We start from the raw sequence: 118,357 nt of genomic DNA, 5'->3' as shown, positions 1-118,357 counted from the left end.
AAGTTGGGGGAGTAGACATGGGGCTGGTGGGGAAGGTGAGCATGTAGGCCATAGGCTGGGCACAGGGCATCTTCGGAGGAACGATTGGTTTTCATCATGGATTTCAGGTTCTGGTAGCCCTGTCCAGACATGAAGGAGCTGGTGCTAGACATCCCAGTCATGTAGCTGTAGGGCAGTGGCTGTGGAGGCCCCAATGATGGTGGTTGGTGCACCGTGGCCGGGTGGGCTGGAGGAGGAAGCTGGAATTTGAGGAGGTCACTTGCTGCTACTGGGCCACCTGCATCAGCATCACCTGATGCAGGATTGATGAGAAACTTCCAGTCTGGAGGCAATGCTAAGGGAGTGGTCTCAAGTCTGGGAATTTTAGGTGGTGGTGCTGTGGCTTCCTTCTCTTCCTCGGGATAATCCACCATGGCGTGCTTAGCCTGTCTTGGAGGACTGGGCTGTGGGTTATTTCCTTGGGCTGCTGTGCTTGATCCTGGTGCTGTGGCTTCAGCTGGGCCAATTGCTGTGGGTACTTCTGCTGGAGCTCTGCTGCCTTGGAGCCTTGAAATGGGTGTTCCAAGTTTTCTGCTGGGGCTGACGGGCTTGAATTCTCTTTGTTCACCTTCAATTATTGAAGTAGCCTTCTTCTTCCCAAAATGGCATCTGGAATACAAAAATCCTCTGAAGATCTTTCTTCAGGCCAGCATCAACCCTTCATCTCAGGCAAACCCCATAACAATATCAGAAAATGTTGAATGTAATTAACAACTAGAACCTTCCAATCAACCCCCATAATACTCTTCCCTACAGAATCAGCCTCAGATTAACCCCTCCTCCCTGGAATTCCCTAAGTCTACTTAAAAAGGAGCTTGTGACCCTCTTTGGAGTTCGCTAACTGCCACCCCAATGTTGCAATCAATAAAGCTCTCTTGTTATTGCATACATGGCTGTTGGTCTTCTTTGGGGGCTTCTCTCAGACCCTAACACATACACCTCCCCAGGAAGGAGGTTTCGGCAAAGGAACAGCCAAGAGTCAAGGACATGTCGTCTACAGGTCTACGTGAGCCCTTGTTCCACAAAAACTATTGAAAACATTGATTTGAATGTACCACAGTATGAGAGAAAGTGACTCAGGTTGATCTTGATTCCCAGCCTAGCCAGAACTACAGGCCCCGTTCTAGGACAGCTTCGACAATGTAGGAAACCCTTGTCTCAAAACAATCATCAACTATAATGAAATCAACAAACAGTCATAGATTGACATCTGAGTTGAAGGTAAAACTTCATCTAAAATCAAACTCACTGGCTTAAATGTGTTCATCTGAAGAGACAGAAATAAAAGTTTCCAGTCCCTTCTTCAGTCTCAAGGTCCTGATACAAACTACAGGAGCCCACAGAGGACATCTACTCACCAGTTCTGAGCACTGACGACAAGAGGTCTCTTTATCCCAGCTGAACCAGGCAGTTCCTCCAGGCTCAGGTCTCTGAGTATCTTCAGTGGCCTCCTGAACTCTTTATATACCCTTCTGCTCACCTCCCCCTCCCTATTTCAGTCCCACCTTCCAACCCAAGCTGCAGTTTGATTGGATGGTTCAATATCTCGCCTTTTAATCCCACAGACAGTTTTCAATGATTTCATTGGTAGCACAGGTAGCACCTTTAATCCCAGTGCTAGGGAGATCAGGAGTTCAAGGTCACTCGTGGCTGCTTGATCCAGGTGGTGGTGGCTCACACCCTTAATCTCAGCACTAGGCAGGTAGAGGTGGGAAGTGATCCTGCTGGACAGAGAGAGGAATACGATGTGGGGGAAGCCATCATTCAGCAGATTCAATCTGAGGATTCCTGGAGACAGGAACGCCCTTTTGGTCGGAGAATTTCGGTCCGAGGTGGAGGTAAGAACTAGATGCTTGGCTGTTTTGTTTATCTGATCTTTCAGCATTTACCCCATATCTGACTCTTGGATTCTCTTATTAAGACCCAATAGAATTGGCTCTATGGGAAACAGTGCTGGGTGAAAAGGTTTCTAACCTTTATCTTGAATACATTTTTTCCCTGAGTGCTTCCTCAGGAGCCTTCTGCCTGAAAACCCTTCATGATGAGTGTTCAGACCCCACTCCCACCCGTGAAGCTGTCATGGAGGCTCTGCTGAGGAATGAGGCCTTGGCCCTCTCTGCTCTGGAACTGCTCCTGGAGCTCTTCCCAGGCCTCTTCAAGGACAGACACCCTAGGATTGTGAGGGCAATGTGGGAACCTTGACCTTTCCCCTGCCTCCCTGTGGGCACATTGATGAAGACTCCCAATGTGGAAATCTTACAGACTGTGCTCGATGGCATAGACACGCATCTAGAGAGAAGGTTTCACCCCAGGTAAACAATAACCAAGTATGGTCGCCTGGAGCATGTGGGGCACACTGAGGAGACCGCAGGGTTGGCAGAATGGCCTTGTAAGTGGGTCAGAGACTTCTGCTGGGATCATCACGCCAGGATGCAGGGGTCTTGTAAGCTATGGTTTGCTTATAGTATGGACAGTTGAGTATGGATTAGAGCTTCGAGTAGATTTAGCCAGTGTGGAATGCGTCTCTCCCTGGCATCCCACAAACACTAACAATGGGACTCAGTGAATATAAAGTATCTTAGTGGAAGGAAAGTAGCCAGGTCTGCATATGCAGCTCAGGGAAAATGTCCATAGCACACGTGAGTTACTATGCTGGATACTTGGTGCTAAAGAGACACTCACCTTTCCAGGAGGGAAGAGCTGACATTAGGGATGTATAGTGAAAGCTGGCTGATTGTTGGGCTGTCATGTCTGCTTACCACAGGTTTTATCTACAGGAGGGAGTAACACCAGGTGCTGGACCTGTGGAATGTGTGCAATGACATCTGGAAAATATGGTCTGGAACAGAGGAAGGGGACTGCTCAGCAGAGACTGTAGGAGAGAAGCAAGTTGTCAAGGTCCTTCCCGGACTTACACTGAGGAGGCCTCTGAAGGTCACAGCTGAACTCTGACTCAGGCCCCGTCTGAAGGAAGAAGAAGCAGGCTTCCTGCAGTGGGCCTAGCAGAGAAAAGGTTGGGCTCTTTCTGTATGCACTATAAAAAAGATCTCCAATGTTTTCCAGCCTTAGAAATTGACCACGGGACAGCAGACACAGAAGAGAAATGTGTCAGCCAGGTCATTTCTCAGTTCTCCAACCTCATCTGTCTGTAGGATCTATCCTTAATTGGGGTCTACTTTCTGAGAGACCACATGGAACAGTTACTCAGATAAGCAAGGTGGTGGAGAGCTAGGTCACCTACCAGAGCAAATCTTTCGCTTTAACTTGAAGGGTTAGTGGGTGCATCTCCATGTAGAAGCCTTTTCTAAGAGATGTGAACAATAGTACTTTCCCTGTACACACGTCTTTCTCCCTGGAGGAAAGGAGACAGCCGTCCAGCAAGGCTGCCCCTCCAGACAACAGAGGATGTAGAGTTCCAAGCTAAGTGGGGCTGTAAGACTTTCAGACAATTCTGAAGCCATTTCTGACAATTCCAAATCCTCTCAGCCTCTGTTCCTTAGTTCTTCCCCTCCTTTCCAGGGAACCAAAGATCTAACAGCTACACATGCATGTACTCAGTTCCTGAACAATTACCCATACATGTATATTTTGACTCAGTCCCCTGGGAAACGGGGTCAAAATGACCTCTTACCTCATCTGATCTGACATTAGCTCTCCAGCCAATTATTGGTATTAGCCCTTTTCAAATAAGCCAACCATAATGGTCAAGGAAAAACCCCTCTTGTTTCTATGGGGCCTTCTCCTTTAAAAGTAGACTGTACCAGCTATTCGAGGTCTCTTGGCTTCCCGAGTGCTGAGGGACCCTGTCATGACAGAATTAATAAAATCCTCATGCTTTTGCATCGGTTGTGGTATATGATGTGGTCTCTGGGGGCGACTCCTTCTCGGTTTGGACACTAGAGTACAACATTTGGTTCCCTGACCAGGAATCCAGTTGCTCCCAGAAACACTCTAGACCCAGTTGGAGGTATAAAGAAACGAGCTCATTTTTATGTCTGTCTGTTTGTGTATTATGTTTCTTTTTTTGTGTAATTATGAATAAGTAATTTGAGAATCTTACTTTCGCAGGGTCTATATTGAAACGGGGCTAAGTGTGGAGGCAGACGTGTCCTGAGATCCCTTGCCCTAGCCCTGAAAGATGTTTTACGGGCCTTTATGGGAGAGAGGGGTGACCAGGTCGCCCTAGTCTCCAGGGGAGACTTGATCCTCCATCTGTATTTTTGGATCTGCTGCCACTCGCCTTCTGATTTTGAGTCTATGTCTGTCTTTTTGTTCTTATGTATTTTCAGTTCTGCACCAGAGTGGTGGTGAGAGCACCAGCTTCTGGTTTGGAGTTTGTGTCTGTTTCTTTGTATTTTTGCTTTTGTATGTTGGTTTATCTTTGTTAAAATCCACCTGCAAGAATTCAGAACCTGGCACCGGCCCCCTGACCATCATCAGTTCCCCTGGTTCTGAAAGCAGCCCTGCAGCTGGAGGAGGTGATGCGGTGGCTGCCCCTCCCTGAGCCCTTTGTCTTCTCTCTTTCCTGTACAGGAGCGAAAGAAACCCAGAATCCTGGCACCTCCAGTTCTTCCTGATACCCAGCCGAGCATGGCAGATGTGTTATTGTGAAGTCAGGAGAAGATACAGCTCAGGGTTCATGGGCAGGAAAGTTGCTGATTGGTAGCTCTGATAGCAACACTAGAACCAAAGAACACATCTTCCCAGCCCAGGCCACTTATTAGTCCCCCTGGCCCTGGCTGTGGCCAGCAGCCTGTCCTCCGCTCAGTGGCCCAGATGATGCAGGTACTTAGCAAAAACCATGAAGTACCAGCCATGGATGTAATGTTTGTGTTGTGAATAAATGGTTCTTTCATGTCTTTCTAGGAAATTCAAACTTGAAGTTTTCCCTTAAGACAAGCCAGAAATCACCAGTTTTGAGGCTTTTTCACATGTCTTGAGACAATGAGAACCTCATCTCCATGTAGAAGCCTTTTCTAAGAGATGTGAACAATAGTACTTTCCCTGTACACACGTCTTTCTCCCTGGAGGAAAGGAGACAGCCGTCCAGCAAGGCTGCCCCTCCAGACAATAGAGGATGCAGAGTTCCAAGCTAAGTGGGGCTGTCTCACCTACTAGGGTCACAGAGAGAAGCGCTGAAGGGAAGGACAAATGGACAGCCGAACACAGCAACCAAAATTTGTGATCCCAGGAAAAATAGGCCCTGATTTCCTGAGGGAAAGACACTCCATTGTGAAGCTATGTAGTGAGCCAATGTGGTTACTTACTGTCTTCACTATTAAAAGTAACCCAGTGCAGGACACAGAAGGCAACCGAGACTGGATGTGGTACACCGCAACAGGCACTACCCAGGGTGCACTGCTCTCATCCCAGCCTGACCCTCTTACCCTGAAACTGTCAGACAAAAACAAGGCACCCTGCTGCTACTACCCACTCAATGGACTCTTCAAGTCCATTGGAAAACTCAGATTTTTTATTTTGCATTTTTTTTTCATACAAACACCACTGCTTAGCATATAAGAGAATTTCTTTTCATAGTATTTACAAACACTTTATTGTCATTCTCTATTTTTTCATTGAGTTACCCTGAGGTGACACCTTTTCCCTCTTGCCCCCCCCCCACTCAGAAGAAGAGAACCCCTGTTGCAATTGGCAGGTGCAGTGAGGTGAGAGCGAAAGGCAGCTGCGTGCACAGGAGAGGATGCTGAGCCTCCTGCTCATGTTTCCAGTACTCTCCATCTTCTGGCAGCCTTCTCAAGGTCAGGAACTGAGCGAGCCTTCCAAGTCCAGTCCTTTACATCCCATTGTTGATGAGTCTGTCATAATGGTATACCGGGGTTAAAATGAATAAACAAAAAAGGAAAGGGACTTCCTGTTATCTCATGCAGTTGCCCATCATAGCCTCCTGATAGACAGTATGCCTGGTGGGGAGACAGGTGGTAACAGCGCGCTGCCCCTCAGGGGAATAGCTGCAGGTAGGTAGCTGGCTGGTGGCCAAACCAAACCTCGAAGACGGCGAGGAGGGGCTACATGAATGGGTGGCTGGCACAGAGGTGGTGGTGGGAAATTGGGGATGATGGGAGGGAGAAGGCGAGGGTAGCGTGGGATAAGGGGAGAAATGGTGGGTGGGAGGAAGAAAGCTGGGGGTGGAAAAACATGATGTGGGGGTAAGTTGGGGGAGTAGACATGGGGCTGGTGGGGAAGGTGAGCACGTTGGCCATAGGTGGGGCGGAGGGCAATGTAGGAGGAACGATTGGTTTTCATCATGGATTGCAGGTTCTTGTAGCCTTCTCCAGACATGAAGGCGCTGTTGCTAGACATCCCAGTCACGTAGCTGTAGGGCAGTGGCGGTGGAGGCCACAATGATGGTGGTTGGTGCACAGTGGCCGTGTGGGCTGGAGGAGGAAGCTGGATTTTGAAGAGGTCACTTGCTGCCACTGGGCCACCTACATCAGCTTCACCTGATGCAGGATTGATGAGAAACTTCCAGTCTGGAGGCAATGCTAAGGGAGTGGTCTCAAGTCTGGGAATTTTAGGTGGTGGTGCTGTGGCTTCCTTCTCTTCCTCGGGATAATCCACCATGGCTTGCTTAGCCTGTCTTGGAGGACTGGGCTGTGGGGACAGTTCCTTGGGGTGCTGTGCTTGCTCCTGGTCCTGCTGATGGGCCAATTGCTGTGGGTACTTCTGCTGGAGCTCTGCGCCTTGGAGCCTTGAAATGGGTGTTCCAAGTTTTCTGCTGGGGCTGACGGGCTTGAATTCTCTTTGTTTGCCTTCAATTATTGAAGTAGCCTTGTTCTTCCCAAAATGGCAATCTGGAATACAAAAATCCTCTGAAGATCTTTCTTCAGGCCAGCATCAACCCCTCATCTCAGGCAAACCCCTTACCAATGTCAGAAATTGTTGAATGTAATTAACAACCAGAAACTTCCAATCAACTCCCATATTACTCTTCCCTTCACCAATAAGACCCAGATTAACCCCTCCTCCCTGGAATTCCCTAAGTCTACTTAAAAAGGAGCTTGTGACCCTCTTTGGAGTTCGCTAACTGCCACCCCAATGTTGCAATCAATAAAGCTCTCTTGTTATTGCATACATGGCTGTTGGTCTTCTTTGGGGGCTTCTCTCAGACCCTAACACTTACACCTCCCCAGGAAGGAGGTTTCGGCAGAGGAACAGTCAAGAGTCAAAGACATGTGGTCTACAGGTCTACGTGAGCCTTTGTTCCACAAAAACTATTGAAAACACTCATTTGAATGTACCACAGTATGAGAGAAAGTGACTCAGGATGATCTTGATTTCCAGCCTAGCCAGAACTATAGGCCCAGTTCTAGGAAAACTTGGACAAGGTAGGAAACCCTTGTTTCAAAACAATCATCAACCATAATGAAATCAACAAACTGTCAGAGATTAACATCTGAGATGAAGGTAAAACTTCATCTAGAATCAAACCCACTGGCTTAAATGTGTTCATCTGAAGAGACAGAAATAAAAGTTTCCAGTCCCTTCTTCAGTCTCAAGGTCCTGATACAAACTACAGGAGCCCACAGAGGACATCTACTCACCAGTTCTGAGCACTGACGACAAGAGGTCTCTTTATCCCAGCTGAGCCAGGCAGTTCCTCCAGGTTCAGGTCTCTGAGCATCTTCAGTGGTCTCTTGAACTCTTTATATACCCTTCTGCTCACCTCCCCCTCCCTATTTCAGTCCCACCTTCCAACCCAAGCTGCAGTTTGATTGGATGGTTCAATCTCTAGCCTTTTTTTCCCACAGACAATTTGCAATGATTTCATTGGTAGCACAGGTAGCACAGGTAGCACCTTTAATCCCAGTGCTAGGGAGATCAAGTGGTGGTGGCTCACACCTTTAATCTCAGCACTAGGCAGGTAGAGGTGGGAAGTGATCCTGCTGGACAGAGAGAGGAATATAACGTGGGGGAAGCCATCATTCAGCAGATTCAATCTGAGGATTCCTGGAGACAGGAACGCCCTTTTGGTCGGAGAATTTTGGTCCGAGGTGGAGGTAAGAACTAGATGCTTGGCTGTTTTGCTTATCTGATTTTTCAGCATTTACCCCAAATCTGACTCTTGGATTCTCTTATTAAGACCCAATAGAATTCGCTCTACGGGTTACAGTGCTGAGTGAAAAGGTTTCTAACCTTTACTTAAATACATTTTTCCCTGAATGCTTCCTCAGGAGCCTTCTGCCTGAAAACCCTTCATGATGAGTGTTCAGACCCCACCCCCACCCGTGAAGCTGTCACTGAGGCTCTGCTGAGGAATGAGGCCTTGGCCCTCTCTGCTCTGGAACTGCTCCTGGAGCTCTTCCCTGGCCTCTTCAAGGACAGACACCCTAGGATTGTGAGGGCAGTGTGGGAACCCTGACCTTTCCCCTGCCTCCCTGTGGGCACATTGATGAAGACTCCCAATGTTGAAAGCTTACAGACTGTGGTCGATGGCATAGACACGCATCTGGAGAGAAGGTTTCACCCCAGGTAAGCAATAACCAAGTATGGTCACCTGGAGCACGTGGGGCACACTGAGGAGACCGCAGGGTTGGCAGAATGGCCTTGTAAGTGGGTCAGAGGCTTCTCCGGGATCACCACACCAGGATGCAGGGGTCTTGAGAGCTATGGTTTGCTTATAGTCAGGACAGTTGAGTATGCATTAAAGTTTAGAGTAAATTTAGCCAGTGTGGAATCCTCTCCCTGGCATCCCACAAACACTAACATTGGGACTCAGTGAATATAAAGTATCTTAGTGGAAGGAAAGTAGCCAGGTCTGCATATTCAGCTCAGGTAAATGTCCATAGCACATGTGAGTTCCTATACTGGATACTTGGTGCTGAAGAGACACACACCTTTCCAGGAGGGAAGAGCTGACATTACGGATGTGTAGTGAAAGCTGGCTGAGCGTTGGGCTGTCAACACTTACCATAGGTTTTATCTATAGGAGGGAAAAACATCAGGTGGTGGACCTGTTGAATGTGTGCAATGACTCTGAAAAAAATGGACCGGAACAGAGTAAGGGGACTGCTCAGCAGAGATTGTAGGAGAGATGCAAATTGTCTTTGTCCTTCTCAGACTTACACTGAGGAGGCCTTTGAAGATCACAGCTGAACTCTGTGTCAGGCCTCATCTGGAGGAAGAAGAAGCATGCTTGCTGCAGTGGGCCCAGCAGAGAAAAGGCTCCCTACAGCTCTGCTGTATGAAGATGAAGATCTTGGATATGTCTGTATGCACTATATATATATAAAAAGATCCTGTATGCTGTCCAGCTATGGCACACTGAGGAGCTGGAACTGAACTTAGGGTGGAATTTTTCCACCCTGGTATGATTTGCTCCCTGCCTTGGCCAGATGAGAAGTCTTCGCAAACTCTCCCTGACAGGCATCTACAAGAAAACCTTGGAAATTGGCCACAGGACAGCAGACACAGAAGAGAAATGTGTCAGTCAGTTCATTTCTCCGTTTCCAAGCTCATCTGTCTGCAGCATCTATTTTTAATTGGGGTCTACTTTCTGAGAAACAACATGGAATAGTTATTCAGATAAGCAAGGTGGAGACTTGGGTCTGCTAATAGAGCAAACCTTTCTCTTTCACTTGAAGGGTTAGTGGGTGCATGGTGCCTGCCAGTCACTGGGAACAATTATGGAGCTGATAGGGGTGTGTGACTTGATTCAGTAGACTCCTATGCCACACCGGGGCACACTCATTGTTCATAAAGTCTAAATAACCCTGAGATGTGTGCCCTGTCTCCCTCTATGTAAACTTCCAGGATACAGTCTCCAAAGTCCTTTTCCCAACCTAACTCTTTTTCCTATCCCCAGGTCCCTGACAACCCCTTGGAGACTCTCTCCATAATTCACTACCGACCGTCACAGTGTGACTTGAATTATTTCCCCTGGTACCATAGCCTCTGTCAGCTAAAACATCTGGACATGAGAGGTGTGGTATTATTGATCTTAGATCCTTTGCCTTTCTGAGTTCTGCTTGAGAATGTGATAGACACTTTGCTGTCTCTGGACATGCATGGCTGTAGGATGAAGGACTATCAGCTTACTGACCTCATCCCTGCCCTCAGCCAGTGCTCCCAGCTCACCAAAGTCACCATCTATGATAACAACTTCTCCATACACATCCTGAAGAACATTTTGCACCACACAGCCAACTTGAGCAAGATAAATATGGGGCAGTGTCTGCCCCTCTGGAGTGCTATAGTGATTTGGGTTACATTTCCATAGAGAGATTTGTCCAACTCTGCCCTGAGCTCATGGATATATTCTGAGCCCTGAGGTCACCCAAGAGGATCATCTTTGCTACAGAAATGTGCCATAGATGTGGTGAGTGCTATGTCTATGATCTGGGGCTCAGACTTTGTTTTTACTGGCAGTAAATAAAGATTTGGGATCTTTCTCATTCATTAGCTAGCCTGCCTGCTAGGTTCAGGGTCTGGGAAGTCTCAGCTGGCTTCAAGCATCCACTGAATCAAGGAATTGTATTTGAAGTCTTCAGTTAGTGATCTCTTTACTAATTGTGTTTTAAAATATCCCTATGCCTACCCATTGCATTCTCATTTTTCTGGCTCCCTCAATCAAAATATCTCCTTCCTTACTCTCATCTGTCATTCTTCCATCTTGTCTATCTCATTCCCTCAAGTTCTCCTCAAGCCTCCCCTTCTCCCCTCCTCTTCCCCTTCTACCCCTTCTCCCTCCAGCCCCATGTTCCCAATTTTGTCAGGGAATCCTGTCTGTTTCCAATTTTCAGGTGAATCTGTATATTTTTTTTTGGGGGGGGTTCACCTTATTACTTAGCTTCTCTAAAATCATGAAATATAGGCTCAGTGTCCTTTGTTTATAGTTAGTATCCACTTATGAGTGAGTACATACCGTATTCATCTTTTGGGGTCTGGGTTACCTCACTCAGGATAATGTTTTCTAATTTCATCCATTTGCATGCAAAATTCAAGAAGTCATAGTTTTTTTTTCCTTTTTTAACCACTGAGTTGTACTCTGATATGTAAATTGCCACATTTTCTTTATCTATTCTTCAGTTGAGGGGCATTTAGGTTGTTTCCAGGTTCTGACAATTACAAATAATGCTTCTATGAACATAAACAAATGTTTTTGTAGTATGTTTGAGCATCTTTTGGGTATATGCCCAAGAGTGGTACTGCTGGATCCTGAGGTAGGTTGATTCCCAATTTTCTGAGAAACCACCATATTGATTTTCAAAGTGGTTTACAAGTTTGCATTCTCACCACCAATGGATGAGTGTTCTCCTTATTCCACATCCTCTCTAGCATAAGCTATCATTGGTATTTTTGATCTTAGCCATTCTTACAGATGTAAAATTGTATCTCAGAGTAGTTTTGATTTACATTTCCCAGATGGCTAAGGATGTTGAACATTTTCTTTAGTATCTTTTGTCCATTTGAGATTCTTCTTTTGAGAATTCTCTGTTTGGTTCAGTACCCCATTTTTAATTGGGTTATTTAGAATTTTAATGTCAAATTTCTTGAGTCCTTTATATATTTGGAGATCAATCCTGTGTCTGATGGGAAGTCACGAATGCTACCATGGGTTGGGGGGGGGGGAAGAGACCACAAGTTCTTCTTCTGGGAGCTCTCTTAAACACTCTGTGGGAGTGGTCCTGACCCCCACCAGGGAGGGGTCAGAACCTGGCATGCTGGGATTTGGAGTCCAGACCAATACAACTCTCAGGCCTGGGTGCTAGACTCTCAACTTAACAGTCATGTGTAGTGGACCAGCCTCGACGAAAATACCTCTTGCCAGGGAAGGGATATTGAGATTTAGAAATATAGTAAAGAGTATGAAGATGTAAAAAGAATAAAATGAAGACATATAGAGTAGTATCAGAAGGGAGTTCCTGTGACTACTGAAATCACCCATTTTTAATTTCCAGTTGTTTAAAAACCCTTTACCCTAAAAGGTAGGAGTAACATTAAAAAACTGCATTAACATGATACAAAGAAATGAACAGACCAGTTGAAGGTTGCAGCCTATATCCATAAGTTAAACATTCTGTTGCTAGAACAAAACAAGTCATACTCACACCCTAGACCAAAACATTCTGTGGGCAAACCACTCCCTGGGTGGAATCCAATGTTATCTCCTTAAGGGAACTGGAACTTAGCTGGATCCTTAGACTTTTGTTTGAAGTAGAAACATATCTACTTCTCTATTCCTGAAACACAAGGTCTGGCTATTAGCCACACCTGTTGCCAATAGCCTTTAGAGAGCAACAGTCTCTGCTCTAAATCTAGGTGGGACCTTTGTTTGAGGTAGAAACGTGATAACCTTAAAGGAATAGAGGTCTCTGTGACCTCTGGTCAATGTGAAAATAGGCTCACAATTTTGGGTCTCTATAGCCATGGCCATAGTCACATCTGTAGAAATTTAAGTAAGACACAAAGTTATTCTGTTGAGCTGAGACTTTCTGCTAACTTGACTACATACAAGCCCAAGCCTGATTTACTTAAGGATTCAGCAACCACACTTGGTTGGAATCATCGCTTTGATGTTTCATTGGTGCCCTATCTGGGGTGGGAGGAATTCTGCTCCTGTCTCTCAAGAAAAATTTCACTCAATAAGTTGAATGCAATATCCTTTACTTGCTGGGCAAGTGTTGCACCCTGGGAGGCACAGTCGAACTATCTATCTATCTATCTATCTATCTATCTATCTATCTATCTATCTACCTACCTACCTATCTACCTAACTACTATGTATGTATGTATGTATCTATCTATCTACCTAACTACTATGTATGTATGTATGTATGTATGTATATATGTATGTATGTATCTATGTATCTATCTATCTATCTACCTAACTACTATGTATGTATGTATGTATGTATGTATCTATCTATCTATCTATCTATCCATCTCCCTAACTACTATGTATGTATGTATGTATCTATCTATCTACCTACCTAACTACTATGTATGTATGTATGTATGTACGTATGTATGTATGTATCTATCTATTTATCTACCTAACTACTATGTATCTATCTATCTATCTATCTATCTATCTATCTATCTATCTATCTATCTATCGACCTATCCAATTCGTCTGCAGACCAGACTGGACATATTATAACAGGGATCCTCCTGCTTCTGTCTCTTAAATCCTGGATTACAGATGTGAACACCCAAGGCCAATTTGATGCTGTCATTTCCAAGGTATTTGCACCCTTTTTATTGTTTCTATAAATCAGGTCATGAAATCTTCTGGTTGGTTTGTAGAATCTCAGTAGCTGTGGATAACCTTGAACTCCCCACCCCACCCCAGAGTGTAGCTTTGGAGCTTTTCCTAGAACTTTATCTGTTGACCAGGCTGGCCTTGAACTCCCAGAGATCCATCTGCTTCTGCCTCCCCAGCTCTGGAATTACAGGTGTGTGCCACCACCACCCAATGACCTTTTACTTTTAATGCTGCACAAACATAGACATAACAGGAGTCTTAAGATTTCTGTTGCTCTTAAGAGACACCATGACCAGAGTAACTCTTATAAATAAAACCATTTAATTGGAGTGGATTTCATATATCTTCAGAGTTCAGCCCATTATCATCATGGCAGGGAACATGGTGGCAGGCAGGCAGACATGGTGCTGGAGAAGTAGCTGAGAGTCCTCTATCTTGCAAGCAGCAGGAAACAGTCTGAGGGTCACACTGAGCAAACTTGAGCTTGGACCTCAAAGCTTCCCCCACTGTGACATACTTCCTCCCATGAGGCCATACAAATCCAAACAAAGCCATGCTGGATAATAGTGCCACTCTTTCTGAGATTATTGGGTCAATTCCATTCAAACTACTACAACAGGTCACCTGGAACTCACTGTGTAGTCCAGGCTGGACAGGAACACATTTCTGCCTTCTTGCTGGTTCTTTCGGGGGCCCTCTTCTTGATTCGAGATGAAATTTCCATCAAGAAAGCCTTCCTGTCTTCATTCAGTACATAAGGACACCAGTAGGAGGGACCCCTGCACTCTGGTCATGCCTCTCATGGGGAATCTGTTTGGATTTTGCTTGAACGAAGGGCTGGCCAACTGTGTGAGTGATTAAATGTGTGACAGTAAAGTTTGGCCCAGAGAGTTGTAGTCGTTTATTTGATTCCTGATTTTGTGGCTGGTGTTTTTGTTTTGTCCTGACCCACAGAAGGTGAGTTGCCTCTGGGTTCAATTCTGCCATAAGGTGGCACCCCCTGCATGCTACTATTTGCTCCTTTGGTGATTCTTGTATTTTTTTTCTAGATTCTACCACTAGATTCTACCACTGGGTGGCCCTCTAGCTTCTCTTCATTGTAACAGCTGCTGGGTTGGACATACTACTCATTTATACTGTGTTTTTAGTTTCCTTTCATTTAAAATGCATTTGTGGCTGTAGGAGGGGTAGTTATTTCATGTTAGTTGTATTTATAACCTGGTTAAATATATGATGTGTTTACACATGAGATCGTTATACCATGTTAGGCATAATTATGCCCTGGTATTGCTTTCATTTGGAAATTATGCAGAGCAAAGAGATACGATCGTATGTCTTTCCACTTCTTCCCAGTTCAGATGAGTTAATGAATACCAATCCCTCACAGGTGTACCCAGCTACTTGGGTTTTACTTAATTCCAGATGCAGTCAGGTGTTGACAACCAAAAATAGCCATTCTAGGACAGCTGTGTTGACACACACCTTTAATCCTCGGGAGGCAGAAGCAAGAGGATCTCTGAGTTTGAGGTCAACCTGCCCTACAGAAGAAGTTCCAGGACAGCCAGGGCTGCATAGAGAAACCCTGTCTCAAAATAAATGAAAAGAATCATCATCATATTCCCAATACAGTCTCACGACATAGTTCAGGCTGACTTCAAACTCTCAGTTCTCCTTCTTAAGCTTCTGGGCCTGGGAACCTGACCTTACGCAGACCTGGATGTCCTTGAACTCAAGATGTAGACCTGGCTGTCCTTGAACTCCTAGAGATCCTCCTGCCCTTGCCTCTCAAAGGCTGGGACTAAAGGCCTGTTTGAACACACCTGGCTTGACACCTTTAATTTCTAAATGTCTAAACACAAATGTTTCTAACCTTTCCTATCAAACCTCAAATATTTTATGTTGTCCTGGTTTCATGATATACTACCGCTAAGGACACACAGTCTAGGCTCAGGTGATAGCTCACCTGAGAACATTTGCCTACAATGCAAAAGACTGTGGGTTTGATCCCCAGTAACTTATAAATCAGTGCACAAGTACACACCCAACTGTAGAGCCCCAACCTTTCTTCCTAGCATGCGTGTGTTTACGGTGATATTAAAAATTGAACCTGGGGAATGCTGAGTGCTGTTGGACTAGGATTCTCTGTTACTATGATGAAAGTGCACCAAACCTGAATTGGGGAGGGAAGGGTCTAGTCCACCTTACATTTTATGTAGATTATATAGGGAAATTGGATGAGGAGCTCAAAGCGGGAACTGAGAAAGGGTACGTGGATAGAGGACTGCTTCTTCCGGGCTTGCTCTCCTCTATAACCCAGGACCATCTGCCCAGATTGGCCACTGCCCAACCAGCAGTAGTCTGAGGTCCTCCACATCAGTCATTCATCAAGAGGATGACCATAGACTTGCCTACGGGATCTTCCTTCTTTCCTTCCTTCCTTCCTTCCTTCCTTCCTTCCTTCCTTCCTTCCTTCCTTCTTTCCCTCCTGACTTCCTGCCTTTCTTCCTTCCCTTCCTTCCTTCCTTCCTCCCTTCCTTCCCTCCTGACTTCCTGCCTTTCTTCCTTCCTTCCCTTCCTTCCTTCCTTCTTTTTAAAATTTTTCTCTTTTGTTTTCTTTCCTCCTCCTCCTATTCTTCCTCTTTTTTAGTTTTTGTTTGTTTTTTAAGACAGAATTTCCTGGTATAGCCCTAGCAGTCCTGGAACTAGTTCTATTGACTAGGCTGGCCCTGAACTCAGAGGTCAGCCTGCCTCAGGTTCTGTACTAGGATTAGGTATAGGCTACCATGCCTGCATCAAGGAGAAACTTTCTTCATCAAGATTCCCTCTTTGCTATCTTTTTTTATGTTTTGGTTGTTATTCTGAGACAGAGTTCCTCTGTGTAACAGCCTTGGCTGTCCTGTAACTTACTCTAGTCTTGAACTCACAAAGATCTGCCTCCTTAGTGCTAGAATTTAAGACATGACACACCAAGACTAGTTGAGGTTCCCTCTTGTCCCATGACTCTAAAAAATAACCAGCAATGTGCTAAGAGACTTGTTTAACAGTGATCTATGTCCAAGCCCTCTCTCTTATTTTGATTTGGAAATGACACGTCACTAAATTGACTTGGCAGATTGAGCTCAGGATCCCATTAGGCCTGGAATTAGGGGATGAGCTGATCAAAGCCTTCTCCCTGAAGACTCCCTTTCATAACACTGGAAGATGCTCTACAAGCTGCCAAAGGATGGAAGCATGCCATGGTCCTACTGAGCTGTGACACCGATCACCTGCAACAGTGACTAGCATGGCAATGACATCCATAAAGGCACAATAGCTGCCCTCATATCTTGGACTGTGTGAACAGGAGAGAAATACTGTGTGAACATATCTTGGCTGTGTGAACAGGAGAGAAATCCGACTTGATACTGGAAACCTCTCCAAACACCCATGGCTGCAGAGGGGATCGATCTCAGAGGAGAATCTTTCGTAAACCAGTGTAAGTCCTATCTGCATTCTAAATACTCATCCCTGTTTCCACAGAGAAGTGTGGCTCTTCCTCCTCATCAAAGCACCTTCTTTTAGAGTCAGGCCATGGTGGCACATGCCTTTAATCCCAGCACTTGGGAGACAGAGGCAGGCAGAACTCTATGACTTCTAGGCTCCTGGTCTACATGAGCTAGTTCCAGGACAGGCTCTTAAGCTACAGAGAAACCCTGTCTCGAAAAAACAAAACAAACAAACAACCAAAAAACCACACAAAAAAGTGCCTTCTCTTATCATCAGAGAGAAGCTGCTGCAGAGAGAAGAGCCACAACGAGCAAAAACACAGTGAACACTTGACATTGGGGGCGCAATCCTCAGTGATACATCAATACAACCCCTACACCTGAGGCTCAGGAAACACCATGGAAGATGAGGTGGAAAGATGGCAAGGGTCAGAGGACCAGGAAGTCTTCTGTAATATTGACCACCTTTTAGATAGGACAGGGAAACTAAATCTATGAAATTTCAACAAAAATGGTATTATTAAATAAGACCTGAACACTGACAACTCCAGTTAACATGGCATTGTGGCTGAGGGTAACTAACACAGGGCTCCACCACTCCCTTAGATGGAGAGCTACAGGTAATTAAAAAGTGCTGAGAAGAAGCTGAGCTTGACATCTTAGACTGCTAGGGCATCCTTATATAAACACAATGGGAGATAGGAATCCTGACATGGTCATCTTCTGTAGCCAGACAAGCCTTCCAGTGGGAACTGGAACACCACGCCAGCCACATAACCTTCAAACTACATTTTGTACCACTTCCAAGATGTGCTGGTGTAAAGGAAACACAGAACTTGTGGGAGTGGCCAAAGAATGACTGGCAGGCTGAGACCTGTGCCGAGAGAGGGAGCCCAAACCTAACACTGCCTGAAGGGCCAGGACCCAGAGGCTGGGCAGACCAGAAGCCGAGGAAGGAATCAAACATCATTAGGGAAAAAATTAATGAAATGATTCTTACTTATATTTTTATACTCATAAATCGACGCCTAGTCTAACTGTTGTCCCAGAGGCTTCATCCAGCAACTGATGTGAATATGCAGAGTCTCACTGCCAAACATTAGGTAGACCTCAGAAAATACTGCAGAAGAGAAGGAGAAAGGATTGAAGGAGCCTGAATGATGAAGGACATCACAAGAAGGCACACAGAATCCGCTATGCTGGGCTCATAAGGGCTCACAGAGACTGTACCGACAACCAGGGAGCCTGTATGGGACTGATGGAGGCACTCTGCACATATGCGACAGTCGTGTAGCAAGGTCTTCGGTGGGACTCCCAAGACTTTGAGCAGGGGCAGTCTCTGATTCCTTTGCTGGCTTTTGTACCCCTATTCTCATATAGGTTTGCCTCATCTAGATTTTAATGCGATCTGCCATGCTGGATGATATCTATTGGAGGTCTGCTCTTCTCTGAATAGAAATGGAGAGGAGAGGATGGAGGGGGTGAGCACTAGGAGGAAGAGGAGGGACTGGGATGGGACGAAGGAGGGAAAACTACTCAGTTTGTAAAATGAATAAATAGATATATAGATGAACAAATAAGTTAAATATATGACAAAAATTGCTGTGAGGGACAATTGGTCTTCCTAGAGCTGAGTATTGTAAATGGCTATCCAATACAAAGCCCTAAGACACCACTAAATGGACTCAAGATTGGATTTATATATTTCTTTGCAAATATATATATAAATATATGTATATATGTAGCAATAGCAAATAAAGAAAAATAGAGTACAAATTTGACACTAATTGGGAAGGTAAGGAGGGGATTGGAGGGAGGAGAGAAATGATGTAATTATATTTTTATTTAAAAAAGAATCCTGGCTGGGGACGGTGGTGCCTGCTTTTAATTCCAGCACTCGAGTACCGCGCCAGCACGGTCTGGAACCACGAGTCTCGGTGGAGGGTGTCCAGGTTGAATGAAATCCACAGAGCACGAGGTTGAGGTGAAACAGCAGCTCGTTTATTGTTCTGCTGGGGCTAGCTTTTATACCATGGCACCAAATGGGGAGGGGGCTGCGAAGGGACTGTCACGTGACCCAAGGAGGAACTCTCACCTGACACCAGTAGGGGTCAAGGACTGATCACATGCACTCCACCTTCACCTGTCCCCAGTAGGGACTGTTACCTGACCCCATCAGGGATCAAGGAATAGTCAAGTGCACTCAAACTTCCTCATCCAACTCCAGGAGCAGAGGGAAGTTTTGATTCTTTACAGATAAGCATCTCTGGGGGCAGGGAAATATAAGTCGGGGTAGCAATTCCCACACTCGAGAGGCAGAGACAGGCAGATCTCTGGAAGTTTGTGACCAGATTGTTCTACAGAGCGAGTTCCAGGACAGGTTCTAAAGCTACACAGAGAAACCCTGTATGAAAACCAACAACAACAACAACAAAATTCTTGATCCCTGGAGCCTCCATGTATAACAGTAGTTTATTATGTCTGTGTTCAAATGCCAAAAAAATCCCATAATGTGCAACTATTTTCCCATTAAAAACTAAAAACTTTTATGGATTCTTTGATTCTGTTTTTTAATTTTTTATACATTTTTTATTGATATCTATTGAACACTACATTTTTCTCTGTTCCCCTCCCTGCCTCCCCGCCCTTCAATCCTCCCCATTGGTCCCAATTTTCACAGGAAATCTTGTCTTTGATTCTGTTTTTTTTTTTTAAGATTTATTTTATTTCTGTGTATGTATTCCTGTAAGTATATGCTGGCTGTGGGGCTATGCTGGCAGTGGCCAGCAGAGGGCTTAGCATCCTCGAGAAACAGAATTTACAAGGGCTTGTGAGCTGCCAGACATGGGTTCTGAAAACTAAATTCTGATCCTCGGCAAGACCAGCAAGTGTTCATAACAGATGAGCCATTTCTCCAGCCTAGACAGTTACTTCACACAAATACTTACCCGGTAGGAGATTGACTATTTAAACCAGAATTAAATGGAGAGGTAGACATAAAACAATGACTCAGAAAGGCAGCCCTTCAAATGTTATTAGTTGTTATTGGACCCACAGGACCACTGAACTTTGCAACCCCTCTCCTGAATTCTGTAGAGATACCTTGCACTGCACACTAATCCAGGTCAGCAAACCATTGGTGCTTATGTCGCCAGATCTCCTGACAAGGAACTCCCAGCTCTGCCCTGGGATTCAGTATAGCATGGTCTCCTGCAGAACTGGGACCTCTTGAATTCACACTTTTCAGATGCAGTTTTCCCCTTTGCTCCCCTCCCCTTGACCCAGCTCTGCAGATCACATTGGAACTGGGTTGCTGTCCCCATCCGCCAAGTCTTTGCTCCTGTGTCAGCTCTCTTATTGCCTTGGGAAGGTGTTTGAGGTCTAGTAGTATCTTTAGCTCCTAGTGTTCTGAAATGGGACCTCACTTAGCCCAGGCTGAACTCTATCTACATAGCTGACAAGACCTTGAGCTTCAATACTCCTTCCTCCACTTCTGTGCTTAGATTACAGGATGAACAACCACAAGCAGTGTTTTGTGGTGCTGGGCCATGGGATCAGACCCAGAGAATTAGTGATGGATAGGCAAGCACTCCACCAGCTGAGTTATATTCCCAGCTGAGGCAGGAGAATGGCTGGGAGATTGAGAACAGAATAATCTTCAAAGTGAATTTCTTATTATTTTATTTTCTTTATTTAAAGAAACTGTCATTTCTCATTTTACCTATCTATCTCAGTTTGCACTCACCTCCTCCCATTCCTTCCACATTCACCCCTCACCTCCAATCCACGCCTCAGAGAGGGTAAGGCTTCCCATGGGGAGTAAAGAAAGTCTCACACATTGCTTTGAGGAAAGACCAAGGCCCTTCCTTCTATATCTAGGCTGAGCAAGGTCTCCCTCCAAAGAGAATGAGTTCCTAAAAGCCAGTACAAGCAGTAGGGATAAATTCTGGTGCCACTGCCAGTGTCCCTGAAGTCTACCCTAGTCATACAACTGTTACCGACATTCAGAGGGCCTAGTTTGGTCCTATTCTGAGTCCTTCCCTGTCTGACCAGAGTTCTTGGGTTCCCATTTGCTCAGGTAAGCTGTTTCAGTGGGTGTCCCCATCATGGTCTTGACCTCTTTGCTTGTATTCTCCCTCCTCCCACTCCTTGACTGGACTTGGAGAGCTCAGCCCAGTGCTCCACTCTGGATCTCTGCCTCTGTTTAAATCAGTAGCTAGATGAAGGTTCTATGTTGACATTTAAGATGGTCATCAATCTGACCAAAGGGCAATGCCAGTTCTTGGGGGGGGGGAACACTAGCAAAAGAAGTGAAAGACCTGTTTGAAAAGAGTGTTAAGTCTTTGAACAAAGAAACTGAAGATACCAAAGGAAAGATCTCCCGTGCTCATAGATAGCTAGGATCAACATAATAAAAACAGCAATCCTATCAAAAGCAATCTATAAATTCAGTGCAATCACCATCAAAATTCTAACACAGTTCTTCACAGACCTTGAAAGAATAATACTCAACTTCATATAGAAAATCAAAAAACCCAGGATAATCAAAATAATCCTGTACAGTAAAGGAACTTCTGGAGGCATCGCCGTCCTTGACTTCAAGCTGTATTATAGAGCCACAGGACTGAAAACAGTGAGTTTCTAACCAATCTGCGGTATAAATTGAAACTGTATCTCTAAAATGTATGCAGCACCACTAACAACCAAATTTTCTAGCATTCTGGGGCTTGACTCCGAGGTAGAACACTTGTCTAGCATGTAATACTTTTTTTTCAGCTCCTTGATCTTTAAGCCAAGGTCTCAGTCCTTTATATTATGTATTGAAAGGAGATCAGGGCTCATCTCCAGTAAGCTGGTGACCCAGGATCTCCATGTTCTGGATTCAGACCCTCATACAGAAACTCTCCCTAGAGGAGATGAACGAGACGTGCAGGAGGATGTGATCCCCTCTACGCAGATCTTCGTCCTGTGGCCCTGCTGTAAGTCACCCCATCATCATAAAATGTGCTGCATATGAAGTTTGAGAATCCTATGTGAGAGCCTGGCATGAAGAACCTGCTTACAGTGTGATTGTTCCCTCTGCAGATGCCTTGGTTCAGAAAAACACAAGACAATCATTGAACAGGTTGAGTATAAATTCTCCTTCCCAAGAATATGTTGGTCTGTTAGGATTGACTCTTTATAGGTAAAATATGTAACTATTTGACAAGATAAAGCCTTGTGGCCAGTGTTCAACTTCTTGTGATATTCAGCCTGAGTAAGATGTCAAGTAACTAACCATGTTTTCCAGCAAGGGATTTTTTTAAGATTATGTCTCTGTAGTAGGGAGGAGTGGGCCTGCTTTTCATCCCAGCCGCCCCACTGGCTTACACCTGAAATAATCACACAGAAATTGTATTAGTTAAGTCACTGCCAGGCCCATTAGTCCTAGCCTCTTATTGGATTAACTCTCGCATCTTGATTAACCCATTTCTAGTACATCTGTGTATCACCATGTGATTGTAGTTTACCAGCAAACAAGATTCTAACCTAAGTCTGTTTCACGCAGGAGATTCATGGAGTCTGCCTGGCCCTTTCCCCCAGCATTCAGTTCTGTCTACCCCACCTACCTATGTTCTGCCCTCTTAGGCCAAGCAGTTTCTTTATTCAACCAATGAAAGCAACACATAGACAGACAACCTCCTACACCATGTCTCAAATGGAACTGTCATGGCAATCACTTCTTTTCATGTTTTTCACCCAGAATGCAATTGATAAAAGACCTTTACAATTAATTGCTTTATGGAAATTAGGCAAGTACACTGATGAATATTAAGCAATGCATCAATATTTTAATAAACACACAAATGAAGTAAGTGTGTGTGTTTCAAAATTATTTTGTGTTTATCAAATTAGGCCCACAAACAGGAGAATCATTAGGAGCCCAGTGAATTTTAAAAGCAAACATGTACATCACAATTGAATAGTGTGAATACAGTTATCTGATGTAGTAAGGACTTCCTTCAGGACAGTGGAGGACCTTTGGACCACATCCTGCACACTGACAAACCACTGGCCACCTAGCTTTTAGGTGCTCTGAAGCATTCAGGCTCAACATGGTGGTCCATATCGGTAATCTCAGCAATTAGCAGGTGGAGGCAGAACAAAAGGATTAAGAGATCAAGGCCAGGAGCTGGAGAGATGACTCAGGACTGCAGAGCACTGACTTCTCTTCCAGTAAACCAAATTTGGTTCCTAGCAACCATGCCAAGCAGCTGGTTTAGGGTTTGTCTGCCTCTGGTACTTGCATTAGGAGTCATGTACCTCCTCATCACATAAACATAACAAAAACAATGTAAAGTAAGTTCATAAGAGTTTAAAAGTAGCAAGTTACATACCAATATTTATTAAGTGACAGAAAAGAGAAAAGTTCTTCCCATGGGTTAAAACTCATCCCATTTGGTCTGCATTGCTCTCCCTACTGCCACTGGACGTGCACACAATGCCTCCTACACTGGTATCCAGGATAAAGACCTCTGTAAATCCCTAAACCTCTGCTATAGAAGGTGTGGGTGTTTGCATTGCTCACTTTTGTCAAATGTTCTGCACAAAGACCTTTATGTAGCCACCCTGAAAAATCAAGGACCAAAAGTAACTTTCCCCCTCTTTACTGCAAGCAAGAACAAAGTCTGGCCTCCTGGCCATACACACAGCGTTGAAAACATCTGCTACAGACATCTGTAGCAAAGCGTATCCTCTTGGGCTGCCTTATGGCCCTGAGCGTATCCATGAGCTGAGAACAAAGCTGAGAAAATGTGTCTATGGAGACGTGACCCCACCTGTCATAGCACTCCCGAGGGGCAGGGTACCGCTCCATGGTCATCTTGTTCATGTTGGCTGTGTGGTGGAGAAGGTCACTCAAGAGATTCATGGAGAAGTCGTTGGCATAGAAATTGACCTTGGTAAGCTGGGAGCATTGACTGAGGGCAGGTAGGAGTTCACGGAACTGAGAGTCCTTTATCCTACACCCCTGCAATGCCAGAGTCTCAAGACGGTCTGCTCCCATCTCTAGGAGAACACTGAGAGGCAGAATCCAGAAATTGCACAGCAGGGCTCCACTCATGTCCAGATGTTTTAGTCCATGAAGGCTTGGACACAGCGCAAAGTCTTTCAAGTGTGACTGAAACACGTGACAGTGAGTGATGGAGAAGGTTTCCAAGGGAGTCTTCAGGTTCCTAGGCAGAGACCACCAGGTTAGTTCTGATAAATGATCCTCGAGAGCGTGTGTAGTGTTTTTACACAACAGCAGAAGGGACATGTATCCCGATGTCACACTGATGGAAGGAAACATCTATGGTGCTGCCTGTTGGGTGCTGCTCACTCAAGGCACACCCACAGCTGTCACCATCACTGTGGGATGGCTCAGGGCACAGCTCTGCAGCTCCTGTCTTCACTGACACCAAGAATCCCTGTGCAGGCTAGTATACCCTAGGGCACATAAGGTAAGGACCAACCCATGAAAGACCTGAGAACATTTCAAGTGGTTTTCACTGCCTTCTAACTTTTTCCCCACCTCTGGGGGAATACACGGTCTCCACCCCTGACACTGACCCAAAATCCCACTGTCAGCCATTTCCCATCAGCGCAGCCCCTACTTGTTCAAATCATTTCCTACATGGGATCTTAGGGACACGGTGGTTTCTGTCCACACAGTCTGAGCACAGACCACTGGGGAAAGATGCAGGTATTCATTTCCTCTACGCTTTCGGTTCCCTTCTTTCTCTGTGCACTTCCCATTAGCTTGGCCAGGATTCTAAGGGAGAAAGTACAACATTCTCACTGAACCTGATGCTCACAACTGCTTTTGTGCCATACTATGCACACATTTCCTAACTCAAACCAGGCCTCTGCTTCGTGTGTGGTCATGAGAGACCTTGATTCAATGACATAGGAACATGACCGTGCTTAGATATTCCAATGTCTCCTTCACTATTCTGCAAGGCCTGGCAGATAGCAGGCCCACTACTCTTTGACATAAAACGTAAAGTTGGTCTGGTAGCAGGAACAGCTCTCCATCCATCCTTACCTGAGCAAGAGTTTCATGTGCTCACTGAAGAAACAGAAGCCACGCAGATAAAGATGCTGGAGACTGCTGATTCTGGAAAACTGATAAACCAACTTTTGAACAAACCTCTTCTCATCTAAGCGTGGTAGACAGAAAACCCCAAATCTGTTCTCATGGGTATGCACTAGAGAAAGTATGTGTAGGTTTCTCATCTCCGTGAAGTAGGTGGAAAATTGTGCCAGAGTGCACCAACTCCAATCTATCTTGAGCTCCAACACCTTGATGTGCTCTGGCTTGAAAGCACTCAGAACCATCCTGACATTATCTAGGGACAGCAACACAATCTTCATGTTGTCACAGCAGATTTGTAGGGAGTCTTTTCTCTGCTGGGCCCATTGTAAGAAGTACATTTCTTCTTCCTCCAGTTGGGATCTGAAGTAGAGGTCAACTCTCACCTTCATTCGTGGCCTCAGCTCATGTCTGGAAGGACGCTTCCCTGCTTGCTTGTCACTCACAGTCTCTGCTGAGCAGTTCCCATCCTCTGTTCCAGCCTGGATGGGCCAGAACTCACGGGGCATCCTCCGAAAATCGAGTACTCGAAGTTTCCCCCTCCTGTGAGTAGAACAGGTGAAGTGTCATGACAAGAGAAGACCGGACAGACATTCAGCTCCCATCTGGATTTTGGAGTGTTTGCTTTTTTCCCCCAGTACTCAAGTGTCCAACAAAGTCCTCATGGTCCCAGGCAATGACTCTTTCTGAGCTGCATCCATAGCTCTGTCTCACTTCCCTCCATTCAGTTTCTCTAGATCTGGTACTACTAGTGCCCGTGTGGAGACAGGGACAGGCTCCTTCCACTGCGCCCACATCTTCTCTATTCCTCCCCACACCCAACTGTCCTTCTCGATGTCCCCTCTCCCAATAGAGTTTGCCCTCAGGTTTAGGGATATCATTTAGGGGTTGGTTATAATTGGTATAGGGTTGAGGGGATAGGGGAGGTGTTTTATAGGTTCAGGGATGTTTATTTAAAAAAAAAGAGGGATTAATTGGTGATGGGATAATAATATATTGGTATTTGTGAGTTATTGCTTTTAGAAAATTATATTGCATCAATTCTTGTATATTGCTATATTTCTATGTTCAATATTGTATGTGAGTATGCTTCTACCTCTTTTTAAAACATTTATTATGTATTGATATATATTGTATTGATATATACACATATATTTACCATATTGCAGTGTACATTTCTGCTCTACCTCTGATTAAGATACTTGTATATTATTTATATAATGATATATATTGTTTACATTTGGAGGTCATTGTCCTCATTTATTGCACAGTTGTTTATTCTCTTAGTCTTCAAGTTAGATAGATATCGAGAATTATAAATCAAGTCATATATGTATGTCATGTTTATATTTAGGCTAATCAGATTCTTTAGATACATAGAGATTATATTTAGTATAGATAGTATAATCTTCAACCTCTTTGAAGAGCTATGAAAAATGGCCTTTAATCTAACCTAGAGTCCTGTGCTAACGAGACAATCCCTCCTGACAATACCACTCTACTGAGAGAACGTTGAGCCCCAAATACACTTCACTTGGAGCTTGTCTTCTTGGCAGAACTGGCCTTTGGGCAAAGAAAAGTCCATACCTCGACCACTAACAGAGTTACAGAGTATCCGTAAATGGATAAAAACAGGATTGTCTTATCCTGTCAAGACAGGATAAGTTAGTTCTAAAAAGTTCCTTGTCTTTAAAAATGGCATGCCAGTTAGGTCTTAGCCAAAGTTGGTTGCCTCAACATTGCAAATGAGATTTTGGGTGATTGCCCAGGTAGTCAGTTGTCCTGTCATTTGTTGCGCATTTCAAAAGTTTCTCGTTTGTTCTTCTGGGCTGCTTGAGTAAATTTACTTCTCTTCTCAGATCTTTGATGGAGTTGAAGACTAGATAGTTGTAGTTACCCTCTACATTATTTAGACTCCTTAGTAAAACTTTTGTTATGTTTCTTGCTTAATATTGTTTGTTGTTTCTATTTGGTATCTGTTCCTACTGTATATAGTTGTATTGGGTTTAGTTCAATCTTGTTTAGACAAAGGAGGAGATGATGGGGGAACTTAAGCCAATCACATTCTGCTTAGGGTGTGTCCCCCTGAGGCCACACAAAACAAATAAAAGATTGAGGTGCCCTTCTCACTTCGATCGACCACGCCCTTCCCTTCTCCATCAGAGCTCAACAGCAGTTAAGGTCTTCCAAGCTGATGCTAACCAAGGTCTGATCTACCTCTGTCTCCATTCTCTCAACCCTTGACATCTTTCCACGTACCCCAGAATCTTTCATTTGACCCTACATGGGTCTTACTTACGTGGGGCAAACCTGTTGAGTCAGCAGAACATCCAGTCCTTCCAGCACAGCATGAAAAATTTCTGAGTTGAAGGTGTTCATCAGGGTGCCCACAGGGAGGTAGGGGAAAGGCCAGGCTGCCACCATTGCCTTCACAATCCTAGTGCATCTGCTACTGAAGGCCACCTTGAACAGTGTTGGGAAGAGCATCTTGGGTAGGTTTTCCAGAGCAGAGATGGCCAAAGCCTCATTTCTCAGCAGAACTTGCCTTGACAGCTCCTCCAGTGTGGGTGGGGTCCAGATGTCCATCCTGTTAAAAGCTGGAGAGACTTCCAAGAAAGACATCCAGGAAATGTTAACTCATTCAAACATAATCAATATCCAGGAAGTGATACTGGAGAATACCTGAACACACAAACACATGGACTCAAAACACAGCATTGAGAGAGAGATAGGTACTGAGGAAACAGAGTCAGGTAGTTTTCTGTGAATTCTAGCAGAAGAGATCACTGTTCAAGGTCATCTGAGATATGTATGGAGTTTGTAGCCTTGGTTATAAAAGTCCATGTTTTTATTATTATTGTAGTTGTTTGACACAAGGACGTTCTATTCCTGGTTTCGCTGGAACTCACTGTGTAGACTATTCTGGCCTAAAACTCAGAGAAATCTGCCTGCCTCTGCCTCCCTAGTACTGGGAATAAAGGTGTGCCTGTGGGAATTGCTACCCCGAGTTATATTTCCCTACCCCCATTTGAGGTGCTTATCTGCAAAGAATCTTAACTTCCCTCTGCTCCTGGAGTTGGATGAGGAAGTTTGAGTGCACTTGATTATTCCTTGATCCCTGATGGGGTCAGGTGACAGTCCCTACTGGGGACAGGTGAAGGTGGAGTGCATGTGATCAGTCCTTGACCCCTACTGGGGTCAGGTGAGAGTTTCTTCTTGGGTCAGGTGACAGTCCCTTCGCAGCCTCCTCCCCATTTGGTGCCATGGTATAAAAGCTAGCCCCAGTAGAACAATAAACGAGCTGCTGTTTCACCTCAACCTCGTGCTCTGTGGATTTCATTCAACCTGGACACCCTCCGCCGAGACTCGTGGTTCCAGACCGTGCTGGCGCGGTATGTGCCACCACACCAGACAGTTGGTTTCACTTTTTCAAACTGGATACTGTACAGGCGTGGTGACCCACGCCTTTAATCCCAGTACTTGGGAGACAGACACAGGCAGATTTCTCTGAGTTCAAGGCCTGCCTGCTCTATTTAGTGAATTCCAGGATATCTAGAGCTGTTACATAGAGAAGCCCTGTCTTGAAAAATCAAAAAGAAACAAAAAGTAAAAGTAGCCAAAGAAACACACTAGCCAGAAACTAAAATGAACTGAACAACAGCAATAGAACATTACAAGAAGTTTGATTAAGAGCCCGCAATGTCAGCAACTGGGAGCTGAGGCTGAGTTTCTACCTACCCTGAGCTACTCAGCCACTTCTGGGACAATTTAGGCTAAACAGCAAAACCTGGTCTCAAAAATTAAAAAAAAAATTACAAATGAAAAAGAAGAAAAGTAGTATTTAAGACCAAGGCAAAGCTGTATTTGGAGTCAAAACCAGTCTCCAGTATCCTCATCTAGACAGAAATTAAACTCCCTGTGCCGTCTTGTGTCTAATCTGGAGAGTGGCTGGGCTGCATAGATGTGGTGTCCCGATGGACAGGGCTGACTTACCCGAGGTGGATCCTGGAGACCCCGTTCCTTCTTCCAGAGGGCAGGCAGTGACTCTGGGATCTCAAACCTTGGTGTCTTCTCTGGCTCCTCTGATGTTTTATAGCACCTTCCCTCAATCTCTGGCCCTTGCAGTCGGCCCCACCCACAAGCCCTAATTTGATTGGATGTTTGAGGCTTCACCCTCTGACCCATATTTGGGATTTTGGGTGTGTCTGGATGAGATGTTCACACAGGAAAGGGAAGGAACTGTGGGGATGGTGAAAGATAAGGACCCCTCTCGTGGATTCACAAACACTGAGGTCTTCCATTCTGTCATCTCCATATTTCTTTCTTCTTTCCCTCTTGGTGGAATTCGGTTTTCCATCGATCCTTCACGTAGATCAGGTTGTCCTAGAACTCATAGTGAGGCGGCGGCTGGGCCTCAGCTAATGCATTTCCCCTGTGTCATTTTCTCCTGAGAGCTGGAATACAGGAGTGAGCCTCAAAACCCAGCTTATTTATAACCATTTTCGAGGCAGAGTCAGACAAAGGGAAAGTGTACTTGGGCATCCAGACCAGGGGATTAGGCATCCAAGACTGGAAGCTGCTGAGCCAGAACAGTGGCATCAAGAGTGACAATGAAATATGGCCATCAAAAATAAAAGAAAAAGGAAAAGAAAAAAAGATACATCTTTAGCCCGGCGGTGGTGGCACTAGCCCTTAATCCCAGCACTCAGGAGGCAGAGTCAGGCGGATATCTGTGAGTTCAAGGCCAGCCTGGTCTACAAGAGCTAGTTCCAGGATCGGTTCCAAAGCCAGAGAGAAAGCCTGTCTCGGAAAAAAAAATATTACTCATTTGCTGGGCGTTGGTGTCCCACGCCTTTAATCCCAGCACTCAGGAGGCAGAGTCAGGCGGATATCTATGAGTTCGAGGCCAGCCTTGTCTACAAGAGCTAGTTCGAGGGCAGGCACAAAAGCTACAGAAAAACCTTGTCAAAAAAAAAAAAAAGGAAGAAAAGAAAAGGGAAGAAATATGGACATCATGGTGCCAGTGATGCCATCCTTTGCTATGTTGCTTGCTCTTCCCTAAGCACTGGAAAAGACCCTACCTCAACAAGAATAAATTGAAGTTTTAGATTTCTACTACTTCAACTTTTTATGTATTATTTTATAATTTATCTTAAGTTGTAAAATTTTAAATGTACTTTAGAAATGACACTGTATCTCATCTATACTGTGTTAATATTGTATAAAGTCAAACCTCCTCTTCTAGTTAGCCTAGCTGAGTATGTCAAAAATTATTATTATTATTCCTTTGTTAAATAAATAAATTATTTGTTAATTTCTTTTTAAAAATTGCCTGGACAGATTGACACATATCTTTAATCCTAGCTAACATGAGGCAGAGGCAGGTGGATCTCTGTGATTTCAAGACGAGCTTCACGTCATAGAAAGTTTTGTGCCAGTGGATCTTTTATTTGAAAAAAAAATCAGGTTGGTTGTGGAAGCATGTGACTTTAATTCAGCACATGGGAGGAGGAGGCAGGAGGATCTCCGTGAGTTCGAGACCAGCCTATCATAAACAGGGAGTTCTAGTAGAGTGAGGTCTACACAGAGAAACCCTGTCTCAAAAAAAAAAAACCTACATAGTTAAACAAATATATAAAGGGGTGCTATAGTGCTCTAGCATAATATGTTGGAGACCATAGGTTAAATATCAAAATAATCCAAAAAGGAAAAGAAAGTACAAGCAAAAAAAGAGAAAACACCTGGAAACTGTTCATTTTTATTAGTTGTTTTATTGGCACTCAGGTGGAACCCAAGGCTTCACATATGCACAGGACACAATACACCAGGATATGCATAACTACCAGCTCCTTTTCATTGCCTTTTAAGACACATATTTGTTGGAAAGTTTTCCCTCTGTTGATGCAGAGACACAGCTTTTAAAAAGACTTCTAAAGAAATAAAATACAGCTTTTTCTGGGGTCAAATTGGTGGACTTGGGTGTTATTAAGTTAATAAATTTCAGGACTTTGAGGCCAGTATGTTCTACAGAGTGAATTCCAGGGTTGGTTTCATAGCTATTGAACAACTCTTTTTTGAAAAACTAAAAAAGAGAAAGAAAAAAAAAGAAAATTAATATATTCCAGAGCCATGCAGTGGTGGCCCATGCCTTTAATCCCAGCACTTGGGAGGCAGACAGGTAATTGTTTATGAGTTCAAGCCATCCTGGTCCACAGAGTGAGTTCCAGGACAGGCTCCAAAGCTTCAAAGAAACTCCGTATAGAAAACCCCCCAAAAGAAAAAAAGTTAATACATTTTAAAAGTTTTATTCCTTAGTTATGATGTTAGGTCTGACTGGATATGTGATAACAGGATGTTACTAACACAAAGGGGACCAAGGGATATCTATTTAGTTGACTAAAGATAGCCCAGCATAAATCATAACTAGTCTCTGGGCCTGTACAACCCAACCTCTGCAAAGCTCTCACCTCTCCATTCACAAAATTCCTAGCCAATCAGCCTCTGCAGATGAGCATCCTTCTAGCAATTCCCCTGCAGACCTTTTACCATGGAGATGAAGGGACGAATTAAAGGGATGTGGAAGGAGGCTCTAGGACCATTTTATCATAGTGGGGGAGGAAAACAGGCAAACTGTACAGCCCAGCAGGAACCTGATGAGGAAGGAGACAGAGGAAGTCAGGAACCTGATGAGGAAGGAGACAGAGAGAAAGCCAGGCTGTCTTTTGTAACATGATGGTCGGCTTGTTGGGGTATCTATCCCACCCAGTACCCCACAATCAGCAAGCCCCAAAGAAAATTACACACAGGACTCCATGAGATTATAAAACTGAATGGCCCATTAGGTCAGGCTTCTTATTAGTCATTGTAACTTATATTAATCCATTATCATTATCTATGTTAGCCACATGGCTCAGTACCTTTCTCAGTGTGACAGCTCACATGTTGCCTCTTCAGTGATCTGGGCAGGAGTGACAGTGGGAACTTCCTGCTTCCCAGAATATTCCTGTTCTCTTTGCTCCACCTCTACTGCCTGCCTGGCCAATCAGCGTTTTATTAAAATACATGATTGACAGAATACAGACAATTCTCTCACAGTCTTTAGATTCAAAGTTGACAGTGGAGGTCTGCAAGCTCCATGGAAATGTGTGGGCGGGGTCTTTTCTAGTTCCATTCATTTCCTGTACATTTTGTGATTTTAACTTTCTTTGTCTGAATAGTATCCCATAGTGTACACCTGCTACCTTTACACTATGAACTTACTGATTAAAAGCCATTTTGGCCATTTTTTTTTTAAGCAAATTCCAGACATTTTCAATAAGAATTTCAAAATTATGGGTGTGTCATTTGTAATCAAGGTACAGCTAACTTCCTTTGGGGTCAAAGGATTGTGATTGAAGTTGGTCCCATGATATGTCACGATGTAATGTCCAGGTTCTTTGTTAAGTGCTCAAAAAAATTTACAAAAGACACGTGTTAACAAGGGATTAGGGTGCTCTTAACGAATGAGACTAAGAACATCACACAAAGTTTATAAAGAGACTTAAAAGGAGACTTAAAACCTGTTAAGTACTGTTTTTTAGGGAAAACATATAAAACAAGTACAATCATGATCCTAATTAATATTTGGAACAAGACAAACATACACATAAATACTATATATTTGTTCAAAAATGGTTGAAAGAACAATCACCAAAACCAATGATTGTATTATAGAGGAGCATGCGAAAGACATGACTAATAAATAACTTGTATCTAAATTGACACAGCGCCAAACTGTCTTTCTGCATCTGTGTTGATTCATCCACAGGCAGAAGGAATTCTCAGCCTTAACCAGAGAAGCCTGGCCGTGCAGTGAATAGTGGTCAATCCTGGCTGACAAGTTGCTCTTTGTTTTTTGATGTTATTTGTTTGTTTCTTTGTTACTATTTGTATTGGCTCTCTCATTTCTTGTTTGGTTCTGTATAATTTACTTGTATAGGAGTCTACATGTAGAGGTAAGAGGGAAATTTGCAGGACTGGATTCTTCCTTACCACCCTGTGGATCCCAGGGATCCAGTTTAGGACATCAGATGGGGGGAAGACCCCCTTATCACACTGTCCCAAGCACAGTGATGGCGCCACTGGGGTTCACAATGAGAAAGGAGAGATTTCCATGGAGAGTGAAGGTTTAAGGTTATGTGTCTGGAAAGAGGCCTCACTGTGCCTATATGGAGCTCTCAGATGGGGATAAAGCATTTCAGTCAACTGAGAGAACCAAAGAACAGGAAGATGCAGTAAGAAAAAAAACTACTTTTACCCCACAGATTTTCTAACATGCTCAAGCTTATTTTTAACTCTGAGGGAGAGCATTTGCCTTGAATGTAAAAATGATACTTATTCCTTTTTAGTTTCTTGATCTTTGAACCCGGTTCTCAGGTGACCTGGCTACATACCTAGGATGACCTTGAATTACTGAATCTCTACTTCTATCTCCAAAGTGACTGGATTACAGGGACACACTATAATGTCCAGTCACATCTGAGAACTAATTCAGATCTTTAAGGAAGTTAGACAGACATCTGTTAACTAAAGTTATTCAACCATGTTTTGGAGGGAGACTGGGACCCTGGGTATTGTTAAGTAGGTTGAGCATAGTTAGATCCTGTCTGAAGAAACTGAGAACCCAAACACACACATGAAAACAAAAAAATCTTAAGAACTAAAAGTTAGCAATGATTCCTAAGCGATATTTTGATTGTGGGAAATACACACATGATTTCTTGTAGATCTATATCTCCAGGCACGCTGCACATACAAACTCCTCATATCCGTAGGTTACCCATGGTATAAAGAGAAAGACCAGGAACCAGATGCAAGCTATCCTAATGCTCAGCCCCTGAGCTGAACCATTAAGTCTGAAAAGTTCACATCCTTTTCACAGTGGGTGAGACTGGGGACAGAACCCCAGGGCCTCATACACAAGAACAAGCACCCACCACTGAGATAATCCCAGTTCATGTTAATCAACCCATTTGCCATTGTTCATTTTTGTAAGCTGGTGTGTTTACAGAGAGTCCTACTCTGTAACCGAGGCTCATCGAAGCCAAATGTAGCCCACCTTTTATACTTACGTGCTTCAGGTTTGAGGGTGTTGGGCTAAGAGGTGTGCACTGATACACACAGATTTGGGATTTTGTTGTGACTGTTGCTTTTGTTTTGTTCTGTTTGTTTTGAGATAGGGTCTTGCTACTCAGCTCAGATTAGCAGTCACTGGTGATTCTTTAGATCATGTTTGTTCAAACTTGCAATCCTCCTGCCTCATGTTCTTATGTCACCAGACATGGCTCAAAATCGGTGTCTTAAATATGTTCATAAGAGGAGACAAGCAAGAATATTTTGTGTGTCACCTTGGACTATGTGCGAGCCTTAGAAACAACCTGGAGATCTGGACTGGGTGTTTTCATTTTCGGTCACCGTGTGGACATGTGTGAACCAGCTTCTCAGAGCATGGTCTCCAAAAGGCCAGACAGTGACCACACCCAGGGAGTCAGCTTCTCCTCCTCTGGGCTCTCTGTTGCTGCTGAGACAGCGTCCCTTGTCTTACTGTCTCCTCTAACACAGCCTGTGTAGTCAGAACGTCCATGCACTTCTGATCCTCCTGCCTCTACCTTCCGTGTGATGGGAATAGAGGGATGGATCTAACGCAGCCTCCACTACGAATCTGAATGACCTTAGAAACCATACCTCCCATTTCAATCAGTAGCTTCCAGTACCAAGGGTGCTTTCTGCACCCAATTCCCGAATAAAGAGAAACAAAAGAATGAATATCCATATAAAACTATTTTATTGCTGTGTGTGATGGTCCACACATCCTCACTCAGCACTGAGAGTGTGGCAGCAGCAGGATAGAATTCAAGCTAGCCTCAGCTACATAGCTGACTGCAGACTGGGTGAGTCTACATCAGACCCTGAATCAAAAATAAATGAAAGGTGTATGGAAGGGAGACCAGGACACATCCATCCCCTGTAAGTAGTGACCCAGATTCTGGATCCAGGGCCTCACACCAAAGCTGGGTCTAAAGGAGAACCAGAGGTTGGAGGATCTGACTCCTTATGCACTGTCTTGGCCCTACTGTAAGTTCCTCCATTATCTTATTCTCATTCTTCATATGCTGCCTAGTGTACCTGCCTGTGCGGGGCATCTCTTCCGCAGATGAATAGCTCAGAAAAGATATTGATGTTCATTAAAGAGGTGCAGTCTGTGTCTTCCATCATAAGAGACAGTTGCTCTGTGCGGACAGGGTGCTGGAGGGAAAACGTAAAACACGAGCAGGAGGAGACAGCTCGTGACCACTGGGCTTCTCAGCCTGTGATGTTCAGCTTGGAAACAGGATCAGATCAGCCCTGTTTCTGATTTCCACTAAGCTGCTCCAATTGCTTCTATCACGGAAGTCACTTCTGTTCATGTTTCTAATTCTTTCCAGAGTCAGATTTTACAATTGCTTTACAGAAGATAGAAAATAACAATGATACTAAAGAAACCGACTGCCAGTCTATATTGTAATAAACACAACAGTAAAGAAATAAAAGGGCCGGGCGGTGGCAGCACACGCCTTTAATCCCAGCACATGGGAGGCAGAGGCAGGTGGATCTCTGTGAGCTCAAGGCTAGCCTGGTCTACAAGAGCTAGTTTCAGGATAGGCTCCAAAGCTACAGAGAAACCCTGTCTCAAAAAAAAAAAAAAAAACCAACCAACCAACCAACCAAACAAACAAAAAACCAAAAAAACGAAAAGAAATAAAAGGACACGAGCAAAACCTTTTACTCTTACTGTATTAGATCCATCAGGCATAATTGATTACTTGGGGATTTTCATAATATAAAATATATAACAACTGATGCATTAAAATATAGGCATTAGTTCCCATGAGTGCTTTAGGATATTTGAAGGACTTTTGCTTTGCATGGGAAACCATTAGCCCTGCCGAGTTTAAGGAACCCAGAAGAATGTGGCCTCAAAACCATGTGGCATGCGGGCTAGACGGGGTGATCCATGTTGCTGATCTCAGCAATTAGGACATGGAGGCATCATCAATAAGACTTCAAGGAAAGGAGGTAGTGAGGGCTCCTCCCTGAAGAGCAGACAAGTTTGGTTCCTAGCTCCATGTAAGTCAGGCAGTTCACAGCAGTCTGTCACTCCAGATCGGGGGATCCAGTGCCTCTAACCTAACCTCTGCTTCTGGAACATGCACTAGTATTAACATGCCTACTCACAATTAAAAAGAATAAAAATTATATAAAAGAAGTCCAAATTAACAGGCTCCCTGAAATATTATAAACATGAAAACACACACAGAAGAATACAATGGCCTAATCGAATACCTTTTGCTTTGTCTTGTCTCTCCTTCAGCTATGTTAGGTGTACACACAGTGCTTCTGTTCTGAGTTTTCTAGATTTCAATTCTTTGTTATTAATCAAAATCCTTCATTAGAAGGTGTGTCTTCATCTCTTACTTCAGTGCAACACTTCCATGCACAACAACCACTGAGCAGATACTCAAGGTGGACATAACATTTTCTGGATAAAATGAAAAGCCTTGAGCAACTCTGTCTTAGAGGATGTTGATTCATTCCAGGTTAAGAAAATCAAGTTTGATCTAGAAAGACCCACTCAAATCCTGATTACAGATGTAAAAAAAAAAATTAACCTAGAAGAACTATAAGACATGTGATGTATATTTTACCTGTTCCAACACAAAATATTATCTTTGTCTGACATATGTACAATGCAAGCCTATATATGTATTGATGCAGATATGTAAGTTACCCTTAAAAGTTTATGTATTTTCAGAATAAGAGGACCTGACACCATTAAAAATTTCCCAGGTGATCCAGCATCCAAAATAGCTTCAAGGCTACTGACTGAGATAATCTAGCCTCACAAACTCTCCATTCAAGACTTAATTATCAGCCGGGTGGAGGTGGTACCGGCCTTTAATCCCAGCACTTGGGAGGCAGAGACAAGAGGCAGGCAGATCTTTGTGAGTTCAAGACCAGCCTGGTTCTATAAGAGCTAGTTCCAGGACAGGCTCCAAAGTTACAGGGAAACCCTGTCTCGACAGATCAAAAAAAAAAAGGACTTAATTATACTAATTTTCTCATGATCCCTCAAAGATTACCAGCACCCTAACTATTTGACATTGGCACTGATTTTGGTTTACTGATACAAATTTAATGTAACTTTTTATACTGTATATATGCTTCTACTCTTGTTTCAGATATTATGTTTTGGCAGTTCACTTAAAAATGTAATGTATCATTAAGAAATAGAGATGAATAGTGATCTATAATCACCAAACGTAATAGTCATGCTAGATATGTTTTCAAGGTCATACAGAGATATAGTTTAGATAGATAGGTAACTTATAAAGGTATCTAGGCAGAGAGTTTCAGCCCACTGTTCAGTTCCACCCTCTCAAGCAGTTGAAAACACAGGTGGATCACTTAGCATTTGTCCCAAGCCTGATGGGCTGCATTCCATCCCTGGGAGCCGTGTTGAGGACGGAGAGATCAGAATCTTTCTGACCTCCACTCCTGTGCCATAGCATTTCCCTCTCCCTGACACTAAATAAGTCGAACGGAAACACAAAATTTAAACATAAAGGATCACATAGAAGCAGAGGATCAGAACAGCTGGCTCCCAGATCAAGAATTCCTTTTCGCACCAGATAGAGTCTTATGCAACTGGACAAAATGAAGAGAACCACTGATTGTGGGTTGTCCAGACTCAGGGGGCAAATCTATAACATACTTCATGTACCCCACATCCAGCATACACAGCAGAGAAGGGATTGGGAATATTTCAGAAGCCAGAGGACCAGCAAGTGGACTGAGAGGTCAGACTGCAGCTCCTGTAACAGACGGGGAACCTACAGCCAGGACACCTCAACAAGATTGGTGTCTGAACACATTCTGAACAGGGGCAACTGCAATACAGGCACCATCACCAGGAAACAACACCTGTGGTTGACAAGTTTGAAGGAGTACAAATAAACTAAAAAATCTCTGACCTTTAGTCAAGGTGGAGCAGACTCACATTTTCTAGGGCCCGACAGCAACAGGTGTAGGAACTGTAGGAACATTTTCTCATTCAGGGGTTAATCAGGCTCCCCTTCTCCTTAGAGAATCCTCAGGTGAACCGGCTTTCCTGAGCTGTGGAATCCTTGGCCAGGTGACTGACAGGGTCAGTTTAATTAACTCATAAGAAAATGTGTTGTTCTAATTATTAATACAGATTCTCCCGGGATCAGGATCAAACTCAGGTCCTACACTATGCCCAGTAGAAAGTAGATTTCCTTGACTGACCTGAACAAACCGCCATTCCTCTGCGTCATCCCTGTGACATCAGTCACAGTTGCTGTGATGAAATACCCCAAGAGAAGGCACTGACCTGGAGCAAGTCTTATTTGTCTCACAACTCAAGGGAACACAGTCCATCCTGGTGCGATGACATGGGGGCTAGAGTGAGAGGCACCTGGTCAGGCTGTGTGCACACACGAGGAGCAGAGAGGAAGCAAGGGTACTGCTCAGTTTGCTTTCCCTTCCTTGTTCAGTTCATGACCCCAGCATTTGGGGTGATGACGTCAGTCTGTGACACAAGACCGCCACATTCAGAGTGGAGCTTCCTGCCTGCTTCCTCTTCTCAGAACAGCAGCAGGTATGCTTACTTGTCATGGGTTTGTGACTCTCCACAGAGGTGGTGATGGGAAGCAGAGGGCAGTGAGAACCACCTGAAATGCTGTCAGGTCTTTCATGGGTGGACCTTACCTTACGTGCCCTAGGCTATAATAGGCTGCACTGGAATTCTATGTCAGTGAAGACAGGAGCTGCAGAGCTGTGCACGGAGCCATCACAGTGGCAGGTGTGGTGTGACTTGAGTGCGCAGAATCCAACAGGCAACACCATAGACATAGACTTCCATCATGTGGTCCAAGTGACATCGGGACACACGCCCCTTCCACTGTGGTGTAAACCCATCACTCCTGCTCTCTAGCATCATTTGTCAGAACTAACCCCATGGTCTCTGCCTAGGAACCTGAAGACTCTTTTTCAGAATGCCAGCTTTTTCAGTCACGCTTGAATAACTTCTTGTAGTGTGAGCGCTTCCTTCACCTAAAACATCTGGACATGAGTGGTGTCCTACTGTCCAGTTCATATATGATGCCTCTCAGTGGTCTTTAAAGAATGTGGCAGACACTCAGGAGACTCTGGAAATGCAGGGGTGTGGGATAAAGGGCTCTCAGTTCAGTGAACTCCTACCTGCCCTCAGCCAATGCTCCCAGTTCACCAAGGTTAATTTCTTTTATTTATTTATTTTTTATTGATATTTATTGAACTCTATATTTTTCTCTGCTACCCTTCCTGCCTTTCCCCTCTTCCCTTCAATCGTCTCCCAAGGTCCCCATGCTCCCAATTTACTCAGGAGATCTTGTCTTGTCAGTAGATACTTTCTACTTCCCATGTAGATTTTATCTTTAAAAATTTCAAACATTCTCTTGAGGCTATTTTTTAGATCATTTTCTTCTGGTTCATCCATATTTGGTTGTTCAGATCTTGCTTTTGTAGGGTTTTTAGGTTTTACTGGTATTGTGTTGCTCTTTGTGGTGTAGCATGTGATCTTACCTTTTCTACTCATCTTGGAGGTTCTAGGCTCGGAACCCACAGGGAATCTGCTTACTTCCTCAGAGGTCTCAGACTCAGGCTGGGACCCGCAGGGGTTCCAGGTTCCTGCCTATTCCCTTTGATGTCTCAAATCAAAGCCCGAACCCACAGAAGACCTGGCTCAGGCCTACTCTCTCTGAGGTCTCAGACTTGAGCCTGGCCCCGCCAAGTTCTCTGGTTCCTGCCTATTCCCTCAGAGGATCCAGGTTCACTCATGCCGAGGCTGACAGAGGTCCTGGCTCAAGCCTAGTTCCTGGGAGGTCCTAGACTCTCGCCCAGACCCACTGGGGTGTTGGCTTAGGTCTACTCCCTTGAAGGTCCCGGATTCACGTCTGGACCCTCAGCAGTCTCTGGCTCTGGCTCACTTGCTCAGTGGTTACTCCCTTCTGCCTGTTCTAGTGGAGATCGTTGACTCTGAATCTGATCGCTGGGTCAATCCTGATCCACCCTTGTCTGGGGGACTGGGTTTGCTCCTGGCTTCTGCTCTTGGGGGTGCTTGTTCTCTCCGTGTCTTAGGTAACTGGTTCAGTCCCACTCTGGTGGAGCTTGCAGACTCTGAGTCAGGTCGTTGGCTCAATCCTGGTCTGCCAGTGTCCCAGGACTGGGTTTGCTCCTAGCTTCTGCTCCTGGTGGAGCTTGTTTCCTCCAGCTCTCTCTGTCCTAGGAGCTCCCAAGGTCAATTTCTATACCAATGATTCTCCATGAATCTCTCGAGTAACCTTCTCCACCACACAGTGAACTTGAGAAAAATGACTATGGAGCAAAACCCTGCTCCTCTGGAGTCCTATGAGAAAAGTCACGTCTCCATAGAGAGATTTGTACATTTGTCCCTTGCTCATGTATACATTCAGGGTTATAGGACAGTCCAAGAGGATCTCCCATGCTACAGATGTCTGTAGTAAATGTTTTATTTATTTTTTATTTTATTTTATTTTGGTTTTTCGAGACAGGGTTTCTCTGAGGCTTTGGAACCTTTCCTTGTAGACCAGGCTGGCCTCAAACTCATGGAGATCCGCCTGCCTCTGCCTCCCGAGTGCTGGGATTAAAGGCGTGCGCCACCACCGCCTGGCCTGCAGTAGATGTTTTAAATGCTGTGTGCATGACCAGGAGAGCAGACTTTGTTCTTTCTTGCAGTAAAGAGGGGCAAGTTACTTTTGGTCCTCACCTTCTCATGGTGGCTACATAGAGGGCTTTGTGCACAGCTGTTAACCAAAGTGAGCATTGCAGACACACCTTCTAAGAAGGAGGGTGGGGATTAATAGAAGTTTTTAATCGAGGATAGTCAGTGTAGGAGACACTGTGTGCATATCAAAATGGCAGTTGGAAAGGGCAATGCAGAGCAAAGCGGATGAGTTTTAACCTGTGTTATATGGCTTTCTTTTCTCTGTAACACGAAAAATATTTGAGTATAACTTGTTAGCCTTCAACTCCTATAAAACTTACTTTTTATTGTTTTTACTTTTGTTTATGTGGTACAAGCCTACTAATGCAAGTGCCAGAGGCATAGGATCCCTCAGTTAGTTGCCTGACATGGTTGCTAGAAGCCAAACTTAGGTCCTCTGGAAGAGAAGCAAGTGCCCTGCATTCCTGAACAATCTCTCCAGCTCCTGGACTTGAACACTTAATCTTCTTGATCTGCCTCCACCTCCTACTTGCTAAGTTACCAGTATGGACCACCATATCTAGTCTGTATGCTACATGGCTTTTAAAAGCCTGTTGGTCACTGGCATGTACGTCTTCAGGATATGGTCAAAATTCCCTCCACTCTCCTCAAGTCCTTACCACACCAGATAACTGTCTTTGCGCTATTCAATTGTGATTTCCTCCTTTATTTTGTTTCTAAAGTCACTGCACATAATTTTTCTCCTATTTGTGGGTAATCTGATAGCCACTGAAATTACCTGGGACCATGGAGCCATGGAGAACAGATCACAAGATACACAATGAAACCCACTTTAAGAGTTTATTTAGAGAAAGAAAGACATGTGCACAGGAAGTTGGTGCAGGAAGAGATTGTAAAGCTTGTGGTCCCAGCTTTTAAAGGCTGCCTAGGGCATGGGCACGGGGGCCCAGTAGCTGTGGCACACATAGATCACATGACCATGCTGCATGTAGATCAGGTAGGGCTTGAGGCCCTGGGTGGCTATGTACGTTGCCTAAATGCTTGATGTCACATGCGTGGCCCTGGAACCCGGATGTGCCAATACTCGGGGAGGGTAGACACTTTGCCAAAACACTTGTGATGGAAATGGTAACAGCCACAAAATAAGTTTGTATTACAAAATTATTTAATCTGTGTGATTAGTAAAGTATATGTCCATGGCTTCAATATTGGTCATTGTTGATGGCTGAGTTCCTTAAAGCAATTAATTGTAAGGATTTTTATCGAGTATACTCTGGGAAGACATAAAATGTGAAAAGAAGTGATTGCCGTGATATTACCATTTAAGACATAATCTTAAATCATCCCCTGCTGAAAAGCAAGTTTTAGCACAATTCATTTGGCATCATATTATTACATGAGTTCTTATTGGTCTTAACACACACACACATAAACACACACGAAACAATATATTTGCAACCTAAAGCTTTAAAGATGATAGAGAATGGCTAAATTTTTATGCAAAATACACTTGATTCTTTGTGACTATGTATCCACAATTTTTTAATTTAATTTTTATTCTGTGTTTTTCACATCTTGTATCTTGATCCTATTTGTTCATCCTAATGCATCCCTTCACATCTGCCCTCAGCCCCTACATGCACCCCAAATAAAATAAAATTCTAGAGGAAAAAGAAAATGAAATGAGAAAGAATTAAAAACTAAGGAATTTTATAGAGGAACCCTTTGTAGAAAAACAAAAAGGGTCTCGTTCCTGCCTCAATGTTATAGAACACTTGTTGACTCCCAATGAGAAGCCTTACCCTATCTAAGGAGCAGATGGGGGCGTGATGTGGGGGACGTGGGAGGATCAGGTGGAGGGAGTGTGGGGAAACTGGCATTGGTATGTAAGATAAAAAGATTGTTTTAAAAAAGAAAAATTAAAAATCACTTAAATAAAAGATGAAGAGGAAAAATCTCATCATGCACATTGTAGTGCAACTATGAAAGCCACACTGTAACCCGATTTCTCCACACATCACTTCTTACAAGTATTCATTGCAAAGAGTCATTTGTCTGGTTTGAGGTTTCTGGCCATCACTATGCCTTTGATTCTGGGCTCCCACTAGGACTCATACTGGACATCCTGCTGACATCCTTTCTTGGGGAGATCCTGCAGCTTCTGTTCTAATGGTCAGGTCCCTTCATGTGCTCCAACAGATCATAGACAGAGTAGATGTTGGAGCAGGCCAAGTTGTACTCAACCCTGGGTTTGGGTATGTGCAACTGTAGGGTTGGTTCATCAGATAGAAGATGGGGACAGCTCTCCCATGATCACAATTTCAAGTCTGGCTCACTCACACCTCTGCTAACAGGGTTGGCTCTGTCGTGCTGCCCTGGCGAGGTGAAGGGCTGATTTCAAGTGTTGCCCCTGGTGGGGATCAGGGATAGCTCTCCCACTCTTATGACCACAAGCCCGGCTCTCCCACATACCTCGGCATTGATGGGTTGGGGCTTGGAGTAGGAAGAGGGCATTTCTCCCTTGCCCATGTCACCAGAAAACAGACGGGAAATAGGAACAGCTCTCCTGTGGTCAGTTTTGGGGCTTGCTATCTCACATCTATACTAACTAGGTTGGGTGTTGTACCGCCCTGGTCTGGTACAGGGCCTACTGTTCGGGGTGTTACACCTGGTGTGGATGGCTCTCCATACTGATGACCACAGCACCAGGTCTCCCACATGCCTCAGGCATTGTTGGGCAGAGGGGGAAATTCTCCTCTACCCGAGCTGCCACTAGCCAATGGGTGATGGGGACAGCTCTCCCATGCTCACAGTTTCAAGTCTGGCTCACCCACACCTCCGCTAACAGGTTCAGCTCCCCTCCGCAAGTGCCTTTTACACTGACAACTCTTGATATCTCCTCACTCATCCAAACTCCAGGAGCTCAAACCCTGGACCCCAGAACAAACTATTGTTCAACTATTGAACTCGACTCACACACCTGAAAACTGCCTGTCCTCTTCACTGTGTGGTGCTGCGGGTGAACGTGAGAGCCACATGAATCAGGCAAGTACCCTGCTACAAACAAGCATCCCCATTTTAATTGGCCAGTTCATTTTTCTTATTTCTTTGTGAAACTGGGTTTTCTATTTGAAGACTAATTTTTAAGATTAGCTGTATATGTGTGTGTGCTGATTGTGTGGATTTGTGGATATGAAAGTAGGACCCCATATGTGTCAACAGTTATATCTATCACCTGAAGCCTCCTTTTCAGAGCCATTTGAAAACCACAGACTCCAAACTTGGGTCCTCATAAAGAAGCTGCATGTGTTGGGAGCTGGAGAAATGGCCCATTGGTTAAGAGAAGTAGCTGCTATTCCAGAGGACCTGGGTTCAGTTCCCAGAACTCATGTGGTAGCTCACAACTGCATGTAACTCCAGTTTCAGGGGTCTGACATCTTCACACTGCTGCACATAAAATAACAAAGAGAATCCTGCAGAATATGAGCTATAAAACTACAAGCCATCTCTCTCCATCTATATGGGTAGTTGGTGTTTTTTTTTGGGGGGGGGGGAATTGGTTTTTCTGAAACAAGGTTTCCCTATAGCTTTGGAGCCTCTCCTGGAACTAGCTTTTGTAGACCAGGCTGGCTTCAAACTCAGAGATCCACCTGCCTCTTGCCTTCCAACTGCTGGGATTAAAGGCATGCACCACCACTGTCTGGCCATGGGTTGCTATTTAAAGGAAATATCTTACGCTGTATGCTAGGCTGGCCTACATGTCCATAAGAGGCCCACACTGGCTGATAACTTGATTCACCTATGCCAGGCTCTGAAATGCTGACACTACTGCTCTCAATCTGTAGATCTTTACGTCTGCCCAGACATTATTAGTTGAGGAGCCCTTACATTTAGATATTTTATGGAATTTGGAGAACAGGGACAACATTTAAGCAAAGAACACTTGTTCTATGTATTCAATAATTATTCCAATGAAGAATTTAACAGAGAAATAATAAATTATTTCATTGATTTCTTACTATGTAGGAAAGTTAATGTCTAGGCCTAGGGAGATTTTTTTTTAAGTATATCAGGAAAAGACCACAAGTGAAGACATAAAACACACTTCTTTTTTTAAAGTAAATGTTTTAGACCAGTAGAGACATATTTATTGAACCCCTTTATACACACCATGGCTACTCCAGAGTGTGAGAGTCCATAGGAACACAACCCTCCAGACACGGGGCGAGCAAGCTGCACACAGCGGCTCACTGTGGGACTATCAGCGAGGCAAGGAAAAAAACCAAGAATTCAAGCCAGCCTAGAGTACATGAGGCTATCAAATAAAAAGAAATTCTCATATGTGGAAGAAAAATAAAGATTACAAAACCTTGTTCCCTTTGCCCATGTTGTCTTCTTTCCTTCAGCCATGTCTGATAGATCCCAGTGCCCCGAGGCCTGAGTACACAGGATGTTGATCCTCTGTGGTCCCTACACATCCATCCTTCACAGGAAGTATCTGCACTGCTCCCTTAAGTTGGAATTTTGGTTCACATAACTGAAGAACCACACAAAAGGCACGTGACTGGCTCACGGGCCAAGAACAAGACAAGAGAAGTGTCACAAAAACTTTCTCTTTATTGATACCAATGACCCCGGAACTCTGCTTCACTCACCAGATCCTAGAGATTTTCCATTCCTGAGTCACTGGACCTTCCTGAACCTAAGCCTGGCAGTGAGGTTAATAACTGAAAAAGACCCCAGAGGGAGAGCATCCAGGATTGCAGGTGCAGGACAAAGCCAGTGCTCCACCAGCAGAAGCCACATAGAAACACAAAATTGTCTTTCTGACTCCACACAACTCTAGCTGTCCCCACTGTCCCATTGTTCTCCCTGTAGGGTCAACCTCACTGGACATCATTCTGTTCCTAACTATATTTGCAGTGTCTAAAGCCAAGAGCTCTGAGACCCCAGGCGAGAGATGTGCCTCAAGCCTTCCATGACTTCAAATCATAAGTCATATTCTCTACTTAAAGGCAAGCAATAACAAAGTCTGGTTGCCAGGTCATACACACAGCGCGCAGCACATTTACGGCAGATATAGGCAGCAAAGGAGACACCCTTGGGCTGCCTTCTGGCTCTGAGTATATCCATGAGTTCATCACAAAGATGGGAAAATCTCTCTACAGAGATGCAACCTGACTCATCATAGCACTGCAGAGGGGCAGGGTACTGTTCCACACTCAACTTCCTCAAGTTGGCCGTGTGGTACAAAAGGTCCTTCAGGATGGGCGTAGAGAAGTCATTGTCATACAAGTTTAACTTAGTGAGCTTTGAGCACTGGCTGAGGGCAGGGATGAGGTGAGTGAGGTGAGAGTCCTTCATCCTACAGCCCTGCAAGTCCAGGGACTGCAGAGTGTCTGCCACATTCTGTAACAGGACTTGGAGAGGCATGGGATCTAAGGGCGATAATACCACACCACTCATGTCCAGCTGTTTTAGCTGACAGAGGTTGTGACACAAGGGGAAGTAATTCAAGTCGCGCTGTGACAGATGGAAGCCAGTGGTGGTGAGAGTCTCCAAGGGGGTTGTCAGGCACCTAGGAACAGACAAAGGGACTATATGAACAATGAGTGTGCCCGGGTGCTACATAGGAGTCTACTGAATCAAGTCACACCCACAACTCTCTCCATAATTGTTCCCAGTGACTGGCAGGCACCATGCACCCACTACCCCTTCAAGTGAAAGAGAAAGATTTGCTCTGGTAGCTGACCCAGCTCTCCACCTTGTTTACCTGAGTAACTGTTCCATGCGGTCTCTCAGAAAGTAGACCCCAATTAAGGATAGATGTTGTAGACAGTTAAACTTGGGGAACTGAGAAATCAATGTCCTGGCACACTCCTCTTCTGCGTCTGTTGTCCTGTTGCCAAATCTCCAAGTGTTCTTGATAAAAGTCAGGGAGAGTTTGTGGAGACTTCTCATCTGGCCGAGGCAGGGAACAAAGCATTCCAGTGAGGATAAATCATACACCAAGTACAGGTCCAGCTCCTCAATGTGCTGTGGCTGGAAATTCAAGAGTGATTTTATAGTGCATACAGGCAGAGCTTTGATCTTCATCTTCGTACAGAGGAGCTGCAGCGAGCCTTTTCTCTGCTGGGCCCACTGCAGGAAGCATGCCTGTTCTTCCCTCATGTTGGGCCAAAGGCAGAGTTCAACTATGACCTTCAGACGCCTCCTCATTGCATATCTGGGAAGGACCTTCACTACTCGCTTCTCTTCCACAGTCTCTGCAGTGCCGTCCCCACTCTCTCTTCCGGTCCATATTCTCCAGAAGTCATAGGACACTTGCCTCAGGTCGAGCACCTGAAGATTCTCCCTCCTTTGGGTAAAACGTGCAAAGTGTCAGCAGACATGACAGCCCAACACCGAGTCAGCTTTCACTACACATCCCTAATGGCAGCTCTTCCCTCCTGGATAGGTGTGTGCCTCTTCAGCACCGCGTGTCCAGCATAGGAAATCACATGTGCTATGGACAATTTCCCTGAGCTGCATATGCGGACCTGGCTACTTTCCTTCCACTACGATACTTTATATTCACTGAGTCCCATTGTTAGTGTGTGTGGGATGCCAGGGAGAGACGCATTCCACACTGGCTAAATCTACTCGAAGCTCTAATCCATACTCAACTGTCCTTACTATAAGCAAACCATAGCTTTCAAGACCCCTGCATCCTGGTGTGATGATCCCAGCAGAAGCCTCTGACCCACTTACAAGGCCATTCTGCCAACCCTGCGGTCCCCTCAGTGTGCCCTATGTACTCCAGGCGACCATACTTGGTTATTGCTTACCTGGGGTGAAGCCTTCTGTCCAGATGCGTGTCCATGCCATCTAGCAGAGCCAGAAAGGTTTCCAAGTTGGGAGTCTTCATCAAAGTCCCCACAGGGAGGCAGGGGAAAGGCCAGGCTTCCACCATTGCCTTCACAACCCTAGCATGTCTGCCTTGGAAGGCATCCTTGAAGAGACCTGGGAAGAGCTCCCTGGGCAGTTTCTCCAGAGCAGAGGTGGCCAAGGCCTCATTCCTCAGCAGAGCCTGCCTTGCCAGCTGCATGAGTGTGGGTGGGGTCTGAACATTCATCATGAAGGGTCTTCAGGCAGAAGGCTTCTGAGCAAGCACTGAGGGAAAAACATACTTTCAGGATAAAGTTTAGAAATTTCTCTCACCCAGCACAGTAACCACTCAAGGTTAGAACTTATTTCCCCAGCAATGGCAGAAATATCAACTTCACCCATTGTCCTCTCTGGTGGTGTAAAACCGGACTTCCTCGCTGGCAGCACGGGAGCCTCGCTAGCCCCTGAATGTGCACAAACCTCAAAATACCTTCTGTGACCCTTGCTAAAACAACAACAAAAATCCTTGTATTGTGTTCAATGTTTAGTTTAATTTCTACCAAGGAGGAGGATGGCCGTGGGTTCCTCCAGTTTTCTGGCCACCCTGTGTCAGAGCCAGACCACATCCAGAACAGCATAGCTCTTTGATAAGGACGCAGACTAAAGCCTGAGTCAAGACAGAAGGTGCAATTGCAGTTCCTGCTGCTGTGAGTCTCAAGCAGAAGAATTTCCCAGGAATCAAAGATATGTGTGATCCACAGGTCTATGTGTGCTCTTATTCCACAAAAACAAAAGCAATCATTTGAGCTGGGCGGTGGTGGCAACTGCCTTTAATCCCAGCACTCAGGTGTTAGAGGCAGGACCTCTGTGAGTTCAAGGTCAGCCTGGTCTGGATAGGCTCCAAAGACAGAGAAACCCTGTCTCAGGAAAAAAAAAAAAAGCCGGGTGTTGGTGGTGCAGGCCTTTAATCCTAGCACTCAGGAGTCAGAGGCAGGCAGATCTCCATGAGTTCAAGGTCAGCCTGGTCTGCAGAGCTAGTTCCAGGACAGGCTCCAAAGCTATGAAGAAACCTCGTCTTGAAAACCCCCCAAAAAGTAGATAAATAAAACAAATAAAAGAAGTCATTTGAATGGGCCACAGTATGAGGGAATGTGCTGGTAACCTCAGCGCCCTGAGTCAGGAGGACCTTCATCTCCATCCATCCTAGCCAGAGCTACAGGGACAGGGTGTTTTTTTTTTTTTTTTTTTTGTTGAGACAGGGTTTCTTTGTGGCTTTGAAGCGGCTCCTGGAACTAGCTCTTGTATACCAGGCTGGCCTCGAACACACAGAGATCCTCCTGTCTGTATCCCGAGTGCTAGGATTAAAGGCGCTACAGGGACAGTTTTAATACAGCTTGAACAACACAGAAAACCCTTGTATCAAAACAATCATCAACCATAATGAAATCAGGAAGCTATCATAAATCAACATCTGAGATTGTAAAACTATATTTAGAAACAAATCCATTGTCTTCAATGTGTTCATCTGAGGAGACAGAAATAAAAGTTTCCAGTCCTTTCTACGGTCTAAAGGTCCTGATATTAACTAGAGGAGCCCACAGAGGACATCTACTCACCAGTTCTGAGTACTGACGACAGGTCTCTTTATCCCAGATGAGCCAGGCAGTTCCTCCAGGCTCAGGTCTCTGAGTATGTCCGGTGGATCTCCTGAAGCCTTTTGTTTGGTTGTTTTTTAACTTTGGTTTTTCGGGACAGGGTTTCTCAGCAGCCCAGGCTGTCCTTGAACTCAAAGAGAACTGCCTCCACCTCCCAAGTGCTGGGATTAAAGGCGTGAGCCAACCCCACCAGACCCTCCTGAAGTCTTTATTTACCTTTCTGCCCAACTTCCCTATTTCAGTTCCACCTTCCAACCCAACACTGCAATTTGATTGGATGGTTCAATCTCTGTCATTTTAATTCTGCCTAAAACATTCAACCATATTATTGACTTGAATCAAAACTCCTTGAGAAAACACCCCCACTGCCCCTTAAAAGTCTTGGATAAACACAAATATTCCACTTGTTAATTAACTATACAACACTGAGTTCGTTGATTTCTTGTTTTATTTTCCTATTTATTACTTAGTTTTGAATTTGTTGCACAGACCATCTCTTGCTCTGAAGCTGAGATTGTTTTGGCCCTTTAACTCCTAGGAATCCTCCTGCCTCAGCATCCTTGCTAGGATTTCTCTTATGAATCACCAAACCTTGCTGAATTTGATTCATGTAACCAAAGGCAGTCTGGGTTTGAGTTAGTTTGGGATTTAATATATTGTTGATAACAGTCATAAAAATAATTCAAAAATGTTTTGGCAATGGCCCTGGGAAAAGACCTAGTCAGTCAGGCATATGTTCAGGAGCTCAAGGCCTGAACTGGATGTTCTGTCAATAAACTGAAATAGAAGCTACTCAAAAGGGTGAGGCAGGAGGATGGCTTGCATGTATTAATATGGTGGTCAGGGTATTGGGGATGCACTCAGTTCGTAGAGAGCTTCCCAGCGTACACTGAGTCCTCTTCCCATGACTAACTGCACCAGACATGCTGGGGCATGCCTGAACCGCAGAATTCAAGAGCTGGAGGCAGGAGGACAGGTTCAAAGCCATCTTCAGTTATCTTCAGTTATATTGTAAAGGCACTGACAGCCTGAGCCACATGAGACCGGCTCTCTAACCAATGAACAGAATAGAACAACAGAAGAGGCGGCTTTTGAGGATATCTTGGCTCCCCAGATACGGAGTGTGCTTCAGGAAGGATCAGAGCAGCAAACCTGCTCAAGGAAAGGAACTCGAGGGTGGAACCTGGGGATTGAATAGTGGATCAGCAACAATGAGCACCTGTTGATCTTCCATTCCCAGCACCCACATGGTGGCTTCAAATGATCTTTAAGAGCAGTCTCTGGTGATCTGAAGCCCTTCTCTGACCTTCTTGGGCACCAGGCATTCACATGGTGCAAATTCACACAGGCAGGCAAAACACCTAGAATGAAAAAAAAAAAACCCACCTAGAATGAATGTTAGAAAAAAAAAGTTTGAATTGTAGGTCCCAGGCAGCTGGTTATACTCCTTTCAAGACAGGCTCTGTAGAGGCCAACAGGAAAGTAGGCCTGAGTCTCAGTTCAGCCTAAGGCAATACTTGGTTCCAAGAAAGACCACAAACTGAACCCACCCAGGCACCACCCAGGAACCAATCATTCAAAAAACATTCCTCAAGTTCCAACTATTGTAGATAGGATCACTTAATGTCCCTTAGCCCAGCACACCTGTCCCCTTCCACCAAGATACACCTAGACAAACATCAGCCATCCCGAGACTTAGAACTTTCTCATCCCTATCTGTGCTATTATAAAAACCCCACTACACTGGGCAGTGGTGGTGAATGCTTTGAATCCCAGCACTGGGGGAGACAGGGCAGAGGGGCAAGAAGGGAGGCAGAGGCAGGCAGAGCTTTGTGAAGCCAAGGGTAGCCTGATCTACTAGAACTAGTTCTAGGACAGCCAGGGCTGTTACACAGAGCAACCTTGTCTCAAAACCCAAAATAAATAAATAAATAAATAAAATAATAAAAATCCCAGTCCAACTGAACTCGGGTCTCTCTGATCATGCAATGCGTTGGAAACACAGAGATTATAGGTGGGTTTGAATTTGAGTAAGAATAAAGGCTTTTTGCTTTTAGACACAGGACTCAGCCTCCTTTTTTGGTTTTGTGGGAAACTCCACAATCTGGGTATAACAGGATCAGTACCCGGGAATGATGGCACATGCCTTTAATCTCCACATTTGGGAGGCAGAGGTAGTTGAGTCTCAGTGACTTCAATACTAGCCTGATGTCATCAATTCCAAACCAGCCAGGCATACAATCTAAGGACCTGTTTAAAAAATTATTTTAAGCAGGGTGGTGGCCGAATACAGTTCCCAGGAGGCAGGGTTAAGTGGATCTTGAGTTTGAGGCCAAACTTGTCTACAGAGTGAGTTCCAGGAAAGAAAGGACTATAGAGAAGTCTTCTCTTAAAAAAGAAAAACCGAAGAATCTAAAATGGCTGAAAGACACTTACGGAAATGTTCAACACCCTTAGTCATCAGAGAAATGCAAATCAAAACATCTCTGAGATTCCATCTTACACCTCTAAGAATGGCCAAGATCAAAAACACTGATGACAACTTATGCTGGAGAGGTTGTGGGGTAAAGGGAACACTTCTGTATTGCTGGTGGGAATGCAAGCTGGTGTAACCCCTTTGGATGTCAGTGTGGCTATGTCTCAGAAAATTAGAAAACAACTTTCTTCAAGACCCAGTAATACCACTTTTGGGTATATATCCAAAAGATGCTCAATCGTGCCACAAGGACATGTGCTCAACCATGTTCATAGCAGCTTTGTTTGTCATAGCTAGAACCTGGAAACAACTTAAATGCCCCTTGATCAAAGAATGGATAAGAAAAATGTGGTACATTTACACAATGGAGTACTACACAGCAGAAAAAAATAACAACACCTTGAATTTTGCAGGAAAATGGATGGCGCTAGAAAACATTATTTTGAGTGAGGTAACCCAGACACACCAAGACAATTATCACATGTACTCACTCATAGGTGGTTTTTAAACATAAAGCAAAGAAAGCCAGCCTACAATGCACAACCCCAGAGAATTTATACAACAATGGGGATCCTAAGAGAAGAGAGACTTACACAGATCTAATCTACATGAAAAGTAGAAAGATAAGATCTCCTGAGTAAATTGGGAGCATGGGGACCTTGGGGGGGAGAGTTAGAGGGGGGAGGGGAGAGGTAGGGAGAGGGAGCAGAGAAAAAAACCACAAAAACAAAACAAACAAAAAAAGGAACAAGGCTATAAGAGAAAGAGTACATTGGAGTGAAAATTCAGTTCATGTGGTTTAGATCATCATTTAGTAAGCAGCTGCTTGGCACAGTGGTGAATGTCTTTAGTAATTATAGCCAAACATTCAGGAAACAAATAGGAGGATTGCCTGAGCCCAGGAGTTCAGGACCAGACTGGGCAACCTTAGAGAGAGCCTTCTCTCAAATAAACCAAACAAAGCAAGAACTAAGCCTCTGTTGAGTACCTTTTGTGTACCTGACCCAGTTTCAGAACTTTTGGGAAACATTACATTATTAAATAAAACAAAAAAGAAAAGAAAAACAAAAACCAAACAAAAAACTTCTTTAAAAAAATTTAAAAGAAAAGATGGCTCAGTAGGGAGCCTGACTTCATGACTAGGAACCATAATGTGTGCTGAGAGAAACTGCTGCAGTGTCTCAGCATGCACTCCCTGAGCACTGATGAGCAAATGCATTCCTCATGCAAAGAAAAATACTGATTGCTGATCCAGGTGGTGCAAGCTTCAAGAGACTGAAGAAGGACTGCCACAATCCCGAGGCTAGCCTAGACTAACTGCATAAGGAAACTCCACTTCTCCATGGAGCAGTACTAGGAGCCAATGCCAGAAGACAGAAATCTCTGGACCTGTGCTTTTCCTGCCAGCTTTTCCTGGAGCTTTTCTGTGATAGTCCCGTGTGTCTCTGAGGAAATAGATTTTTTTCATACAATTTCATACAATATGTTCTGTTATGGCTTACCCTCCCCCCAACTCCTCTAAGATCCTCCCAACCTTACTTCCCATCCCAATCCATTCTCTTTCTGTCCTTTGTAAGAAAACAAACCACACCTAAAGAATGATAAGAAAGATCTAGGTGTGGCATGCACACCTCTAATCCCAGCACCCAGAAGGCAGAGAGAGAGAGAGAGGCAGGCAGATATCTGTGACTTCAAGGTCATCTTGGTTTATGAAGTGAGTTCCAGGACAGAGAAACCCACTCTCAAAAACAAACAAAGCAAAAAATACCAGATTTGAATAGGACAACATAAATAACAAACAGAAAAAAAGCCAAACAAAAAACAAGGAACACATAGAGATGCAAGACATGTTCACACACATAGGAATCCCGTGAAAACACGAAATTGGTAGCCATAACACAGGAGCAAAGGACCAGTGGTGTGTGTGTGCCCCCAGGTGGTGCTGACCACCACAATTCCTGTTCACGCTGTTACAGTCTCTCTGAGTTCATAAGTGCATCACTTCTGTTGAATTTAAGGTACTGTGGATCATTCTCTGTTCAGAACAGTAGTGTACCTAGAATTCCTGAGATGGTGGAATCACTCAGGTGACTGTAGACTCCACCTGTAGCTGAAGGCTGTTACATACATAGAAGCTTATTTCTGTTGCACTGGAGTTTGCTAAAATCAGACAATGCCTTTATTGACTTTAGTATCTATGGGAGTCAACATTATTTTTTAGAAGAGTATTATTTTTGACAAATTGCCAGCATCTTGAGACAGATAATTAAAACCTTAATGGGAGTAAACTTAAATAGTATATGCCAGCATTAAAGACCTCTGCCCTGAGAGTCTTGTTTCGGTGTAGAAGCGCTGGAATTATGAGTATCAATCTCCCTTGCTCATGTTGTCGCTCTTACTGAGTTCTCTTATGTTTTGTAAAGACAAAAGGCAAAAAGCTGAAACCTCCAAGGGTGCATGTTCTCCTTCATCAGGTAGGACCTCTCCTGTGGCTTGGCTTCTTCTGCAGTCATAGCTGAGGTATTATCAGTGTTAGGTGTCTTAAGGGTTCACTTTCTGCAAAGGGTAAGGAAGCATAGAATTTACTTGCGAACAACCTCCAAGAGAATTCAAGTCTGGTGCTGGACTAGGTTTAAAATCCGCTTCCAGTGGATTAGTCTGCTGTTTTTCCTTACACACGAGTTTATGTAAACAGAAAATAACCTCTTCAAGTCTCAGGCTATAAACCCAAAACAGAATAATAAATAAATAAATAATGAATAGTCGACATCTGTGTAGTCTGTGGTGCATGATTCCGTGTTGCCCTCTGTTTGACATATACATATGAAGAATGTTCTCGAACACAGCTGCTAATGATCCTATCAATGCACTAGTATTTCTCTTTGACTTAGAAAGACAAGCCATTTCAGGCATTTCAGATAACCAAGTGTTTGGACAGAATAAATAAAAGCTATATCAGATTCCATGAGGAGCAAGACTAGCCAGATCATCACACTTTCAGATAAAATCAATATTATCTTTAGAGATAAGGAAATGGGAACAATTACCAAGAATGATAGTGTATGTATCACAAGATACAGGTTTGAGAACAGGGTGACTCCAGCTCCAGGTTAGTGTTCTGCTAGGGTGACCTCTGTGTGAGCGGCACGGCAAGCCCATCCGAGTTGACATAGGAGCTCTCTAGCTGAGGTATCTTCATCAGAAACTCTAGCAGGAGGTAAGAAAAGAACATCACATGCTGGAGGTTCCAGAATGGGCCGATCACTTCTTCAGGTTAGAGTTCTGCTAGGGTGAATTTTCTGTGAGCAGTATGCTGAATCTATCCAGGAAGACTTAGAAGCTCTTAGGTAGGGTATCTTTATCAGTGTCGCTAATCCAGGGAATGGAGACGACGTCCACGCTAGAGGTTCTAGAAATGGATCTGATGGTAGTGTTTTACAGTGTAGGGTGCTGTTCTCTAGAACACGTTATACTGTAGGGCCCATTGCTCTAACCCTGCTCCTTTGTTAGGTAAAGCTTTCCATGCATTAACAGCCACAGCAGCTATCTGAGCATTAACAGCAGGGTCATAAGCAATCTGTGCTGCTAAACCAGCATACTGTCCTGCACCAGTTAACATGTCAAAGTTATGCTGGGGGAAACCCGCAGTGGCATTACACAGTGCAGTATTTTTGCAATTTTCCTTTATTTTGCCTCTCCATAACAAATAATCTCCCCTTGAAAGACAAGCCCTGCAAAGCTGCATCCAGTCACTGGGTGTAAGGTTGAGTTCCGCAAAGGCTTCCATTAAAGCCACAGTGAAGGGGCCATGAATTCCATAGGCCGTAACTGCTTCTTTTAGTTTCTTAATGTCCTTAAAGGCCAGAGGGTTATGCTGCCTGATCCTCTATCCTTGTGGATCAATAACTTCCACAACAGGGTACATTTGCCTGTCTCTTCTTAGATTATTTAGTCTATTTTGGATCTCTTTCCTTCTGTCAGCCCCACTGTTGGACTCAGGAGTCCAAGCTCCAGGGAGGAGTTGCTCCAGACACCACTCACACAACTAAAGTTGATGAAAAAGCAAGAGGATTTTTATTCTGTCATGACAGGGCCCTTCAGGTTCGGGATATGAAGGACATCGATAGCTGGTATAGTCCATCTTTTAAAGCAAAAAAAGCCATAGAAACAAGGGGGGAGTCTGAGGGTTGTTTTCCATCTAATTGGATTGGCTTATTCAAGGGGCTACTAGCAGTGATTGGTCTGTGCCAGGGCAGGAGAATAGCTGTGTGATCGGGTGAGGTAAAGGGGCACATCAGTGGGTCACCCTGACCTTGTTCCAGTGACTTAAATCAATACATCAGGAACCGAGTCAACCTTCGTGGTTTGTCTTGCCTCCATAGAGTTATGTTTGGAGAACATCTACAAGAACACAGGGAGATGGAAAGTCCAGCATTCATGTGTGAGTGACTGTGTAATGCTAAGAGGCTTCAGAAATACATTTAGAGTCTTTCACCGTCAGGACTTAAAACAGGTTGTATCCAGATGACCACAAGACCTTCCTCAAAGGGACTATGGTCACAGAACTGCTTAGATCAGAGCTCTCACTTTTGGCTCACAAAGATGCCTGTGTGTTAGAGGCCGTACGTGGAGTCAGTCTGCTGCTTCCCTTCCATGACACATTGGTGAATAGCATGTGCTGTAGAAAACAGAGCAGGAGAAATCATGGTTACAGGAGCATTAGAGAAGTATGAGGGCCTTGCTGGTCTAGGGCTTGAGCTAGGACTGGGAAAAATGAGTGGGTTCTTGGACTTGGGTGGTGCTTTAAGAAGTGAGCACCGCTGGGCGGTGGTGATGCATGTATTTAATCCCAGCACTCAGGAGGCAGAGGCAGGCAGGTCCCTGTGAGTTTGAGGCCAGTCTGGTCTACAAGAGCCTAGTTCCAGGATGGGCTTAAAAGTTACAAATAAACCTTGTCTTGAAAAAGCATAAAAAAAAAAGGGTGAGCACCAAGACAGGTTGTACCTGCAAGAGTCTTTTGTAGTGGATGAGATAGAGAAAATGAGCCACAGGCGTGCTTTTGTGGCACAGGGAAGGGTGGATACATTTACAGTCTTAGGTTCCAGTCACATTTTATGGACGGTTGTGCAATCTGATGGAATCCTTGTCTCAAAATTTCTTGATGGGTCTATCTATGTCTGGCAGGAATGGAACTGTTGAGGTAAATAATCTAATTGGTCTCTGGCTTCAATCAATTCCTAAGGAGCTCTGGAGGCCCAAAATGATCCAGTCAGTGTGCACACCATGTGGAGGTGCAGATGATAGCTCTGTGTTCCTGGGACAAGCATGCCGGTCTGCATCTTGGTGTGGAAATTTATACTCTGATGAGGGCATTGTCCAGGGAAAGAAGCAGTTTTGAACCTTTTTTAAAAAGTACTTTGTTTATTTTTTGAGATCACAATATAAACATGCACTCTCCCCTTTCTTCCCTCCAAACACTCACAAATATTCTTCCTTACTGTTTCAAATTCATGGCCTCTCTTTTCATTATTGTTTGCAGCATGCATATATGGATATGGACATTAATATAAATGCACACATTTTGCTTCATCTGTGTACTGTTGCTTGGACATACGCTTTCAGGGCTTTCCACTTAGTTGTGATTAGCTCTTTCCTAGGGAGGTAATTTCTGATGCTCTCGACATTCCTTAGTTGCCTGGAGGTTTTCTGAGGACCCCACCACCCCATGTCTATAGTGCGTGTAGACCTCCAACGCTGTCTCTAGATCAGAATGCTCGGCTTCCTACCTTTGTCTCTATCACCCCAATTCCAATCCCTGTGGAGATTTACAGTTTGTCTGCTCTGTGGTTTTCCTGTGAAATTATAATAAAATGGCCCTCAGACTCCTCCTGAGTCTTTTTTATCAACTTTCTGCAATGTTCTTAGATGTTCTTAGTCTCATTGGTAAAAGGCCACCCTAATACTCTGTTAACATGTGTCTTTCTTAATTGCTTTTGTGCAGTTCACAAAGAACCTGAACACTGCATCATGACACACCCTGGGACCAACGCCACTAACAGTCCCTGGGCCTCAAAGGAAATTATCCGTGCCTTGATTAAAAAGGGTACACCCACAGCTTTGAAATTCTGGATGAAAATGTCTGGAATATGCTCAAGGGAAACAACTTAAATACCCTTCATCCAACAAGTGCATAGTGAAAAGATAGCAGGTGTACATTAAGAGATACTATGCAGACAAAGAAATCGAGATCCCAAAATGTACAGGAAATGGATGGAACTAGAAAAGACCCCGCCCACGTCTTTCCATGGAGCTTGAAGACCTCCACTGTGGACTCTGAATCTAAAGACAGCCTGGCTTTCTCTCTGTCTCCTTCTTCATCAGGTTCCTGACTTCCTCTGTCTCCTTCCTCATCAGGTTCCTAACTTCCTCTGTCTCCTTCCTCATCAGGTTCTTGACTTCCTCTGTCTCCTTCTTCATCAGGTTCCTGACTTTCTCTGTCTCTTTCCTCATCAGGTTCCTGCTGGGATGTACAGTTTGCCTCAAACATCCAATCAAATAGAGCTTGTGGGTGGGTCCAACTGCAAGGGGTGGAGATAAGGGGAAGGTGCCATAAAGCTTCAGAGGAGCAAGAGAAGACACCAAGGTTTGAGATCCCAGAGCCACTGCCTGCCCTCTGGAAGAAGGAACGGGGTCTCCAGGATCCACCTCTGGTAAGTCAGCCCTGTCCATCGGGACACCACATCTATGCAGCCCAGCCACTCTCCAGATTAGACACAAGATGGCACAGGGAGTTTAATTTCTGTCTAGATGAGGATACTGGAGACTGGTTTTGACTCCAAATACAGCTTTGCCTTGGTCTTAAATACTACTTTTCTTCTTTTTCATTGTAATTTTTTAATTTTTGAGACCAGATTTTGCCGTGTTGCCTAAATTGTCCCAGAAGTGGTTGAGTAGCTCAGGGTAGGTAGAAACCCAGACTCAGTTCCCAGTTGCTGAAATTGTGGGCTCTTAATCAAACATCTTGTAATGTTCTATTGCTGTTGTTCAGTTCATTTCAGTTTCTGGCTGGTGTGTTTCTTTGGCTACTTTTACTTTTTGTTTCTTTTTGATTTTTCAAGACAGGGCTTCTCTATGTAACAGCTCTAGATATCCTGGAATTCACTAAATAGAGCAGGCAGGCCTTGAACTCAGAGAAATCTGCCTGTGTCTGTCTCCCAAGTACTGGGATTAAAGGCGTGGGTCACCACGCCTGTACAGTATCCAGTTTGAAAAAGTGAAACCCGCTGTCCGGTGTGGTGGCACACCTTTATTCCCTGTACTAGGGAGGCAGAGGCAGGCAGATTTCTCTGAGTTTTAGGCCAGAATAGTCTACACAGTGAGTTCCAGCGAAACCAGGAATAGAACGTCCTTGTGTCAAACAACTACAATAATAATAAAAACATGGACTTTTATAACCAAGGCTACAAACTCTATACACATCTCAGATGACCTTGAACAGTGACCTTTTCTGGTAGAATTCACAGAAAACTGCCTGACTCTGTTTTCTGTGTGTGTGTGTATGTGTGTGTATGTGTGTGTGTGTGTGTGTGTGTGTGTGTGTGTGTTAGGTGTTCTTCAGTATCACTCCCTGGATATTTATTATGTTTGAATGAGTTAACATTTTCTGGATGTCTTTCTTGGAAGTCTCTCCAGCTTCTAACAGGATGGACATCTGGACCCCACCCACACTGGAGGAGCTGTCAAGGCAAGTTCTGCTGAAAAATGAGACTTTGGCCATCTCTGCTCTGGAAAACCTGTCCAAGATGCTCTTCCCAGCACTGTTCAAGGAGGCCTTCAGTAGCAGATGCACTAGGATTGTGAAGGCAATGGTGGCAGCCTGGCCTTTCCCCTACCTCCCTGTGGGCGCCCTGATGAACACCTTCAACTCAGAGATTTTTCATGCTGTGCTGGAAGGACTGGATGTCCTGCTGACTCAACAGGTTTGCCCCATGTAAGTAAGACCCATGTAGGGTCAAATGAAAGATTCTGGGGTACGTGGAAAGATGTCAAGGGTTGAGAGAATGAAGACAGAGGTAGATCAGGCCTTGGTTAGCATCAGCTTGGAAGACCGCAGAAGCCTTGACTGCTGTTGAGCTCTGATGGAGAAGGACCGTTGGGTGTGGGGAGGAATAGAGAAGATGTGGGCACAGTGGAAGGAGCCTGTCCCTGTCTCCACATGGGCACTAGTAGTATCAGGTCTAGAGAAACTGAATGGAGGGAAGTGAGACAGAGCTATGGATGCAGCTCAGAAAGAGCCATTGCCTGGGACCATGAGGACTTTGTTGGACACTGAGTACCGGGGAAAAAAGCAAACACTCCAAAATCCAGATGGGAGCTGAATGTCTGTCCGGCCTTCTCTTGTCATGACACTGCACCTGTTTTACTCACAGGAGGGGGAAACTTCGAGTACTCGATTTTCGGAGGATGCCCCGCGAGTTCTGGCCCATCCAGGCTGGAACAGAGGATGGGAACTGCTCAGCAGAGACTGGGAGTGACAAGCAAGCAGGGAAGCGTCGTTCCAGACGTGAGCTGAGGCCGCGAATGAAGGTGAGAGTTGACCTCTACTTCAGATCCCAACTGAAGGAAGAAGAAATGTACTTCTTACAGTGGGCCCAGCAGAGAAAAGACTCCCTACAAATCTGCTGTGACAACATGAAGATTGTGTTGCTGTCCCTAGATAATGTCAGGATGGTTCTGAGTGCTTTCAAGCCAGAGCACATCAAGGTGTTGGAGCTGAACATAGATTGGAGTTGGTGCACTCTGGCACAATTTTCTACCTATCTCAGGGAGATGAGAAACCTTCACACACTTTCTCTAGTGAATTTCAACATGGACAGACTTAGTAGTTGCTGTCCACCACCACGCTCAGATGAGAAGAAGTTTGTTCAAAAGTTCGTTTCTCAGTTTTCCAGAATCAGCAGTCTCCAGCATCTTTATCTGTGTGGCTTCAGTTTCTTCAGTGAGCACATGAAACTCTTGCTCAGGTAAGGATGGATAGAGAGCTGTTCCTGCTACCAGCATCATTACATTTTATGTCAAAGAGTAGTGGGCCTGCTATCTGCCAGGCCTTGCAGAATAGTGAAGGAGACATTGGAATATCTAAGCACGGTCATGTTCCTATGTCATTGAATCAAGGTCTCTCATGACCACTCACGAAGCAGAGGCCTGGTTTGAGTTAGGAAATGTGTGCATAGTATGGCACAAAAGCAGTTGTGAGCGTCAGGTTCAGTGAGAATGTTGTACTTTCTCCCTTAGAATCCTGGCCAAGCTAATGGGAAGTGCACAGAGGAAGAAGGGAACCGAAAGAGTAGAGGAAATGAATACCTGCATCTTTCCCCAGTGGTCTGTGCTCAGACTGTGTGGACAGAAACCACCATGTCCCTAATATCCCATGTAGGAAATGATTTGAACAAGTAGGGACTGCGCTGATGGGAAATGGCTGACAGTGGGATTTTGGGTCAGTGTCGGGGTGGAGACCGTGTATTCCCCCAGAGGTGGGGAAAAAGTTAGAGGGCAGTGAGAACCACCTGAAATGTTCTCAGGTCTTTCATGGGTTGGTCCTTACCTTATGTGCCCTAGGGTATACTAGCCTGCACAGGGATTCTTGGTGTCAGTGAAGACAGGAGCTGCAGAGCTATGCCCTGAGCCATCCCACAGTGATGGTGACAGTTATGGGTGTGCCTTGAGTGAGCAGAACCCAACAGGCAGCACCATAGATGTTTCCTTCCATCAGTGTGACATCGGGATACATGTCCCTTCTGCTGTTGTGTAAAAACACTACACACTCTCGAGGATCATTTATCAGAACTAACCTGGTGGTCTCTGCCTAGGAACCTGAAGACTCCCTTGGAAACCTTCTCCATCACTCACTGTCACGTGTTTCATTCACACTTGAAAGACTTTGCGCTGTGTCCAAGCCTTCATGGACTAAAACATCTGGACATGAGTGGAGTCCTGCTGTGCAATGTGTGTATTCTGCCTCTCAGTGTTCTCCTAGAGATGGGAGCAGACCGTCTTGAGACTCTGGAATTGCAGGGGTGTAGGATAAAGGACTCTCAGTTCCGTGAACTCCTACCTGCCCTCAGTCAATGCTCCCAGCTCACCAAGGTCAATTTCTATGCCAACGACTTCTCCATGAATCTCTTGAGTGACCTTCTCCACCACACAGCCAACATGAACAAGATGACCATGGAGCGGTACCCTGCCCCTCGGGAGTGCTATGACAGGTGGGGTCACGTCTCCAGAGACACATTTTCTCAGCTTTGTTCTCAGCTCATGGATACGCTCAGGGCCATAAGGCAGCCCAAGAGGATAAGCTTTGCTACATATATCTGCGGTAGATGTTTTCAACGCTGTGTGTATGACCAGGAGGCCAGACTTTGTTCTTGCTTGCAGTAAAGAGGGGGAAAGTTGCTTTTGGTCCTTGAACTCTCGGGGTGGCTACATAAAGGTCTTTGTGCAGAGCATTTAACTAAAGTGAGCAATGCAGACACCCACACCTTCTATCACAGAGGTTTGGGGATTTATAGAGGTTTTTAATCCTGAATACCAGTATAGGAGGCACTGTGTGCATGTCCAGTGGCAGTAGGGAGAGCAATGCAGACCAAATGGGATGAGTTTTAACCCATGGGAAGAACTTTTCTCTTTTCTGTCACTTAATAAATATTGGTATGTAACTTGCTACTTTTAAACTCTTATGAACTTACTTTACATTGTTTTTGTTATGTTTATATGATGAGGAGGTACATGACTCCTAATGCAAGTACCAGAGGCAGACAAACCCTAAACCAGCTGCCTGGCATGGTTGCTAGGAACCAAATTTAGTTTGCTGGAAGAGAAGTCAGTGCTCTGCAGTCCTGAGTCATCTCTCCAGCTCCTGGCCTTGATCTCCCAATCCTCTTGTTCTGCCTCCACCTGCTAATTGCTGAGATTACCGATATGGACCACCATGTTGAGCCTGACTGCTTCAAGGAACCTAAAAGCTAGGTGGCAGTGGTTTGTCAGTGTGCAGGATGTGGTCCAAAGGTTCTCCACTGTCCTGAAGCCCTTACTACATCAGATAACTGTATTCACACTATTTAATTGTGAACTACATTTTTGTTTTGAAAATTTACTCCTCATTATTCTTCTATTTGGGCCTAATCAAATAAACATAAAATAATTTTGTATCACACACTTTTACTTCATTTGTGTGCTTATTTTATATTCATCAAATTTTCATCAGTGTAGTTGCCTGACTTCAGTTTCTTTGTTCAACGACTTAACGTTCTTGTCAAACAGGTCTTTCACTTTTGCTAGTGTCCCCCTAAGAACTGGCCTTGCCCTGTGGTCAGATTGATGACCATCTTAAATGTCAACATAGAACCTTCATCCAGCTACTGATTTAAACAGAGGTAGAGATCCAGAGTGGAGCACTGGACTGAGCTCTCCAAGTCCAGTCAAGGAGTGGGAGGAGGGATAATACAAGCAAAGAGGTCAAGACCATGATGGGGACACCCACTGAAACAGCTTACCTGAGCAAATGGGAACCCAAGAACTCTGGCCAGACAGGGAAGGACTCAGAATAGGACCAAACTAGGCCCTCTGAATGTCGGTAACAGTTGTATGGCTGGGGTAGACTTCAGGGACACTGGCAGTGGCACCAAGATTTATCCCTACTGCTTGTACTGGCTTTTAGGAACCCATTCTCTTTGGAGGGAGACCTTGCTCAGCCTAGATATAGCGGGAAGGGCCTTGGTCTTTCCTCAAAGCAATGTGGTAGACTTTCTTTACTCCCCATGAGAAGCCTTACCCTCTCTGAGGAGTGGATTGGAGGTGAGGGGTGGATGTGGAGGGAATGGGAGGAGGTGAGTACGAACTGAGATAGATAGGTAAAATGAGAAATGACAGTTTCTTTAAATAAAGAAAATAAAATAATAAGAAATTCACTTTGAAGATTATTTTGTTCTCAATCTCCCAGCCATTCTCCTGCCTCAGCTGGGAATATAACTCAGCTGGTGGAGTGCTTGCCTATCCATCACTAGTTCTCTGGGTCTGATCCCATGGCCCAGCACCACAAAACACTGCTTGTGGTTGTTCATGCTGTAATCAATCTAAGCACAGAAGTGGAGGAAGGAGTATTGAAGCTCAAGGTCTTGTCAGCTATGTAGATAGAGTTCAGCCTGGGCTAAGTGAGGTCCCATTTCAGAACACTAGGAGCTAAAGATACTACTAGACCTCAAACACCTTCTCAAGGCAAGAAGAGAGCTGACACAGGAGCAAAGACTTGGCGGATGGGGACAGCAACCCAGTTCCAAAGTGATCTGCAGAGCTGGGTCAAGGGGAGGGGAGCAAAGGGGAAAACTGCATCTGAAAGATGTGAATTCAAGAGGTCCCAGTTCTGCAGGAGACCATGCTATACTGAATCCCAGGGCAGAGCTGGGAGTTCCTTGTCGGGAGATCTGGCGACATAAGCACTAATGATTTGCTGACCTGGATTAGTATGCAATGCAAGGTATCATCTCTACAGAATCCAGGAGAGGGGTTGCAAAGTTCAGTGGTCCTGTGGGTCCAATAACAACTAATAACATTTGAAGGGCTGCCTTTCTGAGTCATTGTTTTATGTCTACCTCTCCATTTAATTCTGGTTCAAATAGCCAATCTCCTACCGGGTAAGTATTTGTGTGAAGTAACTGTCTAGGCTGGAGAAATGGCTCACCTGTTATGAGCACTTGCTGGTCTTGCCGAGGATCAGAATTTAGTTTCCAGCACCCATGTCTGGCAGCTCACAGGCCCTTGTAAATTCTGTTTCTAGAAGATGCTAAGCCCTCTGCTGGCCACTGCCAGCACAGCCTCACAGCCAGCATATCCTTACACGAATACATACCCAGAAATAAAATAAATCTTGAAAAACAGAACCAAACAATCCATAAAGGTTATTAGTTTTTAATGGAAAAAGAATTGCACACATTATCGGATATTTTTGGTGTTTGAACACAGATGTATTAAAATACTGTTATAAATGGAGGCTCTAGGTATCAACGATTTTTTTGTTGTTATTATTTTGTTTTTTGAGATAGGGTTTGTCTTGTAGCATTTGAGTCTGTCCTGGAACTCGCTATGTAGACCAGGCTGGCCTCAAGCATCCAGAGATCTGCCTATCTCCCTCTCTCAAGTGCTGGAATTAAAGGCATGCACCACCACCACCCAGCCAGGATTCTTTTTTAAATAAAAATGTAATTACATAATTTCTCTCCAATTCTTCCCTTTTCTTACCTTCCCAATCAGTTTCAAGTTTGTACTCTTTCTTTATTTGATATTGTTTTATACATACACACACACACATATATATATATATATATATATATATATATATTTACAAAGAACTATATAAATCCAATCTTGAGTCCCTTTAGTGCTGTATTAGAGCTTTATAGTGGATAGCCATTTACAATACTTGTCTCTAGGAAGACCATTTGTCCCTCATAGCAATTTTTGTCATATATTTAACCTATTTGTTCATCTATGTATCTTCCTGTATTATGAAAGGGAGTCCTCAGGGAGGCTTTCATCAGCTCATGCCCTAATTCCAGGCCTAATGGGATTCTGAGCTCAATCTGCTAAGTCAATTTATTGACGTGTCATTTCAAAATCAAAATTAGAGAGAAGGCTTAGACACAGATCACTGTTATACAAATCTCATAGCACATTGCTGTTTTTTTTTTTTAAGTCATTGGACAAGAGGGAACCTCAGCTAGGCTTGGTGCATCATGTCTTAAATTCTTGCATTAAGCCGGCTGAGGTAGGCAGATCTTTGCCAGTTCAAGACCAGAGTAAGTTACAGGACAACAAAGGGTGTTACACAGAGTAACTCTGCCTCAGCATAACAATCAAAACACGAACAAGAAAACAAAGAGGGAGTCTTGATTAAGAAAGTATGCCCTTGATGCAGGCATGGAAGCCTATGCCTAATCCTAGTACAGAACCTGAGGCAGGCTGACCTCTGAATTCAGGGCCAGCCTGGTCCACAGAACCAGTTCCAGGTCTGCTAGGGCTATACCAGGAAATTCTGTCTTGCAAAACAAACAAACAGCTGGGCAGTAGTGGTGCACGCCTCTAATCCAGCACTCAGGAGGCAGAGGTGGGTGGATCTCTGTGAGTTTGAGGCCAGCCTGGTCCAGAAGAGCTAGTTCCAGGACAGGCAGCAAAGTTATAGAGAAACCCTGTCCCAAAACAAACAAACAAACAAACAAGGAAGAAGAACAAACAAAAAATAAAAAAGGGGAAGAATAGGAGGAGGAGGAAAGAAAACAAAAGAGAAAAAGGAAGTGTAGAAGGAGCAGTGGGCTGCGTTCTCGCCCGGATCCCGTCTAGCTTACCCCCGAAATAATTACATGAAAACTGTATTCTTTTAAACACTGTCTGGCCCATTACCTCCAGACCCTTATTGGCTAACTCTCACATATTGATTCATCCCATTTTCAATAATCTGTACCTTACCATGAGGTCTTGGCTTACTGGGAAAGATTCAGCATGTCTGACTTGGCAGCTTCATGGCGGGCAGCTCTCTCACTCTGCTTCTTTCTCCCAGCATTCTGTTCTGTCTACTCTGCCTACCTATGTTCTGACCTATCAGGCCAAGCAGTTTTTTTTTTTATTAATTAACCAACGAAAGCAACAGATAGATAGACCCACCTACATCAAGGAAGGAAAGAAGGAAGAGAAAAGAAGGAAAGAAAAAAGGAAGGAAGGAGCACTCTGTAGGCAAGTCTATGGTCATCTTCTTGAGGAGTGTTTCATGTGGAAGGCCTCAGACTACTGTTGGCCAACCTGGGAAGACGGTCCTTGGTTATAGAGGAGAGCAAGTCTGGAAGGATCTGTCCTCTATCCATGGACCCTTCCTCAGTTTCCGCTTTGAGCTCATCCAATTTTCCTATATAATCTACATAAAATGTAAGGCAGATTAGACCATCCCTCCCTGATTTGGGTTTGGTCCACTTTCATCATAGTAGCAGAGAATCCTACTCCAACAGCACTCAACATTCCCCAGGTTCAATTTTTAATACCACGGTAAACAGATGCATGCTAGTAAGAAAGGTTGGGGCTTTACAGTTGGGTGTGTATTTGTGCACTGGTTTATAAGTTGCTGGGGATCAAACCCACAGTCTTTTGCATTGTAGGCAAATGTTCTCAGGTGAGCTATCACCTGAACCTAGACTGTGTGACCTTAGCAGTAGTATATCATGAAACCAGGACAACATAAAATATTTGAGGTTTGATAGGAAAGGATAGAAATATTTGTGTTTAGACATTTAGAAATTAAAGGTGTCAAGCCAGGTGTGTTCAAACAGGCCTTTAGTCCCAACCTTTAAGAGGCAAGGGCAGGAGGATCTCTAGGAGTTCAAGGACAGCCAGGTCTACATCTTGAGTTCAAGGACATCCAGGTCTGCGTAAGGTCAGGTTCCCAGGCCCAGAAGCTTAAGAAGGAGAACTGAGAGTTTGAAGTCAGCCTGAACTATGTCGTGAGACTGTATTGGGAATATGATGATGATTCTTTTCATTTATTTTGAGACAGGGTTTCTCTGTGCAGCCCTGGCTGTCCTGGAACTCCTCCTGTAGGGCAAGTTGGCCTCAAACTCAGAGATCCTCTTGCTTCTGCCTCCCGAGGATTAAAGGTGTGTGTCAACACAGCTGTCCTAGAATGGCTATTTTTGGTTGTCAACACCTGACTGCATCTGGAATTAAGTAAAACCCAAGTAGCTGGGTACGCCTGTGAGGGATTGGTATTCATTAACCCATCTGAACTGGGAAGAAGTGGAAAGACATACGATCGTATCTCTTTGCTCTGCATAATTTCCAAATGAAAGCAATACCAGGGCATAATTATGCCTAACATGGTATAACGATCTCATGTGTAAACACATCATATATTTAACCAGGTTATAAATACAACTAACATGAAATAACTATCCCTCCTACAGCCACAAATGCATCTTAAATGAAAGGAAACTAAAAACACAGTATAAATGAGTAGTATGTCCAACCCAGCAGCTGTTGCAATGAAGAGAAGCTAGTGGGCCACCCAGTGGTAGAATCCAGAAAAAATATAACAGAATCACCAAAGGAGCAAATAGTCGCATGCAGAATTGAACCCAGAGGCAAGTCACCTTCTGTGGGTCAGAACAAAATAAAAACACCAGCCACAAAATCAGGAATCAAACGACTACAACTCTCTGGGCCCAACTTTACTGTCATGCATTTAATCAGTCATACAGTTGGCCAGCCATTCATTCAAGCAAAATCGAAACAGATTCCCCATGAGAGGCATGACTAGAGTGCAGGGGTCCCGACTGCTGGTGTCCTTATGTACTGCAGGAAGACAGAAAGGCTTTCTTGATGGAAATTTCATCTCAAACCAAGAAGAGGGCTCCTGAAAGAACCAGCAAGAAGGCAGAAATGTGTTCCTGTCCAGCCTGGATTACACAGTGAATTCCAGGTGACCTGTTGTAGTAGTTTGAATGGAATTGACCCCATAATCTCAGAAAGAGTGGCACTGTTATCCAGCATGGCTTTGTTTGGATTCGTATGACCTCATGGGAGGAAGTATGTCACAGTGGGGGAAGCTTTGAGGTCCATGCTCAAGTTTTGCTCATTGTGATCCTCAGACTGTTTCCTGCTGCTTGCAAGATATAGGACTCTCAGCTACTTCTCCAGCACCATGTCTGCCTGCATGCCACCATGTTCCCTGCCATGATGATAATGGGCTGAACTCTGAAGATATATGAAATCCACTCCAATTAAATGGTTTTATTTATAAGAGTTACTCTGGTCATGGTGTCTCTTAAGAGTAATAGAAATTAAGACTCCTGTTGTGTCCTTGCGTGCACAGCATTGAAAGTTCAAGGTCACTGAGTGTTGGTGGCACGTACCTCTAATTCCAGCACTTGGGAGGCAGAAGCAGACAGATCTCTGGGAGTTCAATGCCAGCCTGGTCAACAGATAAAGTTCCAGGAAAGGCTCAGAAACTTCACAGAGAAACCCTGTCTGGGGAAAAAAAGTTCAAGGTTATTCACAGCTACTGAGATCCTACAAAGCAACCATAAGATTTCATGACCTGATTTATAGAAACAATAAAAAGGGTGCAAACACATTGGAAATGACAGGATCAAACTGGCCTTGGGTGTTCACATCTGTAATCCAGGACTTAAGAGACAGAAGCAGGAGGATCCCTGTTATAATATGTCCAGCCTGGTCTGCAAACTGGAACTGTATGGATGGATAGATAGATAGATAGATAGATAGATAGATAGATAGATAGATAGATAGACAGATAGCTATTTCGACTATGCCTCCCAGGGTACTTGCCCAGCAAGTACAAGATCTTGCATTCAATCTTATTGAGTGAAATTTTTCTTGAGAAATGGGAGCAGAATTCCTGTCATCCCAGACAGGGCACCAATGAAACATCAAAGCGATGATTCCAACCAAGTGTGGTTGCTGAATCCTTAAGTAAATCAGGCTTGGGCTTGTATGTAGTCAAGTTAGCAGAAAGTCTCAGCTCAACAGAATAACTTTGTGTCTTACTTAATTTTCTACTGATGTGACTATGGCCATGACTATGGAGGCCCAAAAATATGAGTCTATTTTCAGATAGACCAGAAGTCCAAAAGACCTCTATTCCTTCAAGGTTATTGTGTTTCTACCTCAAACAAGGGTCTCACCTAGATTTAGTTCAGAGAGTTCTGCTCGCTGAAGGCTATTGCCAACAGGTGTGACTAATATCCAGACCTTGAATTTAAATGAAATACATCCAGACCTTGTATTTCAGGTATAGTGAAGTAGATATGTTTCTACTCCAAACAAAAGTCTAAGGATCCAACTAGGTTCCAGTTCCCTTAAGGAGATTTCATTGGATTCCACCTAGGGAGTGATTTGCCTATAGAATCTTTTAGTCTAGGGTGTGAGTATGGCTTGTTTTGTTCTAGCAACAGAATGTTTAACTATGGATGTAGGCTGCAACCTTCAAATGGTCAGATCATTTCTTTGTATCATCTTAATGCAGTTTTTTCTTCTCTTACTCATACCTTTTGGGGTTAAGAATTTTTAAACAACTTGAAATTAAACGTGAGTGATTTCAGTAGTCACAGGATTTCCCTCCCGATACTACTCTATATGTCTTCATTTATTAATATTATGTCTTCATATTCTTTACTACATTTCTAAATCTCAATATTCCTACCCTGGCATGAGGTATTTTTGTTGAGGCTGGTCCACAACACATAACTGTTAAGTTGAGAGTATAGCCCACAGGTATGAAAGTTGTATTCGTCTGGACTCCAAATCCCAGCATGCCAAGTCCTGACCCCCACCCCAGCCGGTCAGGACCACCCACACAGGGTATTTAAGAGACCTCCCAGAAGAGGACCACGTGGTCCTTTTCCTCTCCCTGCCACCCACGGTGTTCTCATTCATAACCTCCCAGTTCTTCCTTGGAGCCACCTAAGGTTGCAGGAATTCCATTAAACCTGGATATTTCTTAATTTGACTTGTTATTTGGCTTGATTGGGATTTTTGCATGGGCAGAGAGCTCGCATTAGGAAAACTTCCTAATATCTTGGAGGTCCCACCAAGATAGGGTGGCCTTTCCGTATGGCCCTAGGTCAAGCATTGAAAGCCCCCTAGGCCACAATCTGAGCTCTCCATTCCACCCTAAAACTGGCTCCTGGGCTACAGAGTCTGTGTCTTTTTAAGTCCCTTTTTCTTGTCTATTCTATAGGGTTTTTGGGGAACCCACTCATACTTACTTTTGTCGATTATTGGACTCTTGTTGAAGCCAAGAGCTTGCACCAAGAGTTTGATCTCAGCACCTTCTAGACCTGCAAGACTGGGCCTAGCTGAGGAAGGCTTTGTTTGCTCTAGGGATGCCTAGCATTCAATTTCCATGACCCCATTAGGCCTAAGAGCTGTTTTAGCGGATGTGTTGCTGTAGAATTAGGCCACTTGTTTGGGCATAGACTTTAAAATGGGCACTTTCAGTTCAAAGCCATATCTGCTATTGCCCCTGGGATGCCTACTACAAAATCTTTATAAATTGAGCCTGTCCCATACAATCTGTCCTGAATGGCTAATTTTCCTATGCACTAAGATTTGGCCTCAATACAATCTTGACAATGGGACACATTGGCCACCAGAAGAAAGTCTTGAGCTTACCGTCTTCCAGAACCTTGAAAATTTTTGTTGCTAGATGGACAAATGGGCAGAGTTTACACATGTCCACGGTTTTTAGGCTCTGCACTCCTGCCCTTCTCTTAGTAGCCAATGTCTGGCAGCACCACGCAGCCAGAGGCACTTGTCCCTCCCCCACCCTCTCAAGTCCACACTACTCAACCCCCTCCTTGGAGGTTGTGGGGAAAACGGAACACTCTGCATTGCTAGTGGGAATGCAAACTGGTACAACCCCTTAGGGTGTCAATGTGGCAATTTCTCAGAAAATTAGGAAACAACCTTCCTCAAGACCCAATAATACCACTTTTGGATATATATCCAAAGGAGGCTCAATTGTGCCACAAGGACATGTGCTCAACTATGTTCATAGCAGCTTTGTTTGTCATAGCCAGAGCTGTAGAACTCTAAAATAACTCTGTAACCATTTCTGACAACTCTGAGGCCTCTCAGCAGTAGTACCCCCAACCCCGGAACCAGGAATCTAATAATTATCCACACACATACTGAAATATTGGGAACTTTCCATTTCTCTGAGTCTTTGTGAATGTTCTCCAGAAATTGGGGCAAGATAACCTTTAAGATGTTGACTCAGTTCCTGATGTACGTGCCAGGTGGGAGGCCTCCCAGAGACTTGATTTGACTCAGCCCCTGGGAAAGGCATCAAAGTGACCCTCAAATGTTTCCTCTTACCTGGCAGCTGCTCTCCAGCTAGTTATTGGTAATAGCCCTTTTGAATAAGCCAATCATAACAGTCAAAGAACAGCCCCCAGACACCTCCCTTGCTTCTGTGACTTTTTCCTTTAAAAGTAGCCTGTACCAGCTATTCGGGGTCTTTCTGGCCTCTAATGCTGAAAGACCCTGTCATGACAGAATTAATAAAATCCTCATGCTTTTACATCAGCTGTGGTGTGAGAGGTGGTCTCTTGGGAGGATTCCTTCTCGGTGTTTGAACTCTAGGGTCAAACAGAATTTGGAAACAACCTAAATGCCCCTTGACTGAACACTGGATAAGGAAAATGTGATACATTTACACAATGGAGTACTACACAGCAGAAAAAATACTGACAGCTTGAATTTTGCAAGAAAGTGGATGAAGCTAGAAAACATTATTTTGGGTGAGATAACCCAGACACAGAAAGACAATGATCACATGTACTCACTCATAGGTGTTTTTTAAACATAAAGCAAACAAAGCCAGCCTACAAACCACAATCCCAGAGAACTTAGAAAACAATGCGGACACTAAGAGAGACTTACATAGATCGAATCTACATGGGAAGTAGGAAGTATAAAAAGGAAAAGATTCCTTGAGTAAATTGGGGGCATAGGACCTTGAGAGGAGGATTACAGGGGGGAGGGGAGAGGCAGCAAGGGGGGCAGAAAAAAGTAGAGCTCAATAAATATCAATAAAAATGGCAAAATGGGCTAGAGTCTCTCCTGAGTTGCTGAGACCACCAGCAGTCCCACTAGAGAATAGGACCACAAGGATCCGGAAGACATTTCAGATGCTGGGGAAGGAGATTGTTGGTTTGAGTGCCACCTCTTTGTGGAAAAGTTCAAGGTCTGTTTAATCAAGGATGGAAAGCCTTGTGTCTGGACAGTTTTTCAATGTAATTGCACCGGGAGGACTGCTCCCTCCTGAGAACACCAAGTTGCTGTTCTGGGATTTTGTTGGTCAACTTGTTGGAACAAAGTCTTTTAATGTGTTTTTTGTGTGTTTTTTATTTTATGTATTGTTTATTGTTAGGTGTCTTTGTCTTTGTGTATCTGAGTGAGATAGAAATTATGGGACAGTACCCCTCCTCACCCTTAGACTTACGTTGCCTCATTTGAAGGATGTGACAGTCATGGCTCTTAAACAAGGAATTAAAACTCACAAAGGAAAGTTCATTACTCTTTGCAGCACAGAATGACTCACTTCTAATGTCAGAGAGAACCTTGATGCTGGTCTGATCAGGGTCATGGGGGATATCGTGTTCAGACCTTGAGCTTGACACCCAGAACAGATACCTTACATTGTACCTGGAAAAGTCTGATAGAAGGCCATCTCTCTTGGGTGAAGGCTTTTACTCCCCCAACAGGTCAAGATACTGGCAGCAGAGAAGATACATCTATCTGGCAGGGGCACCTGGACTGCCTCAGTCCCACCTGCATCCCCAGTCTTGCAGGGTGGAAACACTGAGGAAGGTATCTTATCTTCTCCAATTTATACCCACACCCAAGACCTGGACCGGTGCCAGCAACAACCCGAGAGGAGCCTCCTATGCCCTTGCGGGACCCATACAGGAGGAGGAAGCAGGACCAACCAGAGGCTCTAGGAGATAGAGAGGGAGAATTCCTGATTCCATCATGGCTCTCCCCTTGAGGGCCACTCGGCCCCTGGACCAAGTTGGCAATCAGTTCTTCCCTTATTGCCCCTTTGCCTCTAGTGATCTCTATAATTGGTAGTTGCAAAATGCCCCTTTTCTGAGAATCCCTGAGACTTGATTGACCTTCTTGAAACTGTTCTCGTCAGGCATCATCCATCCTGGGATGATTGACAACAGCTCCCGAAGATACTGTTCACTACAGAAGAGAAGGACTGGGTAAAGTTGGAAGCCTGGAAATTGGTCCTGGGACCCATTATAGTGTCTACTGCCAACCAGCCTCTCATAGATGCCACATTCCCTCTCACCCACCCTGAGAGGGACTACAACACGGCAGAAGGTAAGAGGAGTCTCCTAGTCTATTGTCAGGCTCTGTTGGCAGGTTTCAAAGCAGCCACAAGGCAGCCTGAAAACTTGAGTAAGGGTTATGATGTCAGGCAGGAACCAGATGAGAATCGAGCTGCATTCTTGAGCAGCCACAGGAGGCTTTCAGAAGGCATTCACCACATGACCCAGACTCACAAGAAAGTGCAGCAGCTTTGACTTTAGCATTCCTTAATCAGGCATCTCTAGATATGAACAGGAAATTACAAAGGCATGAACGCTTAGGAAAAAGAATATGAGAGAGTTAGTTGCAGTGGTAGAGAAAGTGCACAATGGAAGAGAAAATGCAGATGAGATGAGAAAGGAACAGAGCAAGAACCAGATTCTCACTGGCCTACTGCTACCTGCTACAGCAGGAAAAGAGGAGCCCAGGATGCCACTGAGAAGCCTGGATGCTGTAGAGGAAGACAAGAAACTGAGAGGTAATAAAGAAAGGCCCCTGCTGGGAAAGAATCAATGTGCATACTGTAAGAAGTAAGGGCACTGGGCTGCAGACTGCCCAAAGTTCCCAAAGTAGAGGACTAAGGACAATGCTAAAGTCCTTACCCTAGGAATGGACAGTGATTAGGGAAGACGGGGTTTGGTCCCCCTTTCTGAACCCAAGGTAATCCTGAGAGTGGAGGGGGAAAAGGGTTAATTTCATGGTGGATACAAGAGCTGAAAACTCAGTGCTATTAAAGCCTATGGGACTATGACAAATATAAAGACCCGAGTCCAAGGGGCCACAGGAGCAAAGCCCTACTTATGGACTACCCAAAGAACTGTGGACGTAGAAATGGGATGAGTAGCTCACTCATTTCTAGTAATCCTAGAATGTCCATACCCCTTGTTGGACTGTAATCTATTGGCCAAGATGAAGGCTCAGATACGTTTTTCTGATGATGGGGAATAGTTGCTCCATAAAAATGGGAAATCTGTCCATGTCCTGGTAACTAGCCACTTGGCTGAAGAATACAGGCTACTTTAAGCAGTCATTCAGCTTGATCCCAAATTGGAAAAATGGCTGCAAAAGATTCCATTGGCATGGGCTAAAACAGGGTGAATGGATTGGCAGCACATTGTCCCTCCATTTATGTAGAGATCAATTGGGGACAGATCTGGTTAAAGTGTGCCAATATCTCATGCCTCTAGAAGCCAAGAAGGCCATCACCCCACATATCAGGTGATTATTAGAGTTGGGCACCCTCCGGCCAGTGCAGTCAGCCTGGAACACACTCTTGCAACCTGTTAAGAAACCACACACCAATGACTATAGAGCAATTCAGGACCTGAGAGAGGATAATAAAGGGTGATTGACATACTCCCCACAGTACCCAACCCATATACCCTGCTCAGATCATTGCTTCAAGGTTGCCAATGGTATACTGTTCTGGACCTTAAGGATTCCTTTTTCAGTTTTTCTTTGGCTCTCAAGAGCCAACCATATTTTGCCTTTAAATGGCATGGCCCAGAGATTGAAGTCAGTGTCCAACTAACATGGACCATACTGTCACAAGGATTTAAAACTTCTCCCACCATCTTTGATGAAGCTCTGCAAGAGGACTTGGGTGAGTACTGGACCCCATACCTGGATGTTTGCCTCTTACAATATGTTGATGACTTCCTGATTGCTACTGCAGATCAAGAGATCCATTTGACTACAACTGAGTGGTTACTTCAAGTCCTAGGAGGCCTAGGGTACCATGCCACAGCCAAGATCTATTAACAACACGTAAATTACTCGGAGGACATACTGAAAGGACAGTGGTGGCTCTTGGATGCACAAAAGAGATGGTACTTAAGATCCCAGTTCCACCATGGCCAGACAAGTGAGATCCTAGGGACAGCAGCTTTTGCAGCTCATGGATCCCAGGTTTTGGTGAATTAGCCAAACCTCTATATGCGGCCACTAAAGAAGGGCGGGGCTTTTTATGGACAGAACACCATAAGCAGGCCTTTGACAAACTCAAGCAAAGCCTGTTGCCAGCCCTAGCACTAGATCTACCAGAAGTAACCTAGCCCTTTAACTCTCTTGTGGATGAACAGCAAAAACAGCTAAAGGTGTCCTGAGAATTTGGGACCCTGGAAATGACCAGCAGTAGATTTGTCCAAGAAATTAGAGCCCATGGTGTCCGGCTGGCCCACCTGCCTTCATATAATTGCAGTCATGGCCTGTTGATAGAGTTTTCTGTCCCACCAGTTTCCACATTCATCTAGTCCCAAATAAATACACAGAGGCTTATATTAATTATAAACTGATTGGCCTATTATCTCAGGCTTATTAACTATTATAACTTATATTAGCCCCTAATACTTATCTGTCTTAGCCATGTGGCTTGGTACCTTTTTTGACAAGACAGTCAGTCACATCTTGCTTCCTCTGTGTTACTGTAGACTGAGCCTTTACTCTTCCCAGAATTCTCCTGTTCACAACACACTGCCTATACTTCCTGTCTGACTACTGGCCAATCAGTGCTTTATTAAAATACAATTGGCAGGGTACAGATCATTGTCCCACAGCACTCCCCCCTTTTTTAAATATAATGAAAAAAAGAACTCTGAATTGAATCTCCTTTGGTTCTTTTTCTCCTTTTATCCATAACAACTTATAACCAACATTCTAAACAAAGGCAAACATTCATAATCCATTTTTTGAGAATGTGGACATAGTTTTCCAGGCTACTTATTAATGATTGGGGGCACTGATAATCTTATGGGGACCTAAAGAAAATTTTGAATTATGGTCAAATCTTGAATGGAATATTTGTGAGACTTGATCATATCAGCTAGCAGTTCTGAAAACCTTCTAGATGTAGAACTCAGAGGAAACTCCAACAGAGGTCCGCTGAAATGTTGGACCATCTGTGCCACCCACTCCTATCGGAATTTCTCAGAGGGTCGTCCTTGATCAAATCTGAATTTTCTTAGCCCAGAATGAATCCTCAGCCTCTCATTTCCTGTGGAAAGAAAAACAAAAACAAAACCTCTTTTCCAAAGTAACGTATCTTTTGACTTAAATTTTGAAGTCAAAGCATTTTCAAAATATGTATGTTGGCAATATTATTTTCGTTTGTATCATTTGGAACACTTTAAGAAGTATAGGTACTAGCTCTTCTTGGAAGTTCTGATAGAATTCTGCACTAAGCAATCTGGCCCAGGGCTTTTCGTTGTTGTTGTTGTTTTTGTTTTTTTGTTTTGTTTTGTTTTTCAAGACAAGGTTTCTCTGTAGCTCTGAAGCCTGTCCTAGAAATAGCTCTTGTAGACCAGGCTGGCCTCGAACTCACAGAGATCCACCTGCCTCTGGCTCCCGAGTGCTGGGATTAAAGGTGTGCACCACCACTGCCCAGCTTTTTTTTTTTTTGAAAGGTTTTTGATGACATCTTCTATTTCCTTGCAGTTTATAGGTGTATTTAAATTGCTCAACTGGAATAGATTTAATTTTGGTATGTGGTATCTATCTAAAACTTGTCCATTTCTTTTACATTTTCCAATTTTGTGGAATACAGGTTTTGGTCGTGTGCCTTAATGATTCTCTAAATTTTCAAATGGATTAAAGACTTCAGTATAAATCTTACTACACTGAACCTGATAAAAGAGAGAGTGAGAAGTGGTCTTCAATGAATGGGCCCAGGAAACTACTTCCTAAATATAACCCCAGTAGCACAGAGCAACAATAAATAAATGAGACCTCCTGAAACTGAGAAACTTCTGTAATGCAAAGGATACAGTCAATAAAACAAAAAGGCAGCCTACAGAATGGGCAAAGATCTTCACCGACCCCACATCAGACACAGGACTGATCTCCAAATATATAAAGGACTCAAGAAATTTGACATTAAAATACTAAATAACCCAATTAAAAATTGGGTACTGAACCAAACAGAGAATTCTCAACAGAAGAATCTCAAATGGCCAAAAGTTACTTAAGGAAATGTTCAACATCCTTAGCCATCTGGGAAATGCAAATCAAAACAACTCTAAGATACAATTTTACACCTGTCAGAATGGCTAGGATCAAAAACACCAATGATAACTTATGCTGGAGAGGATGTGGAATAAGGAGAACACTCATCCATTGCTGGTGGGAATGCAAACTTGTACAACTACTTTGGAAATCAGTATGGCAGTTTCTCAGAAAATCGGGAATCAACCTACCTCAGGATCCAGCAGTACCACTCTTGGGCATATACCCAAAAGATGCTCAAACATACTACAAAAACATTTGTTTAACTATGTTCACAGAAACATTATTTTTAGTAGCCAGAACCTGGAAACAACCTAAATGCCCCTCAACCAAAGAATGGATAAAGAAAATGTGGCACATTTACGCATTAGAGTACTACTCAGTGGTAAAAAAAACAATGACATCTTGAATTTTGCATGCAAATGGATGGAATTAGAAAACACTATCCTGCATGAGGTAATCCAGACCCCAAAAGATGAATATGGTATGTACTCACTCATAAGTGGATACTAGCTATAAACAAAGGACATTGAGCCTATAGTTCATGATCCTAGAGAAGCTCCTATAGAAGAATCCCATAAGTAATAAGGTGAACCTGTTGGGACTGTTTGGAATCCTGGCCTCCAGCTACTCTCCCCTGCTAGTGACCTTTACTTGGCCTTCTGATTTGAGCTACTGAAAGCTGTGTCCAGCCCTGCTTCCTGAGCAGTCTTGATTGAGGATCAGGGAATGAGGTTTTCACCTGTTGGCTCACCTGACTGTGTTGGGTATATAAGCCTCCGTGGTGCTATTCAATAAAGGGCTTCTTTTGCAGTGACTAGAGGTGTGTGTGTGTGTGTGTGTGTGTGTGTGTGTATGTGTGTGTGTGTGTAATTAATCCTGACGTCCTTCGCTGGTGTTTCAGTTCCAGGCCGTGCAGGTGCGGCAAAGAAAAACTTGTACAGATCCACCTGGAAATTGGAAACAGATAGGATTGCCTGACATAAGTGGGAACATGGGGCTAGAGGGAGAAGTGGAGGTAGAAGGGGGAAGAGGATGGGAGAAGGGGAGGGTTGAGGAGAACTTGAGGGAATGGGATAGTCAAGATGAGATGAGATGAGAACAAGGAAAGAGATATTTTGATTGAGGGAGCCATTATAGGGTTAGCAGAAACCTGGCTCTAGAGAAAGGAATCCAGAAGGATGACCCCGGCTAAGACACTAAGCAACAGAGGGGAGGTGGACCAACCTAGACTTGCCTGGTAGTTAGACTGATGAATATCTTAAATATCACCATAGAACCTTCATCCAGCAACTGATGGAAACAGAGGCAGAGACTCACATCAGAGGACTGGACTGAGATACCAAAGTCCAGCTGAAAAGTGGGAAGAATGAAAATATGAGCAAAGAGGTCAAGACCATGATGTGTTCACCCGCTGAAAGTTTGCCTGAGCTAATAGGAGTTCACCAACTCCAGCTGGACTGGGAAGGAAATGAGCATAGGAACAAACTTGTCACTCTGAATGTGGTTGACAATTGAATTGCTGGGGCAGACTGAGGGGCCACTAGCTGTAGCACCAGGATTTATCCCTACTGGCTTTTTGAGATTCTATTCTCTTTGGATGTATACCTTGCTTAGTCTAGATAAGTAGGGAAGGCCTTGGACCTTCCACAAATCAAAGTGCCTTACTCTCTCTGAGGATTGAATAGGGGTGTGTTTGGAGGGTGTGTGGAGGGAATGGGAGGAGACAAGGAAGTGGGAACTTAGATAGGTATTTTTAAAAAATCTAAAAATTAAAAAATATGTATGTTGGATTAATCCAGCAGCAAAATCAAATGTCTTTTAGCAGAGCAGCTGTTGCCCCTTCCTCAGCATTCAAACAATTCAAAGAGAGCATAACATACACTGACCAGATTCTCTGTTTGTTTTCCATCTTTATATGGCTTTATTTTAAATTTAATTTCTTTTATTTTTACTTTTAATTTTTGGCTTTTTTTTTGGGTTTTTCAAGACAGGGTTTGGCTGTAGTTTTAGAGTCTGTCCTGGAACTAGCTCTTGTAGATCAGGCTTGCCTGGGACTCACAGAGATCCGCCTGCCTCTGCCTCCCGAGTGCTGGGATTAAAGGCGTGCGCCACCACTGCCCGGCTAATTTTTGGCTTTTTGAGACAGGGTTTCTCTGTGTATCTTTGGCTGTCCTGGAACTCACTCTGTAGACCAGGTTGTCCTTCAACTCACAGACATCTGCCTGCCTCTGTCTCCCACTTTGGGATTAAAGGTGTGTGCCTCCACATCCAACTACTCTCTTCCTTTCTTTTTCACTTTAACGACTTTATCCTTTTTTTTTTCTCTCCCAAGCCTACATATATTTTTAAATGTACTGTAAACCATTTAGAGGTTTCTTTTGACTGAATCTGTCCTATTGTGCATCTGTAATCCTTTTTTCACTAGGACAGCTTCTTAAAATGCTAAGTTTTTCTTAAAATCCTAAACTGCACCATTGCTGGGGCAAACAGGAACCTGCCTGCTTGCTCCGCCCAGCATGACATGGTGGAACAAGCGGGTGCTTGTTTGATACAGAAGAGTAGGATGGAATCTAGGAGATGTTTTAGCAGAGTTCATTTCGATTAAAATATTGGACCTGAGAACTAAGACCTAAACTTTCCCCTCAGGGAAAGAAAGACTTAAAATAAGGAGTGACTGGAACCACTGTTTACTTAAGAGGGGGCAGCCTAAGGGCTTAGTTACTGCTTAGAGACTGGAGCAGAACTGGTGTTTGACAGCAGTAGTGCCACTGGGCTCTCACCCATCAGAAAAGCTTTCTTGTCTTTTGATTAATATGGTTTTCAGAAGATTGTGATATGTTAAATTGTGGATTTATTGTTAATTCCCATTCTAGAACTACAGTATTGACCTGGTAACGTTTGTAACTGCTTATAAGATGTTTAGAAAAGTTTGACACACCCTGTACAAGTTTGGATTTAATGTGTGTGTTAAGAATTCTAGAATTTGATACAATGTAAAAAAAAAATTAAGAAATGCTCTAGACCAGCTGAAGAAACATTTTCAACTCAGGCGACCCTCCTCTTCTTTAAATAGGAGACTATAGTCGTTAGAAGCATGATTATTCATAAAACATTATGATCTCAGAGCTCAAAGGTCTTCCTCTCCTTCAACCTCTTTTGTTCACAGAAGACAGCAGTCAGAGACAGGTTTGAAGCTTCTTCTCCCCAGATGCCTAAGAGAGGAGCTCACATGAATAGAATGCGGTTCCAACTATTGGTAAACTTGTGTCAATGAAAGAGTCTTTGATTAAGGCAGATGTGATCATCTGTCCTGTTGCAGAAGAACAGGTTTTAATAAAATTATTAAGAGAGTGGGTTGTAGGGTCATATTACATAGACCCATATTTCTATATTGTATGGCGGTCAGAATTTCAGGCCTACCAACAAAGTTATAGCATTTCTGACTCTGGTGGTGGCTCCATAGCATCTTTCTGACTCCACCCTCTTTCTCCCAGCATTCAGTCCAGTCCTCCCTGTCCACCTAAGTCCTGCCCTATCTACAGGCCAAGCCATTTTCTTTATTCATTAATGGTGATTACAGCACACAGAGGGGACTCCCACATCACCCAGCTCTTCATCTTCATACAGCAGAGCTGTAGGGAGCCTTTTCTCTGCTGGGCCCACTGCAGCAAGCATGCTTGTTCTTCCTCCAGATGGGGCCTGAGTCGGGGATCAGCTATGACCTTCAGGCGCCTCCTCAGTGCTCGTCTGGGTAGGAGGACCGTCACTACTTGCTTCTTTTCCACAGTCTCTGCTGTGCAGTCCCATTCCTCTGTTCTGGTCCATATTCTCCAGAATTCATAGCACCCTCGCCACAGGTCGAGCACTTGAAGTTTCTCCCTCCTGTGGGTAAAAGTTCTGAAGTGTAAGCTGAGCAGCCAGCATCAGGTTCTTACCTCCACCTCAGACAGAAATCCTCAGACTGAGTGTACTGAATGCTGTTTCCTCCTGCATTATATTCCTCTCTCTGCCCAGCAGGATCACTTCCTGTCTCTACCTGCCTAGTGTTGAGATTAAAGGTGTGAGCCACCACCACCTGGATCAAGTGGCCTTGAAATTCTGATCTTTCTGCTTTCTCCTCCTTAGCACTGGGATTAAAGGTGCTACCACTGCTACCGACGAAATCATTACAAACTGTAGGATTAAAAGGCTAGAGATTGAACCATCCAATCAAACTACAGCTTGGGTTGCAAGATGGGACTGCAATAGGGAGGGGGAGGTGAGCAGAAGGGTATATAAAGAGTTCAGGAGGCCACTGAAGATACTCAGAGACCTGAGCCTGGAGGAACTGCCTGGTTCAGCTGGGATAAGGAGGCCCCCTGTTGTCAGTGCTCAGAACTGGTGAGTAGATGTCCTCTGTGGGCTCATGTAGTTTGTATCAGGACCTTGAGATTGAAGAAGGGACTGGAAACTTTTATTCTGTCTCTCCAGATGAACACATTTAAGCCAGTGGGTTTGATTCTAGATGAAGTTTTACCTTCATCTCAGATGTCAATCTATGACAGTTTGTTGATTTCATTATGGTTGATGATTGTTTTGAGACAAGGGTTTCCTACATTGTCCAAGCTGTCCTAGAACTGGGCCTGTAGTTCTGGCTAGGCTGGGAATCAAGATCATCCTGAGTCACTTTCTCTCATACTGTGGTACATTCAAATGAGTGTTTTCAATAGTTTTTGTGGAACAAGGGCTCATGTAGACCTGTAGACCACATGTCTTTGATTCCTTAACTGTTCCTCTACCTAAACCTTCTTCCTGGGGAGGTGTATCTGTTAGGGTCTGAGAGAAGCCCCCAAAGAAGACTAACAGCCATGTATGCAATAACAAGAGAGCTTTATTGATTGCAACGTTGGGGTGGCAGCTAGCGAACCCCAAAGAGGGTCACAAGCTCCTTATAAGCACAGTTAGGAGAATTCTGGAGAGGAGGAATTAATCTGGGACTGATTGGTGGAGGAAAGCTTAGTATGGGGGATGATGATGAGTGGAAGGTTCTAGTTGTTAGGGACCTTCCATCAATAGGGTATGGAAAGCTATCTTTAGTCATTGGAAGACTGGCAGGGGGGTGCCTGCTGAATCAGCGAAGTGATTTTGGGGGCCTGTTTGGTCAGCAGAAGGGGATGTGGAGTGCTAGCAGAAGCCTTGGTTTGTCTGAGGATGGTCTGTTTAACTCTGTCCCATTTTAGTGAACCAAAACTTAGGCTTAGATTTTTGTCTAGGAAAAAGCATGGTCTGCCTCCCAACTTTCTTGGTATCCATGGCTTATTTCTGCTTAACAATTCTGTTCACATAAACCACTGAAGAGACACACAGCAGGGATATAACTAATGACTGGAGAGACAGGCCATTTTCCTTTTTACTGCAAGCAGACCCAAAGATGTTCTGCTTATCATAGGTACAGCATTAATGACATATTGTGCAGACTCTTGTAGGAAATAAGACACAATTATAGGGCTGCCTTGTGACATGGAGTGTATCCATGAGCTCTGAAGAAATCTCTTATTGAGGACGTCACCCTGAGGATCATAGCACTCCAGAGGTGCAGGTTAATGCTCTACACTCAGTCACCCTTTTCAGGGTCACTGTATGTACATTCAATGCTTTCTGACAGAGTCTGTTGGACCCTAGAGTCCAAACACCGAGGAGTCACCCCCAGAGACCACCCCTCACACCACAGCTGATGTAAAAGCATGAAGATCTTATTAATTCTGTCATGACAGGGTCCCTCAGCATTTTGGAAGCCGAGAGACCTCGAATAGCTGGTACAGGCTCCTTTTAAAGGAGAAGTCCACAGAAGCAAGGGGGATGTTCTTTGACTATTATGATTGGCTTATTCGAAAGAGCCATTACCAATAATTGGCTGGAGATTATTGCCAGATCAGATGAGGTAAGAGGTCATTTCGACCCCGTTTCCAAGGTACTGAACCAAAACATACGTGTATGGGTAATTGTTAGGTCCTTGGTTCCCAGGGCAGGAGGGGAAGCACTAAGGCATGGAGGCTGAGAGGGTTCAGAATTGTCTTAAAATTTTACAAGTCATTGGTATTGGATTTTCCTGAGGTGAGGGGTGGATGCTTGCCTGAAGAAAGATCTTCAGAGGATTGTTGTATTCCAGAGGCCATTCTGGGAAGAACAAGGCTACTTCAATAAATGAAGGCGAATAAAGAGAATTCAAGCCCTTCAGTCCCATCAGCAAACATGGACCACACAAGACCATGTTGGTACTGGGAAAAGAAGGACTTGGTTCATACACCCTCACAACTTGAAGGACTTGATCCAGCCACTGAGGCCCAGTACCGCCAAAACGGGGCTTGCTTCATCTTTGATGTGGGCACACATTTGGGCTTACCCTACGACACCCTAGCAACAGGGATCACGTATTTTCATCGATTCTACATGTTTCACTCCTTCAAGCAGTTCCCACGCCATGTAACAGGAGCTGCTTGTCTCTTTCTGGCTGGGAAAGTAGAGGAGACGCCAAAAAAATGTAACAATATCATCAAAGCAGCTCATAGTTTATTAAATGATGTCCAACGTGGTGAGTTTGGAGATGAACCGGTGAAAAAGGTCTTGGTGCTGGAGAAGATCTTACTACAGACCATACAGTTTGATTTAGAAGTGAAGCATCCATACCAGTACCTACTCAGATATGCAAAGCAGCTCAAAGGTAGTAAAAAAAAAATTCAGAAGTTGGTTCAAATGGCATGGACCTTTGTAAATGACAGTCTCTGTACCACCCTGCTACTGCAGTGGGAACCAGAGATCATAGCTGTAGCGGTCATGTATCTTGCGGAACATTTGCACAAATTCGAAATTCAAGAGTGGACCTCCAAACCCACGTACAAAAGATGGTGGGAACAGTTTGTTCAAGATCTCTCTGTTGACATTATGGAAGACATTAGCCACCAAATCCTGGATCTTTACACACAAAGGAAACAACAGAGTCCTTATCATGCCCTTCCTCAGCTGCAGAAGCCCCCATCTCTTCAGCCTCCACCACAAGTCCCACAGTCACACCCATCTCAAGGCCCTGAGGCAGCACAGCCCCAGCAGAAGGACCAGCATCCGCACCAGGAGCCAGCACAACAGCCCAAGGAACCACCCCCACAGCCTAGTCCTCCAAGACAGATTGAGCATACCATGGTAGATTATCCCGAGGAAGAGAACGAAGCCACAGTACCACCACCTAAAATTCCCAGACTTGAGACCACTCCTCTACCATTGCCTCCAGACTGGAAGTCTCCCATCGCTCCTGCCTTAGGTGAGGCTGGTACAGGTGGCCCAGGGGAAGCAAGTGACCTCCCCAAAGTCCAGCTTCCTCCTCCAGCCCACCAGGCCACTGTGCACCACCCACCATCATTGGGGCCTCTACCCCCACTGCCTTACAGCTATGAGACTTGGATGTCTAGCACCAGCTCCTTCATGTCTGGAGAGGACTACCAGAACCTGCAATCCATGATGAAAAATGAGGGTCCTCCCTACGGTGCTCCGTGCCCAGCCTATGGCCCACCTGCTCAACTTCCCTACCAGCCAAATGTCTACTCCCCCAACCGACCTCCACCTCCTATTCTTCCACCCCCAGCTTCCTTCCTGCCACCCACCATGCCTCCCTGTATCCCACACTATCCTCTCCTTCTCCCTCCCAACAACCCCAATTTCCCACCGCCACCTCCATGCCAGTCAACCATTGATGTAGCCCATCCTCACTGTCTTCGAGGTTTGGTTTTGCGACCAGCCAGCTACCTACCTGCAGCTATTCCCCCTGAGAAGCAGCGCATTGTTGCCACACTTATCTCCCCACCTGGCAGGGGGAGAGGATGGCCAAGCTGGATGAGATAACGGGAAGTCCCTTTCCTTTTTTGCTTATTTATTTTAACCCCGATATACCATTATGACATACTCATCAACAATAGGATGTAAAGGACTGGACTTGGAAGGCTCACTCAGTTCCTGACCTTGAGAAGGCTGTCAGAAGATGGAGAGTACTGGAAACATGAGCAGGAGGCTCAGCATCCTCTCCTGTGCACGCAGCTGCCTTTCGCTCTCACCTCACTGCACCTGCCATTTGCAACAGGGGTTCTCTTCTTCTGGGGGGCGGTGAAAGGGAAAAAGTGTCACCTCAGTGTAAAAATAGAGAATGACAATAACGTGTTTGTAAATACTATGAAAATAAATTCTCTTATATGGTAAGCAGTGGTGTCTCCATGAAAAAACAGCAAAAAAAAAATCTGAGTTTTCCAATGGACTTGAAGAGTCCACTGAGTTGGTAGTAGCAGCAGGGTGCCTTGTATGTGCCAGACAGATTCAGGGTAAGAGGGGTCGGGCTGGGATGAGAGCAGTGCACCCTGGGTATTGCCCGTTGTGGTGTGACCACATCCAGTCTCGGTTGCCTTGTGTGTCTAGCACAGGGTTACTTTTGCTAGTGAAGATGGTAAGTAACTACATTGGCTCAGTACATAGCTTCAGAACCTTTCTTCACCGTCAAGCAAAAGAACTGATGATGAGGAAACCAGGTCAGCAGGAAGGACGCAGAAAGGATTACTCCACAGAAGATCTGACATCAACCCCACGGGTTCACTCCTTCCACCTCAGCACAGACTCCTTCCTGTCCGCAGTGCTTCACCTTGACTCTGACCCACGGCTGCAATGCGAGGTGCGTCCTCCGTACTCATCCCTACTGTATTCAAAACAGACAAAGCTGAGTGTGGTGGTGCACACCTGTAATCCCACCACTGTGGAGCTGAGGCAGGAAGAGGGAGGAAAGGTGACGCCCATACTGGGCTACACAGGATGACCTCATCTGAAGAAGCTGCCTGAACTTCATGGGGAATTGATGCAGGCTCAGCCCCAAGCTCTCACTCCTGGGAACTGTAAATGTGTGAGTCCTTTCCCTCCACTACCCTTTCTCTTTCCTTGCCCATCAATCCCCCTCAGTTTGCACACTTGCTGAGAAAGAGATCAGAACCCACTCTCACTAGCTCTCAGTCCACAGCTGGCTTCTGACTATGGCACCCCGTCTAGACAGTCAGCTGGCGGACAGCTCTACCCCTTCAGATTGTTGTCTGAGCCCTCTCTCAGGATGAGCAGACAGCAAACAATGCCCCACTTTCTCATGTGTCCAGCACTGCTAATCTACAGAGAGTGGGTGCCTGCTAATGACTTAAAGAACAAGGCTTCTTCTGCAGAGAAAACTGTCCGTTCTCCTGTACCAGAGCAGCTGGTCCATGTGACCCTTGAGGAAGTAGACAGTATCAAGCTGCACATTGAGTAACTTCAAGGTGAAATGAATGACAACCCTGTTGCTTCTTCTCTGGAGAGTTAAACATGCCTGTCTGTGATGGCCCCAAAAAGTGAGCGTATTCTACTCTGCTTGAACAGCAGAGAGTTTGAGGTTGCTCAAAGTTGTGGCAACAACTGTGGTTACACACCCCGACCTAGGGTGTGGTTACTTCGTGTTTGGGGCATAAAAATGGTCCATAGAGGTGTATCTTCACACTGACCAAAGGTCAGGGAATTCAAGCATACTTCTGCTCCTTTTTTTGAATTAGTTGGTTTGAACTAGGAAGTGGCTGCCTTCAGGATACTTAATCTAAGGAGGGTTCACTGCCAAAACAACAGAATGCTTTTCTCATGAATTAACCACTTGATGTCTCAAAGTATTGAAGCAAGTAACTGTTCTGGTTATCCTTTGTACCACGATAGAGCAATCTTTTGTCTTCCTCCTCTGTGGCACTGGAGTATAAAATTGTATGAAAAGTGAGAGACAGGTGGACACAGTACTCAGAAGTCAGAATTCAGCACTCAGGATTCACTGAATTGCCCTCCTGGTACTCTCTTATGCCTCTGTGTTTATTTCTTATCTCTGTCCCTCCTACCTAACATCTCTAATCCTCACACCTCTATTCTGGTACATACAAATCTGCTATGGCTAGGACCAAGACAGAAGACACCCGAAATGGTGGTCCCTGACATAAGGCAGCCCAACATGGCATTGCTTGTGATCCTCCCTTGTGCTGGAGAGAAGGATCTGTCACAGATATCTCATGCAGCTGGGGTAGGGGTAAAAGTTAAGAAGGGAGATAGAATTGTAGGTAAAATGCTCACGCAGGTACAGCATGTATTCCAGGCCCAACACTTCTAAGGTTTCCTGTAGTTGTGAAAGTACAGAGCCCAGACTGAGTCTTGCTAGACTACCCCAGAGCTTCCAAGACATCTGTTCATGAGATCAGCAGGAGAGCGCCCATCCAGGGGTCCTTCCTTAAGGTCCAGGTTTATCACAGCCTGGAAGGGTTGCTTCATTCTCATCCCAGTGACCCACCACTGCTTGATTCTTCCAGCCTGTGAGAACCAGTCACCTGCCATAACTTGAAGTTCCTACCCATAGTTCATGTACCCATTGTAATGGTTTGTCCTGTCCCCTTAAGAGACGAGCCCCACCCCACCCACCACCCATTCTCTCACTCCCGCAAGCAGATCTTATTTCTAGTTCCTTTCCATCTCTCTCCCTAAGAGGCCGCCCACTGCAGCCACTCTGGGAACTGGGTCGTTTTACTCTTACCATAACATCAGTACTTCCGATTTCAACCTCTTGTTTGGAAAATAGCCAAAGGTCTTGGCTTCCAGTTCAGGAGCCAGCATGGAAACTTTGCCTGTCTTCCAGCATGGCAGTCAGTCACTCTGTTCTCCATGGCTTACATGCTCCCAAGACCATGTCTTTGAGTCTACCCTGGATCACAGCTAGTACATGTGGGAGCAGGGATGGATTCCTTCAGCCATTGCAATATCTGCCATGAGTCCAGCACACGATGGCTCACCAGATGGTTCAACAAAGGGCAAAACTTATCAGTTTTCCAAGCTGGTGCTAGCAGAGGTCTCTGTCTACCCTTTGAATCAAGTTCTTCCTGACTCAAACTGCCTTTGATTTGACATCTCTGGGCCTCCCTTCCTTGGGTCTTACCTTCATTGAGACCTTATCTGGGTGTCTCTCATGTAGGGCAAATCATTTCCATTTAGAGCAACTTGGAATGTCTTCATGCGTTACCTTCCTCTGTATCAGAGTTCCCAGAGTAAAGTGTGAGAAGGATTGGTCCTGTATCATGGTCCCAGAACTAAGTGTGTTTTCAGGTGAAGGCCTGTTTGAACAGCAGTGGGAAGAAACTAAGGGCAGAGCCCCCATATCCAAGGGGTCAAATGCCTGATTCCTAGGCAGACTATCCCCTGCCAGGTCTTGGAATGTGGGTGGGGTCTGACACATGTCTTAATATATCTTCAGAGAAACAGATGCTGGAGAAACATCTTGGAAAAGATGTCCTGTTGTGTCAATGCTTACAGACCCTTCACTGTCATCACAGGGACTAAGTCAGGGCCTTTGCATGTGTATGGAGGTCAGAGGACAATCAGTAGAAGTCTGTTCTCTGCTTACACCATGTGGGCTCTTGGGATAAAACTCAAGGCTTCAGGACTGGAGGCAAAGGCATTTTTTTTCGCCAAGCTACCTTGCAGAACCCTTACACTTATTTTTAAAAATGAGATAGAAGACAGGAAGAAGGATGCTCATGGAATTGAGGGTGCGGGAGGTGAAACTGAGAAACACAGGGTCCAGGTGGGCTGGCTATACCGAAAGGTCAGTTAGGGCACAAACCGGATTGTAAGGAGGCCGACAAATTCCCTAAATACTCTTGAATTTTGAAATTTTGTTTTGTCCTCTCTGCTCTACCCAAAATCTTTCTAGGTCATCCAGACTAGGATCACACTCATGGATATCCTCCTGTTTCAGTCTCTACAGATTGACATCCACTACCAGCTAAACTGTGAGCTTTTGATTTAAATTTGCAAAAAATCTTTGAGGCAAACATATACTTTTAGATTGTTTTCATTTTACATCGTCTACGTTTGTCTGCGTAAGTGTATAGCATATGTGTGTACTATCTTCAGAAGTCCAAAGAGGGTATCAGTCCCCTAGCATTTTGTTGTTGTTGTTTTGCTTTGTTTTGTTTTTCAGCACAGGGTTTCTCTGTGTGGCTTCAGATCCAGTCATGGAACTAGCTCTATCGACCAGTTTGGCTCAAACTCACAGAGATCCGCCTGTCTCTGCCTTCCAAGTGCTGAGATTAAAGACATGTGATTAAAGGTATGAAATTTAAACCACGTGACCAGTTCTATAGTCTTCTATGTGGCTGTGGGCCACCTGAAATGGGTGCTGGGAACATAACTTGGTTTCTCTGAATAAGCAATAAGCAGTCTTAACCACTGGTCTACTTCTCTAGCTCCCAAGGCAGATAGTTTTATATTTTTTTCATATGGAGAATGAAGCCTCCAGTGTCCTACATGCTAGGGAATTTCTTTACTAATGAACCTCAGCTTCAAACCACCAACTAAATAATTCAGATTCCAAGAACTAGGATTTCTGCCTGCAGATTGTTTTGTGACTCACACCTGTATTTAGGATGCTGAAGCAAGAAGGCAGAAATGAGTTCCTGTCCAACCTGAACTATACAGTGAGTTCCAGATGACAGGTTGTGGTAGTTTGAATGGAATTGACCCATAAGCTCATAAAGAGTGGCACTGTTATCCAGCATGGCTTTGTTTGGATATGTATGGCCTTATGGGAGGAAGTATGTCACAACTGGGGAAGCTTTGAGGTCCATGCTCAAGCTTCCCTCAGTGTGACCCTTAGACTGTTTCCTGTTTCTTGCAAGATATAGGACTCTCAGCGACTTCTCCAGCACCATGTCTGCCTGCATGCCACCATGTTCCCTGTCATGATGATAAGGGACTGAACCTCTGAAACTGTAAACAAGCCACCCCAGTTGAATGTTTTTATTTATAAGGGTTGCTCTGGTCATGGTGTCTCTTAAGAGGAATAAAAATCTTAAGACTCTTGTTGTGTCTGTGTAGGCACAGCATTGAAAGTTCAAGGTCACTGGGAGGTGATAGCACTTCCTTTAATTTCAGCACTGGGGAACCAGAAGCAGGCAGATCTCTGAGAACTTGAGGCCAGCCTGTTCTACAGAGAAAGTGCCAGGAAAGACACCAACACTACACAGAGAAACCCTGCCTAGGAGTAAAATCTCTGAGTCTTACTTTAATTTCTGATGTGATTGTGGCCATGACTATGGAGACCCAAAATTGTGAACCTATTTTCACACTGACCAGAGGTCACAGAGACCTCTATTCCTTCAAGGTTATTGTGTTTCTACCTCAAACAAAGGTCCCACCTAGATTTAGCGCAGAGAGTGTTGCTCTCTCAAGGCTATTGGCAACCGGTGTGACTAATATCCAGACCTTGTGTTTCAGGTATAGAGAAGTAGATATGTTTCTACTTCAAACAAAAGTCTAAGGATCCAGCTAAGTTCCAGTTCCCTTAAGGAACTGGATAACATTGGATTCCACCCAGGGAGTGGTTTGCCTACAGAATCTTTTGGTCTAGGGTGTGAGCTTGACTTGTTTTGTTCTAGCAACAGAATGTTTAATTTATGGATGTAGGCTGCAACCTTCAACTGGTCTGTTCATTTCTTTGTATCATATTAATGCAGTTTTTTATGTTACTCCTACTTTTTGGGGTTAGGGGTATTTTAAATAATTGGAAATTCTACATGGGTGATTTCAGTAGTCACAACAACTCCCTCCTGATACTTCTCTATATGTCTTCATTTATTACTTTTATGTCTTCATATTCTTTACCACATTTCTAAATCTCAATGCCTCTATTCTGGCAAGAGGTATTTTCATCAAGGCTGGTCCCTGACACATGACCAAGAACAACTTGAAGAGGAAAGGGTTAATTTCACCTCACAGCTTTTAAGTCCATCAATGAAGGAAGTTGAGTTTGGAACTAGAGATAGGGACCTGCAGGCAGATATTGATATAAAAGTCTTTCAGGATTGTTGATTACTGATTACTGGCTTGCCCTAGGTGCTACAATCATTCTCCCAGCTATCTAGGAAACAGAATGCTAATGAATTTCCCCTCAGTTTATGTTTTGGTATAAAAGCTGTCTGGAGAGTAACCACAGGTGGATTTTCAGGATATGAACTCAGGATTTCATGAGGGATCCCTGAAGACTCCCTCCCAATAAAGTCATGTGAGTTGTGTCTTTCTTCCCGTGCCTCTCCACTTCCCAAGAAATAATTTATGGTCCAGGCTGGTCCTGGACCCCGACAATGGACTTAGACACAGAAAGGATGGAAAATGAAATTTCCCGTTTCCAAGACTTCACTACCTGACATGGTCCTGCAGAATAGGTGAGGCTTAGAGCTCATCTTTCTCCAACGCGGAGGGTTTTGTATGGCTCTAGGTAAAAATGTTGCTTTTATCTATCTATATCATTCCAGGGTGATTAAAGACTCTATTACGAAAGATAATCCCCGAGTGCTGGGATTAAAGGCAGGTGCTACCACCGCCTGGCACCTGATGTATTTTTAATGACTCTACTCTTCAATTCTGTACTTCCCTTCACCATAACCATCAGGTTAAATGTCAGCTATCCATAGATCCTCTGACAATACTGTGACCCACTTGTGGGCTTCCCCTATATAAACCCAAACCCATAAATGCTCCTGGCTGCTCTCTTTCACCCACTGTGCCAGAAGGTGGAACATTGGACAGAACTTTGGCTTGTAAACAATTAAACCCCTTTGTGTTTGCATCAGATACCGGCTCTGGGGTGGTCTTGTTTTGGGGTCTCTTGACACGGCACAACAATACCAATGAAGAAGAAAATTATGATATTGAATTATTTTTGTTGCCTTTTTATACAGAAAAATGAGAATGCAATGGGTAGGCGTAGGGACATTTTGAAAACACAGTTACTGAAGACTTCAAATACAATTCCTTGGTTCAGTAGATGCTTGAAGCCAGCTGAGACTTCCCAGACCCTGAAGCTAGCAGGAAGGCTAATGAATGAGAAAGATCCCAAATCCTTATTTGCAAGCAAGGACAAAGTCTGAGCCCCAGGTCATAGACATAGCACTCACCACATCTATGGCACATTTCTGTAGCAAAGATGATCCTCTTGGGTGACCTCAGGGCTCAGAATATATCCATGAGCTCAGGGCAGAGTTGGGCAAATCTCTTTACGATAACGTCATCCAAATCGCTGTAGCACTCCAGATGGGCAGGCTACTGCTCCACATTTATCTTGTTCAAGTTGGCTGTGCGCTGCAAAATGCTTTTCAGAATGGGTATGGAGAAGTCGTTTTCATAGATGGTGACCTTGGTGAGCTGGGAGCACTGGCTGAGGGCAGGGATGAGGTCAGTAAGCTGATAGTCCTTCATCCTACAGCCATGCATGGCCAGAGACAGCAAAGTGTCACATTCTCAAGCAGAACTCAGAGAGGCAAAGGATCTAAGGTCAATAATACCACACCTCTCACGTCCAGATGTTTTAGCTGACAGAGGCTATGGTACCAGGGGAAATAATTCAAGTCGCACTGTGACGGTCGGTAGTGAATTATGGAGAGAGTCTCCAAGGGGTTGTCAGGGACCTGGGGATAGGAAAAAGAGTTAGGTTGGGAAAAGGATTTTGGAGACTGTATCCTGGGAGTTTACATAGAGGGAAACAGGGCACACATCTCAAGGTTATTTAGACTATATGAACAATGAGTGTGCCCCGGTGCGGCATAGGTAGGAGTCTACTGAATCAAGTCACACACCCCTACTATCTCCATAATTGTTCGCAGTGACTGGCAGGCACCATGTACCCACTAACCCTTCAATTTAAAGAGAAAGGTTTGCTCTGGTAGCTGACCCAGGTCTCCACCTTGCTTACCTGAGTAACTGTTCCATGTGGTCTCTCAGAAAGTAGACCCCAATTAAGGATAGATGCTGCAGACAGTTGAGGTTGGAGAACTGAGAAATGAACTGGCTGACACATTTCTCTTCTGTGTCTGCTGTCCTGTGGCCAATTTCCAAGGTTTTCTTGTAGATGCCTGTCAGGGAGAGTTTGTGAAGACTTCTCATCTGGCCAAGGCAGGGAGCAAATCATGATAGTGTGGGAAAAATCCCACCCTAAGTTCAGTTCCAGCTCCTCAATGTGCCATGGCTGGAAAGCATACAGAATCTTTTTTTTTTTTTGATAGTGCATACAGGCAGAGCCCAGATCTTCATCTTCATACAGCAGAGCTGTAGGGAGCCTTTTCTCTGCTGGGTACCCTGCAGGAAGCATGCCTGTTCTTCCTCCAGATGGGACCTGAGTCAGAGTTCAACTATGACCTTCAGATGCCTCCTCAGTGCACGTCTGGGTAGGTCCGTCACTACTCGCTCCTCTCGTCTACCGTCTCTGTTGTGCAGTCTTCTTCCTCTATTCCCGTAGTATTCTCCAGAAGCCATGGTCAAGTGCCTCAGGTCAAGGACCTGATGTTTCTCCTTCCTGTAGATAAAACCTGTGAAGTGTAAGTAGACATGAGCCAACTTTCACTACACATCCCTAATGTCAGCTCTTCCCTCCTGGAAAGGTGTGTGTCTCTTCAGTACTGAGTGTCCAGTGTAGGAACCCATGTGTGCTATGGACAATTTCCCTGAGCTGCATATGCAGACCTGGCTACTTTCCTTGCACTAAGATACTTTATATCCAGAGAACAATCTGGGGATCTCTCCTTGGACCTGGGATCCCCTTTGTAATCAAGTCTCTTGTAAACCCTAAAATGACTCCCTTAGTTGAGATATATACTTCCCTGATCCCATATCCATCCTTCCTCCCTCCCCCCCATCCCAATCCCCTGAGCTTTCCCCATTCCTCCCCTACTCCCTTCTCTCTAACCCTCTCCCCTTCCAACAACCCCCACACCCCCCCATGCACCCGAGGTTGCCTGGCACTCTTGTCAATTTCCAATCTCCAGGAGGATAACTACATGATTTTCTTCAGGTTCACCTTCTTATTTAGCTTCTCTAGGATCATGAATAATAGGCTCAAAGACCTTTAATTATGGCTAGAATCCACTTATGAGTGAATACATACCATATTCCTCTTTTTGGGTCTGGGTTACCTCACTCAGTAAAGGATTTTCTTTTTCTTTCTTTTTTTTTTTTTTGAGGGGATGCAGTGAACTTTATTGATGGTATTCAAGAGAGTAGGGCTCCCTAAGCCCCTCCTGCTATCTGGGGGTCTGGGATGGAAACTGTGAGGGAGAGCTCAGTGTCAAGAGTTGAGTTAGGACAGGGACTGCTCAGCAGCCGAGGGCCTCTCTCTTGCTGTGTCCTTGCTGGGGTGGGTAGTCCAGGGCAGGCTTCTTACTCCTTGGAGGCCATGTAGGCCATGAGGTCCACCACTCTGTTGCTGTAGCCGAACTCATTGTCGTACCAGGAAATGAGCTTTACAAAGTTGTCATTGAGAGCAATGCCAGCCCCAGCATCAAAGGTGGAAGAGTGGGAGTCACTGTTAAAGTCGCAGGAGACAACCTGGTCCTCAGTGTAGCCCAGGATGCCCTTTAGTGGGCCCTCGGATGCCTGCTTCACCACCTTCTTGATGTTGTCATACTTGGCAGTTTTCTCCAGGCGGCATGTCAGATCCACGACGGACACGTTGGGGGTAGGAACACGGAAGGCCATGCCTGTGAGCTTCCCGTTCAGCTCTGGGATGACTTTGCCCACAGTCTTGGCAGCGCCAGTGGATGCAGGGATGATGTTCTGGGCAGCGCCATGGCCGTCTCGCCACAACTTCCCAGAGGGGCAGTCCACGGTCTTCTGGGTGGCCGTGATGGCATAGACTGTGGTCATGAGTCTTTCCACGATGCCAAAGTTGTCATGGATAACCTTGGCCAAGGGAGCTAAGCAGTTGGTGGTGCAGGAAGCATTGCTGACAATCTTGAGGGAATTGTCATACTTGTCATGGTTCACACCCATCACAAACATGGGGGCATCCGCAGAAGGGGCGGAGATGATGACCCTTTTGGCCCCACCCTTCAAGTGGGCCCCAGCCTTCTCCATGGTGGTGAAGACACCGGTCGATTCCACAACATACTCAGCACCGGCATCACCCCATTTAATGTTGGCAGGATCTCGCTCCTGGAAGATGGTGATGGCCTTCCCGTTGATGACAAGCTTCCCATTCTCAGCCTTAACTGTGCCTTTGAACTTGCCATGGGTGGAGTCATACTGGAACATGTAGACCATGTAGTTGAGGTCGATGAAGGGGTCATTGATGGCAACAATGTCCACTTTGCCAGAAGTGAAGGCAGCCCTGGTAACCAGGCATCCAATACGGCCAAATTCGTTCACTCCGACCTTCACCATCGTGTCTCTGGAACAAGGCTGGCACTGTGCGAAAAGAAACAGCTGTCTCTAGAACAGGGAGGAGCAGAGAGCCAGTAAAGCGTTTTCTATGTCCATCCATTTGCATGCAAAATTCAAGATGTCATTGTTTTTTTTTTTGCCGCTGAGTAGAACTTTAATGTGTATATGTTCCACACCTTCTTTAACCATTCTTCTATTGAGGGGCACCTAGGTTGTTTCCAGGTTCTGGCTATTACAAATAGTGCTGCTATGAACATAGTTGAACAAATGCTTTTGTGGTATGATAGGGCATCTCTTGGGTATACTCCCAAGAGTGGAATTGCTGGGTCTTGAGGGAGGTTGACTCCCAGTTTCCTGAGAAACCGCCACACTGATTTCCACAGTGGCTGAACCAGCCTTGGCCCATAACCATACTGATGAATATTTTGCATATCACCATAGAACATTCATCTGGCAATGGATGGAGATTGAGACAGAGACGCACATTGGAACACTGGACTTAACTCCCTAGGTCCAAAGGAGAAGCAGAAGGAAAGAGAATGTGAGCAAAGAAGGCAAGACCAGAGGGAACCTTCACCCGTTGATGGATGGAGATTGAGACAGAGACCCACATTGGAGCACTGGACTGAGCCCCCAAGGTCTAAATGAGGAGCAGAAGGAAGGAGAACATGAACAAGAAAGGCAGGACCGTGAGGAGTGCGTTCACCCACTGATACAAGGGGACTGATCTAATGAGAGTTCACCAAGGCCAGTTGGACTGGGACTGAATGAGCACATGATCCAACCAGATTCTCTGAATGTGGCCAGATTCTCTGAATGTGGCTGGCACGGGGTCTTTCTGAAAAGCCATTGACAATAACACTGGGACTTGTTTCCTCTGCATATACTGGATTTTTGGAATCCAGTCTGTTTGGATGCTCACCTTCCTGGACCTGGAGGGAGGGGGGAGGAACTTGAACTTCCCACAGGGCAGGAAACCCTGACTGCTCTTAGGGATGGAGAGCGAGGAGGAGAGGGAGTAGGGGGAGTGGGAGGGTGTTGGGAGGAGGGGCGGAAATGGAAACTTTTATTAAAAAATTGCTGGAAAAAAAAGACACTTTATATCCACTGAGTTTCATTGTTAGTGTTTGTGGAATGCGAGAGAGAGACGCATTCCACACTGGCTGAATCTACTCTGAGCTCTAATCCATACTCAACTGTCCTTACTATAAGCAAACCATAGCTCTCAAGACCCCTGCATCCTGGCGTGATGATCCCAGCAGAAGCCTCTGACCCACTTACAAGGCCATTCTGCCAACCCTGCGGTCTTCTCAGTGTGCCCCACGTGCTCCAGGCGACCATACTTGGTTATTGCTTACCTGGGGTGAAACCTTCTGTCCAGATGTGTTTCTATGCCATTGAGCACAGTCTGTAAGATTTCCACATTGGGAGACTTCATCAATGTGCCCACAGGGAGGCAGGGGAAAGGCCAGGGTTCCCACACTGCCCTCACAATCCTAGGGTGTCTGTCCTTGAAGAGGCCTGGGAAGAGCTCCAGGAGCAGTTCCAGAGCAGAGAGGGCCAAGGCCTCATTCCTCAGCAGAGCCTCAGTGACAGCTTCGCGGGTGGAGGTGGGGTCTGAACACTCATCATGAAGGGTTTTCAGGCAGAAGGCTCCTGAGGAAGCATTCAGGGAAAAAATGTATTCAAGATAAAGGCTAGAAACCTTTTCACCCAGCACTGTTACCCATAGAACGAATTCTATTGGGTCTTAATAAGAAAATCCAAGAGTCAGATCTTTCAGGTAAATGCTGAAAAATCAGATAAGCAAAACAGCCAAGGATCTAGTTCTTACCTCCACCTCAGACCGAAATTCTCTGACCAAAAGGGCGATCCTGTCTCCAGGAATCCTCAGATTGAATCTGCTGAATGATGGCTTCCCCCACGTTATATTCCTCTCTCTGCACAGCAGGATCACTTCCCACCTCTACCTGCCTAGTGCTGAGATTAAAGGTGTGAGCCACCACCACCTGGATCAAGCAGCCACGAGTGACCTTGAACTCCTGATCTCCCTAGCACTGGGATTAAAGGTGCTACCTGTGCTACCAATGAAATCATTGCAAACTGTCTGTAGGATTAAAAGGCTAGAGATTGAACCATCCAATCAAACTGCAGCTTGGGTTGGAAGGTGGGACTGAAATAGGGAGGGGGAGGTGAGCAGAAGGGTATATAAAGATTTCAGGAGGCCACTGAAGATACTCAGAGACCTGAACATAGAGGAACTGCCTGGTTCAGTTGGGATAAAGAGACCTCTTGTCGTCAGTGCTCAGAACTGGTGAGTAGATGTCCTCTGTGGGCTCCTGTAGTTTGTATCAGGACCTTTAGACCGAAGAAGGGACTGGAAACTTTTATTTTTGTCGCTTCAGATGAACACATTTAAGCCAGTGGGTTTGATTCTAGATGAAGTTTTACCTTCATCTCAGATGTCAATCTATGGCAGTTTGTTGATTTCATTGTGGTTGGTGATTGTTTTGAGACAAGGGTTTCCTACCTTGTCCAAGCTGTGCTAGAACGGGGCCTGTAGTTCTGGCTAGGCTGGGAATCAAGATCATCCTGACTCACTTTCTCTCACACTGTGGTACATTCAAATGAGTGTTTTCAATAGTTTTTGTGGAACAAGGGCTCACGTAGACCTGTAGACCACATGTCTTTGACTCCTTGGCTGTTCTCGGCCTAAACCTTCTTTCTGGGGAGGTGTATGTGTTAGGGTCTGAGAGAATCCCCCAAAGAAGACCAACAGTCATGTATGCAATAACAAGAGAGCTTTATTGATTGCAACATTGGGGTGGCAGTTAGCGAACTCCAAAGAGGGTCACAGGTTCTTTTAAGCAGACTTAGGGGAATTCCAGAGAGGAGGGGCTAAAGTGGGGCTGATTGGTGATGGAAAGAGTAGTATGCAGGCTGATTTCTGTAAGGTTCTGGTTGCTAATTACATTCAACAATTTCTGACAGTCATTGGTATGTGATTTGCCAGTGGTGAGAGGTTGATGCTGGTCTGAAGAAAGATCTTCAGAGGATTGTTGTATTCCTGAGACCATTTTGGGAAGAACAGGCTACTTCAATAACTGAAGATGAAAAAAGAGAATTCAAGCCCTTCAACCCCAGCAGAAAACTTGGAACACCCATTTCAAGGCTCCAAGGCAGCACAGCCCCAGCAGAAGGACCCACAGCAATTGGCCCAGCTGAAGCAGCAGCACCAGGAACAAGCACAGCAACCCAAGGAAATGTCCTCACAGCCCAGTCCTTCAAAACAGGCTAAGCACGCCATGGTGGATTATCCCGAGGAAGAGAAGGAAGCCACAGCACCACCACCTAAAATTCCCAGACTTGAGACCACTCCCTTAGCATTGCCTCCAGACTGGAAATCTCTCATCAATCCTGCATCAGGTGAAGCTGATGCAGGAGGCCCAGGGGCAGCAAGTGACCTCCCCAAAGTCCAGCTTCCTCCTCTGGCCCACCTGGCCCCTGTGCACCAACCACCACCATTGGGGCCTCCACCGCCACTGCCCTACAGCTACATGACTGGGATGTCTAGCACCAGCGCCTTCATGTCTGGAGAGGGCTACAAGAACCTGCAATCCATGATGAAAAGCAAACGTTCCTCCAAGGGTGCCCTGCACCCCGCCTATGGCCGACATGCTCAGCTTCCCCACCAGCCCCATGTCTACTCCCCCAACTTACCTTCACCTCCTGCTTTTCCACCCCCAGTTTCCTTCCTGCCACCCACCATTCCTGCCCTTATCACAGGCTACCCTCGCCTTCTCCCTCCCAACATCCCCAATTTCCCACCACCACCTGCATGCCGGCCACCCATTCATGTAGCCCTTCCTCGCCGGCTTCGAGGTTTGGTTTTGCCACCAGCCAGCTACCTACCTGCAGCTATTCCACTGAGGGGCAGCGCGCTGTTACCACCTGTCTCCCCACCTGGCATACTGTCTATCAGGAGACTAGGATGGGCAACTGGATGAGATAACAGGAAGTCCCTTTCCTTGTTTGTTTATTTATTTTGACCCCGATATACCATTATGACAGACTCATCAACAGTACGATGTAAATGACTGGACTTGGAAGTCTCACTGAGTTCCTGACCCTGAGAAGGCTGCCAGAAGATAGAGAGTACTGGAAACATGAGCAGGAGGCTCAGCATCCTCTCCTGTGCACGCAGTTGCCTTTCGCTCTCACCTCACTGCACCTGCCATTTGCAACAGGGGTTCTCTTCTTCTGAGTGGGGGGAGGGCAAGAGGGAAAAGGTGTGACCTCAGTGTAAAAATAGAGATTGGCGATAACGTGTTTGTAAATACTATGACAATAAATTCTCTTATATGCTAAGCAGTGGTGTCTGTATGAAAAAAAAAGCAAAATTAAAAAATCTGAGTTTTCCAATGGACTTGAAGAGTCCATTGAGTGGGTAGTAGCAGCAGGGTGCCTTGTATATGTCAGACAGTTTCAGGGTAAGAGGGTCAAGCTGGGATGAGAGCAGTGCACCCTGGGTAATGCCTGTTATGGTGTGACCACATCCAGTCTCAGTTGCCTTCTGTGTCCTGCACTGGGTTACTTTTATTAGTGAAGACAGTAAGTAACCACATTGGCTTAGTACATAGCTTCACAATGGAGTGTCTTTCCCTCAGAAAATCAGGGCCTATTTTTTCTGGGATCACAAATTTTGGTTGCTGTGTTCGGCTGTCCATTTGTCCTTTCATTCGGCGTTTCTCTCCGACCCTAGTACGTGAAGCAGCCCCACTTAGCTTGGAACTCTACATCCTCTGTTGTCTGGAGGGGCAGCCTTGCTGGACAGCTGTCTCCTTTCCTCCAGGGAGAAAGAGGTGTGTACAGGGAAAGTAATATTGTTCACATCTCTCAGAAAAGGCTTCTACATGGAGATGCAGTTCTCATTGTCTCAAGACATTTGAAAAAGGCTCAAAACTGGTGATTTCTGGCTAGTCTTAAGGGAAAACTTCCACTTTGAGTTTCCTAGAAAGACATGAAAGAACCATTTATTCACAACACAAACATTACAGCCATGGCTGGTACCTGTACTTCATGGTTTTTGCTCAGTACCTGAGTCATCTGGGCCACTGAGCAGAGGGCAGAGGGCAGACTGCTGGCCACAGCCAGGGCCAGGGGGACTAATAAGTGGCCTAGGCTGGGAATATGTGTTCTTTGGTTCTAGTGTTGCTATCAGAGCTACCAGTCAGCAACTTTTCTGCCCATGAACCCTGAGCTGTATCTTCTCCTGAATTTCACTACAGCTAAGATGCTGAGGGGTTGATAGCCATGTCTTCAGACATTCAAACAGAGTCTGGTCTCTTTATTTTTCTCAACATGTTTCAGTGACAGCTCTTTAAGACCCTGCTGACTGTACCATAGCAGCTCAAAATTTACCTCTGAATCTGTGCCTTTAGTAGGGCTGTGACAGTAAACATTTTTCATTCATTATTGAGTTTTTTCTTACAATAATTAAAAGAATTTTTTCTTAAAAGAATTTTTTTTCTTTCTCCAAAGCCTGACATATAACCCTTTGCCCCACCTTCAAATTCATGGTCACTTTTCTCATAATAACTATTACATGCATATATGTTTTTACATAGACATAAATATTCTTAAGTACAATATGTTTGGTCTTAAATAAAGGCTTAACCATTAGCATGAATCTATCGCTGTGGTGGGAGGAGAAGACTCAAGGAGAGAATCTAGTTCTTGCCTAAACAGCCTCCTGCCCAGTATCACTCGTAGCCAACAGCACATTTAGACTCTCCTGTTGTAGTCGCTGAAGACCCAGGTGAGAGCTTGACCTATGCTGCTTCCCTGTCCTGTGGAGGTCTGCTTCTGCACAGGAGCTCCAATGGGGACTTCTCCCCGGATCAGAGTAGAGATTGGAAGGAGGGCTGTGTGTGGTGTGAGCCCTGCTGGAGCTCCTGCTCAGCTTCTCAGTCCTCCAGCCCCGACCCCTCTGCTCCCCACCCTGCCCTTCACGTGGAGCGGGTCCATCCACTTAGCATTCCTGCTCTTCTGTCAGCTGTCACTTCAAACATCATGGTGAAGGTTGCCGAGTGCAGGATGAGCCACAGCAAGGGAAGGAAGAACCGGAAGGTGCAGCAGAAAGGAATTTCCAGAAGATTCTCTAGTATTTTTTCCCTTTGTCTCACGAGAACCTGATGTGCAAACTCAGCTCTGTCTCCTTTTATTCAGTGCGTGTTTATTCAAACAAGATTCACAAGGTGTGACCATGGCTGGGTGGAGATGACGGGAAAGCAGACCACTTCTGTTCTTACGCCTTAGCTCTGGACTCTCTACAAGGGAGGTAGGAACACTGGCATCCTGTCAATGCACATACGGGATCTGGAACCGGGACAGCCTGCCTTAGTTAGGTTTCCACTGCTGTGACAAAACATTCTGGCCAAAAGCAGCTCAAGGAGGAAAGGATTTATTCCCTCTGAGAGCTCTCAGGTCCCAGTCCTTCACCGAGGGTCATCAGGGCAGAAACTCAGGCAGGAACCTGAGGCCTGAACTGCACAAATACCAGGGAGGAGGGCTGCAGTCTGGCTTGTTCCACACGGCCTTGCTCTGCTGGATTTCTCATAGAACCCAGGGCCACCAGCCTAGGGATCACATCACTCACAGTGAGCTGGGCCTCCCTCAGCAATCATTAATCATGAAAATGCCCCCACAGACTTGCCTACATGTAATCTGAGGGGGGCATTTTCACAACAGTGGTACGCTATAACTCTGGCCAACTCTGTGTCAAGTTGGAGAAAACACAAAGCAAGAAGAGCAGGTGTGGCTTGAAATCTCTGCCCTTTGGTCAGGGTGGAGCGAATCCACCTCTATGGGCATCTTAATGTACAAAACACCAGGAAACAACACCTGTGGTTGACGAGTTTGAAGGAGTACAAATAAACTAAAAACAAATCTCTAAGCTTTAGTTAGGGTGGAGCAGACTCACATTTTGTAAGGCCCTAAGCAACAGGTGTAAGAACTGTAAGAACATTTTCTCATTCAGGGGTTAATCAGGCTCCCCTTCTCCTTAGAGAATCCTCAGGTGAACCGGCTTTCCTGAGCTGTGGAATCCTTGGCCAGGTGACTGACAGGGTCAGTTGAATTAACTCATAAGGAAATGTGTTTTTCTAATTCTTGGAACAGATTACAATGGCAGGGTTCTCCCAGGATCAGATGTCAAACTCAGGTCCTATAATATGGCCAAGAGAAAGTAGATTTCCTTTACTGACCTGAACAAACCGCCATTCCTGCGCTTCATCCCTGTGACATCAGTCACAGTTGCTGTGATGAAATACCCCAAGAGAAGGCTCTGACCTGGAGCAAGTCTTATTTGTCTCACAACACAGTCCATCCTGGTGTGATGACAAGGTAGCTAGAGTGAGAGGCACCTGGTCAGGCTGCGTGCACACACAGGGAGCAGAGAGGAAGCAAGGGTACTGCTCAGTTTGCTTTCCCTTCCTTGTTCAGTTCAAGAATCCAGCATTTGGGGTGATGACCTCAGCCTGTGACACATTCAGAGTGGAGCTTCCTGCCTGCTTCTTCTTCTCCGAACAGCAGCAGGTATGTTTACTTGTCATGGGTCTGTGACTCTCCACAGAGGGGGTGATGGGAGGCAGAGGGCAGTGAGAACTGTCTTAAATGCTGCTGACATCTTTCATGGGTGGACCTTACCTTATGCGCCCTAGGCTATAATAGGCTGTACTGGGATTCTTTCTGTTAGCAAAGAAAGGAGCTGCAGAGCTGTGTACTGAGCCATCAAACAGTCATAGTGGCAGCTGTGCCTGTGAATTGAGTATGCAGAATCCAACAGGCAGCACCATAGACATAGACTTCCATCTTGTGGTCCAAGTGACATCAGGCCACTTGTCCCTTCCACTGTTGTGTAAATCCATCACACATGGTCTTCAGCATCATTTGTCAGAACTAACTCCTTGGTCTCTGCCTAGGAACCTGAAGACTCTTTTGGAAACCTCTGTCACTGAATGCCAGTTTTTCCACTCACACTTGAATAACTTCTTACAGTGTGAGCGCCTCCTTCACCTAAAACATCTGGACATGAGTGGTGTCCTACTGTCCAGTTTATATATGATGCCTCTCAGTGGTCTTTAAAGAATGTGGCAGACACTCAGGAGACTCTGGAAATACAAGGGTGTGGAATAAAGGACGCTCAGTTTAGTGAACTCCTACCTGCCCCAGAGACCAGGGAGAACGGATCACAAGAACACAACAAAACCCACATTAAGAGTTTATTGAAAGAGAGAAAGACATGTGCACAGGCCTGAGTAAGTGGGTGCAGGAAGAGAGTGTGGAGCTGGCGATTCTACCGTTTAAAGTCTGCCTAGGCATAGGCATGGGGGCTTAGTAGCCCTGGCATGCGTAGATCACATGACCATGCTGCATGTAGATCAGGTAGGACTTGAGGCCCTGGGCGGCTATGTAAGTTGCCTGAATGCTTGATGTCACATGTGTGGCCTTGGATCCCAGATGTGCCAATGCTTGGGGTGGGTAGACACTTTGCCAAACGCTTGTGATGGAAATGGTAACAGCCACAAAATAAGTTTGTATCACGCTTTCATCCAATCTGTATGATTATTAAAATATATGTCCATGGCTTCAATATTGGTCATTGTTGACTTCCTTAAAACAATTAATTGTAAGGTTTTGTGTCAAGTATACTCAGGGAAGAAATAAAACATGAAAAGAAGTGGTTGCCATGATAGTGCCATTTGATAAGTAATCTTAAAATCACCCTTGCTGGAAAAAGAGTTTTGGCAGAATTCACTAGGCATCGTATTGTTGCATGAGTTCTTATTGGTCTTAACAAACACACATACACACAAAACAATATGTCTGGAGCATAAGCTTTAAAGATAATAGAGAATGGGTTTTTATGCAAAATTGATGCTTGATTCCTTGTGACTACGTATCCATCATTTTTTATTATGATTCTATGTTTTTCATATCTTGTATCTTGATCCTATTTGTTCATCTTAAGGCGTCCCTTCACATTTGCCCTCAGCCCCTACATGCACCCCAAATAAAATGAAATTCTAGAGTAAAAAGGAAAAAAATGAAATGGGAAAAAATTAAAAACGAATTTTATAGAGGAACCCTGTGTAGAAAAACAAAAATAAAAAAGGTCTCGTTCCTGCCTCAATGTTTTAGGAGACTTCTTGACTCCCAATGGGAAGCCTTACCCTATCTAAGGAACAGATGGGGACGTGATGTGGGGGATGTGGGAGGATCGGGGGAGGGAGTATGGGGGAAATGGCATTGGTATTTAAGATTTTTTAAAAAAAGGATTGTTTTAAAAAAGGAAAATTAAAAATCACTTAAATAAAAGATGAAGAGGAAAAATCTCATCATGGACATTGTAGTGCAACTATGAAAGCCACACTGTAACCCGATTTCTCCACACATCACTTCTTACAAGTATTCATTGCAGAGTCATTTGTCTGGTTTGAGGTTTCTGGCCATCACTATGCCTTTGATTCTGGGCTCCCACTAGGACTCATACTGGACATCCTGCTGACATCCTTTCTTGGGAAGATCCTGCAGCTTCCGTTCTAATGGTCAGGTCCCTTCATGTGCTCCAACAGATCATAGACAGAGTAGATGTTGGGGCAGGCCAAGTTGTACTCAACCCTGGGTTTGGGTATGCGCAACTGTAGGGTTGGTTCATCAGACAGAAGATGGGGACAGCTCTCCCATGCTCACAATTTCAAGTCTGGCTCACTCACACCTCTGCTAACAGGGTTGGCTCTGTCGTGATGCCCTGGTGAGGTGAGGGGCTGATTTCAAGTGCTGCCCCTGGTGGGGATCAGGGATAGCTCTCCCACTCTTATGACCACAAGGCCGGCTCTCCCACCTACCTCGACACTTATGGGTTGGGGCTTGGAGTAGGAAGAGGGCATTTTTCCCTTGCCCATGTCACCAGAAAACAGACGGGAAATGGGGACAGCTCTCCTGTGATCAAAGTTTTGGGGCTTGCTATCTAACATCTACACTCACTAGGTTGGCTGTTGTACAGCCCTGGTCTGGTACAGGGCCTACTGTTCTGAGTGTTACACCTGGTGTGGATGGCTCTCCATACTGATGACCACAGCACCAGGTCTCCCACATGCCTCAGGCATTGTTGGGCAGAGGGGGAAATTCTCCTCTACCCGAGCCACCACTAGCCGATGGGTGACAGGGACAGCTCTTCAATGCTCAGTTTCAAGTCTGGCTCACCCAAACTCCGCTAACAGGTTCAGCTCCCTTCCACAAGTGTCTTTTACACTGACAACTCCTGATATCTCCTCACTCATCCACACTGCAGGAGCTCAAACCCTGGACCCCAGGACAAACTATTGTTCAACGATTCAGCTCAACTCACACACCTGAAAACTGCCTGTCCTCTTCACTGTGTGGTGCTGGGGGTGAATGTGAGAGCTACAAACAGCATCTCCATTTTAATTGGCCAGTTCAATTTTCTTATTTCTTTGTGAAACCGGGTTTTCGATTTGAAGACTAATTTTTAAGATTAGCTGTATGTGTGTGTGCTGATTGTGTGGATTTGTGGATATGAAAGTAGGACCCCATATGTGTCAACAGTCCTATCACCTGAAGCCATCTTTCCAGAGGCATTTGAAAGCCACAGAATCCAAACTTGGGTCCTCCTAAAGAAGCTGCATGTGCTAGGAGCTGGAGAAATGGCCCATTGGTTAAGAGAAGTAGCTGCTATTCCAGAGGACCTGGGTTCAGTTCCCAGAACTTATGTGGTAGCTCACAACTGCATGTAACTCCAGTTTCAGGGGATCTGACATCTCCACACTACTGGACATAAAATAAAGAAGAGAATCCTGCAGAATATTTGGAGTTTTTTTTTTTTATTTAAAAAATCCACTATGTGCTGTTAAACTCTGAGCTATCTCCATCTATTGGTAGTTGCTCCTTTTTGGTTTTTTTGTTTTTTGCTTGTGTTTTTTTTCAAACAGGGTTTCTCTATAGCTTTGGAGCCTGTTCTGGAACTAGCTTTTATAGACCAGACTGACCTCAAACTCAGAGATCCACCTGCCTCTGCCTTCCAACTGCTGGGATTAAAGGCATGCAGCACCACTGTCTGGCCATGGGCAGCTATTTAAAGGAAATATGTTATGCTGTATGCTAGGCTGGCCTACATGTCCATAAGAAGCCCACACTGGCTGATAACTTGATTCACCTATGCCAGGCTCTGAAATGCTGACACTACTGATCTCAATCTGTAGATCTTTACGTCTGCCCAGACATTATTAGCTGAGGAATCCTTACATTTAGATATTTTATGCAATTTAGAGAACAGGAAAAACATTCAAACAAAGAACCCTTGTTCTATGTATTCAATAATTATTTCAATGAGGTATAGAACAGAGCAAATTTAAGTTATTTCATTGATATCTTACTATAGAGAAAAGCTAAAATCTAGACCTAAGGAGAGTTCCTTAAAAAATGAATCAGCACAGAGACAAGTGACAACATAAAATACAATTCTTTTTTAAAGTGAATGTTTTAGGCCAGTAGAGACATATTTAACACCTTTATACACACTATGGCTACTTCAGAGTTTGAGAGTCCATAGGAACACAGCCCTCCAGACACAGGGCAAGCAAGCTGGACATGGCGGCTCACTGTGGTACTATCAGTGAGGCAAGAAATAAAAATCAAGAATTCAAGCCAGCCTAGAGTGCGTGAGGCTATCAAAATGAAAATCTCATATGTGGAAGAAAAGTAAATGTCACAAACCCTGTTCCCTTTGCTCCATGTTGTCTTCTTCAGCCATCTCTGATTGATCCCAGTGCCCCGAAGTGCACATAACTGAAGAACTACACAAAAGGCATGTCACTAAGTCACAGGTCAAGGACAAGAGTGAGAGAAGTGTCACAAAAGTTTTTGCTTTATCGTCAATGTGACCGGACCTCTGCTTCACTCACCAGATCCTAGAGATTTTCCATTCCTGAGTCACTGACCTGAACTTGGCAGTGAGATTAATAACTGAATAAGACCCCAGAGGGAGAGCATCCAGGATTGCAGGTGAAAGAAAAAGCCACTGTTTCACCAACAGAAGCCACATAGAAACACAAATTTGTCTTCTGACGCCACAGGACTCTAGCTGTCCCCACTGTCCCATTGTTCTCCCTGCAGGGTCCACCTCACTGCACATCATTCTGATCCAAGCCAATGTTTGCAGTGTCTGATGCCATGAGCCCTGAGACCCCAGGTGAGAGATGTGCCCCAAGCGTTCCACGTGCTTAAATCATAAGTCATGTTCTCTACTTATGGCAAGCAAAAACAAAGTCTGGGTACCAGGTCATACACAGAGCGTGCAGCACATTTATGGCAGGTACGGGTAGCAAAGGAGATACCCTCGGGCTGCCTTCTGGCTCTGAGTATATCCATGAGTTCATGGCAAAGATGGGAAAATCTCTCTACAGAGATGCAACCTGACTCATCATAGCACTGCAGAGGGGCAGGGTACTGTTCCACACTCAACTTCCTCAAGTTGGCCGTGTGGTGCAAAAGGTCCTTCAGGATGGGCATGGAGAAGTCATTGTCATACAAGTTTAACTTAGTGAGCTTTGAGCACTGACTGAGGGCAGGGATGAGGTGAGTGAGGTGAGAGTCCTTCATCCTACAGCCCTGCAAGTCCAGGGACTGCAGAGTGTCTGCCACATTCTGTAACAGGACTCGGAGAGGCACGGGATCTAAGGTCAATAATACCACACCACTCATGTCCAGATGTTTTAGCTGACAGAGGTTGTGACACAAGGGAAAGTAATTCAAGTCGCGCTGTGACAGATGGAAGCCAGTGGTGGTGAGAGTCTCCAAGGGGGTTGTCAGGCACCTAGGAACAGACAAAGGGACTATATGAACAGTGAATGTGCCCGGGTGCTACACAGGAGTCTACTGAATCAAGCCACACCCACAACTCTCTCCATAATTGTTCCCAGTGACTGGCAGGCACCATGCACCCACTACCCCTTCAAGTGAAAGAGAAAGATTTGCTCTGGTAGCTGACCCAGCTCTCCACCTTGTTTACCTGAGTAACTGTTTCATGCGGCCTCTCAGAAAGTAGATCCAATTTATGGATAGATGCTGCAGACAGTTGAGGTTGGAGAACTGGGAAGTGAACTGGCTGACACATTTCTCGTCTCTGTCTGCTAGCCTGTTGCAAATTTCCCAAGTGGTCTTGAAGACATGAGTCAGGGAGAGTTTGTGAAGATTTCTCATCTGGCCAAGGCAGGGAGCAAAATGGGCCAGTGTGGATAAATCCCACCCCACGCTCAGTTCCAGCTCCTCAATGTGCTGTGGCTGGAAATTAAAGAACTTTTTTAGAGTCCATACAGGCAGAGGCCAGATCTTCAGATTCGTACAGCAGAGCTGTACAGAGCCTTTTCTCTGCATGACCCAATGCAAGAGATATGCTTCTTCTTCCCTAACGCTGGGCCAAAGGCCGAGGTCAGCCATGACCGTCAGATGCCCGCTCAGTGCAAATCTGGAAAGGACCTTGACAACTTGCTTCTCTCCCACAGTCTCTGCAGGGCCGTCCCCTTCCTCTGCTCCAGTCTGTATTCTCCAGAAGTCATAAGGCACTTGCCTCAGGTCGAGCACCTGAAGATTCTCCCTCCTGCGAGTAAAACGTGTAAAGTGTCAGCAGACATGACAGCCCAACACTCAGCCAGCTTTCACTACACATCCCTAATGGCAGCTCTTCCCTCCTGGAAAGGTGTGTGCCTCTTCAGCACCGCATGTCCAGCGTAGGAACTCACGTGTGCTATGGACATTTTCCCTGAACTACATATGCAGACCTGGCTACTTTCCATCCACTAATATCTACTGAGTCCCATTGTTAGTGTTTGTGGGGTGCCAGGGAGAGACGCATTCCACACTGGCTAAATCTAAGCTCTAATCCATACTCAACTGTCCTTACTACAAGCAAACAACAGCTTTCTTGACCCCTGCACTCCAGCATGACGATCCCAGCAGAAGCCTCTGACCCAGGTATGGGCCCTTATTCCAATCCCACAGACTCTTCAGTGTGCCCCATGTGCTTCAGGCTCCCACACTGGGTTATTGCTTACGAAACCTTGTGTCCAGATGCATGTCTATGCCATGGAGCACAGCCACGAAGATTTCCATGTTGGGAGTCTTCATCAAAGTCCCCACAGGAAGGCAAGGGAAAGGCCAGGCTTCCACCATTGCCGTCACAACCCTAGTGTGTCTGGCATGGACGGCATCCTTGAAGAGACCTGGGAAGAGCTCCATGGGCAGTTTCTCCAGAGCAGAGATGGCCAAGGCCTCATTCCTCAGCAGAGCCTGCCTTGCCAGCTGCATGAGTGTGGGTGGGGTCTGAACACTCATCATGAAGGGTCTTCAGGCAGAAGGCTTCTGAGCAAGCACTGAGGGAAAAACATACTTTCAGGATAAAGTTGAGAAATCTCCCTCACGCAACACAGTAACCACTCAAGGTTAGAACTTATTTCCCCAGCAATGGCAGAAACATCAACTTCACCCATTGTCCTCTCTGGTGGTGTAAAGCCAGACTTCCTCACTAGCAGCACGGGAGCCTCGCTAGCCCCTGAATGTGCAAAACCTCAAAATACCTTGTGTGACCCTTGTTACAACAACAACAACAACAACAAAAACCCTTGTATTGTGTTCAACGTTTACTTTAATTCCTACCAAGGAGGAGGATGGCCGTGGGTTCCTCCAGTTTTCTGGCCACCCTGTGTCAGAGCCAGACCACATCCAAAACAGCATAGCTCTTTGATAAGGACGCAGACTAAAGCCTGAGTCAAGACAGAAGGTACAATTGCAGTTCCTGCTGCTGTGAGTCTCAAGCAGAAGAATTTCCCAGGAATCAAAGATATGTGTGATCCACAGGTCTACAAGTGCTCTTATTCCACAAAAATAAAAGCAATCATTTGAGCTGTGTGCAGTGGTGGCACACGCCTTTAATCCCAGCATTCAGGAGTCAGAGGCAGGAGGGTCTTTGTGAGTTCAAGGTCAGCCTGGTCTACAAGAGCTAGTTCCAGGACAGGCTCCAAAGCTACAGAAAAACCTTGTCTCGAAAAACCAAAAAAACAAGAAAGAAAGAAAGAAAGAAAGGAAGGAAGGAAGGAAGGAAGGAAGGAAGGAAGGAAGGAAGGAAGGAAGGAAACAAATAAAAATAAAAAGCAATCATTTGAATGGGCCGCAGTATGAGGGAATGTGCTGGTAACCTCAGTGCCCGGAGAGAAAAGGATCTTCATTTCCAGCCTAGCCAGAGCTACAGAGACAGTTCTAGAAAAACTTGATTGAACAACATAGGAAGCCCTTGGGTCAAAACAATCAACCATAATGAAATCCGGAAGCTATCGTAGATCGACATCTGAGATGAAGGTAAAACTTCATCTAAAACCAATGTGTTCATCTGACGATGGAACAGAAATAAAAGTTTCCAGTCCTTTTTCGGTCTGAAGGTCCTGATATCAAACTACAGGAGTCAACAGAGGACAGACATCTACTCACCAGTTCTGAGCACTGACGACAGGTCTCTTTATCCCAGATGAGCCAGGCAGTTTCTCCAGGCTCAGGTCTCTGAGTATGTCCGGTGGATCCCCTGAAGCCTTTTGTTTGTTTGGTTGGTTGGTTTTTTAATTTTGGTTTTAGGAACTCTCCGTAGATGAGGCTATCCTTGAACTCAAAGAGAACTGCCTGCCCATGTCTCAAAAGTGCTGGGATCACAGGTGCGAGCCAACAGCACCAGCTCCGCTAGAAACCTTTATACACCTTTCTGCCCAACTTCCCTATTTCAGTTCCACCTTCCAACCCAACACTGCAACTTGATTGGATGATTCAATCTCTGTCATTTTAATTCTGCAGAAAACATCCAATCATATTATTGATTTGAATCAGAACTCCTTGAGAAAACACCCCCACCACCACCACTGCCCCTCAAAAGTCTTGGATAAATACAAATATTCCACTTGTTAATCACCAAACCTTGCTGAATTTGATTCATGTGGCCAAAGTCACTCTGGGTTTGAGTTAGTTTGGGATTTAATATATTGTTGATAGCAGTCATAAAAATAATTCAAAAATGTCTTGGCAATGCACCTGGGAAAAGAACTAGTCAATCAGGCATATATTCAGAAGCTCAAGGCCTGAACTGGATGCTCTGTCAATAAACTGAAATAGCAGCTACTCAAAAGGGTGAGGCAGGAGAATGCATACATTAATAAGGTGGTTCAGGGTATTAGGGATGCACTCAGTTCTTAGAGAGCTGCCCAGCGTACACTGAGTCCTCTTCCCATCACTAACTGTTCCCGAAACAGAGTCACTGAACCGGCTAATCCTAGGTTTTTGGCTCTTCTCTTCCAACTAGAGGGGTCTGAATTTATCCAGGTCTTTCAGAACTTGAATAAGAATAAAGGCTTTTTGCTTTTAGACACAGGACTCAGCCTCCTTGTTGGTTTTTGGGGAAACTCCACAATCTGGGCATAACAAAATCAGTATCCTGGGAAAATGTCACATGCCTTTAATCCCCACAGTTGGGAGGCAGAGGGAGTTGAGTCTCAGTGACTTCAATACTAGCCTGATGTAGTCAATTCCAAACCAGCCAGGCATACAATCTAAGAACCTGTCTTAAAAATTATTTTAAGCAGGGTAGTGGCCGAATACAGTTCCCAGGAGGCAGAGTTAGGTGGATCTTGTGTTGGAGGCCAACCTGGTCTACAGAGTAAGTTCCAGGAAAGCAGGGGCTACAGAGAGGTCTTCTTTTGAAAACTAAAAACCAAACAAAATTTAAAAAAATAAAACAAATTTAAAGGAAAAGATGGCTCAGTAGGAAGCCTGACTTCAAGACTAGGACACACAAGGTTTGCTGAGAGAAACTGCTGCAGTTTGTAATCCTGTCTCAGCATGCACTCCCTGAGCACAAATGCACCCATGAGCAAATGCATTCCTCTTGCAAATGAAAATGCTGAGTGTCGATCCAGGGCTATGGTGCAAGTTTTAAGAGACTGAAGAAGGACTGTCAAAATCCCGAGGCTAGCCTAGACTAACTGCGTAAGGAAACTCCACTTCTCCATGGAGCAGTACTAGGAGCCAATGCCAGAAGACAGAAATCTCTGGACCTGTGCTTTTCCTGCCAGCTTTTCCTGGAGCTTTTCTGTGATAGTCCCGTGTGTCTCTGAGGAAATATTTTTTTTCAAACAATATGTTCTGTTATGGCTTACCCTCCCCCAACTCCTGTAAGATCCTCCCCACATTCCTTCCCATCCCAACCCATTCTCTGTCTTTCCTAAGAAAACAAACCACACCTAAAGAATGATAAGAAGCAGCTGAGCTTGTGTGTGTGTGTGTGGGGGGGGGGTGCCCACCTTTAATCCTAGAACCCTGGAGGCAGGGGTTTGCAGATCTCTGTGACTTCAAGGTCAGCTTGGTTTGCAAAATGAGTTCTGGGGAGGTCAAGGTTATTAGATGGAGAACCACCCCCCCCAAAAAAACAAACAAAGCAAAAATGCCAGATTTGAATAGGACAACATAAATAACAAACAGAGGAAAAGAGCCAAACAAAAAAACAAGGAACGCGTAGAGATGCAAGACATGTTCACACATATAGGAATCCCAAAAAAACACAAATTTGGTAGCCATAACACATGAGCAAAGGACCAGTGGTGTGTGTGTGTGTGTGTGTGTGTGTGTGTGTGTATACACATGGCCTAACCAAACCTTATGAGAATAAGAATCTCCAAAGTTGCCATGGTTTCTTTTGTCCAGGCCATCTACAGCAGGTCACGAACTTGTCCTTAAGAGTTGTTTGTATCCCCAGGGAGACTCCATTTGATTGAACTAATTTTTCATTTATAATCCTTATCAAGTAGAGATAGCTTTTGGGTTAGGGGCGACACTACCTTCTGTCTACTTCTCTTAATACCAGCCCCCAGGTGGTGACCATTGCAGTTCCTGTTCATGCCCACCACAGTCTCTTTGAGTTCCCAATGCGTCACTTCTGCTGGGTTTAAGGGTTCCTTGAAGTCCGCCAACCCATCTGTCACTTACAATCTTTCTTTTTCTCCTCTTTTTCAGGCTTCCCTGAGCCCTGAGGGGAGAAAGTTGATTGAGACCCGCATTTATGACTGAATGTACCAAGTCTCTCTCTGCCAGCCTCACTTCTCTATCTCCGTCTGCCTGTGCACAAGAGTATTGTGCCATGGAGGCTAAGAAAGGGCACAGGATCCCCTAGCCACCACCATGCATGCTGGGTATTGAACTTGGGTATTCTGAAATAGCAGAGCATACCCCTAAACACTGAGCGAGCTTCTCTCTTAGAAATTCTTCCTTTCTAAAACCCCCTCCAGATTCCTGAGAATCAAGGATGGAATCTCCCTCCCGGACACATTTTTAAAATTGTTTTGAGAAATGTTGAGTGCAGCCCAGGCTGGCCCCAAATCCTATGTAGCCAAAGATGAAGTTCTGAGCCTCCCAATGCAACTGAGGGTTTAATTAGCGGTCAGAGGACTCGTAACAGCTCAGACTAGAGGTGAGCCCTGTGGATCAGTGACTCCAGCCTCCACTCCGACCCTAAACTCCCATGTGTGGAAGGTTTTGAGCCCAAGGAGGGGCTGAGTGTGTGGGACACGGGTCATAGTGGTGGGAATGGACGTGGTGGCAAGTGACTATAGAAGCTTTGATGGGGTCCAGAGTTCAGGGAGGCCACAGCAGATGTCCCTACATGCCGACAGGTCTTCTGTGTGTCGGAACATCTTACGTGTGCTTTCAGGGCTCACAGGCTGAGCTGGTTTTCTGCTTCACAGTGAAGCCCAGATGAACTCTGGGTTTGTCTTGACTGGAATATTCCAAGAGCACTGGAAAGAAGACCACACGGGCAAAGGGAACAGGGTTTGTACTCATACTGTGGTACATTCAAATGAGTGTTTTCAATTGTCTTTGTGGAACAAGGGCTCATGTAGACCTGTAGATCACCTGTCTTTGACTCCTTGGCTGTTCCTCTGTGAAAACCTCCTTTACCGCGCCAGCATGGTCTGGTACCACGAGTCTCGGCAGAGGGTGTCCGGGTTAAATGAATCCACAGAGCACGAGGTTGAGGTGAACAGCTACTTCTTTATTGTTCTGCTGGGGCTAGCTTTTATACCATGGCACCAAAAAGAGGACTGCGCTGCAAAGGGACTGTCACCTGACCCCAGGAGGGACTGTCACCTGACCCAAGCAGGGACTGTCACCTGACCCCAGTAGGGGTCAAGGACTGATCATGTGCACTCAACCTTCACCTGACCCCAGGAGGGATCAAGGAATGATCACGTGCAACACTGCACTCAAACTTCCTTATCCAACTCCAGGAGCAGAGGGAAGTTATTATGTTTCCTTTGCAGATCAAAGCACCTCAAATGGGTGGGGGCAGGGAAATGTAACTCAGGGCAGCAATTCCCACAATTCCCCCTACGTTATTTTATAATGAGGGGTCCTGTGTTAGGTCCTGCGAGGGAAATACCTTCCCTTACCCGTCATAGGGCCCCCAATGCCCAGTCTTAGGTGGGGGGTCTCCTCACAGGTTGCCCGTCCTTGGAGACCCTCATTTTCTCAGCCTCTGCAGCCATACCTCATGACTTCCGGGAGAGTCATGGGCCAGACTGAGCAACACCTGACGGTGGACAAGCTCAGTCGTGGTGAAGGTGTTTAGGAGTCGTTTTAACAGGAGCAGGCCTACTGCTACCCCTACTAGTCCCAAGATCCCCAGGGACAAGGCACCTCCCCATCGCTATGCCCAACCCCCAATCTGGGCCATGGTATTCCACCATCCCTCAGCAGATACAGTTTTAACATGAGTTTCATTAATTGCAATAATTTGGTGTACCAAAGAGTGGGTAAAGTTTACAAAGGAATCATTCCAAGGCCCCCTATGGTAAGCATTAAGGCGTTGCACCTCAAAGGACATATTTTTCACATCCCTTAGGGTCACACAGGCAGAATGATAAAAATGAGAACAAGAGGCTTGTTGTACCATCCACAACACATTAATCTGTTCCTGTAATAAGGCTGTTTGCTGATTTAAATTTAACATCCCCAATTGAATATGTGAGTCCATGGTATTTTGAGTCTCTAAGGCCTGGGTCACACGGGCAGCAAGAGTGTTAACAGTCTCTGCAGTAGCTGCATTCTGTGACACGGTGATTCCCGCAACGGTGGCGGCTGTGGCTGATATGGCGATAGCTGCAATGACTGTGGCGGTAATTCCAAAGTCTCTTCTCTCTCAATACAAGATAAGTTCTCGTCCATCATGTGGGTCTTCTACCACCAGGGGAACCAGAGCAGGAATTCTCACCATCAGCACAGACTCATCCATCAGGGACCAGCAGTTGCTCAAAAAGCAGGAGCTGGGAGAACAATTAAGGACACCATCCTCCCCGACCGACCCATTAAAGGAGACAAACATATAGGGAGGCAGAACACAAGCCAGACTGACAATAGAGAAATTCACTCCCGCTGCATAATTAATCTGGAGGGATGATTCAAAGATGTCTGATGTGTTCCATCTGGCCATAGCATTGAAAGCCAAGCCCCTTTGAAGGACTAAAGGCCTAATATCTGCACATGCACGCGGGCCGCAGAGAAACATGCCCGCAGACGTAGGTGAAACTCCTGCCATATTTGGATTTCTATAGAAATAATCAAAGACCCCTCTCAAGGAGTTTTTAAAGGTAGGTCGGTGACCAAACCACCATAAATATTTATCTCCCTCCAATTTCCATGGTTCCTTAGGAGCATGATTTCCCCAAGATAATGGTAAGTACAATCTGAAGGATTGTGGCATCTTCCAACATAAAGGAGCTGGTCTTGGAGGAGTTGGAAGTCCAGAAACATTTCTTTTAAAATTTATTGGGTAAAAGATATCTCTCAATCCAAAACTGGAATGCCCAGAAGAATTAGAAGAAAAATCTCCCAGAGAATAATTACTAAGGACCACACATGGTCCAGAAAGAGAGATACTAGGCATCTCTGAAATATTGCTAATCCTCCGGAAGCAGAGGGCATGAGATATATCAAACGTTAAATTACCCAATAAAGATCTTTCTAATGCTGTATTTGCTGCAGGAAACCCCAAGGTATAATTGGTGGAATAAAAGGATGGAAAAACAGAGCTTATTTTACTTACTGACATCAGTATGGGTGGATTCCTCATCAGCGCCCATCTCAGGCCTCCCTCGATGTTCCTCACTTGAATCCATATTATCAGAACCAGTACGACCAGGCTCCACTGGCCGAACTTTCTGCTCCAGCACCCAGATGGGTTTTTTGGTTCCTGGAGGGACAATGCAAATGGCTCCCCTCACCCTAGCCAACATGGGTGTGGGTGCCATTGTCCCGTGATACTATCCTTCCATTTAACCCAACCCAGAGATTGGGAAGGTTTCTACCAATGTCTCTCCATTGCTGATAGACCTTTTTAATCTACTGTTAAAAAATTTAAAATGTATAAAATTGTAGATAACTGGGTATTTGGGGAGGTGATATACTCCCCCTTCTTTATTTTACAAAAAAAAAATTGTTTAAGGGTAGCATGCATGCGCTCCACTACGGCCTGTCCTGTGGGATTATGTGGAATTCCAAAGGTATGTGTAATTTGATGTTCTTGGCAAAATTTTGCAAACCGTTGGCTGGTATAAGCCAGTCCGTTGTCTGTTTTGAGAAAGTCTGGGATGCCCATATAGGCAAAAGCCTGTAGACAATGAGCAATAACGTCCTTAATCTTTTCTCCTGAATGTAGGGAGGCATAAATTATCTTGGAATAAGTGTCTACAGAACATGTAAAAATTTAAGTCTGCCAACTTGAGACAAATGGGTAACATCCATCTGCCAAAGCTGGTTAGGACGGAGGCCTCAAGGATTAACACCTTCATTGGGGGCATTATGAAATGGAGCACAAGCTGGACATTGGGACGTGATTTAAGTAGCTGTGGTTAGAGTACAGCCAGAGAGAAACTTTAGAGAAGAGGCATTTAAATGATACTTTTCATGAAGATGACGGGCTCGTTGTTCCTCAGAAAGGAATAATGCCATTGGGCGGGTGAGAGGATCTGCAAGCTTATTTCCCTCTGCCAAGGGCCCTGGCAGATCAGTATGGGCCCGAATGTGGCCAACAAAGGCAGGAAACACTCTTTGGCATATAAGACTTTGCAGCTGAACCAAAAGGTGGAAAACCTGAGAGGTAGGTAAAATGTATGGCAAGGTTTCCAATGGCCCAACAATCCTTGCCACATATATACTATCAGTATGCAAATTGAAGGGTTGGTCCTTGAAAAGAAAAAAGGCCATAAGGCAGTCCATGAGTTCTGCAGCTTGGGCAGAAATTGGCCCAAGGGGCTGCTTTTCTTTAATTGAATCAGAGACCATCATTGTATAGCCCTTGGAAGAACCAT

At 44.9% G+C, this 118,357-nt stretch overlaps 4 protein-coding genes and 3 pseudogenes across 4 annotated transcripts; 2 read left to right on the top strand and 5 right to left on the bottom strand.

The window, feature by feature from the left end:
- Positions 1–23,395: 23,395 nt before the first annotated feature.
- On the bottom strand, positions 23,396–27,448 carry LOC125396009 (PRAME family member 12-like). Its single transcript, XM_087909475.1, has 3 exons — positions 27,162–27,448; positions 24,815–25,405; positions 23,396–23,963 (listed from the first exon to the last, which is right to left on the bottom strand). Exons 1-3 carry the CDS (start codon positions 27,446–27,448, stop codon positions 23,396–23,398), a joined length of 1,446 nt encoding a protein of 481 aa, XP_087765601.1.
- An 18,226-nt stretch (positions 27,449–45,674) lies between these two features.
- Positions 45,675–47,799, bottom strand: LOC125396015 (PRAME family member 12-like). The gene is made up of 3 exons (XM_048427795.3): positions 47,513–47,799; positions 46,459–47,043; positions 45,675–46,263 (listed from the first exon to the last, which is right to left on the bottom strand). The coding sequence occupies exons 1-3, from the start codon at positions 47,797–47,799 to the stop codon at positions 45,675–45,677; spliced, it is 1,461 nt and encodes a 486-aa protein (XP_048283752.3).
- An 11,587-nt stretch (positions 47,800–59,386) lies between these two features.
- On the top strand, positions 59,387–62,120 carry LOC125396026 (PRAME family member 12-like). Its single transcript, XM_087909474.1, has 3 exons — positions 59,387–59,673; positions 60,113–60,706; positions 61,553–62,120. The coding sequence occupies exons 1-3, from the start codon at positions 59,387–59,389 to the stop codon at positions 62,118–62,120; spliced, it is 1,449 nt and encodes a 482-aa protein (XP_087765600.1).
- Positions 62,121–83,804: 21,684 nt separating this feature from the next.
- LOC125396033 (cyclin-K pseudogene) lies at positions 83,805–86,925 on the top strand (annotated as a pseudogene).
- A 5,567-nt stretch (positions 86,926–92,492) lies between these two features.
- LOC148121096 (oogenesin-1-like) lies at positions 92,493–93,983 on the bottom strand (annotated as a pseudogene).
- Positions 93,984–94,696: 713 nt separating this feature from the next.
- Positions 94,697–95,900, bottom strand: LOC148121095 (glyceraldehyde-3-phosphate dehydrogenase pseudogene; annotated as a pseudogene).
- Positions 95,901–105,487: 9,587 nt separating this feature from the next.
- LOC148121094 (PRAME family member 12-like) lies at positions 105,488–110,297 on the bottom strand. Its single transcript, XM_087909473.1, has 4 exons — positions 110,023–110,297; positions 108,976–109,563; positions 108,243–108,780; positions 105,488–105,586 (listed from the first exon to the last, which is right to left on the bottom strand). Exons 1-4 carry the CDS (start codon positions 110,295–110,297, stop codon positions 105,488–105,490), a joined length of 1,500 nt encoding a protein of 499 aa, XP_087765599.1.
- Positions 110,298–118,357: the final 8,060 nt, after the last annotated feature.

Source organism: Myodes glareolus, chromosome 8 (genome assembly GCF_982192425.1).
Source record: "Myodes glareolus chromosome 8, mMyoGla1.1, whole genome shotgun sequence".
NCBI lineage: Eukaryota > Metazoa > Chordata > Mammalia > Rodentia > Cricetidae > Myodes > Myodes glareolus.
Note: the sequence above shows the minus strand (reverse complement) of the source record. Positions and strands in the feature narration are given on the sequence as shown.

Coding starts and splice junctions, on each gene's coding strand:
- LOC125396009 (XM_087909475.1), bottom strand. CDS start 27,448: ATGGACATCTGGACCCCACCCACACTGGAGGAGCTGTCAAGGCAAGTT. Junction 25,406..27,161: donor ACTCAACAGGTTTGCCCCAC/GTAAGTAAGACC, acceptor TTCTACTCACAG/GAGGGGGAAACTTCGAGTAC. Junction 23,964..24,814: donor CACATGAAACTCTTGCTCAG/GTAAGGATGGAT, acceptor GTCTCTGCCTAG/GAACCTGAAGACTCCCTTGG.
- LOC125396015 (XM_048427795.3), bottom strand. CDS start 47,799: ATGAATGTTCAGACCCCACCCACACTCATGCAGCTGGCAAGGCAGGCT. Junction 47,044..47,512: donor GACAGAAGGCTTCACCCCAG/GTAAGCAATAAC, acceptor TTTTACCCAAAG/GAGGGAGAATCTTCAGGTGC. Junction 46,264..46,458: donor CGCATGGAACAGTTACTCAG/GTAAACAAGGTG, acceptor GTCTGTTCCTAG/GTGCCTGACAACCCCCTTGG.
- LOC125396026 (XM_087909474.1), top strand. CDS start 59,387: ATGGACATCTGGACCCCACCCACACTGGAGGAGCTGTCAAGGCAAGTT. Junction 59,674..60,112: donor ACTCAACAGGTTTGCCCCAT/GTAAGTAAGACC, acceptor TTTTACTCACAG/GAGGGGGAAACTTCGAGTAC. Junction 60,707..61,552: donor CACATGAAACTCTTGCTCAG/GTAAGGATGGAT, acceptor GTCTCTGCCTAG/GAACCTGAAGACTCCCTTGG.
- LOC148121094 (XM_087909473.1), bottom strand. CDS start 110,297: ATGAGTGTTCAGACCCCACCCACACTCATGCAGCTGGCAAGGCAGGCT. Junction 109,564..110,022: donor GACATGCATCTGGACACAAG/GTTTCGTAAGCA, acceptor TTTTACTCGCAG/GAGGGAGAATCTTCAGGTGC. Junction 105,587..108,242: donor CACGCTCTGTGTATGACCTG/GTACCCAGACTT, acceptor CCAACCCTACAG/TTGCGCATACCCAAACCCAG.